The sequence below is a fragment of the Anolis carolinensis genome, chromosome 4 (assembly GCF_035594765.1).
Source record: "Anolis carolinensis isolate JA03-04 chromosome 4, rAnoCar3.1.pri, whole genome shotgun sequence".
NCBI lineage: Eukaryota > Metazoa > Chordata > Lepidosauria > Squamata > Dactyloidae > Anolis > Anolis carolinensis.
The window spans coordinates 191,064,724-191,185,900 of NC_085844.1; the positions used below are offsets into that span (position 1 = coordinate 191,064,724).

A 121,177-nucleotide genomic window follows, 5' to 3' on the forward strand; every position below is an offset into this window, starting at 1 on the left:
TTTCCTGTTACTCATGAAATAGCTGATGGATGTTTCCCTCACTCCTGTGAGTGATCACTATTGTACCAGTCAAAATCATGGTTCTTGTCACAATCCCCCTTGGCACCAGTAATTGCTCGCATGAGGAAGTGTGTAGGAAAGTCAGCCACTTGCTTGCTGATCAACAGGGAAAAGAGTCCTAACAATTGCAATGGCTGCTGTCCAATAAAAGGAACTGGAGAATTTTCATTATATCAATATTTCCCTTAAACTAATATGGTCCAGTCAGGAATACATCACACTAGGTTATTCACTCATAAGGGAATTCTAGCTGGTGACAACCACAACCACCACCACCACCACAACAACAGAACCCTCCAAGGTCTAGTGTCCTTTGAACAGTTGCCCAACTCTGACTTATAGAAAAAGAAGAATGACTGGCAGCAACAGGATCTTTTTGTCTGGATGCTGCATGAAATGTGTGATAGCTCCAAAGATAAGGATCCTTCCTCTTGAAATTCCTTTTGGGGTGTCTTGAAGGTTGTTTCACAGATTAAGGGTTTAAGTTTTCTGTTTACTTTGTAACTGATCAGAAAAGAAATGAAATTGTCATGCTAATATATTTTAATTGACCCATTAGAATTGCTAAATAAAATAAATTTTCACAGGCAGATGCGTCCAGTGAAGCGTGAACTTTTCATTTCTCATTCTTGGTTAGCACTGAGCAAATTATTATTTTTTGTGCCTTCCAAGAAGATTTAAATTACAAGTCATTGTCTCACACCCAACGCCCACCCTTTCAGTCTCTTTGATATATACACACCTACATATTTATCTGCTTGAGTCATTTAAACGTTCTAGGAGGCACCAAGAGGAGACATTCAGGACAGCCTTTGCTTTCTATGTTGGAGTCCTCCTGTCATCTTTCCAGATTATTGATCGATTTTATTGGCTGTGGTTAAGGAGAGATGGAACTAAAAACAATCTGGAGCTTTTCTTATTCCTGGCACCTGCTGAATTTTCTCCTAGTAGAGAGAACTGAATAGAACTGCAAAAGTTACTTTTTTATTTCCTCAATTCTCCACCCAGCATGGAGTGACCATGCTGGCTAGAGGATTCTGGGAACTGTCATCTTTGAAAGAAAATCAACTTTTCAAGGCTTCAAGGTTCTTTCCTCTTACACAATTATTATTACATTAACTGCTTTAATCGATATTATTAAAGGCTCCATCTACACTGCCATATAATCCAGCTTCTGGCTGCAGATTATCTGCATTGAACTGGATTATATGGCAGTGTTTACTCATGTAATGTAGTTCAGTTAATCTGCATTCTGAAACTGGATTATATGGCAGTGTAGATCCAGCCAACGAGAAAGGAACCCTGACCAGCTCTGTTAGTATTCCTGCAGAAATGCATGTTAACAGTGCCTTTCATCTTTGACACAGACCTCAATAAGCATCACATCTTTCAAGTATTACAAGATTTGTAGGAAATTCTTATTCACAGAGCCTCAAAGCTATATAAAATATGGAGGAACAGTAGCAGTGATTTACCTTAAAGGGCTGATCTATGTGTGTGTACGTGAATGTTTATCTATATGTCTGTAGGAGAGAGAGAAGGAGGGGGAGAGAAAGGTGTATTGAACACTTTGCTATGTTAATGCTAAATTTTGTATGGTATTTATATCAGGAGGCGGCAAACTGTGGCTTGCAGACTGCATGTAACTTGGTAGCTTGATGCCGCTATATTAAATTTTGTTTCTTTTTGGTGCAATTCTAGGCCTGCTTCATCCCATGCAGTTTTTGAAGGGGACAAAATTACCCTCAGACTGTCCAAAGTTATGCATGGGACCGAGGAGAAGTGGGAGGTCCTGAACAGAAACTAAATATGTGTTGTTATCTCAACAGAGGAACCAGTATGGTGTAGTGGTTTGAGTATTAGACTGTTGCTCTGGAGACTAGGGATCAATTCCTTACTTGCTCATGGAAACTGACTGTCACACATTCTCAACCCTGAAAATTATGTGATAGGTACACCTTGGATCTTCATTAGCCAGAACCAACAGGCACACAACAGCAACAACAACCTCAACAGACCAGAAAGTGTCTATGGGTTCTTCTAGACTGGTCTAAACAAGTGTAAGTTCTCACAATATAGTTTCATACTCTCCAACGTTTTGCAGATGAAAGCAGGACACATGTGCCAAGTGTGGTCAAGATAGCAAACATTATTAATGAAGATCACACAAGTTAGGACTGGCTACTCCAGTTTGCTTTTGCCTGAAAACAAGTCTATACTGGCAAGAAAACCTAGATTCACCTCAAACCAGCAATTGCCTGGCTTCCTGTGAGTATCATGGTTTTTTAGGGTTACAAAACAACATTGCCCTTCTTTGGGCAAAATTGGGAGATACTCTGGAGCTTGCTGGAAACTCTGAATTATCCTGTTGCTTCAAGACAGTTTGGAGAGTAGGACTGGCTCCTGTCCAGATGGGACATCAGCACCATTACTCTTTTCCTGTGTTCATCACAGGGAAATGGGATGAATTGTGCCCATGCTGATGCTACTTTTCCTAGCCAGCCATGAAGTGTCATCTGTGTTTCTGTCCACCACAGGCACCCCATTCTGACATGAAAAGCAAGAAGGGGGAGTCTGAGTATGGCTAAACCTAAATCACTTCAAGCCTTGTTTAAAGAATGCAGCAACATTTGATTAGCAGAATGATTTAGTGATGCTCCTTCATCCATGCATCTTGTTCTGGGCTCATTGCCAGTTCTCAGCGGCCCTAATCACCCAATGCCTCCAATACCAATCTCAAGTGGCCCTTGCCATTCACTTTAGAGGCAAAATGGGACAACCAGCCAGGAAATAAAAAGGGTGGTGGCTGCTTGAGGGGACTCTTGCAGCACATGGAAGCACATCACTTCAAATGCTTCATCCTCTACAAAAGCAAAATTGCTCCCCGGAAAGAGAACGGGGCTGTGCAGGTGTGCTGCCATTCCACTGCTGAGGCATCCTTTTTGGCCGCATGAATAGAGAGTGCAGGCATAAGCTTTGCTCAGCTCCATTACCATTAGCAACTGCTCTGCACTCAAGGCAAGGCATCTGAGTACTTGCTGTCGACAGATGACCTGACCCTTCCTGTCACCAGTGGGTTATGTGAAGAGGAGGCCAGGGAGGAGATGGCGCTATTGTGTTGGTTTGACTGTATTAGAGAGTGAGAGCCGTGCCCCCACTCCTAACCATCCCTGGCTGCCGGGTGAGTAAGTAGAAGGGGATGATGCTTTTAGTCAGGAGGGAAGTGGGATGCTACAGGGCAGCCTTTTCCAATAAACATTTACCAGCTATCTGACAATGAGGGAAGGACGAGTAAATCTCCCTTGATGCTGGGTAGTAGAACAGTTTATGTTTGTAGGTCATATTTGTACCCTTTATGTTTAAATCTGCACTCAGCTATGAAATTCAACAGGCAACCTTGGGCAAATCGTATACTTTTCTTTCTTTCATCCTTCCTCTAATAAAGGGGTAGGAAAATCTCTCTGTGTTTGTGTCTTCAAGTTGTCTATCACCTTATGACAACCCCACGAATTTCATGAGTTTGCCTAATACCTTATCACTTGCCTGGAGCTTCTGGAGGTGAAGTCCAAAACATTTTCAGAACTGAAGATTCCTAGCCAAGTTAGCCCCAATTGCCAAATGAACCTGGATCTAAAAGGACAAATTAATAGAAGACTTTTTAAAAGACTGGAAATTGTTTATGGACTTCTTGAGCAATAAGAAATGTAATGATGTAATAATTTCTGGCTATGGTTACTAATTATTTGTAATTAGATCTATTGTGGCAAAATATTGTATTTTTTATTTGGGCTTTTTTCTTTTCATTTGATTACAGTGTGGATTGGAGAATCAGAGCCCTTTGGTATTTTAGCTTATTAGTATTTAGTGCACTCGTTAGTGTGCAGACGACCCTCCATATCCATGGATTCTATTTCCACAGATTCAGCCATCCCTGTCATGAAAATATAAAACAAAATCCAAAAAAGCAAGTCTTGTATTTGCAATTTTATTTAAGGGACACCATTTACTACACCATTGTGAGACTTAGGCAACTATGGATTTTGGTATCCACAGGGATCTCAGAACCAAACCCCAGCAGATATCAGGGGCCCACTGTATAGTGCTTTAGTATTGTGTTTGAATCTTAGTTTAATTTTAGTCTTAATTATATCTGTCTATCTATCTAGCTAGCTAGCTAGCTACCAACCATCTATCATATATATTTTTTATTTTTTTCCCTTTTCCTTTTCCTTTGTTTTTTCTTCTTTGTTTTATACTGGCTGTGTTTAAACTAATGAATAAATAATACAAAAAGCTTTAAAAAGAACAAAAGATTCCTTAACCTGCCAGAAAGGGTTATTGTGAGGATAAAACAGGGGGAGGCAATCAAGTCACATATACAACCAGGCCCTCCTTGGAGGAAAGGTAGACTAAAAATTATAACTGTTCATTTAAAAGGGAAAAAATCCTCTCATTTTGTTTCCTGAAATGTGGCTACGTTTTGGACCACCAGCAAGTGCAAAACATGAAAATGATACCTTTTGGTTTTGAAATTACATCAGTAACTGCAGTTGGCTTCTAGGTCAGTGGGGCAATAATCTAACTTCAGATGAGCTATCTAAAATGCTGAACCATTAGATAAGCACATAGGCTACCTGCTTTAAAGTTTAGATCAGCGATTCCCAAACTTTGGTCTTCCAGGTGTTTTGGACTTCACTTCCTCAAAATCCTAGTTTTGGCCAATGATCAGGATTCTGGGATCTGAAGTCTAAAACATCTGGAGGACCCAACATGGGTTGAGAACACAACCCAGGGAGAATTCCCTGTTCCAATAACATAGGACCTTCCAGCCACCACTCTTCTGCCTTATATCCTAATAGCAATGTTTTTGTCTGGGCTGCCCATAGAGCTCAGGAGACACCCCTTTTCATCGCCACGTTCAAAGGCCTTGGCTTCCACACTAGCAGCCACTACTTCCTTGCCGGGCATTGCTGCCACAGGATTGCCTCTTTCTAGGTACACAGTGTGCCATTGTTTTTATTCAATCAATCTGATTGTTAAGAAGTCAACAGCTGAGTGATCACATGGCTTGACATGAGAAGGCACTTAAAAGGCTGCCAAAAAAAGATCTAGTATCTAACAATGGATAATCCTAACAGATCTACTCCATCAGCCTGTGACTAGAGATTGAGCTGTTGTGTCCAGAAAGATAAAATGACACTAGAAAATCCATCAGCATCTGCAGGCAAAAGAGTGGCCACAGCCAAAAGCAACACAGTAAGCAATACCAACAAGGCCCGAGATAAAATGGGCAGACTTGTGGTAACTGGAAATCTTGGTGTTATTTATTCATCTCTCTAGTATATGAGCAGTGCTAGTATAGGAGTTGTTGCTTTGCAACTTTTTCTTTGCTTCCTCTTTATTTCTTAATGATTCTCTCAAAAGTTTTTTCAAGTAAGAAGGATGGCTGGGTTTGATGCATGTGTTAAGCCTGAGAGTTAAGAGGTGAGTTAAAAGTAATGTGATGTCATAGAGAAGGAACTAAAACATCCTGGAAGAGGGAGAGGGTGGGCTACCATTTCTATCTTCATCTCATCCTTTGCTCAGTCCACCACTCATTTGTTGATTCAGTGTATATCCCATTGTTCTCCTGCAAGAGGACCAAAACGGCTTACAATATAAATTAAAACAAAGTAAAGTTAACCATGAAAAAAATTAAATGAGTACTGTTAACAAAAACACTAATTCAAAACAGTTTAGAACACATTTAAAACAAAGGAAAGAAGATAAAAGTAAAGGACATTACGTTAGAAGACTTGACTGCTATAACCAGTTATCAGTTGAAGACTCACTCTAAATTGCAAGGTCTTTGCCCACCAGCAATAAGAGAGCAGACAGGGTAACCAAGACCCAAACAGAAGGAAATTCCTGAGTCTGGGAGCAGCCATTGAGAAGGCACTGTGAGTTAAAAAAATATACTTGTGACCATGGTGGTCCTAAGAGAAAACTCTCCTGCAAGGGTCCTAAAACTATGGCAGACTCTTGTATGGAGATATGGTCTTTTAGATGGTCTGGGCCTGTGATGAGTCATGGGCCATGTAGTCCCGTTCCTGGCACTGTTGTGCTAGATGAAGAGGAAGACTTGGGTTTTTCACCGTTTCAGTCAGAATTGGAACTTTCCCAGCCAGATTTGGATGCCTTGCACCTGCAAGAGATTTGTCTTCCAGAAGTCTGTCAAACAAGCCCTGAGCCTAAATCTCCTACGTTTTCTCGCCATGAGTTTTGTAAACAACAGAGGGGAGTTCAAGCGGCCTCTCGCAGGAGTGCTAGGATAGCTGCTAAGCATTCAGCTGATTAAGTCTGCTTTCCATGGGAAACTTTAAGGAGTCACACATCTGGACTCAGAATAGCTTTCGTTTCTGGTTCTCCAGAGAACTGCTCTTTGGCGGGAAAACCGGGACCCTATTTAGGTGTTCTACCCACAAAGGGATCTTGCGGAGTCAATTCGTCAGCTACCGGAGTAGCGTGTGTGGACAGCTACTCCGTTTCCAAGCCTCGTTCCTGTTTCAAGCCTTGTTCCCGATTTCAAGCCTTCGTTTCCAGCCTTGTTTTACTCTCCGGATCTTGCCTTGTTTTCCGGACCTCGCCAAGTAATTCCACGGATCCTATTCTTGCTCCTTGTTTCCTTGTTGCCTTGAATCAAGCCTTGTGTTCCAAGAATCAAGTTATTTCCTAGCCTTGCTCAAGTTCATGGACTAAAGGACCTTGTCATCTCCCCTCACTTTGCCTGGCAAAGTGAGTGTTTCGGTTATTGGATTACAACTTTGGACCTTAATATTTCATATTGGACATTGTTTCACTGGACTAATTTTGACCTTTCCTGAAAGGTCTACTCCTGGACTAATTCATACGCTTGCTTTTATTAACTTTATATATTTCCTTAATAAAGATATTAGATAGATTCTGGCCTCTGCGTATGGTTATTGGTGCTCTGCTGCCTGGGTCGTGACAGGGCCTAAACTATTTAGGATTTTATTGGCCATAACCAGGACTTTCAATTCTGCCTGGGAAGACCATTCATTGGTGATGGCATTATATGTTATGTGCTGCTGTCATTGAAACAGTATTTGTAAGAGAATAATACAAAGCTTTTAAAATGAAGTTGGGACATACTTTTATCAGCAGATGGAACTAATCTATAGCTCAGTGGTAGAATATAAGACTGGGAAGGATGTCTCCTGACAACCTTGGGAGCCAAATTGGCAGGCAAGACTGGAAGTAGTGAAGGGGATTATTCATGTATTTGATGTATGCTTCTTTTCATGACAAGCATAATCTCATCCCAGATTATCATTGTAATTATGGCCATTTGTCTTCTAAAGACATTTCACAAGCACTGCTAAAGAGTTTTGACCTAAAAGAAAGTTGATGTTAGATCCTAAAGCAACTCAAAAATGAATGATAAACACTTTCGCTGGTTTATTTGGTTCCTTTCACTATTGTTGTCGTATTATTCTGCCCTTTAACTTCATTCCTTTCATGGTGGTTTATTAGTGAACACCACTTTTATAAAAAGAACCTGTAACATTGACAGAATATAAAAATGTAGGGAGTGTGGCAATACATAACAGTGAATAGGCTTTGAATAGAGGGACTACAATTGCATTTTGGATATTGAATTTTTACAGTTGGAAGAGGTCATCTGTGGAAGCTCCTTTCACTACCGTCACACTTAATAGAGTACATTCACAGGCAGACAAAAGTTTACACATATTCAGTGCTGTCTGTATTTCCTCTGCACTACCCATCTTTTCTTTAAATGTAAAATCTGCAAGGAAATCCCTTTGAAATTGTGATATTTGTGTGAATTAGAAATGTCTTATTCTGCTCAAGGGGAGGAAGGTTACAATGAAGAGTGTGGGCTTCATGGTAGAAATGAAGTTGACCCCTTGATTTACTGGAATGGCCTTCCAATTTTTCCTGAAGTTACTTTTAACTCCATGGTAACATCCTATTTGTAGCTGCGGGTAGGGGGTACTAGGGCTCTCTGGCCAATAATTCTAAATGTTCTCAATATTAAACATCAGATCTCAGGGTCCCATGTGATGCTGTCATGCATGAAAGGAATGGCATTTAGGATTCTCAGCCAGAAATTCTCCAGGGCACCCGCTGCCTTAATCCAACCTTGAGGGCAGTAATATGAAAAACTAAAAGGGAGGCAAGCCTCAAACAGATGCCCCAAATAGATGCTTAATTTATGAATAGTCACCACATGTGGATCACCCTGCCTTTTTCAGTCTTCATGGGCATATTCTCCAATTCTCATTTTTGTAGAATACCAGCTTTCTACCCCTTTGAGACAGTGTCTGAAAAAACTCCCATTTCTGCTCTAGCTAATATGCTTTCTGTGTTCTTTTGGAGGATTTCCCATGGATTGAATTTGAACCACATGGGGCATTTTTATTGGATAAAAATCACAATTTTAGAGAGCATTTGTGGTTCTTTTCACAGCTGGTCAACTTTAGGGGTAATTTCTTTCCAGGCATGCCTGGAACTGACTATTCTTCACTTTTCATTTGGATTTTAGTTTGTGGCTTCACTTGCCATTCTCTCTTTGGATGTACATTTTCTATGAAAAGCCTTAATTCCTCCACTAGCCTATCAAATTAAGCCACTCTAGCATTTATTTCACAGATATACACCCTATAAAATCTAGCATAGTGGTTATGAGAAGGCACAGTTGACCAGTGACCCATAGAAAGAGTTGTCAATTTGTGCAAATGTCTGGGAGGCAGAACAACATCAGGGAGTCTTCTGAGTATGACTGAAGTTGGTGGAAAAGGAGCCATTGGCTTCAGACTCTAAATCAGGCCTCACAGGGGAACAGCGACTTCTGGATGCCCTTTCCTCTGCCAGAGGACACTTCTGTTGCCATACGATGCTTACGAGTAATTAATGTCTCCTTCGCTAGGATCTTGTGTGTCCCGAATGCAAGCAGCCTCTTCCTCTTGTTTCAATGGATTCTTTAAGAAGCGCTCTCATAGAACATCTTCAAATGGTGTGGTGATAATGAGAGAGACTGTTGTAGGAGGAAATCCAATCAATGGTAATTAGGCCGAGACATGAATTAGTGCCTTGGAGACTTGGTCTCTCTTTGCTCTCAGATTGCATGGGGAGGAGGGGGAGCAGAATGGGCAGGTATTTAACTTTGGCTGGCCAGACGCATACATATTCCATTTATTTGGACATTTGCCCAGATTAAGAAAAATGTTTTTTTGTTCTCTGTTGCATCTCTGTCAGAGGCAGATGGTGTCTAACCTTGTCACTAAGCTGTATTTTCCCCCCATTCTGCAGCATGCTAATGTTCGGTGGTGTTCATGCAAGTCATTTCTCTGAACAGAATATTATCAGCTAACATACCTTGAAGAAGCAGTGAAAATTGGATTTTACACAGCAGGCAGAGAGAGGAAGATCTTGAGTCTGGGGTATGGAAAATAAGAGCCAGGATGTCTTCCTTGCTCTGTTGAATCATTGTGGGTCACTAGTGTGAAATATTGTGTGAAAGCCAGTAGGCTGAGAGTTCACCTTCCCTTCAACTGGTCTCAGAACAACTATATATAGTGTGTATGTATAAAGAGAGATTATTTGGAAGCCTGGGATGAAATAGCTATTGCCGAAGAGTGAGGGGGTTTTGCAGTAACCGGATAAATGTCATGGTGAATTAGGAGTGAAGAATCATAGGTTGAGCATTTTGGCATGAAGGAAACCAGGAGCACATTCATGTCCAAATGGGCAGTCCTACACAAGGAAAGTGCTTTCCTCCATTATCACATATGCACAAAGCAAGCCTCTGACACTTCTAACATCACAATGAACATTGTATATCTTTGTGAGCCCCCCCCCGCAACTACTGAGATGTGTAATACATGTAAATTAATGCCACAGGAGTTATATTAATGTATGTTTATGGTTTGCGTCTCCATGGGCCACATGCCATGTCAACTATTCCAAAGCAGTTTTTCATTTTATGCTCTTTGGACTGGAACTCTTTCTCAGTCCCATTAATGTTCCACTTCTGTTATATTTTGTGCTACATTAATATCTTACGAAAGAATTCCCACTTCCCATAGATGGTTGCTCCTTAGCTTAGTGTGTGTAAACATTTCCAACCCCAGCCATAATCCTGCCTTTCTTCCTTCTATTCTTACTGGAGTTTGCTTCTCAAAATAAATTGTTCTTATTTGGTTTATAAACTGCCTAAATCTTTTCTTCAAATGTCTAGATTAACTGCATCAATTGGAAGTGCGTTCAGAGAGAGAGCATAAACCAATGTCCAGATTTCAGTAAAGATGTATCTCTTCGGGAATTAGAATTGAGAAATTTCACAGAATCTATATTCATTTATTGCTACAGAGAAGAGATAGTAAAATGTCCAGTACTCATCACGGTCAATGCACAATGGAACCAATGAGTTTTGGGCCATTGGCTAAAGGAGTACTGATGCTCATTGGCAATGTCTGATGTGTATCAGAACACTCTTTCCAATGCTCTGATAACACATCTTCACAATTCCTTCAAACAGGTTTCCATAGCGTCTCTGCTATACAGATAAGTATGTATAAAGTTATGCAGTGTAGATCATGAAAGAAAATTCTAGCCAGTCTCCATGGAGACACATTGATACACATTTAAGTGCTGTTATGGTTAAAGAGGAATGTTGATGAAGTGAGAAGTCGCAGTTGTAACTTTTTTCTAATAGACTCCTATGTCAGTAGTAAGCTAGGATATAAATTAAACTAAATTAAATATAGACTTAGTTACTGAGATTAGGGCTCAGTCATGAGACACCCCTCCAGGTATTGTTGGACTATACTGTCCTTGTGTCTCACTATTAAATATTCTGGTTATGATTTATAGCATTTGCAGTCTGAAAACATGCAGAGAGCTTCAGGTTCCCACCCATGAAAATCGATGAATGCAACTGCAACTGCACTTGCCTGAGAAATAAAAAGCAATTAATATCTTGTGTATCTGTGTGCACTTAGTGGTATCCTATCTCTCTGATATTAGAAGCTTTTTCCAACTATTAATAGCCTCCCTACATCCTATTGCAAGGCCTGACTAGAGTAGAATCATAAAATTTTAAGATTTGGGACCACAAACACCATCTTGTCCAATCCCCTGCCATGTAGAAATGCACAACTAAAACATGTTTGAAAGATGTCCACTCACCATTTGTTTAAAGACATCCAAGAGAGAGAGAATCGACATTTTCAAAAAGTGAAATATTGACTCACCATTCCACAACTGAATGTATGGGTTTACTCTACTCAGTACAAACCAACAGGATGCCAGGAAAAGTGTCTTATTTGATTGAACGTTTCCTCTCCAAGTACATCAAAGAAGTGAGTGGATCTTGCAACATCTCAATTTTCCCAAATTTCTGTGCACCAGAATATTCAGGACCAGGAAACCCAGTTGTCCAGGGTTACTAGGGAGGTCTATTTTCCTGGATCATAACCAAATTCCTCTATAGCCATTCTTGGTAGGAGTACACCAAAGGTTCACGCATCATACTTTCATTTCATTTTTGTTTCTGAATCTCAGAACTGATCTTTGCATCCTTCTGTGTGCTTATGGGATGTACAGTATATAATAAATGCTCATTCTTTTGTTCAACCATAAATGTGAATTCTTCATGGAAATATAAGACATCCCCTGAAAATAAGACCTAGCGCATCTTTGGGAGCAAAAATTAGTATAAGACACTGTCTTATTTTCGGGGAAACACGGTATATATACCATAAAAACAGGAAGCGAGGGGGAGAAATCCCCTCTTTGAGTAATAAAGTTAGAGTTTTATTTCCTAACATTTTTCTTGATGCCACAAAGTTTGGAGATTACAGTTGAAAAGGCTCTCAAAACATGAGTCACAATAAGACAATAAAAGGATGCTGAGTTGGGAGTTGGCCTCAAGAACTTTGATATTTACAGGTAAAGAGTGTTGGACTTTCTACAGCTTTCTCATACATCGGCCACTAGCACCGAGTGAGTCTTGGGAGGCTTTAAAAAATCAGGCTCTTGGAAGCTGGTGAGATCAGTACGATGGGAGAAGTTAAAGGAGTGTCATTACTACATTGGGGAAGAGTTGAAATCAGCAGGACAGTTCATCAAGAAAAAACAGCAGTGGGTCAATAAACTGGGTGTTTTTATAAAGGATTGGCTGGGAGAGGACATGGCTTTGCCATGCATAGGCAAGATGTGAAACTAGCACCTTCTAAACTAGAAAAGGCTGTAGGGTTATAATTGGTGACCCTGTGAATAACAGACCTCCAAGACACCCTCCACACTCAGGGCTGTGGCTTCCTCTATCGGATCTACCCAATAAGAATAGGCAATGTAGAATATATAATGCAGCATTATGTGGGTTTTTTTTCTGGGACCTGTGTCTGAGACGTGCTGGCTAGAATCCTCGTAGAGGCTGTACTAGTCAGACCTTTAAGGAGGGATCAAATGCCCACTATGCATGTCCCATTCATCCACAGTGGAAACATGTACAAGTACAGCTCCTCCCCATCACTCCATGACCACTACAACACCCAGGACTACTGGAGCAGCTATGTGAAGATACTAGTCCTACTGTGTCCGCCTCCGTGACTGCTGCTGCCTCTATCTCCTTAAGAGTGCTGGTGAAGCTTTTGCTCAACAGCATTAAACAAGATATCCTCTGCAGGGTTAGCACTGCAAAGATTTGGATAAAAACGAGCCACATCTGCCTCTTCTGTATACTGCATTCTTCTGCTTACCACAAAGGAGCTGTGCCTGTTCTCATTCTACTTGCCAGTAAATCCAGTGGCAACCAAGGCTGAGCAGGTTTATTGTGAATGGCACATTCTAGACTAGCAATTAGCACCAACTCACAGCCTAAACTGGTGCCCTCTTTTCCACTTGCAGATTAGTACTATAGCACTCAAACAACTGTGGGCGAAACTGCTTCCCAGATGCAGCTTCAGTTCCTAAATAATATAACTTTGAGGGATAACCATTCCAGGCAAAGGCGCAATAATGAAAACATATCTTTTTCAGAGCCTCTGCTTCATGTTACACCTTGGGGAAAAAGCAAACATTTTCCAGTAAATTCCCACATAGTACCAATTAACTGATCTGACCTAAGGGATGAATCAGATGGGAGTTTATATCTTCTAAAGTCACACATAAAAACTCAATCCCAAGAATACCTTCTAAAGTCAGAATGCATTAATAGAAAAATGCAAGTAATCCTATTAAATCAATGCGTCCCAAATTTCCGAGCTTGTCCTGATTACATTGTGAATGATTCTCAAAAGTTGATTGGGCAGGTGCAATGAGTAAATTGCTATAAATAAAACACTGTAAACACAAATGGAAAGTAGAAGCTCATGAAATACACATTTTTGGTCCAGGGTAATCACCCTGCCATTGCACAGGGAACTTTTATCAGAGAGTGGCATGAATAGAGTATCTTCCAAAGTCTTTGTGGAAACACTTTTCCTCCATAGGCAAAGCAGACAATGGTCCAGAGCGGCCACGGCATCATGTTCCTTTATCATCTTCTCACCTCCTTTGGATGGATTTTGATGAGTGAAAGGAAGAGGCACAAAGAACATTTTCTTCACAGCAACTGGAGAACATCCCAGACTCTTAGCAACTGCTTCAGTCTGTCATGACCATATGTCTCAAGGAAGCATAAATTCTCCTCAGATTTAGGAGGCCTGCGGTAATCTTGAATACCAAGGCAAATGCTCTGTTGCCACAGGGAAAAAAAAGTCTACAGAAAGCTATACTTCAGCTCAAAACCCCACGAATTAAGCCAGAAATAGGTGCATTTTCTTCTGGGGGGAAATGGGGGGAGAGAAAATAAACCCTCCCATACAAAATTCTGATATGCTGTTCTGGTAGTCTCTGTGTCCCATGAACAGATACAAGAACAAAAACAGACAGGGCATGTCCTGATTCATAGAGCTGATCCCATAGTGAACTCGTCAACAGTCCCTTTCCCCCAATGATTAGATGACCGTCAAGCCCTGGCTTCTGTGCACAGGAAGTGAGAGAGGCTGGTCTTGCAGAGAAACACACAACTGTTGTCAAGAGACCTAGAGAGGAGAAAACAGAAGAATACCTTACACCTTCTGCCTTACATTTGTTCTGGCATAGCAATTTGCATGGGAGCCCCTGGTGGCAAAGTGGATTAAACTGCTGAGCTTGCTGATTGAAAGGTTGGCAGTTCGAATACGGGGAGCGGGGTGAGCTCCCACTGTTAGCCCCAGCTTCTGCCAGCCCAGCAGTTTGAAAACATGCAAATGTGAATAGATCAATAGGTACCGCTTCTGCGGGAAGGTAACGGCACTCCATGAAGTCATGCTGACCACGTGACCTTGGACGTATTTACGGACGCCATCTCTTTGGCTTAGAAATGGAGATGAGCACCAACTCCCAGTGTCAGACATGACTCAACCTAATGCCAGGGGAAACCTTTACCGTTACTCAGCAATTCCTACACTAACTGGGAGCAACTAGTTTCTGACAGGCGTCTTTCCCAGCTCTACTTGGAGATGCTTCCTGTATTCTTTCTCCTCACCCCTGATCAATCGAAGTAGAAGTTTTATCAAACTTTATCTTTTTTATACTATTGTAGTCTGTTTGTGCTCTTTTTGCACAGGGGCAGTTAAGTTTCCAAGCACGCAAAGAAAAGAAAAATACAAATGTGTTTGTGCTATACACAGCTATGAATTCAAAAACGTCTGTATTTAAATGCCGATCCAATCAAAGATCCACAGAATACAAGAACACAAAGTTCAATTTCCAAGGTTGATTTAATGTTGATGCTGCAATTGATTATTTAAAACTGAGCTAAATTGCAATAAAAGTTAGACTGTAGCTAAATGGGAAGCTTTTATTATATTTGGCTACCTCCCTCCTTGCGGCCTAGAACTTGAAAGGGTACAATTTGAATTACAAATTCAGAATTCATCAGCTAGGGATTCTGTGAGTTGTAGATGAAGTAGTAACTTTTCCCCTCCTTACAACAACTATACTAGTACCAGCAGGATGTTTCTGATCTACAATAATGAGTGTACAAATGGGCAGCCCCAAACACACTAAGATGCAAAAGTTGCAGACTCTACATGTGCTGCACCAAGAAGACTCGGGAATTTGGCAGCCTCAAAAACTGAGAATTTCATATTTAATGTCCTTGTGAATTCAGGAAAATCAGCTGCATTTGAAAGGACTGATGTTTGGCTCCTTTATATACCAGAAGAAAGGAAAGTAGGGAAGAAGTGTGAATGTGTGCACTCACGGACTTGTTCCTAATCAGCTTGCTCTGATCCTGTTAAGTCCCACCAACATGCTCGACTCCGGCAGGTGACAGATTGTAACAGGTTTAAGTGCATTCGTTCCGAATTTTCTTCCCTAATCCCTTGCTCAGACTTTTCCTATAGCAGGAGAATGATATGGAAGTCTGGGAGCTTTGTAAGGGAAGGGGTGGGACAGACTCTCTGCTCATAGGTCTAGATTAGTGTGGATTTATTCCCAGCAAAAACGGGGGGGGGGGGGGGGGGAAGAAAAGAATTACTTTAAAAAACCTTGCAGAGTTCAGTACAAGCTTGATTAGTTTTAAGTGTAGGAGTCATCCATTCCATATATACTATCATAACTCCATCTCCCCTTTGTGGGATGGTTCCAGCATACTTGAGAAATGTTGTCATTGCCCCCTTCTCAAAAATGCGAATGTTTACCACAAGTCTTCACTAGAAACTAGGATCTATGGAATTAAAACTAATGAAAATTATGGGCTGCATGTTCTGTGCAGTTCTGGGAGGGTGGATTGAAGGTTATTAAGGAGATGTTCTGCACTTGTCTGAAAACTATGGCAAGAGGCCACATCCGAGTAGATGAGAGTTAATGGTGGTAAAGCTTTCTTGGTGGGGTTCTGTGTCTCCTTTGATTGTATATAAATGATTCAGCAGCAAAATATGTGCAAACTCCATGTTGTCAACCAGCATGTATGAATATTTAATAATGCAAAATAGAGCTGGGACGATTGGACAGGATTTGCCAAATCTGCGATTGTACTTGATAAATATGGATGAGTCGTGCCTGTCCGCCATCCTCCGCCCCCTCTCCCCAAAGCCCAAGGTGGATTTATCTTCCCTTAACAGCCAGAAAATTATATGCAGAGGAATCTCAATGCACAGATGAGACAGTGGCATCAGGAGGCAAGGTTTAGATTCGTCAGGCACCGGGGAACTTGCTGGGACAAGCTGAAAAGAGACAGGCTCCACCTGAATGGCAATGGAACCAGATTGCTGGGATTTTCACATTAAAAAGTTTGCAGAGCAGCTTTCAAGCTGATTTCTGAAGGCAGGCTGATAGACATGAGGGGCATCTGTTTCGGAATTTGGCCTTAAGGACAGGGCCAGGCTACTGTGGCCCAACAGAGGTTTTTGGATGGCAGGTCTATGTTGACTAAGGGCGATGAGAGTGGTAGAAAAATCTAGAGAGCCAACATTTTCCACTATTGCATCACTAATGAAACAAATAGCAAAACTAATGCAAGCAACACCCAACTTGCTGAAGCCCTAATGGGTTGCATAACTTTTTGTGAAAATAGTACTGTAGCTTAAAGAACAACCTTTGCAATATATAGTGCAACAACTTTTGGAAGGACTGGTGGAAATGACTGTGGAAGTGGAATCTGAGGGATTTGACATTTGAGAAAGCATGAAAACAAAAATTCCTTAACAGAAGATTTGCACAAAATAACACCTCTGGATATGGTCTTTCTAGGAATGGGTGCCATGTAGCCCTCCCAGACATTGTTGGATTTTATCTCCCAGCATTCCTCAACATTATGGTTGCTGATATTTGATGTCCAACAACATCTGAAGGGCTCCATGGTTCCCATGTCTGTTATTAAGCCCACATTGGACAACTTGTGGTCATACAGATGCGGCTGAAATGAAACTTCCATCAGCCCTAGCTAATACAACTTATGATGAGTAGATATAGTGGGAGTCAGTCTAAAAACATTTCAAGGGCCACAGGTTACCTTAGGTTTAAGAAGAACTTTGACAGAAGTGCTATACCGCCATTTTCCTGATTGAAGCTTCAGAAGACAGTTGGGTGGAAAAATAAAAATAAAGGGAGCTGCCATAGGAGGAAAAATGCGTAATATTTGATGACTTCAGATACTTTTATATTGAACTAGCTTGGGGACCCGGCGGTGCCTGGGTTATTAGAAGAGGGCATTGTTTGTTTTCAGATGTTAGGTAATATCACTGAAGTTTAGTCCAGTTCCGTCGTCGGCTGGGTTCAGGACTCTATGGATAAGGATGAACTACAACTCCCAGATCCGAGGTCAATCACCCCCAAACCAGGCCCATATGCACAGTTGGCCATGATGGGTCTGTGTGCCAAGTTTGATCCAGATCTGACATCAGCTGGGTTCAGTACTTTCTGGATGCAGGTGAATTCTAACTCCTGAAATCAAGGTCCATTCCCACTAACCCCTGCAGTATGTTCCATTGGTCATGGGGCTTCTCTGTACCAAGTTTGGTCCAGATCCATCGTTGGTTGGGTTCATAGTGCTTTCTGGATGTAGATCAAGTACAACTCTTGTAAATAATTGTGAATTTTCCCCAAATCTCGTTCTGTTGCTGATCTATTCCTCTGATAACTATGTGCCATAGGAAAGAGTAGGAAAGGGTTAAGAGTTAAGGTAGAAGCAGTGGGTGGGGTCATGCAAATTAAGGAACCCTGGGATGTCCATTCTGGAGGAAAAACAGAACATCTAGGATGAAGTTTTCCCTGCCTGTAAGACTTCACTTGGGTGGGGGGCAGGATGGTGTTTGTGGAGGACACTGGCAGGGTTGGGGCTTCATGTTCATGACGCTCACTATAACCTGCATGTCAATGAAGGGAGGGCAATGGGTGTCCCCTGCTCAGTGGGAACTATAGCTGTTTGTGGAGGTGGGAGGCTGTCTGTGTAAGTGGACACCTCTGCCACATACACATTTTTCACTTTTATTATGTGTATAGATAGGCAAATGTATATGCAAATTGGGACATTGCTAGCTATGATAAATGACTAAACCTTAGAATAGTTAGACATCAATGGGACTCAAGTGGAAGGTACCCTGGAGTTGTCAAACTGATTGAGAATGGTGACCAGAATGTTATCAAATTTATCACATCTGCTTAAAGGTGAAGTTGCCTAGAAAATCTAATAGAGGCATATTTAATTTCAAATAAGGACATTTCTTTTTTTAAAAACCCTAAGGGGATTAGTTAAACATAAGCTGAATTAGAGAGTCAAGAAGGTCAAATTCCTTCTGGATGTTATTTAAAACCGTGATAATAGAAACTCAAGACAGAAAGTATACCACATAACAGGAAAGTGATTAACAAATTCCAGGAGATTGTCTGCATAGTTAATGAGTAGTGTCAAGGAAGCTCTGAAAGACAAGATGGTGTCCTTTTAAAATTGGGTTTTGCCCACAGGGGAACAAATAGCACTCTGTGAAAAATTATGTTGACAGTATGCCAAGTTTTAGTAACATATTGGGCTCTTTCTGGCAAATCACAAAAGAATGAATTCTTGTTGCTGTGGCCTTGGCACCCACTCGTTCCATTGTGTTGTGTGCTATTTGTAACAACGTCCTGAATGTACACAGGTCTTCAAAGGTTTTGAGTTTGTTTTTTTAAAAAAATCTAGGAATGGTTTGCTGAGATGGGGTTATGATTTGAAAAGAAAATAATCTCTTGACCTGTTTTTAAAAGTAAGTTACAGTGATGCATTACAAAGGTACCAGAAATCCCCTGCTCACATCTCTTTCCACCTTGGGTGAAGGAGACTTTCTAGTAACTTAACAGAGAATCCTGTAACAGCTACTCATTGCAAGTGATTTTGTTCTGATCAGACCCCAGGGCAGTTATGTTCTTTCAACTATGACTCCCAGCATCCCCTTACCCACATGGCCAGATTAGCTGGGGGTAGTCTCAGCATCAAAGCGGAGGAGCCAGAATCCTTTTTGGACAGTGGCTGCCAGAATCCCCCAGATAGCACTGCCATTAACTCAGGAGAACTTGTGTAAAGTTGGCCCTGCCACCGAGAAGGCAGTTGGATGGACATGTAGCTACAGTTATACACATTCTGCTGTAAAATGCAAAGTATTAAACACCTTTTCGGGTCTCTAAGTTTCTGCAGAAGGGAGGGGATAGTGGTCTTAATCATTTTACCATCCCCATTTGACTCTTGTTGTCAACAGTGCTTTCTGGGGGAAAATAGGACTTGCCTCCTCTAAACTTTCTAATATAATAAGTAGCATACTCCAAACAGTTGTTGAACATTGGTAAGAACTATGAGAAAACGTACATCAGTGGAATGAGGAAAATATCCCCCCGCCCAAGATCACTCCCAGGCAGAGCCGGTCCAACAATGAGGCGAATTAAGCGGTCACTTGGGGCGCAAAACATACGGGGGCTCAGTCGAGACTGCTTTTTCTGTTGATTTCTTGTAAAACATGATGTTTTGGTGCTTAATTTGTAAAATTTTAATGTAATTTGATGTTTAATAGGCTTTTCCTTAATCCCTCCTTATTATCCAACATTTTCGCTTATCCAACGCTTTTATTTTTCCGCGATTGGTTTGTGGGGGGGGGGGGCACCAAAATTCTGTTTGCCTACACTTGAAAAATGCCTAGGGCCGGCTCTGCTCCCAGGGTTGTTTGCCCTTGAGAGTATTTCTAGTGGATGGGGCCAGAGCTATCCCACATTGTCTCCCTCCTTCTCTCAAGCAGGTCTCCATTCACTCCCCCCCATGCATTCCTTTTTCGCCCGTCTTTTTCCTTGTCTAGACTGACTTCCTCCCTCCCTCTCCTCTACCCTTCTTTGCTTCTCTTCTCCCATTCTGCAGCCCTTCTTTCCTCTCCTCAAACACCTCCAAGCCCAGGTTTAAGAGAGATTTTCAAAAGCTTTTCTCACCTGTATATTTATGCAGCTCAGTATTTACCATTTTTCATGTACAAAGTTCCTCACATATTATGGTGACCCTGAGCAATCACTTTCCTTACAGCCTTGGTTTACCTTTTTTGTATGCAGAAAAATGGAGGAGGGGGCTGAATTCGGTGTGCTCATTTGGCAATGAGGCATTCCTTCTCTTTGAAACCAGAGGAGGACAATTGTAAATCCCCACATTGCCTCATCACTGGCCATACTGGCTGCTGGATGTTGCTGTCTAATCGCCAGAGGACCATGAATTGCACAGCCTTGCCTCCAGCACTATTAGGCAGAAAGGAGCAAGTTCATTCACTGTCCTTTCTCTTATGTTAAAGCAGCAGGTGAGGAAGGTGACGGGAAGAACCAGTGTGTAGGAGGTACTTAATACATTTAAATCAGTGGTTTCCAACTTTGGGGCCTCCAGGTATTTTCGACTTCAACTCCCACAGTTCCCAACAGCTAAGCTGGCTGGGATTTCTGAGTTGAAGTCCAAAACACCTGGAGGTCCAAAGGTTGGGAACCACTGATTTAAAGCATGGTTCATGGTCTGAATAGTGAACCACCACATCTCTCATAGTACAGGGATAAGGTACCTGTCACCTCTGTCCTGGTTCAACTTTGGATAGCATATTTAAAAAGCTTAAAACTTGTCAAACTAAATAGCAGGAGAATGCTTCACACAGGGCTGAGGAGCATGTGGTCCTGTGGGTGTCATTGCGGAAGGATAGCTAATGGTGAGGAATGATGGGAACTTTAGTCCAACAATTTCTAGAAGTTCACATGCTCTCTAGTCATGCTTCATCATCACCATTGCCATCATCTCTAGCATTGCCTCCAAATGCTGCTATTGCCACATACCCCAAAAAAGACTAGCATTGACAGCAACGTGTATGCATTCACTCTGGGTTTGAAGTGAACTGTGACAAAACAGAATTGCTGTCTACAAATATGATGTCAGACATGGATAATGAACTAAGTGGTTTTTTAAAGCACACAGTGGAAAAAAGGATTAAATATTAGGGCGTTACAATCATGAAGAACAACAGTTTATTATTTCAAAACACCTAAGAAAAAGTATGGAAAGAAAAGAAACTTAGAAAAACGAGTAGAGTTAAATATGTATCTTTGGGGCAGAATTGCAGTAATAAAAACAAATGTGCTGCCAAGGCTTTTATTTCTCTTTCAAATGACCCTTATGATAAAATTGGAAAGCCTTTTGTGAAATGGCAGAAAGAGATTGCTAGATTTGTCTGGCAGGCAAAGAAACTCAGAATGAAATTTAAAACACTGCACAAAGCTTTAAAAAAAGGGGGCAGCTTGGGAGTGCCTAATGCCAAATTGTATTATGAGGACTGTTGTTTTGTATGGTTGAAAAAAATGGATATTGCTTAGAGATGTGAGACTCTTGGAACCTGAAGGACAGAATTTAAGATTTAGTTGGTATAGTTACATTTTGTACAATAAAGTGCAGGTAGATGTTACATTTAAAAATCGTTGTATTAAAAGGCTACAAATTTGGTATAAGTAAACATTTTCCTAAGATAATATTAACCAGCTCACTGCAGAAAGCTTTTTTTTAAAAGGAAAGAATGTTTAAAAAATTGAGATAGCTGCTTTGTTATGATGCACTGGAAGTTTAAACCAAGAGTGATTATTATTAAGGAACACAAAGGTCTTAACTGGTTTGCTTATATACAATTTAAATACAGATTTAATCCAAATAAAAAAAATTAGCCAAAGCAGTTATTTAGGGTTATGTAAAGACAATTACCATGTAATTTAAAAATGTATAAATAAAATTTTTTTGTGAAATAAAGGAAACTGGGATAAGATGATGTATAGATGGCATCTAACTCTAAATAAAAGTGTCAAAAATGTCCCAGAATGTTTCTAGCAAACGCTGGTGATGTAAAGATAAGGAAGGCTCCTTTTCCATATGTGATAGACTTGTAAGAAGGCAAAATGTCATTGGTTTAGAATTTATATACTAATCCAAAATAAATTAAAGGTCAGTTGTGTAATGTCACTAGAAATGCTTTTTTTCGGCAGTATGGATAAAGAAATGGAGAGTAAATATGAACTACTTCTTTGATATATGACTACAGCAGCAAGGATATAGTTTACTCAAACTTGGAATTGGGTTGAAGCACCAATGATGGAAGAATGAATTGCCAAGAATGCCAAGTTAGAACAAATGAACACATAACTTGAAAGATTAGAAGCCATTTATGGATATTTTTTAGCAATGAGACATTTAGCAATTTAATAATCTGTGGTTATGGTTCTTAGTATTTTTGAAGGTTTATTTAGTTGGATCTGTAATGGTAAAATAGTATTATTTTTCTTTACTTTCATTAAGCCAGGAGAGGGGTTTGGTCCTACTGTGTTTTAGTTATATGCCTTTTTCCGCTTTCTCCTCTATTTTTCTTCTTCTTCTTTCTCTCTCTTTATATTTATAATGTATATTACAGATGGCCTTTTAAATCCAAAAATTCTGCATCCATTGTTTCAACCATTTTGAATGTACATTACAGTTGGCCATCTAAATCCAAAGATTCTGTATCCATTGTTTCAACCATTGAAAATATCCCTCCCCTGCAAAAATAATAATAATGCAAAAGCAACCTTGATTTTACCATTTTATATAAGGAACACGATTTTATGATGCCAGTGTATCTAATGGGACTTGACTATTTTGGAACCAAACCAAGCCACTGTAGATAACAAGGACTCGTTGTACTTTGATTGCAAGTTAAATTGTTATATTAACCATTAAAAAAAAGTAATGCATATACAGGCAGTCCCCAAGTTACTAACAAGATAGATTCTGCAGATTTGTTCTTGAGTCAAATTTGTTTGTGAATCAGAACAGGTACATTTTTAAAGTAGAACTCCAGCCATACACACACACACACTTTGGGTAGCATAGAGAAGGGTTAACACCCCTGTGGTATTTGCTGTCTGTGCCTCTGTTAAGAAGATTTCAGCTTACTTTCTGTCCCTGTGATAATTGGATTTTGAAAAATTTGGCTTGTTTTGGAAACAAGGATTGGTGAGAAAGCTTCAGTGGAGATGCCTTTTCCACATAATAACTCTTTTAGGAATGAATTTCCTTTCCGATGAATAGATTTATCTCACTTCCTGTTGTCTCACCCCCGTTCTTAACTGTGAGTAATTTTTAAGTTGAATGTTTATAACTCGGGGACTGCCTTTGTATCTTTGCCAAGCCAGTGATCTGGGCTACTTAACTATGCTGTTGCTGTCCTGTGTTGAGAAGAGAGCTTTGAGAACAGGCTTTTCCAGCTCATTCTGCAGACCTTATTTTGTGCAGGAGAGCTTTGTCTAAGATGCATCTAGATCCGTCGCTACCTGTCTGGGCAGCAGACGCTTTAAGAGGGCCTTGGAGAGTACAATCCCCCAGTTGCCTGCAGCGAATGCCACGAAACAAATTGCCTGATGTGGGTCCTGTGAGCCAGTTATATAAATAGCCAGCAAAGTCCTCATGTGTAGCTCATGTGCAAACTCTATTAGCAAGGCTGATTTCCCCCCAGGCAGCCGGGCCAGGCGATGCTTCCCCTGCACTCACAGGATAAACTGGAAGAAATAAATGCACTGCAATTTCTGCCACAGCTCAGCATAGCAAGAAGCTGGCTTCAGTTCCCAGGATTTCCGGGCACTGTCTCAATTCCGATGATGCGTGAAAGTTAATTCCCGAGCACTCTGGATGCTGGACACTGTCCATTCTTTCCCAGAGACAAATGCATCTTGCAAGCGTCCTGTGCCTAGGGACATAGTTGACAGCACTATGTATACATATGCACACAGATACACACACATATGCAGAAACACATTCACATGTACATATACACTTAAAGTGAATTAAAACATCACACAACATGGATAAGGTCTGAGCCTAACTACTTTAAGTTTAACAGAGGCCCCTTCTACACTGCCCTATATTCCAGGATCTGATCCCAGATTATCTGATTTAAACTGGATTATATGAGTCTCCACTGACATATAATCTGGGATAAACAGATTGTCTGGGATCAGATCCTGGGATAGACAGTAGGGGCAGTGTGGAAGGGGCCTTTACTAGATCTGTAATGGCAGAATAGTATATTTCTTTGGCGGGATCTACACTGCCCTGTATCCCAGGATCTGATCCCGGATTATTTTCTGATCCCAGATTATCTGGCAGTGTAGACTCATATAATCCAGTTTAAAGTAGACAATCTGAGATCAGATCTTGGAATATAAGGCAGTGTAGATCCAGGATCAGGCCCCATCTACACTGCCATATAAAATCTGGATTATCTGCTTTGAACTGGATTATATAGCAGTGTAGACTCATATAATCCAGTTCAAATCATATAATCTGTATTATCTGCTTTGATAATCTGAATTATATGGCAGTGTAGATCCAGCCTTAGTGGGAGTTTAGTGTATTAGTATTGCTGTATTAGCTAGTTTGTATTTATGGTTTTAGTGTTAGGATTGTGTTTGAGCTTTAGTTCAGTGGTAGTTCATCTTTTCTTCTCTCCTTGGTTTTTTCTTTCTTTCCCCCTTCTTAATGTTTAATAGGGTGTATCTACACTGTTGTATTAATGCAGTTTGACACTACTTTAACTGCTGTAGCTCAACACTATGAAATCCTGAAAGTTGTAGTTTTGTGAGGCAAAGAAAACTAAAGACTTTGTAAAACTACAGATCCAATGCTTCTATATCATTGAGTCACACAAGTGGTGTCAAACAAATTAATACAATTTATTTTGGTAGAGATATTCTCCAGTTGTATTTAATTACAGTGTTCTTAAGATCTGCTCTTCACACCTTAATTACAATGTCATACTGTGTGAGGTGAAAGGTTTCTGCCATTTGTCTGAGCTACTGCATTTCTCCTCCTGCTCTTTTTCCAGACTAATCTGATGAACAGAAGTGGGGCTTGGCTGGCCTTTTAGATATCTGCTGAGTTTCTTTCATTTGAAGGCAAAGTAAGCCTGCTTTTTCAGAATAGCTTTTCTTTTTTTGGGGGGGGGGGCATGTCAAGGGCCACTTGAGAGTACTGTTCCTGTCAAGAGTAGGGCATGATGAAGTGGATGAGTCTAGACGGATGGCAGGATCTTCCTGCCACCACTAAGTCATTTATAATACAGCTTTCCTGTGCAACTGCTCAAAGGGATGTGTGAACGCTCTCATGGCGATGGGCTATCCCAGGGGAATTTCCTGTGTTAAATTGGAAATAGACAATAAGTGTGGGGAGAATTCTAATTTTCATATAGTTCAGGGAGAAGGGAATGGGAAATTATGCTACTGGGCTGCTGTAATGCAGGATTGTTTTTCTGAGATGTTGAGATTGCAGCACAAAATGGCCTTAAAAGATTAGAGAACTGGGCCAAAACTAACAAAATGAACTCCAACAAGGACAAATGTAATATACCACACTTAGGTAGAAAAAATGAAATGCAGAGATACAGAATGGTTTATGCTTGACTCGACAGCAGTCCATGTGAAAAAGATCTTGGAGTCTTCGTGGACAACAAGTTGAATATGAGCCAACAGTGTGATGCAGCAGCTAAAAAGCCAATGGGATTTTGGGCTGCATCAAAAGGAGTATAGTGTCTAGATCAGTGGTTCTCAACCTGTGTGTCTCCAGGTGCTTTAGCCTACAACTCCCAGAAATCCCATACAGTTTACCACGATTAGGATTTCTAGGAGTTGAAGGCCAAAACATCTGGGGACCCACAGGTTGAGACCCGCTGGTCTAGATCAAGGGAGGTCATGGTGCCTCTCTATTCTGCTTTAGTTAGACGTCGCCTAGAATATTGTGTCCAATTCCGGGCATCACAGTCTAAAACAGATATTGACAAACTGGAATGTGTCCAGAGGAGGGTGACCAAACTGATCAAAGGTCTGGAGAGCATGCCCTATGAAAAGCGTCTTAAAGAGCTGGGTATGTTTAGAATGCAGAAGAGAAGGCTGAGAGGAGACATGATGAGGGCCATATATAAATATATGAAAGGACACCATAAGGAGGAGGGAGCAAGCTTGTATTCTGCTGCCCTGGAAACTAGGACTCAATGGGTTCAAATTACAGGAAAGGAGATTCCACCTGAACATTAGGAAGAACTTCCCGACTGTAAGAGCTATTGAGCAGTCTGCCTTGGGGTGTAGTAGAAGCTCCCTCCTTGGAAACTTTTAAACAGAGGCTGGATGGAAATCTGTTAGGGGTACTTTGTGCTTTCCTGCATGGCAGAGGGTTGGACTAGGTGGCCTATGTGGTCTTTTTCAATTCTGTGATTCTATGATTCTATGATTTCCAGATTCCTCTTTAAATATAACCACCAATTGTTCATCATAATACAATACGAATCTCAGGTGGTGGGATGGATAGCATTGTTAACCGCAGCAAAAATAACAAGGGGTTTTGTGGTGTCTGAAACATGAATACATTTCAATCCAACATAAAAACTACTCCCATCTATGGAATAACAAATGCTAATAAAAACTAGGTGGCTGTTAAGTGCCTCATGATACCTTCTTTTTTAATTAGTGGTTGGAGAATTCTTTTAAAAATAATCACTTATACTCCAATGTTCCATAAAAGTTACTAGTTATCTTTACATTAATACATTTAAAAAGGAACTATTTTGTCACTGTTTGTGAATAACTAAAATAGTTCTATTAGTTACATCCCTCTCTCAAACATTTGAATGTAACAAATCACTGGCCTATGGTACAAAACACACCAAAGCAGCTTGTTTTGTAATCCTGTAACTATTTTAGTTACTTTTATAGTGTTTATAAATAAAGTCAAAACTAAACATTAAGTTTAAAAATTACAGTTATGCAACAAAAGGACTGGGGATATTCTTTGCTGTATTGCAATAATACAGTAAGATGCCCATAACTAAGGAACCCATATCCGCGGCTTCACTTGCCTATGTCCTGGGAAAAATGGTCTCTCTAGGAATTTGCTAGATCCTTTAGGCAATACTATGGTATGCCTTCCCCAGAAGTTACCACAGTGTTGCACCAGAAGACCTAACAAATGCCTAGAGATTCCTTTCTGTAAATCTCGAGGTCTTCCAACACAACTCTATAGCATACTGGGACTAAGGTAAAGGAAAAGGTTTCCCCCTGACATTAAGTCTAGTCGTGTCCAACTCTGGGGGTTGGTGCTCATCTCCATTTCTAGGCTGAAGAGCCGGTGTTGTCCATAGATACCTCCAAGGTCATGTGGTCAGCATGACTGCATGGAGCACCGTTACCTTCCCGCCAGAGCAGTTCCTATTGATCTACTCACATTTGCATGTTTTCGAACTGCTAGATTGGCAGAAGCTGGGGCTAACAGCGGGAGCTCACTCTGCTCCCCAGATTCGAACCACCAACCTTTCACTCAGCAAGTTAAGCAGCTCAGAGATTTAATCTGCCTCACCACCGGGGGCAGGTAATGGTGACCTGGTTGCAAATATATTCCCCACAAATATAGGGGTCCTACTGCACTGTATGTTAGTCATGCTTCACTCGTTGCCAACCCCTCACTAACCCAACTCTTCGGCAATTATCACAAGTAATTATTTATAACTAATTGTTTCCAAACTACAGATTGGAATCCTATAGGCTTCACTAGTAGTGTAGCCATCCTTGTGGAGGCAGAACATAGAAAAGAACAAGACAGAATTCGGAGCACCAGAAAGAGAAAGCTGCCCAATCTGCACTGTTTCTTGGCTTTCAGGAGCCGAGGCAGAAAGAACGGGTGGCTTAGAAAATCACCTGTCTCATGACACAGCTGACTTTCCAAGCCAGCCTTCCCACATTGCAGATAATTCAAAGCCAGGAATCTAACAAACATATGGCGTAGAGCAGGCAGCCCTCCCTCTTTACCTCTGCCTCTTCGCTGCACAAGCATGAAGAAAGTAGATCTGCTGGGGGAGTGGAAGGCTATGATAGCATAGCACTCCAAACAGAATCTTGTAGAATACTGTGGAAAGTGGAATCAAGAGCTCTACAGAACCAATATGCACTTTCCCTGGTCATTGCCGGCTACATCTAGCAATGCTTTCTGAATCCAGCAGCTGCATGACACATCTGCTCTGCTTTTGGAATGTTGAGGGCGATATTTCTCAGAATGTCAAACTGCAGGCTTGACAGAGATTGCACTTTCCTGCATGCATTTACAATGCATGCAGTTCCCAGAATCCGCTACCCAGCATGTTCATTTGGTCTAGGGCAGTGGTTCTCAACCCGTGGGTCCCCAGATGTTTTGGCCTTCAATTCCCAGAAATCCTAACAGCTGGTAAACTGGCTGGGATTTCTGGGAGTTGTAGGCCAAAACACCAGGGAACTCACAGGTTGAGAAACACTGGTCTGGAGCCAAATTACTATTATAGTGCCCCCTTCCATCTCACCTTGACCAGCTAAAAGAGACTTACCGTGACTGTTTTTATTCGTCCCAGTTGCCTAGTGCAGCTCCAACCTGAACGATTTATTAGCAATGTGCATTGTTCCCCATCGTCGCAGGGCTCCATCCCACACCACTGTCTGTTGACAATGATCTGAGCTGCCGGACAGATATTGTGAGAGAGGAAAAGGGAGGAAAAAGGGTGTGGAATGAAAGGGAGGTATACAACAGGAACAGAAATTAGTCATGTGTTCAACAACAGATTTAAAAACAAAAATACAATTTTTGCGTGCTTGCGTTTTGGTGGACTACCGCTCCCCTACCCAGGATCAGCATACCTTTGGTGGCTAGGGATGAAAGGAGATTCGGGTCTACCCATTTGCTAAGGGTGCCTCTCTGGGGAAGACTGATATAGAGCCTTTTTCCTGCTGTCTATTTTATGGATCCACATAAAGATGCAGTTAAAATTATTATGGTAATCCCCAAATGAACCCTGTAACACATCACCCACAGCCCTCAATTGAATAAAAACTGGGCATTATGATACAAGGCTAAATAACAGGATTAAGATTTCAATCCTATATTTAATTACAAGAGAGCAAACCTCACTGCAAGAAAGAAAGACAGGGAAAAGGGGGGGAGAGAATGGGGTTTACTTCTGAGTGTTTGATTTTGGAAATAAGTAGGGTCGACACTGGTTAGGGCTTGGATGAGACACCACTAATATCAGGTGCTGTTGGCTATGTTTCAGAAAAAAAACTGGCAAAACCATTTATGGGTATTAATTGCCTAAGAAAACCCTATGAAACTCATGGGGTTGCCACAAGTTGACTTAAAGGCATATGCACACATGCTCACTGAGGTACAAGATTGTGAAATTACATTCTCCATCACTGTGAAAGCACCTTGCAAAAGAAAAGGTAGAAAAATCAGGATGAGTAGAAGAAAGAGCAAATTAAAGGGAAAATATTGGCAGAGAATGGAAATGAATCATATCTATTATTCTTTGTACTGTAGTTATAACACCTCCGATTATGAGTTAATAGCCACCAGCAGTCTTAGAATAGCCTCATACTCAACACATGTATCAAAAGCCCACCCACAGGCATGGGACACATCCACCACACACATAGCAACACTATGTAGCATGTTGCTGTGGCACAAGTGCAGCACATAGCAACACAAGGCAATACATGCCCACACAGTAGTGCCTCACTAGAGCCTCCTCCCTGTAAGGCTGGAGAGGACAAAGAGAGTATTTGGAGCATTTCACATTCTGCTTTTCTAGTCGTTTGCAGCAACTCCATAAATGGGACCAGACAGAAGCTACCTAGATTATAAAGTAACACTTTTGTGGAGACATTTTTCCACAACTCAGGACTGAGGTATCATGGGACTCAACCTGCAGCATCCCACAGGGGGTGTGAATTGCACCCGGTGACACCATGGCAAGGGAGCAGGATGAAATTGCTCTAGTCTCTCCAAGCTCTTTTGCTTCCCTAGAATCCTTCTGTCACATGGTCTATCTGCTTTTTCCTACATTGTGGGCAGGAATCAGACTTCGTAGATGACCTATTTCCCTTGCTCTGATCTTAGCTCTGACTGGAAAAGTTTGATTTTACAAATGGGAGCATTTTCACTTTTTCTCCCATGATGCTGAGATGGAGTTTTGCAGCAGAAAAGAAATCACCAGTCTCAGAAACCACTGGGAAATTCTCAGAGACTGTGATGTGCACTAGTATAAACACAGATAAAACCTCATCATGCCTCGGTATCTTTAAAGATTTCCTCTTCCTCTCTGTCCCTGATGTGTGGTTCACTAAAGCAAGTTATTTAAGTGAGAAGACAAAGCTTGCACCTTCAGGCCTAAATCCAGGGTGATGTTAGTGGAGGAAAAGACTAGGTGAGGAAAAGTAGGAGACACTTGAGGCACTGCCTCGGCTGCTTGATTGGGGAGGCTATCCAAGAGAGTTTAGATCCCAGAGGGACTTAGGGTGAGCCAGGAAATAGAAAAGACAGGCAAGGTGGCCTGATAAACAGTGGACTTGGATAGTTGAGTGAAGCACCCCCTGTGTCTTACTAGACTAGATATATTGTTGCTATTGACTTGCCTGTGGTTTGGCTGATCTTTGGGTTTGTACCCAACCGATCCCTGCATACTTACTGATGCTACAGCCATTTTCCTTAGTTGACAACTCTTTAATCTTAAAATAAAAACGTTTCTCCCTACCCTGAGAAGCTCTGGGTGTGCTTAATAGGTCGTACTAATGCAAGCAGTTGATGTATCACTTACCATGGAGGATACAGTCTCCACAATAGTATGCTTATTAGAGTTATGTTGTTTTAAACAACTGTGCAAACTGTAAGATGTTGTTCTTGTACTTTCCAGGAGCTCCCACTTCTGCAACTGGTTCCCCATAGAATGATGAGAGCAGTTACAAAGATAGCTGTGACACTGGTGTTTAATTGCTTTTCCAACCAGGTTAGAAATGTTCCTCCAACTGGAAACTGCTTTGGATTCTCACATTCCATATATGTGGAACTGATTATATACAATTGTGGCATCGTTTGAACTACTGGAATAATACCACTGAATGCTGGCCTTACCATCCACACAGGCAGGTTTTGCTTTTGTTGTTCCAGCGACTTGGCCCCGCCGACAGGAACACCGTGCCGTCTGCCTGGCGATCATCCTCTTGGGATGGCTCATATCTCTGTCCAATGCTGTGATTTCACACGTCCCTACTTCCAGTTCCTTTCCTGCAAGAAGACATTGGGATACAAAGCAAACGTAATTCTAGCAAAAGAGGACAAGGTGTAGCCTGTTCACCAGTCAGGGAAAACTGAGAGCCCTCTTTGGGTAACAGTGTAACCTAAGATAACAATCTTACTGGCACTATAATAATTAAGAAACTGGGACAAATCCCAGTAGCAATACGCTAACTGAGAAACCAGGATTTTATCCAGGACAAGATGGCAAACAGTCCTCTCACCTGAGCAAGAATGACCAAGCCTCTGATCTGATAGCTGAGAGATTCACAAATATGGATTCAAATTCACTAAATGCTTCTTACTAATGAAGTCTCAGCTTCATCCATGCAATTCTCTTAAACTGAAGATCCATAAATGTGCAGACCCAAACATAATGCATGCAAGGACATTATAAACACTCCCCAACTTAAGTGTTCTAGTGTGGCCTGTGAAATGTTTGTGGAAAAGACAAAAATCATTCTACTGAGTTGTTCAATACTACTACTACTTCTTCTTCTACTACTACTACTACTACTAATAATAATACTTTATTTGTAACCCACCCTATTTCCCAAAGGGGACTCAGGGCAGTTTTTTTTTTAAAAAAAAGGCAAACATTCAATACCAGCAAAGAAAGAACAAACAACATGACAAATCAAAACAATACATAAACAACATGAATGTAAACTTATAAAAGACCAAGAGTAACCAAAGAGTTAAAACTAAGACAATAAAATGCTACCCACACATTAAACCCCCAATAAAATCTGACAACAAAAACATTAAAAATGAATGACAAATGATTTGCAACAACCATCCGGGCCGGATAGGTTCACAATATCCAAACAAGATTTACAATGGGGTTGTTGTGAGTTTTCTGGGCTGTATAGCCATGTTCCAGAAGCATTATCATCTGACGTTTCGCCCACATCTGTGACAGGCATCCTCAGAGGTTGTGAGCTACTTCACAACCTCTGAGGATGCCTGCCACAGATAAGGGCAAAACTTCAGGAAATAATGCTTCTGGACCATGGCCATACAGCCCAGAAAACTCACAACAACCCGGCCATGATTCCGGCCATGAAAGCTTTCGACAACACAGGATTTACAATGTTTGGACGAGGATGATCAGGGTGTCCTAATCCTCACCCTCTCCATAGGCTAATTATGACTCTGCTACTCCAACTCTGGACCTAACTTAGAGGGAGGAAATAGCTGGGTTAGGGCTAGCTAGTTGTGGCTAGCTATCCAAATGCAGACAGAAGAACATCATTTACTGGAATAAGATCACTGACTAGGGTATTGCTCAAAACCAGTTGACCCAAATGTCATTCATGCAATTAAGCTACTAGAGTAGAATTTAAAAAACTTACTTCTTCTTTTCCAAACTTGGCACTAAATCCAGACAATGTTAATTTTTTTCTTTCCCACCAGTCCCATAGGGATTTAATATTGAGGAACTCTCTAGTTTGATGTTATTGTATTATAGGTATCATGCAAAAGGTAAAGGTAAAGGTTTCCCCTGACGTTAAGTCCAGTCATGTCTGACTCTGGGGGTTGGTGCTCATCTCCATTTCTAAGCCAAAGAGCCGGCGTTGTCCGTAGACATCTCCAAGGTCATGTGGCTGGCATGACTGCATGGAGCGCCATTACCTTCCCGCCGGAGCGGTACCTATTGATCTACTCACATTGGAATGTTTTCAAACTGCTAGGTTGGCAGAAGCTGGAGCTAATAGTGGGCGCTCACTCCGCTCCCGGGATTTGAACCTGGGACCTTTCGGTCTGCAAGTTCAGCAGCTCAGTGCTTTAACATACTTCACCACCGGGGCTCCTGCAGGTATCATGCAGATAATTATAAATCTGAGGAACCAAACATGGTATCTGTGGGAATCAATGTCTCCACAAACACCTTCTTTGATGCTTGTCACAACTCCTGCCTCTCCTGATTTTTAAGACAAGCTAATAATATAATAAATACGAACTTTATTTTATACCCCGCCAACCATCTCCCTGAAGGTACTTGGGGCGGCTTACAAGCAGGATCAGGCCCAGAACATACAACAAAATTACCAACTAAAAACACAGTTAAAAACATAATAATATACAACAATTCAATTAAAACACAATCAAAAACAACAAAATATACAAGAAGTGTTAAAACTATATCAAATCAGACGCGGCAACCAACAATCGGGAATACGAATATGAAAATGATCAGACTAGAGAGGGCTAAGCATGGACTTGTGCAAAAAGTAAACTGTATGACCAGGGTGAGAAGTAAAATGCTAAGTACAAACCTTATTGGTAAACTAGGGCTGGGCATTCATGAGCAGGACTAACAGTCATCAAACGCATACAGGAACTAAGAATAAGTTAATATATAGAATGAAAACTTTACCTGACTTCCTCAGACAATTTTGCAAGGGCATTCATGACATTATTTCAGAGTCCTGTATATACTAAGTGGTCTAATGAAATTGGGGCCTTTTTGCAATAAGACAACTGTCTTTTCTGTAAAGAGCAGATGAGCAGCTGATTCTACACACTCAATTGTTACAAGCTTTCCAGGAGAAGTAATTTACATTTTAATAAATACTGTAAAGCACTTGGAAACTCAAGCTGTTCTGCTGCCATCTATCCAGATGTTTTACTTAAGAAAACTGTTCTCTCCATTCTGCAGCCCAGAAGATACCAAGCAAGAATTGGTTAGCTGCTTTGAGCCTCCGTGTGGAGAAAAAAAGTGGGATATAAATAAACATAGTAATAATATTAGCAGCAAAACACCCACATGTTAGTTTTCTCACAAAGAATTGTGACTTGTACAACAATCATAGAATCCTAGAGTTGGAAGAGACCTCACGGGCCATCCAGTCCAACCCCCTGCAAATCCCAGAAATCCCTGCCAGTTTACCAGCTGTTAGGATTTCTGGGAGTTGAAGGCCAAAACACCTGGGGAAACACAGGTTGAGAACCACTGGTCTACATGGATAACTCTCTTTATTGCTGTTATACACATGGACTAATCCAGATCGTACATATATTCTTCCTAGCCACACTCCTACCAATTGTTAACTAGAGAAAACTACTGGAAGGTCCAATGAAGGTCTGGAATGATCACTGGTGTATCAAAGCCACCCAACCCAGGGCCCTTCCAAACAGACCATATATACCAGGATCTGATCCCAGGTTTCTGTTTATCCCAGAGTATTTGGCAACGGGGACTCACATAATCTAGTTTAAAGCAGAAAACCTGGGATCAGTTCCTGTGATTTAGGGCCTGTCTGGAAGGGCCCCTTGTTATTAATCCAGCCCTCATTACTATTAATTTACTACTGTTTCCTCAAAGTTCTTTTAATTCTTTGCAGTCCTGGATGTTGTAATGTGATGCATATTATACCTGGAAGACATACATTTCTCTTTAGGCTTCTCTCCCAGTCTCAGTCTCTCTCTCTCTCTCTCCCCCTTCCTCTTTCTCTTTTCCCTTTAAACAAATTCCAGAAATGCTCTGCTTCTCTGCTTCCCCTATAATATGGGTGACAACAGTTTCTCATTTCCTCACATCTTCTTCAATGGCAGTTGTGTGATGAAAACATATGAGATCACCAGGATTTATACAGGCAGATGCAGCAGCCTTTTCATATTTATTTGGGCTGTAATATATACATTCAATCTCCAGCTCCCTTTCTCTCTTCAAAAGAGAGTTATTTGTTATCTGAATAAGTAAACGTGAGAGGCTGAGACATTTCTATTAGAACTACATTGCTTGAGCAAGATTTACCTTGTTGCCTCCTCCTTTTGAACTTTTTCTGCTTAGGATGACTTTGGGCCTGATCCTGTTTTCAAAACTATTTACATGAAGACAAACACATATCAAAATATTGTTGTTGTATGCCTTCACATTATTTCTGACTTATGGTAACCTATTACAGGGTTTTCTTGGTATGATTTCTTCAGAAGGGGTTTGCCATTGCTTTCCTCTGAGGCCGAGAAAGGGAGACTTGCCCAAGGTTACCCAGTGGGTTTCTATGGCCAAACGGGGATTTGAACCCTTGTATCCGATCCCAGTCCAACATCCAATTCAAATCAACACATTAAAGCGTCCCTAAATAGCATATAAAGAACTGCATCACCTATATAATGCTGCTGAGGAGCAGAGTGGTCCAACATACTTTGCTGCCTGAGACAAAGAACATGATGATTCCTTCCCTATTCCATATAATTGACAGTGGATATTTACCACACCTGCAGCATATCTTAGGAGTGTAAGATACTGACAAGCTGGAATGTGACAGAGGAGGACAACAAAAAAGCTAACAAATCTAGAAGTCATGTCCTAAGAGCTGAAGTTTAGAGACTTGGGTATGATTTGCCTTAAGAGAAGGTCAAGAGGAGATAGGATAGCTATATTTAAATATTTAAAATGATATCATACTGAAGATGCTGCTCTGAGTAATAGATTTAAACTACATGAAAAGATATCCCACCTTAACATTAGCAATACCATATTTACTCAAATGTAATGCTCACTTATTTGGCTAAATTACCTTCCCAAAATTACAGTATGCATTAGATTCACTAATATGGTATTCTTAGTGCTGAGTCAAAGCAAAAGAAGAGGCTACTTCAGGAGCTACTGGCATTCCTATTTGAGGGACATCATTTCTAATGTAAGTCGTCTTGAGTCTTCTTGTAACCACTTTGAATCTCCTTGTGGAGAAAAAAGCGGGGTATAAATAAATATAATAATAATAATAATAATAATAATAATAATAATAATAATACCCATGACTCAATGCTATGCAGTCATGGAACTTGTAGTTTGGTGAGGCTTCAGCATTCTTTGGCAGCCCCCATGATCCCAAACTACAGCCCCCATGATGCCATTGCATTGAAAAAGGACAGTTAAAGTGGATTCATTCTACAGCATAGATGTGCCCCAAGGTCTTCTTTTCCATTGCTGAAAGCTTTGGTATTCTATCACTTTAAAAAAAAGAAGAAGGAATTATAAGCAGGCAGCAAATGTAATGTCAAAATTTCAAAGAGAACGCTTTTGCCACTATGCATTACATTCATCAGCAAATACTTTTTTTTTGGTTTCAGGGTTTTGAAAATGTGCACATTAGATTCAATGGTGCATTAGACTCACGTAAATATGGGTATATTCCTGATAGTAAGAGCTGTTCAACAGAGCAATATGCTGGCCTGGAGTGTGATGGGGTCTCCTTCTCTGGAGGTTTTTAAACAGAGGCTGAATGACCACCTGTTGGGAGTGCTTTAATTGTATATTCTTGCATGGCAGGGGATTGGACCGGATGGGTCTTATAGTTTCTATCAACTCAAATGATTATGTGGAGTGTGCATGCTGAGTCAGGTGACACTCTTGGACCCTTTGCCATCTGTCCTCAAACACAGGGTTGCTGTGAGGTTTCCAGGCTGTATGGCCATGTTCCAGAAGCATTCTCTCCTGACATTTCACCCACATTTATGACAGGCACCCTCAGAGGTTGTGAAGACTGCAAACACTCAGTTGAAATGTCTCACTCTGCTTAATGAGAGGGACAGTACAGCTGAGGGGCCCATTCCACATGTGAGTTGCCTTTGTTGTGGTTAAATTGCCTGTAACCAAGTAGCGAGACACTCAAATGGGACCTCACATTGCTAAGACAATCTGAGACAGCTATCTTGGTTGATAGGTGCTTGATGGCAACAGTGGCAGCTCACCCTTTTGTTTTTTGAGCATTTTGGCCATTCCCCTTTCATGGAAGTTGTGCTGCACAATTTGCCCTAAACCTCTAAAATATTGTTTCTGTTCAAATTTAGTGAAAGACACTATACAGTTGTGACTTGTAGTCATTTTATGCAATAATCAATTCAGGAAGTGTTGTTTTGCCTTTTGCTCTAAGTAGCATGTTACTTAAGAATAGAGTAAAGCACCACTGAGAGCTCCTTCAAATCCTGAATTAAAATCTGGATTGATTTTATTATCCCATTGACATCATCCCCAAATTGGATCAATACCCAACTGAGGACAATTTGAAGTAGATGATCTTTCAGGAGGGCACTCTCTGTATCTTTACATACAGTCAGCCAAATGACTAATAATGATTAGAGTGCAGCCTACTAGAGGTTGTAAAAGCAGTTGCTTTTACAATATCTACATTCCTCACCCTGCATTCCTCACTATTTGCTATGCTGGCTTAGGGCTACTAGAAATTGCAGTCCAACAACAGCTGGAAAGCCATGTGATATCTAATACTCATTTAGGTGATACCACTTATCATCTATTAGAAAATAGGTCTATTAGGAAAGTTGTATGAGTACCAAGATGCTACCAGAAGATAACAGAAGCCAAAAGCAGGATGGACAAAAATGAGGGAGTTTGTGTTGATGCATTGATACAATGGTGTCTGCCTTTAGAGGTGGTGGCTTTCTAACAAAATGCTGTAAAAAATGTAGCTTATGGATGAGATCTGTGACTTTTTGAAATATAATTCAACAAATGGCACATGTGCTCTTAATCTTACCCTGCCCAATTTCTCAAAACCTCTAAGTATTTCTGTTCTTGTGTTTTTTAAGGTTATGTCCTTGAAGCTGCTGCCTTTCATCCCATATGGTATCGCTAATAAAACTAACTTCCAAGTGGTTGTTTCCTCCAAAGGCAACAGTTCTCAACAGGAAGTTCAAAGAAAAAATGATGCTTAGAAGAAGCACAGATTAATTTGTACTGCCTCATCTAGTAGTACCATCACTTGTAATCTGTCAGAATTATTTCTAGCACTTGGCTTTGGGATTCTGATTTCATTGTAAGTTCCACAATGAGGTTACAAAATCCAGAAGTGAAGTCTAGAACTCTACGATGCTTCTATAATAATGGGTTACGAACGTCCACTCACAGCATGTGTGCATCTGTTGTGCGGGATGCAGCTCTACTCCAATGCCCTGGCTGATGCCATGTGTAGAACCACCTGCTTGGAATTCGTTCACTCGTGATTAGGTATCCCTGCTTCCTACTGGCAAGCAGGCACTGCAGCTTGCTATTCCAAGCTCCACATAATTGCCCATCATGCATCACACAGAAACAATACAATGGCACTGAAACAGAGAAAGGTGATGAAAGAAAAAGAACATGTGAATTGGACAAAAAATGAGGGAAGTATCAACTTGAAGAAAAGAGGAAAATACTTCAGCTACTGTAACTGTCTGAGCAAAGAGGTGATTAAAGCACATTAAGGGATAGCTGCCATGTTCTGTGATCTCGGAAATATGCCCTAAAGTGTCAAAATGCAATTATAATCTGTGTCAGTGATTGCAAGAGTAGAAACAGATGGTACAATTCATTCAAGGCTAATTCTTTCTGGGATGAAAATGGTACCCTTCAACATGTAGTCTCCTAGTTTCTGGGCACACTCGTTGATGCTGAACAATTTTTTTCTCCCAGTTCACACACAGTTATTTCCCGATCACGAGTCTCCATTGTAACACAAGAGACAAGTATTAAAAGGCTCCACTTGATTTATTTCCCCTGTTGCATTTCATTCTTCATTCTTTGTTGGTTTTTTATCAAGTGATTTGTGATCAGAGGGTTGGAAGGTATCTGAAAGTTTTTTTAGTACAATTCTTTGCCTTAAAGGAAACTTAATTAATCCAAGTTCCAACCAAATTAAGACACAGATCAGTAATGTTTGTATAATACTGGATGATTTACACTAGGCTGGCAAGAGTTTCTGTCTTCCAGGTGTTTAAGCACTGCCATTCCTAATCTTGATTTTTAGAACCCATAATACATAGTATCTCAGATGAAGACTTGTATAGGTTGTCCCATGGAACAATAATAAAAATATGGATAACGACAAGTTTCCTTCCCCCAGACTAGCATTTTCGCTTGGCTCTCAAGGCTATTTCATACATGGGTCTCATAGAGTTGCAGTTTAAAAGAAAAGCAAATCACATCAACCTGAAATTTGTCTGAACCTGATCTGAACGATAATGAAAGCAGTGCAGAAGCAAATAAGATGCTTCATGTGACAATAAGAGTTCATATGATGTTTATATAAAATTTGTTGTAAATTTACATTGTTATTATTTTATATGCTTATGTACAGTTTGTATTTTATATGTGTTGCACTTTTGAGTGCTTTTGTGAGCCGCCCTGAGTCACTTCGGTGAGATGGAGGTGGGATATAAAATTATTATTATTATACTTCCATATTCAGTTATTGATTTGGTAGTGAAGGTAAAACTCAGAAAAATCAATAGTTTATAAACTTTATTGGATACAAGTTCATTAATAATATATCCATGCATGTTTATGTGTCAAAAGTAAGGTTTACTGAGCATTTGGGGGTCCTCCTGGTTACCTGGTGATGGTTTAAATGGCCCCCTGGGCAAGCCACACTTTCTCAGCCTCGGATCCTGCTGGTAATATGGGGGATATATTCCTCCTCATTGTTTTCCTGCTCTGCACTAGCTTTTCCCATTTATTTTTAAGTGCCATGTGTTTCTCTCCCTTTCCTTTTTCAAAATTTTCAGTCGCTTTCTGCATCATGACAGTATTTCCACATCATTTTATGTTCATAGAGCCTGATATTAATATGGACAAACTAATCCTTATCTGCCTCATCTAATGCATGCCTGACATATTTATATCTCTCTTGGGAAAATAGCCAAAGCCCCAAACAGCTAATTTTAGCTTTGGATCTACATCTGTCTCATAGATTTGATTGAAATCATCCCACCCGCTATATGTAAGGCCTATAAGGATGATCAAACAGAAATCCCAATGATGCATGACAGCACTGCTTCTGGCTTTGTTCAGAGAACAAAGCCTTAGTTCACACATCACCAATACGAATTAACACACAACACCTGTATCGTCTGTCATGTATAACAATCCTGGACTGAATCTTTTTGGCTGTGCATACAGCATTTGCAAAGACCACATCCAACTTGATAGTAAATCAGGCTAAAGTCAGGATGCATTTTACTACAACTGACTGCAGCTTAATAACACAGGATATCAAACATTTGAGGGTTTTTTTTATAAAGGAGGTATCCCAGATTTTTAAGCATCTTTGAAAATCCAAAGGATTCAAGGCATGAAAATGAACAGTCATTGCCAGTGAAGTCATTGCCAGTTCATTATAGCAAACAGGACTGAGCTAACTCATTGGCTCAGTCTACACAATTCCCACCCCATTTCTCATCCCACTTCCAAAAGCTGACCTATGGAGGGGCACTGCCTGTCAGTTTGCTCCTTAGCAGTTTCTCAATCCTGTCTTCAGAGAACTCAGGAAGTAAATCACCTCCTTAGAAAAACTCCCAGGTACATAGCATTGACCCATTCAAAGTCTTCCTGGGTCTCTAGGTGTATAAAAACTTACAGGTTTAGGAGGGAGTGAGGTTGGCAGGGTGTTATTTTAAGGCACTGTGTTTACGTTGCCATGAAGGCACAGCAACGAACCACAAGCAATCCTCTGGGAAATGCCTTATACACTTCCCAGCAAAGGAAGTGGTGCAGCAAATTGGCCTTGGGATCTACAACCCACCTGAGGCACCCGCAAGAAAGTGGAGAATTTGGCAGCAACTCATATTCCTTGCATTTTTGAGAGCAAACTTTCACTCAGAGCTCTTGCTTGGCTGGATAAGGCTGCATTGTTTGAATTACTCGCACACATGTCTTGTTACAGTCTGCTAATTGTGACATTATTTATGGATCCACAACAAGTCTGCAAAGTGTTCCTCACATCCTTGTTTGCTCGTGGCCTTGTCTCAGGAGCTCTCAGTGGAACGTTTACGCTGACAGTGTTCTTCACGTTTCTGGGTGAGTGAACATCAGCACAGAATTTCCTCTGCAGTTTTCTGGTTTGCAGGGCTGTTTGACAGTGTAGACTGGGGAAAATAAAATGGGATTGGAGGGATTTGACCCCAGAGTGACAAATCAGTGACTGAAAAGAGCTTATTCTTGCTACTTTAAAAGACAGATTGGGAATACAGATGTCAGTTTCCTTGGGTGACAGAGCTGCTTGGCATCCCCAAAACCTAGAAATTCCTCCTGGAAGCCAGATTTTAAAAAGCGGGACCTCCATTATTTAGTTATTAGCTTTATTTAAAACCTGCCCTTTTCCCAAGACTGAGAGTCAAGGCAGTGTACACTTTAAAAAGATTACAAATAAAAGCTTACAAAAAGCAACATAATAACTGAAGCATATTTCAAAGCTACACTGTGAAAATGTTAAAACAATAAGCAATGCAATTAAATCAATTGAATTTACAGTGATAAAAGCTTCCAGTTTTAAAAGCCTGTCTGAATAAAGAAGTTTTTGTCCTCTGGAGGAAGAACAGAAAGGAAGGAACAATCCTAACCTCCCAAAGGAGGGGCTTCCAGAGTCTGGGGGCAGCCACTGACAGGCCTCTCTAAAGTTCCCATCAATTGCATCTGGGAAAGTGGTATAAGGAGCTTTCCTGTGGATTTCAGGATCTAGGCATTTTCAAACAGAAAGTTAGACTGCATCTACATTGTAAAATTAATGCAGTCTGACACCACATTAAAACTGCCATGGCACAATGCTATGGAATCATGGGAGTTGTAGTTTTGTGAGGCATCAACACTCTGGCAAAGAAGGTTACAGACCTAATAAAACTACAACATTTGTAATACTTAGCATTTAGCTATGGATGTTAAAGTGGTGTCAAACTGCATTAATTCTGCAGTGTAGATGCATCCATAGTCTGTCTAATCGCTTAGACCAGTGGTTCTCAACCTGTGGGCCCCCAGGTGTTTTGGCCTACAACTCCCAGAAATCCCAGCCAGTTTACCAGCTCTTAAGATTTCTGGGAGTTGAAGGCCAAAACATCTGGGGACCCACAGGTTGAGAAACACCGTCTTAGACCTAAACCATATAAGTCTTTATATACCATAGCTATCACTAGGCTTGGGCTCAAATCAGTTTGACCAAAAGTGATTTGTAATATTCAGTGGTCTGTTTTGTGTAATCCCCCGAAAACAGAATGGGTAGGAGGGAACTGAAAAGCTCAGCAAAATGAATCAAGAGAGCAGGGTTTATTGACCACTGGAGAGGATGGAGTTAAGTCTGCATTATACCTGAATCAGGGGGTCTGCTGCGGGGTTCCTGGAGAAGATCCTGCAGCATCTTTTCTCCCTTCTCAGCAGCGGAAGTGTTCTTTAGGTTACTCACTTTCCCAGCAGCACTTGCATGGGGCAGGCATTGAAAGTCCCCAAGTTTCTTTTGGAGCGTGATGGGAATTGAAGTTTTTCTCCGTGTGTTTCTCACCCAATAAAAGACCTGGTTGTGTCTATGCTCTGATTGGCTGAGAATGGACACAACCGGCAATGACAATTCCCAGAACCCTCTCTTGCAATTTGTCTTATTTTAAAAAATGTTAAAGTAAAAAATTAAAATAATTCTAAAAAAGCAGTAGATGGGTGAATTGTTCTGAAACTTGGCAGGCCTGCAGTTGTAATTAGGGTTTAAAACTGAGATAGGTTTCATGCAAATAGGCCTTAAAATGACTGAGGATTGAGCCTTTAAAGCTTCCAGTTGTAGCCAATGGGTTGAATCTTTGCAGAATGAAAATGGCAAAACTCCTCCCAATTTGAGTAACTTCCTGGTAAACAAAATGAGGGGTTAGCTGAAAATGGACCCTGAAAATGGACCCCAAAAAGCCTGTCTTTTGGCCAAATGGCACACCTCTAGCTATCACTTTGAATTGTGCCCAGAAGCAGGCTGGCAGCTAGTGGAGCTTTGTCTCTTTGAACCAACTGAAGTTTCCAAACAGGTCAAACTAAATAAAACTCAACCATATCAAACCCCCCCCCCCCCCAAAAAAAACCCTCACACTTCTTACATATTAATGGCAGTGAAATATACAGGGAAGAAATTGTTTAAATCTGACAGTGTTACTTGGTTTACTCCAGCCTTATCTAACCTAATTCTTTCTAAATGTGTTTACACTCTTCACAATCTCTGGGAATGATAGTTCTAGTCCAAACACACGAGGGAGCATATTTGAGAAATACTTAGGGCCCTTCCACACAGCCATATAATTCAGAATATCAAGGCAAATAATCCATAATATCTGCTTTGAACTTGATTATATGCGTTCACACTGCCATATAATCCAGTTCAATGTGGATTTTATACAACTGTGTGGAAGGGGCCTTAGTTTGCCTTTGTAAGTGGATTAATAAAAGGAAGAGGGCACTTTTAATACAATAGTTCTGAGTCCAGTATTTATATTTCATAACATGTCCCCAGGCCACTGTTCTAAAAACCAAAGATTACTTTTCCTAAAGAAAAATCAATTGGTCTGAAAAGTCAAAGAAGTGAGAGACCATAATTTATTTGAGATATGAGAATCACAATTACTAGTTTATTTTTTTAACAATCCAGCCCTAGAGGCTGAGAGAGGGAATGAGGAGACTTTTCTTTAGGGGAATGAAAGAACAAGACAAGATCCCGAAGAGCAAATATATGTCATTGAAAAGGATTCCTCACGCTATAACCTTTCCCATTTCTATACACAGATGTGAAAACTGGACAGTAAAGGAAATCATCTCATTTGAAATGTGTTGCTGGCAGAGTTCTGCAGACTGTTACCACCCCCGCCCCCAAATTGTTCTTAGAACAAATAAAATTCGAACTCTCCCTAGACATCAAGACTGTTGTACTTTGGCCATAGGAGAAGACATGACTCACTTGAAAAGACAATAATGTCTGGGAAGGCAGTAGGAAATGAGAAAGATAATGTTCCAGATGTATAGATCAAAAAAGCCATGACCATGACCTGCAAGGCATGAAGAGGAATGTTCACAATGTGGTAATTTAGAGGTTTCTCATTCATGGGGTCATCATAAGTTGGAATCAACTCAATAGCAATTTACAGCAATTTTTGGGAGGGCAGGATCAAGCTTTAATAGCTTTTAAATAAGCCTAGGTTGTTACACAGTTTCTGTCCTTTTATTTCCAATTCCTCTTGCATCTTATATTCAGGGGCCGGGCTGTAGTGCAGCTGGTTAGTAGCCATCTGCAATAAATCACTACTGACCGAGAGGTCATGAGTTCAAAGCCTGGGTCGGGTTAAGCCCCCGACCATTAAATAGCTCAGCTTGCTGAAAGACAGTTGCATCTGTCAACTAGGAAATTTAGGTACGCTTTATGCGGAAGGAATGAGGAAGTACAGTACTCAGTGTCATGTGTCACTAGCATACCCTCATGAAGCTGGAAATGTTAAATTGCCTCTGTGTGTGTCTATATTATATGTTGTTTGTCTGATGGCATTGAATGTTTGCCATATGTATGTGCATTGTAATCCGCCCTGAGTCCCCTTCGGGGTGAGATGGGTGGAATATAAATAATGTAAATAAATAAAAAATAAATAAATGTGTTAAAACAATTTAAAGCAATGCTTAAACACATAAACAACAACCCTGGGGATTACTATCACTTGCAAACAGAATACCCAGTATCCCCTAATACAAAGGGATAAGAATTCTTTGGCCCTTCAGATGGTGCAGAACTATGATTCCCAGCAGTCCTCAACATTTCCTAGGCTTGTTCGAGCTCCTGTGAACACTAATTCATCAACATGGAGCGAGGCTCACAGTTCCTAGTCTGAGTTAGACTCTAAAAACATATTTTCAGGAATGAAAAAAGATACGTATGGATGAATAATGTTAAATGTTAAATAAAATAGGCTATTTAAATTGCAAATCAGATACATCAAGATTCAGAGGTAGAGATGTGTGGCCAACCAAAATTTGGGGGGAACCAAAAGTGAATCTCCAAACCCTTGGAAATTGGCCACTACTATTCAGCAGATATTGGGGCAATGAAACTGTGGTACAAATCTTTACTCAACTATTAAGTTTGGTAGCCACTCACCAATGTTAGATCTATTGCCTTATATTCCAAGATCTGATCCCAACTTATCTGTTTTGATGAGGCCCCTTCTACACTGTATTTTTAAAATCCAGATTATCTGCTTTGAACTGGATTATCTGGCAGTGTAGACTCATATAATCCAGTTCAAAGCAGATAATGTGGATTATCTGCCTTGATAATCTGGATTATATGGCAGTGTAGAATGGTCCTAAGTCTACACTGCCAGATAATCTGGGATAAACAGGTAGTTTGGGATCAAATCCTGGGATATAGGACAGTGTAGCTCAAGCCACAGACAGACACTCAGGCTCCATCTATTCTACACTGACCATTTAATATAGTTCAAAGCTAGCTTCAAACTGTGCTGGGCAGACAGCAAACCTCAACAGAAGTGTGCAAAAGAAAGCCCTTAATGTGCATCAGTAATCTGTGGTTTGTGTTCATTACCATCCAGGCCTCCTATGCAATCATCTGCACAATACCATTTTGAAACTGAATTAAATTCTCTGTATAGATAGGGAGCATAGATTAATATACCTCACAGGGTTGCATTACAAATATGTTGGATAGGGGAAAACACATGCAGCATCTTGAGCTCTTTGAGGGAAAGGACAGGATTTTATATGTAGTAATAAACACATAGATAAAAGAAAGCATTTGGTCAGGATCACAAGCCCAAGGAAGCAGCTAGATTAGAACCTGATCTATTTCAGGAAGTTACCTTTTACTAAGCAGTGGTTCTCCTGGATTTGAGGCTGAGATCTTTTTTATAATGGGCCACTTAGTTCAGCCCCACATGTTTCGGTTTTACAGCCAGATATCAATGGTGATATTTCTTCATTGCTTAACAAGACAGAAGGGTCTGTATTCTTCCATTTTTAACTACACTGAGACACTCCTTCCAAGCCAGCAAAAGCATTACAAATCAGAACCTGCTTAGCATGGTTAAGCACTGCTGCTGCTGCTGCTCAAAGTGATGGTATGCAGACCCGTGAGCCATCGGCTGCCAGTCCACAGTGAGCTCCCAGGAAACTACAGAAACATGATAAACATTACTTCCCTGCTACATCAGACAGTGCTTGAGAAGCACTGTGGGAAAGCAATCCACTTTATGGACAGAGATGGCCAGAAAGAGGGGGGTCCCAGAAAAAGAAACAAGATCTTGAAAAACTGACAATTTCCTACGTTCAGACTAAGGCTGGGAAAGATTGGTCATTAGAGCTGTTGCTTACCCATGACTGTCAGAGCTAACGTTTTAGCATTGCAAGGAGCCCTGGCTGAATTGTTAAGACTTTTCCCCCAAATGAACAGCAGATATAAGACTCAAGCAATCCTCCAAGCTCCCATGTGTCAAACAGGATCATGCTGCCATCCTCCCACATGCCACTGCTGTTCCAAGTCTGCAACAAGCCACTGGCAAGTCTCCAGAGAGACTTTTCTTTCTTGAGTGTCTGGGTGGAAGGAACCTTCTGAAAAAGTTTAACCTATAAGCCTCAGGGGAACTCTGCAACACAAAATCAGTGGGGAGCCCTGAACAAGCTGACTGTGGAGAAATCCCAGTGGTATACACCTCTGTAGAACAGAAATATGATTGCCCTGAGTAATGCAGTATCCGTGACCTACTCACCATAAACAAGGTAGCAAAGACAATGTATGTGAAAGCAAGCAAACTCCCCAGGCAAATGTAACTGTCTTCAAAAGTAAATCCCACTGAATTAAGCAGGATTTATTTATAGGCTAGTGTGTGCAGAAGTTTTCTCTAACAAGAGGCCCATTCACTATCCAAAATTTTTCATTTTAACTGCCATGGCAACATCTAATGAAGTCCTGGGATTTCCAGTATAGGGAGAGGCTTTTGGGAGCTCTTGTGCCTCAGCAAACTCCAAGCTCCAAAATTCCCCAGGATGTTGCCATGGCAGTTAAAGTGGAATATAACCCTATAACTGGCAGTTATAAGGTTTTATTCCACACAGTTGAATATAATCCCACATTTTCTGCTTTGAACTGGAATCAGGGCCGGCCCCACCATGGAGGCACGTGAGGCCGCCGCCTCGGGCGCAGGTTCGGGGGGGGCGCCGTCAGGCTGGGCAGGAGGCAGGGCTGATGGTGCCCCGCCTCCCTGATGGTGCCCCGCCTCCCGCCCAGTGCGCCCTGGCCTGGCTGGCCTTGCCCGGCCGGCTGCCGGCTGGGTAAGGCCAGCCAGGCCACAAGGCTTGCCCAGCCAGCTGCCACAAGGCCAGGGCGCAGTGGGCGCTGGAGTCTGGCCAGCTAGAAAAGGCCAGACGGGCGAGGGCGAATAGCGCGGGAGGCGGGGCCAACTCTGGCCCCGCCTCCCGCGCTATTCGCCCTGGCCCCGCCTCCCACGCTGCGTGGGAGGCGGGGCCAGGGCACGCTGGGGGCGGGGCCAACTCTGGCCCCGCCTCCCACGCAGCGTGGGAGGCGGGGTCAGGGCACGCTGGGCGGGAGGCGAGGCCAGTGCGCGGGAGGCGGCGCCGGTGGGGGGGGGGGGGCGCTTTTCAGCACCCCCGCTTAACATTAAAATTTATCTCCGGCCGGCCCTGACTGGAATATATGACAGTGTGGACTCTGATAACCCAGTTCAAAGCCGATATTGTGGACTTTTCTGCCTTGATATCTGAATTATATAGCTGTGTGTGGAAGGGCCCTGTGTTGCATGATTAGATCTTGGTAATGGTTCTTGTCCAGATATGTTGGAGAACAACAACCGGATTGCAACTTCCATATCTGAGCCACGTCATTTAGTGGTTTTCAAAGCTTTCCACTTCTTTTCAATGTCATGCTTTTTGATTATTTGACTTTGATTATTGAATATAAGTATTTTTCTCCCAAAAGGGCCCCTCTCTACCCTGCTTACGAGTCCATCACATTCTGAACCTTTACACAGATAAAGTTGTTATCCAAATTTACTGCAGCCTGAACCTTTGCTTGTAAGCCCCATTGCTCTCAAAGGGTCTCATTCACACAGATCTCTGTAGAAGATTACAGCATTCAAATGACCCTATCTGAAGAAAGAAAGGAAAACCTGTAGGCAATGATATAATGAAACAAATTTTAACTCCTGAAAATGACCCAGAGGTAGAAGGTCTGGGATTGGTTGAAAGTGATGTCACCAATCTTTGGTCTTGCCTTTGCTCTCTCTCCCCCCCCCTCCCGCGTCTTAAATAAAATTGAGATATCAGTTCATTACTTATTTACTTTGTAATAGCACATTGGATTGGAATGTCAATGAGCAAATGTGGGGATAAGTCATATTTACACAGCCTAGTCTTTGCCTCCAGTATTCATGGTTAATCCAACCTGAGTGCCTGAGTAGCCCAGATGTTGATGTGTCAATGGGCAATATTTTAGTTTGGCAACATTCCTTTGCCCCATCTCCTTAAGATTTATGTTTTCTTTTGTTTTTAAAAATGCAATTTGTTTCAAGTACTGCTGCTATTTAGCTAGTGAGAACTTAAGCACAGTCCACTTCTCTTTGGCTTAGAAAAGTATTAGGCTTATCCAGTGCTTTTACAGTATTTATCCAAGTGGGAAAGTATTGGACCCAATAACAAGCAAGCAATTCCCAAATCCATACTTCAGTACAGCCTTTCCATTCCACCCTCCCTTTATGGCCTAAATATAGGTGGGGTAATTATGGCAAAATGCCCAGGTGTGATTCAAATGTGCTCCACTTACTCCTGCCCTTTTTTCTAAGCAACGCATTCCCCCTCCAGGTCTGAATAGACTCTGCAGAGAGGGAATCCACCCTAAATCACCCCAGCCTCCTGATAAGATCAGTTCCAGTGTGTGATCACTCATATTGTCTTGGGGGTAAAATTGGTGCGCGGGGGGGGGGGGGGGTGAGGTGGGGGCAGACGAGGCTCCTTTTCTGTGAGACCACAAGCCACAAAGCGATGTTGCAATGCATATCCCTGTGTAGAATACATCTACATGCACAACTCTACTTCCACAACCTTGAACTGAATACAGATGTGTTGTCGAAGGCTTTCATGGCCGGAGTCACTGGTTTGCTGTAACTTTTCTGGGGTGTATGGCCATGTTCCATAATCATTTTCTCCTGATGTTTCGCTTGCATCTATGGTAAGCATACTCAGAGGTTGTGAGGTGTGTTGGAAACTATGCAAGTAGGTTTATATATCAGTGGAATGTTCAGGGTGGGGGGAAAAACTCTTGTCTGTTTGAGGCAGGTGTGAATGTTTCAATTGGCTACCGTGGTTGGCTGATTCCTGTCTGGGGGAATCCTTTGTTGCAAGGTGTTAGCTGGCCCTGGTTGATTCATGTCTGGAATTCCCCTGTTTTCAGAGTGTAGTTCTTTATTTACTGCCCTGATTTTAGAGTTTTTCTTAATAATGGCAGTCAGATTTTGTTCATTTTCATTGTTTCCTCCTTTCTGTTGAAATTGTCCACATGCTTGTGGATTTCAATGGCTTCTCTACGTAGTCCGACATGGTGGTTGTTAGAGTGGCCCAGCATTTATGTGTTCTCAGATTCTCTCACCTCTGCAGGAGTCTACCGTACACCATGCAGCTGTGGACAAGTCTACATAGGGACCATCAAACGCAGCATTTCCCAAACACGAATCAAGGAATATGAAAGGCACTGCAGACTAACTCAACTAGAGAAGTCAGCCATAGCAGAGAATTTGATGAACCAACCTGGACACAGCATATCATTTGAGAACACAGAAATGCTGGACCACTCTCACAAACTAAACAGAGAAGCCACTGAAATCCACAAGCACGTGGACAATTTCAACAGAAAGGAGAAAACCATGGAAATGAACAAAATCTGGCTACCAGTATTTAAAAAAAAACTCTAAAAATAGGACAGTGAATAAATAACAACTTTCAGAAAGCAGAGGAATTCCAGACATGAATCAATCAGGGCCAGAGAACACCTCAAACAAAGGATTCCCCCAGGCAGAAAACAGCCAGACCTTGAAACTGAATGGCTATTCAATGCTAATCAAGGTGGCCAGTTGAAACATTCACACTTGCCTCCAACAGGCAAGAGCTCTTTCTTCCACCCTGGATATTCCACAGATATATATAAACCTCACCTGCATAGTTTCCAGCATACCTCACAACCTCTGAGAATGCCTACCGTAGATGCAGGCAAAATGTCAGGAGAGAATGCCTCTGGAACATGGCCATACAGAAAGCTCACAGCAACCCAGTGATTCCGGCCATGAAAGCCTTTGACAACACATTGAATGCAGATGTAAGATAAATATGCCTAACTGCATCTATTTTGGATTCATGAGCGCTTTGCATGTTCCTGTCTGGCAGAGTGATGGACTAGATGGCCATTGAGATCCCTGAGATGCTGATTCGTGGCCAAAAGCACAAGCAACTTACCTTCCTTGGTTGGATGCGAATAGAGGAGCCAGAAAAAGAGGAGGCAGCAAAGTACAGCACTTATCCCTGTAGACAGCTCTCTCCATCCGGCCAGCATCCTTCTCGAGCTTTTTCCCAGATGAGGGCGGAGCGAAGAGGGCAGGGCCCACTCCTGGCCACGGCCTGGGACCTCCTCTCACGTGGACACAGACCAGGAGGGGCTCAGCCCGGCACACAGGGACTCCAGCCGGCAAAGGAGCCCATCCGCAAGCATCCCTTGGAGGGCAGAGCACAACTCTGGCAGCTACATGAGACCACTGGGGGTGCCTCAAATGTCACAGGAGAAGCAGAAGATGGATAGTTCCAAGTGTAACTTTGGGTTCCTTGATATAATCGGAGGCTTCACAATGACAGTAAATGAAAGCAGGGCTGGTCCAAAAGTCTTGGGTTCCTTGACCATCTGAGGTGTCACTTATCTACCGAAATAAATAAATAAACGAAAGGGTCACTCCCAAAGTCTTCTGGTTGGGTGCCCTGTTTTCTGGTCCAGGAAGGAGGGGCTGGAATTCAGGAGCACTTTGCTTTGCGTGTTCCTGTCTGGCAGGGTGATAGACTAGATGGCCCTTGAGGTCCTTGAGATGCTACGATTGGTGGCCAAAAGTACAAGCAACTTATCTTCCTTGGTTGGATGGAAATAGAGGAGCCAGAAGAAGAGGAGGCAGCAAAGGATGAGGCTTCACTTTTCCACCAAAATAAATAAATAAAGGGTCGCTCCCAAAGTCTTCTTGTTGCGTGCCCAGTTTTCTGGTCCAGGAAGAAGGGGCTGGAATTCAGGAGTGCTTTGCTTTGTGTGTTCCTGTCTGGCAGGGTAAAGGACGAGGTGTCCCTTGAGGTCCCTGAGATGCTAGGATCCAAAAGCACAAGCAACTTATTTTCCTTGGTTGGATGCCAACAGAAGAGCCAGAAGAGGAGGCAGCAAAGGATGAGGCTTGGCTTCTCCGACAAAATACATAAATGAAAGGGTCGCTCCCAAAGTCTTCTTGTTGGGTGTCTTGTCCAGTTCTCTGGCCCAGGAAGGAGAGGCTGGAAAGGCCTGCCTGGGAACTCTCCTTGGAGGAGGGAGAGGCTGACTCTCCTCCGGGTGTCCCCTTTGCCGTGGGTCCTCCGGGCCTTGCTTCCCACTGCTCAGCAGCGAGAGAGCCCAAGGCCGAGGGGGCCCTCGCTGCTCTCGCCCGGCGGGCAAAAAAGGCGGGCTCGCTCCTCTCCTTCCCGCCGCCGCCCTCGCCCTCCTCCTCCTCGCCCTCCTAATCCTCCTCCTCGCACACTCCTCGCTTGCGCCGCTACCGGGGCGGCAAGCGGAGGAAGAGGCCGCATCCCGTCCGGCCTGAGAGGGGATCTGGGCTGCTACCTGTGGATCCCGACGAAGGGACGCGAGGAAGGGGCTTTGGGGTGGGTGGGAGGGAGAGGGAGAAAGAGCGGGACGTTTCAATCTATCCCTCCCAGTCTAGGAGGGAGTCCATCCCAAGCCCGGTTTGGGAAGGAAAGGAGGCGCCCGGCATCTCCAGAAGCTCCTCCGCAGGGAGAGAGGATCGCACCTCCCCTCGCAGCAGGAGGAAGAGAGGAGATGCTCTGGGGCTGAGGAGGAAGGAAGGGAGGGAGGGAGGAGAAGGGAGAGCCGCTCTGCTCGGCCCGGCGCCCTTGGAGGGCTGCTGAGGGGCGCCTCTCTCCCTCTCTCAATCCCTCCCTCCCTCCCTCTCCGTCCGCTGCAGTGGCCCCGCCCCCAAGCAGCCCCCAAGCAGCAGAGCCCCCCTTTCCTCTTCCCTTTCCCTTCTTCCTCCTCTTGCCCTGAAAAGATCCGGGGAAAGTTTCCTTCTCCCGCGCCGCGCAGGCAGGCACCGGCTCTCCTCCTCCTCTTCGCCTCCCCCGCCCAGACGGAGACCACCTGCGAGGGAAGCCTCCTCGGCGGCGCCTCTCCCGCCGCTTAACCCCTTCGTGCCTCCTGCCGCAGTCCCCCGCGCCCCTGGCTTCGCGCTGTGTGTGTGTGTCCCGCTCCCTACTGCCTTTGCCGAGGGAGAGGAAAGCCGGGGAGAGGGAAGGGAAGCGTCCTGCGAGCCCTCTCCCCTCGGAGAAGGGCCGAGCGGGCACTGCAGCCTTTGCGCGTCCTCTTCCAGCAGCCCAGCCAAGGGAAGAAGGCTCGGCTCAGGCTCTGCACAAGGCGGGAGGTCCCAAGGAAGGAAGGATGGCGGGAAAAGTCTTCTCTCTGCTATGGAAGGAGGAGGGGGGCAAACACGGAGCTGCAGGGGGGGGGGGGGGCTCCTGTTGCGAAACTGCTGGCGGAAAAGAGGCCTCCTCCTCCCACAGGATGGATGGATCTCCCGCCCTCCCTCTCTCTCGCAAAGGAGGAGAGTTGCCAGCTGGGCAAGTTCCTTCTGGGAATGGAGGCGTAGAAGGCATTGCCAAGCCTTTCCTGACTTTTTTTTTTTTGGGGGGGGGGGGGTGAGGACAAGGAGGAGACACTTCAAAACCCATCGTCTGGAGTGATGGAGGCTTGGGCTTTAGGCGCCCCGGATCCCTTTAGAGCAGAACGCTAGCTAGAGCAAATACAGACAGTTATAAGCTGTTGGGAAATCTGAGGCCCCTTCCACACAGCTGAATAAAACCCCACATTTTCTGCTTTGAACTGGGATGTATGGCAGTGCGAACTCAAATATTCCAGTTCAAAGCAGATATTGTGGGATTTTCTACCTTGATATTCTAGGTTATATGGCTGTGTGGAAGGGGCCTGGCGTGTTAGACTCAAAATAACCCTCAGTTGGGATTTTTGTGTGTGTCAGGAGTGACTTAAGAAACTGCAAGTCGCTTCTGGTGTGAAAGAATTGTCTGTCTGCAAGGACATTACCCATTAGATGCCTGGATGTTTGATGTTTTGCTATCCTTGTGGGAGGCTTCTCTCATGTCCCTGCAGGGAGCTGGAGCTGACAGAGGGAGCTCATCCACACTCCCTAGGTTGGATTTGAACTGGCAACCTTCAGGTCAGCAACCCAACCTTCAAGTCCTGCCGGCATAAGGATTTAAGCCATTGCACCACCGGGGGCTCCAGTTGGGGATGATTCCGCCATAAATATAGCAGAGTACCAGAAGTAAACTTCATAACCAGCTGAAACTTACGTGTAGTGTGAGCTAGGATAAGTTTCCATTTCTTTTGGATGGTTTAGGATTGCAGAGCCAGAACTTTAGGTTCAAAAATATGTATTGAAGTAAAATGTTGGCCACATGACCTTGGAGACGTCTACAGACAACACCGGCTCTTCAGCTTAGAAATGGAGATGAGCACCAACCCCCAGAGTTGGACACGACTAGACTTAATATAAGGGGAAAACCTTTACCTTTAACTTAAAAGAAATACATTCTTGAAAGAAAAGGGTCTTGGAGATATCTAGCTTACTAAGTCTCATTTTCTAAAGAGGTAAAAGGGTAAAAGGTCAGTGCAGAGAGAGGCAAATTGTGCATCATAGGTAGAAAGAAAGGCAGAAGAAAACGGCAAATGGCCACATTTTATCACTAAGGACAGGAAACTTGATAACACAAGAGACTTGTGTAGTTCAGGGATGAAACCCAACACCCTCCCACAAAGGAAGGGAGTTGCCAGCTGGGCAATGGAGGCATAGAAGGCATTGCTAAGCTTTTCCTGACTTGGGCAGAGGGAGGACAGGGAGACACTAAAAAACCCATCATCTTGATCTAGCAAAGAGTGATGGAGGGAGTTGTACTCCTTTGGCCAGTCTTGGGCTTTAGATGCCCCAGATCTCCGTAGAGCGGAATGCTAGAGCAAATACAAACAGTCCCTAAGTTACAAACACCCGACTTACAAATGACTTATAGTTAAGAATAGGGGTGACACAACAGGAAGTGAGAAAAATCTACCCCTCCAAAGAGAAATTCACTCCTGGAAGAGTTATCATGGGGAAAAGGTGTCTCCGCTGAAGATTTATCACTAGTCTTTGTTTCCACAACAAGCCACATTTTTGAAAATCTAATTCTCACAGACACAGAAAGTGAGGTGAAATCCTCCGAACAGGGGCACAGACAGCAAACCAAACATCACAGGGGGGTTAACCCTTCCCTATGAATTGCAAAACTTACATACATACTATGTATGTATGTATGTGTATATGTGTGTGTTTTTGGCTTGAATTAAACTTTAAAAATCTACCTTTTCCAAATTACATATAAATTCTATTTAAGAACAAACCTTCAGAAGCTTCCTTGTGTTGCCGAAGGCTATCATGGCCGGAATCGCTGGATTGTTTTGAGTTTTCCGGGCTGTATGGCCATATTCCAGAAGCATTTTCTCCTGACGTTTCACCCACATCTATGGCAGGCATCCTCAGAGGTTGTGAGGTCTGTTGGAAACTAGGCAAGTGAGGTTTATATATCTGTGGAATGTCCAGGGTGGGAGAAAGAACTCTTGTCTGCTTGAGGCAGGTGTGAATGTTGCAGTTGGCCATCTTGATTAGTACTGAACGGACTTGCTGCTTCCTACCTGGGGGAATCATTTGTTGGGAGGTGTTAGCTGGCTCTGATTGTTTCATGTCTGGGAATCCCCTGTTTTTGAGTGTTGTTCTTTACTTACTGTCCTGATTTTAGAGTTTTTTAAAAATAGTGGTAGCCAGATTTTGTTCATTTTCATGGTTTCTTTCTTTCTGTTGAAATTGTCCTCATGCTCGTGGATTTCAATGGCTTCTATGTGTAGTCTGACATGGTGGTTGTTAGAGTGGTCCAGCATTTATGTGTTCTCAGATAATATCCTGTGTCCAGGTTGGTTCATCAAGTGCTCTGCTATGGCTGATTTCTCTGGTTGAGTTAGTCTGCAGTGCCTTTCATGTTCTTTGACTCGTGTTTGGGCGCTGCGTTTGGTGGTCCCTCTGTAGACTTGTCCACAGCTGCATGGTAGACTCCTGCAGAGGTAAGAGGATCCCTCTTGTCCTTTGCTGAAGGTAGCATTTGTTGGATTTTCTTAGTGGGTTTGTAGATAGTTTGTAGGTTGCATTTTTTCATCAGCTTCCCTAGGCAGTCAGTGGTTCCCTTAATGTATGGTAAGAACACGTTTCTCTGGGTGGATCTTTGTCTTTACTCTCTTGGCTTGTTCTTGGCCTTCCAGCTCTTCTGATGTTTGTGGTGGAGTATCCCAGTTTAGATGGTTCTGTTCCCCTTGGAGGAGGTGGGGTTCACAGATTCTTTTTGCACAGTCTGCCAGGGCTTTAATTGTGCTTCCTTTTTGATTTGGGTGATGGTTGGAGTTTTTATGTAGGTATCTTATCCACATGCTGCAGTTCCCCCATCTATGAAGTCAACTGAATTGTACTTGGTGGTATTACTATTGTATTAACTCTTGTTTTATTGCCTTGTTGTGTTTTATCTTTTGTATATTGTGTAATATATTTATGCTGTTGTTTTTGTAAACTCTGCTGATCGGGCTTTGCCCCATGTGAGCCACCCTGAGTCCCCACGGAGAGATGGTGGTGGGGTGTAAATAAGGTTTTTATTATTATTATTATTATTATTATTATTATTATTATTATTATTAATTATTTTCTGTAGACTGTGTGGCCCAATTGCTTATTGTGTTTGCGGATGACTAGGAACTCTAGAAATGGCAGTTTTCCTTCATTTTCTTTTTCCATGGTGAATTGGATGTTTGGGTGGATGCTGTTGAGGTAGTCCAGGAACTTGCTTAGTTCTTCTTCTCAGTGGCTCCAAATGGTGATGGTGTCATCCACATATCTGAATTGTTGCATTACACTGGCCAACACACATTTTGGTGCCTGAAATGTTAGATCAGTATCTGATTATATCTGGCCTGTTGATTCCAAAAATGGCACCAGTTTCCCCCTTTCAGCTCTAGTTATTGAGATGCAGAACATACGTAATCCACTAGCTGCCATCTGCTCACCCATAGAAAATCATGATAACCTTATCAAAGAAACTAGAGCTGACCAGGTCTATCTAATGCAGTAGTCTGAATCAGCACCCCAAATAGTTCCAGGAACATGCCTAAAAACCAAGGCACCAAGAAAATTAGTTTTTTGGTTGTGTTATATATTATTGTTATCTATTATGTATATACAGACGAATCCCCTGCATCAGGGAGCTGGATTTTTAGCTTGGAATTTTTGCTATGGTCTGCGTTTGGGCTTTTTATGACTGGTCTCAGATTATAATAAATTTATATACTGACAAGAAACAATTACGTGCAATGAAGCAAGGCTATAATCATGCTCCCTTTGAAAAATAATATAAATGCTTGTTTACTTGATTTCTAATCAAATGGGATCCAAAGCATCTTATTATATTGCTCTCTTATGTGAACTGCTTTTTTGACACTTGCCTTCATTGGGGACTGAGGATGCTTTTGGGGGTATACTAGGGTGTTTTCTACTCTTTTAGTTGGCTTGGGCGGGGTTATTAAAGGAATGGAAAAAATAACATAATGCTGTTTGGCCTGCAAAGGAAGGTCAGCGAATCTGAAAGAAACCAGGTTGTGGGAGTCCACTGCATTCTTCCTTGGACTGAATGGCCCTTGTTGTCTCTTCTAATTCTATAATTCTATGCAAGGAATGTGGCTGAAATTGTTTAATAACATGAACAAGTAATAGGCTGCCCTTTAGAGCCTTGTAACGAGTTCTGCACTGAATTAGTAACTGTACACGTTCTGCCTTTGAGGAACACAGCTAGGTTAGTAATGGCCCAGCTGTTTAGAGGTGGGATTGTCACTGGTGGGAATAGTTTGGGATATTCACACCAACTTTGGAGGACAATCCCACAAAACCAGTTGGTTCAAGTAGGACTCCAGAGACTCAGGGGTAGCCTTTGGAAACAGTATGCCAAAATATATTGCCTTCCTGGCCTGAAGCAGCAAGGCAAGACTTCAATTATTTATGTGTTTTTATGATGCTGTAGGCAGTGATTGTGTAGGTCCTTGTCCTGGTGGAAAAGGCTGATAATTTATTAATGGGAAATCCATATTTACTGTAGATAGAGCTCCACATTCACGCACCACATGAAAAGGCAGGTTTGAGTGTTGGGAGTGTACCAAGTCCTAGTAATGGCTCAGATGTCCTCAAGTGGCATGGGGTTTACCATATTTAGCTATTTAATTCTCAGACAGAGTTCCTGTGGCCGATTGAGGAGCTAGGTGAACGTCTACTTCGAGTTCTAAAAGATGTTAGGCATAGATCTGCCCTGGAAAACAATGCAGCAGCTTCAACTTAAGTGCAGAATATTTTGCTGAATGAAGGCCGAGACAGAAATTCTCTCATTAAGCAAAACAAACTATCACTATGTTATATACTAATCCTTCCCCAACTCCCCTATAAATTATACAGATTTGTACATGACTAGAATATTTTTAGTTCTATACTCAAAGCTGTATTTGTTACATGTCTATCTCACTTTTGATCCCAGGGACCTAAGGTACTACAACAAGGTTCCTTTCCCTCATATTATCCTCATAATAATCCAGTGAAATTGGTAAAACTGAGTGCCCCAAAGTCACCATACTCGTTTATTTTATTTAAAGTTTATGTACTCTCTGTCAATATGGATTCTTAGGTAGGAAAATTTGCCCTAGGACCAAGAAATGAAGCAAGGCAGCAAGTGGTCGAATACTGCAAGGCCAACAGTTTTTTAATAGAAGGGGACAACAAAAAAAGGAGGAAAAAGAGTCTTCTTTCACAAGACCCAGGAAATCAAAGGCAAATTTAAAACAAGAATAGGGAAAGTATTGCATGACCAAGTACAAATATAAAGATGATGGAAACAATACACCAAAAGAGCTATATAAAAGAGATAAATGATGACTGATCAATTCAAGGAAGAATTGTTTGATGTTGACCCTACAACTTTAGAAAGTGAAGTGGATACTGCATTTAGCAGGAATGTGTAGTATACCAACAGACATGCTTCATTCTACAGAGATAGAATCTACTCTCTCAAAAATATGGAAAAAATGGCTCACAGGTTAGAAATGCTTCATTTATATATTCTAATCCCCAAAAAGACACCATGGATTGCCGTAAACAAAGGACTATTGCATTAATATCCCATGCAAGCAAAGTAATGTTTGAAATTCTACAACAAAGATTATTACCATATATGGAGTCAGAATGTCAAGTTTGGTTCAGGAAAGGAAGAAGCACAAGAGATCATACTGCAAATATAATAACCAAAGAATTTCAAAAGAAAATCAAACTATATAGATTTCAGTAAAGCATTTGTTGTGTAGATTATGACAAACTATGAGTTGTCTTAAGCAAATAGATGCACCACAACATTTGATTGTCCTGATATGAAACTTTTTGAGACAACTGTCTGGACAGGATATGGGGGAATGGAATGGTTTCCAATTGGCAAGGGGGAACAAACAAAACTGCATATCTTTTGAGCTTGTATGCTGAATAAAACAGAAAAGTTCAGTGGATGCTCTTGGACTGCTAGAAAGACAACCAAATGGGCCCTAGAACAAATCAAGACTAAACTTTCCCTTTAAACCAAGATGCCTAACATGAGATTGTCATAGTTTGGACATATCATGAGAAAACACTAGAAAGGGCAGTTAACAACAGCAACAAAACAGAAAACCCAATTAAAATGTACAAAACGGTTAAGAACACATTCAAAGCATAGTAAAGATTGCCGGGGGGGGGGGGAGTTTTGTGCTTGAGTGAGTGTTTGAACCTGTGTGAACTAACACTACTCTGACCACTGCACCACACATTGTGAGATCCAGAGGTATCCTATGGGACTGTAACATGAAAGCAGGTTGTACCCTGTTTCCCCGAAAATAAGACATCCCCAAAAAATAAGACCTAGTAGAAGTTTTGCTGAATTGCTAAATATAAGACCTCCCCCGAAAGTAAGACCTAGCAAAGTTTTTGTTTGGAAGCATGCCCAGCGCCTGCCAAACACAACACCAGAGCATTCAGGATTGGTAAATGTACATACCAGTTGTACATGGAAATAATGGTAGTAACAAGAAATTCTTGATAGGATTCAGTTTCTCTGGTTATGCTGGTTTGTGATGACAACTACTGTACAGTATAAAATAAATGTTCATTTTTTTTGTTCAACAATAAATGTGAATTCTTCTTCATGGAAAAATAAGACATCCCCTGAAAATAAGACCTAGCACATCTTTGGGAGCAAAAATTAATATAAAATACTGTCTTATTTTCGGGGAAACACGGTAGTCAGGAGGTTGTAGTAAGCCAGTCACAGTTCCAACAAGTCCAAACATTTTAGCATTACCAAAGGGAAGTCTGTTGGCTTTAAATTCCCAACTACTGATAATGCAAGTGTTTAGACCCTTTCCTTATTGTTGTCATGTGCCTACATGTCAACTCCCATTTACTGCATACTTATCATAAGGACTTCTTGGCAAAAATTCTTGATTTGCCTTCCTCTTAATATAGCTTCCAGCTTCCAATATTCTCTCTTCCAAGGATTAACTGGGCCTGAATCTGCTTAGCTTCCTAAATGAGAAAGGATCTAGTGCCTTTGAGATATTTGGAGACATTGCAGAAGTTGGTCATAGCAAAACTGTCAGAAGTGCTCAGAAGTAAAGAAGCAGAACATCAATGTCAAAGTGCTGAATTGCTTCTAATTCCTGTGCCATTTTGTGTAACTTAGTAGCAGAACCATGGATATTCACACATTATATTTCCTTTTATTGCTGCTCTAAAGTAGTGATGAATGACCCATGCCCCCACTTTCTCTAGAGACTAGCTTGCCTCTAAACGTTTGGTGGCCCTCACTAGGTTTCATGGCTGGTCTTTCCAATTTCAGGTCACTCTTGAGTTGAAAGACTCTAAAGACTCATGCAAAAGATTTACTTTCCTTCATTCAAATGCAGCAAAAAAAAAAAAAAAAAAGCCTCTGCCTCTCCACTGGCGGCTTCTACTGTAATGAAAAGCCCATGCATTTTTTTCTCTCTCTCCCCTTTGATTTGGGGGAAATCAATACATGTGTTCCACCACAGCAGAGCCTGTGACTGGTTTGTTAACTATGAGGAACACTGAATGAATAGCACTCGGGCGGGTAATTTACCATCAGATCTGTGGGGATAAAGGGAAACCAATATAAATAGTCAGTAATAAAACTGTTTACTGACACTGGGCGTTCTTTAAATGAGATTTGTATGCAGGGGAGTACACCTCAGATAAGCTCTCCAGCTTACAATTATTGACTCTCTTGTCCAGTGGAGCCAAGGCTATTATTAGCACCAGAAAGCCAGGAGACTCCGTCTTCATAATGCACCTGATCATATTAATAAGGAAGGCAGCCATATCATAGTTGAAAAGGTGCCGGAGCACAAGTCAGCATTATTAGTCCTGCTTAAAGAGTAATTGTTGACTGCTGTCAGGGCAGGCGTTCTTTGCAAGAGGCAATGCACCAAGATCCATTAGACTGCTATTGATTTTTCATCAGGAGTTAAGCATGCCAGAACGTCATGGGACTGAGCCCAAAATGCAGGCATGTGTACATCTGGACACACTCAAACACAGATATGCACATGCACACATGTACACAAGTGGAGTGTGGCTACTCCTTCATGATCTCAATGCCACATGCGTACAGTATCTGAATAAATTGACTTTGTCTTTTGTCTCATTGTTTTAAAGCTCTTAACTCCCAGAATTCCAAGTACCTATGATGTTAAGGAATTTTGGGAGGTGTAATACAAGGAGTAACATTTCCAAGCTCCAGTTTACTCTAATTTTGAATATGTTGCTCAATTGTTTTTTTAAAAAGGAAGCAACATGCTTTTTATTATGCAAGGTGGGATGAAGTAAGCACAGAGGAAGGGCTGTTTCGCAACTCCATAGACTAGTATACTATTCAAAATGTTATAATAGAATTCAATGATGGGATGGAGGGAATCCTTATCCAGTTTGCAGATGACACAAAATTAGGGGATGACTGATACACTGGAAAATAGAAACAGAATTCAAAAGGACCTTTATAAACTAGAAACTCTATATTTAAACCTAAAAAACCAAACACACAGATATAGGATGGAGGATTCTTGGCTCAACAGAGCTACATGTGAAAATGACCTTGGAGTTGTTGATGATGAACATCAGCCAGCAGTGTAATGATGCTGCAAAGAAGGTGAATGCTGTTTTAGCCTGCAATAATATAAGATAGTTTCCAAGTTGAGAGAAATAATAGTCACACTATATTCTGCAATGATCAGGGCTTATCTGGGATACTGCATTCAATTCTGGGTACTTCATTTTAAGAAGGTTATAGATTATAGAACAATTTGGAGCAGCATGGAAAATTTACTGAAACTTGCAAGACTACAACTTGCATGAAGTCCAAAAGAACTTTCTCAAGCTCTGGTATTCCTGTTTGATGTTATATAGATGAACGCAAGATGCAGCAGCAATAGTATGTGTCTTAAAGTTGCATATCGACGTCTGGCAACTCTGTGAATTTCCCCCAGCACATTTTCCCCTTCAAAAAGCATTCATTCCCATCCTTGAGAGGAAGCTCCTGGATTTTGTACCCAGACCTGGGAAACTCTGCTCTGCAGTTGACCCCCATTTCCCTCCTTTCCTCACAGCAGGGACCGAGGTGTCTCATGCAGTCCTTAGCAGGCGAGTCAAAGTTACTAATGAGATCCTAATTAAAGCCAATGGGGAGAAATTAGAAGTGAGAGAAATTAGGCCAGCAGAATCACAATGGGAAATAAACTGTTTTTCAAGGAACTAATGGAAAAGAGATGAAAGAAAGGAAAGGAAAATTCAATCCTTCTTGGCATTTAGAGCTGCTTTTCTCAGAGGCATCAGCCTATAATAAAACTAAGGTATTCTGAAACCGTTTTTCTGGCACAGGAGAGTTTGACTTCATAACAGGCCAGGTATTAGAGGCAACTCTGGCTACAGTCTGATTCATGGCAAAACATGGCTACAGAGCTCCATACTCATCCTCCCTCCCTTGACACTGAAAGCGTTTGTGTTTCACAGCTGGCTAGGAAGACATAAAGAAAGCCAATAATAAGGTGCTAGCTTTTAGGCCAGTGCTTGTGGATGAATCAGATTGTGTTTGAACTTCATAGAGCTCATTCTTCAAGTAGAAATATAAAGAAGTATCATCCGTCGTCTCTGCCGAACAGAAAAGGAACCAGTTCCTTAGTGAGATGTGTTATGATGTATGGGAATAAGGGCACACATCCAGAGTGGTAGATCACTGAAAAAATGTCGGGGCATCAAGACAGGTAATCAGGCCTGTTTAAAGTTAGCTATTTTGCATTCAATAATAATAAAAGGACATAAAGTTTTCAAAACTTGACAATATGCCTCATGTTTGATTGAAAGGCAGTCTTGTGAATTCATTAGACAGAACACTAGAAGACCAAAAATAGATACACAATTTGCTGAGACAGTTCCTTATAAGCTACATAAGTAAAAAGGCTTTAAACCCACTGCCTTGTTTTAATAAAAGCTGAATATTTAGGAAAGGGGGATCTGAAATTAAGGCAATTTTCTTTTACTGAGAACATACCTTAGACTGAAACCATGAGAGGAGACATGATAGCCATGTTTAAATATCTGAAAGGATGTCATAAGGAAGAGAGAGTGAGCTTGGTTTATGCTGTCCTGGAGCAGTGGTTCTCAAAGTGTGCTCTGTGGAGCCCTTGAGACTCTGTGAAGCATACTGTGGGGTCCACGATTCCTTCCTCCCCCCCGTTCTCCATCCCCACCAAGCTTTCCCACCTCTCTCCTGTTCCTCCCCCTTTCTCACCTCCCTTGCCCCCAAAACCCCTTTTTCCTCAATCCCCTTGCCCCTGAAGCCTTTGTTCCTCACTTCACTTGCCTCCAAAAGCCTTTTTTCCTTGCCTCCCTCACTGCCGAGATCATTTCTCCCTTGGCTTCCTTGCTTCCAAAACCCTTTTCCCTCCCACCATTCAGAGGGTGCTTTTCCTGCATGGTAGAAGGGGGTTGGACTGGAAGGCCCCTGGGGTCTTCCACTAAAATACTGTTAACTTTATGTGTGTGTATATATATATTATATAAGGTAAAGGTTTTGCCCTGACATTAATTCTAGTCATGTCCAACTCTGGGAATTGGTGCTCATCTCCATTTCTAAGCCAATGAGCCAGTATTGTATGTAGACACCTCCAGGGTCATGTGGCTGGCATGACTGCATGGAGCACTGTTACCTTCCCACTAGAGTGGTACCTATTCATCTACTCACATTTGCATGTTTTCAAACTGCTAGGTTGGCAGGAGCTGGGACTAAGAGCAGGAGCTCACCCCACTCAAACCGCTGACCTTTCAGCAAATTCAGCAACTCAGCAGTTTAGCCTGCTGTGCCACTGGAGGCTCCATACAATATAATATATAAACATTTTTGGGGCTCTACAAGAAACCTGTTTTAAAAAGGGCTCTGTGGCTGAAAAAGTTTGAGAACCTCTGCCCTGGAGACTAAGCACCTCATCACATTGATGAAGTCACACAGGGTAATTCACCAGCCTTCATGGCAAATTGGCAGGGCAATGGGGCAATCCTGGTGCCCTGTGCCATCACATGTCAGGAAGTGTCCCCATGCGGCTTCTCCCAAGGCTGTCCCCATTGTTTTCAGCAGAACATGGGAAGCGCCCCGTGTTCTAGGTGCAGCATAGTAGGATGCTTGCACCCCAATTGAACCCTGAAGCCCTGCCAGAAGTGATCCTGCATTGTGTCATGGGCAGAATGGTGCTCCATGGCTCAAAGGGGGTGAAAGCATCTTACAATGCTGCCAAAGACTTGTCTTATGAAGTCGTAAGACTTGAAGCAATGGGTTCAAATTACAGGGAAGGTGATTCCACCTGAACATTAGGAAGAACTTCTTGACCATGAGAGCTGTTCAACAGTGAAGCTCACAGCCTTGGAGTGTGGTGGAGGCTCCTTCCTTGGAAACTTTTAAACAGAGGCTGGATAGCGATCTCTCAGGGGTGCTTTGATTGTGCTTTTCCTGCATGGCAAGGGGTTGGACTGGATGGCCCATGTGGTCTCTTCCACCTCTATGATTTTACACCCAAAGGCTTGTTGTGACATGTGGATGTATTGTAGTCACTAACTGGTAACTATTCTCCAGGCTTCAGAAGCATCCATTCCCAATTCTATTTGGAGATGTTGGAATCAATTCTGAAGCCTTGTGGATACAAGTTCTGGCTTTTCTCTGAGGGAAACTTTTGCATTTGGAAAGCCTTGACAAAGACGATGGAGAAATTTGTAGGAAATAATGACAGAAAAGAAGGGAATATTAATCACATAGTTGGAAAGAACAATGGGCATTTCAAATTCTGCATAACAAGAGCTTTACTTATTTGCTATTGTCTCTATACTGTATTCTCCTCTATCAATCTCCTTTCCTATTGTTTTCTTAAACAAAGTGTAGCAAATCATATGGCTAATTATACACACCAATTTATGCCATTCCAATTCGTATTGTTATTTTGTGTAGTTCTGGAGCACAATCTGTCCATTCCATTCCTTTCCTCTGTTTTGTCATTTCTGTGGAGATTTCTCCAAAGTTTTGTTACATAATTCATTTTCCAATTAATGTTACCTTTTAACTCCAAGCTGTGGCTTCTTAAGATGTCTGTTCCAAAGCTGATGTGAACTCCTAAGGAATGTTGTTGCGCCATACTGATCAATATTTAGTCTGTTACGATTTGTAGACTTACCCAGATTAAACTCTTATTAAATTCAGCCAGACTTACTTCATGATGGTGAGGATCGCCTACTAAGTATGTTCAGAGTTGCAGTATACTACATTGCAAGAAACACAAGCCCAAAATGGCAAAACCATTAAAGTATCTCCTGACCATTTATAATTTATCTCATTCCCTGTCATTCCACTGCAAATTTCCTTACTACATCATGTTGCCTAGTACTAGCAGAAGTGTAGGAAGTCAGTACAGAAATAACAGCTGTACACTTATACTGTAAAATGTGTAACTATTAATGGGACCAAAATCAATGTTAATCCCAATGAGCAAACCAATTGAATCAACGGAACTTACATAAGCATTGACTTACTGGGTTCTTATTAATTCAGTTGGTCTATTCTACTTAAAACTAACGACTGGATATAGGTTGAGTCTAACGTTTTTGGCTATAGCTGCTGTGTTATGTCAGCTTGTAAAAAGAGCTTCCAAGATCAATAAATGTGGTGCTTTTGAGGTATTTGATCTACTATAAACTAAGGGTACATCTACACAAATCATATAATGCAGTGTGTCCACAAAAAGCACCTCTTATGTGCATTGTAGTGCGAATTAAGCCCAAAACAACTTACCAGGAAGTTCAGAATGAGCCAGATAATATGCTGCCGCCAACCAAGGTATATCTCATGTAGAGTTTGAAACCAGGACTAGAAAATGCAGAGCACTTGTCAGGGTACCACTTTAAAAAAAAATAACCCACTTAAAAAAAATTTAAAACCTGCCAAAACACAAATGGTCAGATGGTAAATATGTACTCCCCCAGGAAGGAAACCACATCATTCCCATAGGGACTCTCTTTTTTTGGCTATTTGTTCTCATTTCCAGTGTCCTGCCAGGATTCATCACTGATGCTGAATGGACATGGAAATGTCCATCAATGCATCTCAGGGGACTGGTTAAGAGGAAAAAATCCTGGATTCAGTTCCAATCCTCAATCAGAAGAAACTTCCACTGTCCCAGCTTCGAATCAGTTCCTGGAGTGCTTGTGGAGGCACTGCACAATGAAACCAGATTGTTTTAATCCACCTGCAATTGCATTACAGTGTCAATGTAGAAGCACCCTAAGGCAGAAGGCCTGTAGATTTTAAACCAGCAATGCTGTTAAAGGAGAGAATAACCTCATGGAGAAGTGTGAATGGTAGCAACAGAAGTCTGGGCCATTCATTTTCCTCCGTGTAGTGGAGCAGCAAGTAACCCCCTCGTTTTCCTTCTCTTTCTGTGATAATTGGATTTTGAAAAATTTGGCTTGTTTTGGAAACAAGGATTGGTGGTAGAGTTTCAGTGGAGCCCCATTTTCCCCACGATAACTCTTTCAAGAGTGAATTTCACTTCCAAGAGGTAGATTTCTCTCACTTTCTGTTGCCTCAACCCTGATCTTAACTATGAATTGTTTATAAGTCGGATGTTTGTAACTTGGGGACTGCCTGTATATAAAGTAACACCCAAGCCAAGGTGCATAACACCGGAAGCTAGCCAAGTCCCCTACCTTTTGGGCCCTTCCACACTGATCTATATTCCAGGATCTGATCCCAGATTATCTGTTTTAAACTCCATTGCCTGATATTCTAGGGATAATATGGGATCAGATCCTGGGATATAGAGGCAGTATGGAAGGGCCATTATTGGTCTGCCTCATTTTGGGTCAGACTTACACTAAAGTGTAAGGAAGTCCAGAATACTTCAGGGTGATAAAATCAACTGAACTGCCTAGGCAATATTTTGATGTTTAACATTATTTTAATACATTTATCAGCCTTTATTACCCTACCGTGCCTCTTATATGTGAATGTTCGAATTGGTGACCTTTACAATCAATTGCTGGTCTCCAATCTCTCTTAAAGGGGAAACTTCACTCCACTGGGATGTTAGATAACTTGATATTGCCATCTAAGCAAGTAAAAATGTTGAAAAGAGATAAATTATACCAAGTGCCAAGATCCACCAGGGGATGATTTTATGTTACTTTCTCAAGTAATGAGTGTTTTAATGTAGCTACTTCTAACCTTCTCATAAAGAACATCCCATACAATAAGGTAGACTAACTTGAAGAGGACAAAAATTTCAGAAGAGAGTGACTGGTCTAGCAGAGATGCCAACTTCCAAGGCCCAGTTTCCAGTAGTTGCTGGGAAGGAAATTCTATACAATGCTTTTCCCATTCACTGGTCAGGAGCCCCCGAAGGCATAGTGGACTAAAACCTCGTGACTTGAAGGTTGGGTTGCTGACCTGAAAGCTGCCAGGTTCAAATCCCACCCGGGGAGAGTGTGGATGAGCTCCCTCTATCAGCTCCAGCTCCATGCGAAGACATGAGAGAAGCCCCCCACAAGGATGGTAAAAACATCAAAACATCCGGGTGTCCCCTGGGCAACGTCCTTGCAGACAGCCAATTTCTCACTCCAGAAGCAACTCAAGTTGCTCCTGACACGAGAAAAAAAATTCACTGGTCAGGAATGCTCAGTTTTGTTCATCAGCTACACAGCGCTGCCCCTCAAGACAGTTCTAAAAGTTTATCCATGCAATTCTGCAGCTGTAGGATCTCCCATCCTGCATCCCAGCCATGACCCAGTCCCTTGATATACTGAGCTAATATTTACAAGACAAAGTGGGTAGAAAATACCTTGCTATGAAACTACTATGTGATTCAAAGCATCATTGTCATGGATAATAATGATAGCTTGGATCACATTGTTAGAAGGTTCAAAAATAAATTAGCACAGAGTTTTAAGCCTTGTAGATATCTTGATATATTGGGTGTTATCTGGACTGAAGAAGAATGGTTCTGTAGTATATCTAACAATAGGGAGCTTTTTTAAAAAAACATTAAAAATAAATTTCTGATGAAAACTTCTTTGTGGATATCACCTGCTATACTCGTACATCCCACGCCCTTTTGGCTACACAGTGATTCCTGGCCTAATCTCCCCGGTCCTCACTTATGAGGCAGCAGTCATTGCAAATGATGGAGGTCTATTATCCTTTCACTTGGAAGCAGATGGTCGATGTTCCCACCTCTCCATGACTTATCTCCATTGCAATAGGTAGAAGTGTAGATTACATCCCCTTTTCTCCAAAGATGAAGAAGAAGGAGAAGGAGAAGGAGAAGAAGAAGAAGAAGAAGAAGAAGAAGAAGAAGAAGAAGAAGAAGAAGAGGTTCTTATATTAATTTTTGCTCCAAAATACATGTTAGGGCTTGTTTTCAGGGGCAGTCTTATTTTTCCAAATTGACTTTTAAAATAAATTATATCTAGGGCTTATTTTTTGAAATAGAGCTTATATTTCAAGCATCCTCAGAAATGCTGAAAAATTATGATATGTCATATTTTTGAAGTAGGTCTTATTTCTGGGGAAACAGGGTATATAACTGCCCCAAGTGGATTCCAGCCATACTTTTTAACATGGGCAAAACTCAAAGATGTTTCAGGGGGTTTGCTGTAGGTAGGTTACGTGATCTATTTTCTTCACAGCAGAAAACATGTACTCCTTTTTTTTACACAACAGAAATTGTTCTAAAGTGGAGAAGTTGATAAAGGCCCACAAGAGAATTAGATTGCCACTTTCTCCATCCCAAGATTGATTGGCCACCAGAGCAACCAAGGCTGTATCCAATCCCAAATGGGGCTAGAAACCAGACTGAAATCAATCAAGATAATCACTTGAGTTCAGAAATACTTGGAATTGAGTTGTTTTTGCACACGCGTGTATCAAGCTCCCTGATGCCCAGAAATTATCTAACAACAAGACTTCAGATTAGTTCTTTATACTTTTATTCTCATCATGTTAGATAATTACTGGACATCCCATTTCTATGTTGTGAAAGCTGGACAATGAAGAACGCTAATGGGAACAGAATTCACTTCTTTGAAATGTGGTACTAGCTAGAGGGATGCTCTAGGATACCATGAGCTGGCAAAATGACCTATAAATGTGTCCTACAGCAAATCAGGCCTGAACTTTCCTTAGAAGCCAAAAGGTCCAAATTAGGCTACAAAGGGATCATCAAGGGATCTCTCCTACACAAAGGACCAAAGTGTAGGAGGGCTTTTGTCACACTGAACAACTCTTCTGTTTGAGTAAGTACAGAATGATTTTTTCATTATTTGCCATTGATCCTAAAATTGTAGCTGTGTGGCCATTCTGTGGAATAGAATATATGGAGAAAATAGCACTTACAGCTGGAAAATATTACTTCTTTGACCATTCTGGTTGGGGATTCTGTGAGCTGCATCCAAAAGTCACTTTCCCCAGAGCCATAAAGCTGGGAATAAACTCAGCAGCCCTCAAGTTTGTTGCATTCAGTGCCAGGAAACAATCGGTCCCTCTATAGCACCAAACTTAAAGTCCAACTGCAGTGCCCTTGAAGATAAAAGGACACTAGGGTCGCAGTAGGTTTGTGCAAAAAGATAATTCCTTTACTCTTTACAGCAGAGTTTCAGCTGAGAAGAAAATAAACAGTTTTATCCAGATTTAGCAGAAAATATAATCCTACAGCATTCAAAATAAAGTATAACTTAATTCAGTGATTTACTTACAAAACAAATGACCCTTTCAACAATCTGCAGAAGAAAAATAACAAGAGCTCAACACCCTCAACAGCAGTTTTTAAAGAGTACAAATGGTATACTCGAACTTCTGTAGTTATACGCTGTTGGTTGCAGCAAGAGAAATCACTTGCATCTATTAACCCATGCAACACACCTGCACGTGGATCCTTTTTTTCTTTACACATACCTTAATCCTGGTGATTATCCTTGCAAAAACTCACCCAGTTTTCTGTATACCTTAACAAAGTTTACCAAGTACATTTCTTTTTCTTCTTTTGCTTCCATCTTCATCTTCTCAATCCTCCTATTAAAACTACTTGTTCTTATTTAAGCTATTATGCTATCAATTTAATGATGCATCTATATAGTACAATTAATGCAGTTTGACACTACTTAAACTGCCATGGCTCAATGCAGTGGAATCCTGGGAGTTTAATAATACTCTAGCACTTCTTGACAGACAAGGCTAAAAGATTTGCTAAAGTGGCATCTCCCATGATTTCATAACATTGAGCCATGGCACATAAAGTGGTATCAAACTGCATTAATTCTATAGCATAGAAGCACCCTAAGTTACGCATGCACAAAGTCACAGCTTTTAATAACAATAATAAAGTGATCATATCAAGAATGGGTGATAATTCAGTAATTCAGTTCGCCTCTTCATAACTAACAGGAGCTCATTCATTCCCAGGTATAATCTTATGGAAAAATTGTCGTTTTGATAACATTTGGCACCCAGGAATGTGCCTCAAAAAAAATTTAAACCCAGATCACTTTCTGAGTGAAATCCACAAGAAATCCACTAATGAAGATGAAAGAGGATAATGGTCGGAGAAGGTAGGTGGGTCAGAGATAATGGTTGGTACACTTTTGCTGCATTTTTAAAAATACAGTAGAGTCTCACTTATCCAATGTTCTGGATTATCCAACACATTTTTGTAGTCAATGTTTTCAATACATTGTGATATTTTGGTGCTAAATTCGTAAATACAGCAATTACTACATAGCATTACTGCATATTGAACTACTTTTTGTGTCAAATTTGTTGTATAACATGATGTTTTGGTGCTTAATTTGTAAAATCATAACCTAATTTGATGTTTAATAGACTTTTCCTTAATGCCTCCTTATTATTCAACATATTCGCTTATCCAACATTCTGCTGGCCTGTTTATGTTGGATAAGTGAAACTCCAGTAAAAACTCCAAATCAAGTAGAAATAAAGTGCTGGTGAGGTTGTTCACACTACTGCCATCTGCTGCAGAAAACTACAACTACTTCACTGATTGTCATCGAGGAGGATGGCTTTACCCCTCAGGTGTTACAGGCATCAACAACAGACACTTGCAAGACAGGGAAAATGCACAAGAGCCTTCACTTGTCCCTTAGAAAAAAAGCTTCATCCCTTTACATTGAGTAACAAGCTAGTGGTGAGTGTCATGTGTCCCTGGGTCTACATAGGGCCCAGGCAGAGGGCAGGGGAGAGAAATTTCCAGAGGTTGCAAGGCCCTAACCACTATGGAAGGCACTTGCAGTCTAGGCAGAGCTTGATAAGAGTTAATTATTAATTAAATATTAATTAATTACTTTCTTGCAATTAATTAGAAGTAACTTGTTACAAATTTATGTGTGCCTTCAACTTGCCCATCAACTTAAAATCATAAAAGAATAGAGTTGGAAGAGACCACGTGGGCCATCTAGTCCAACTCCCTGCCATGCAGGACAAGCACAATCAAAGTATCCCTGACAGATGGCCATCCAGCCTCTGTTTAAAAGTTTCCAAGGAAGGAGCTTCCACCACAGTCCGAAGCAGAGTGTTTCAATGTTGAACAGTTCGTACAGTCAAGAAGTTCTTCCTAATGTTCAGGTGGAACCTTCTCTCATGGAATTTGAACCTATTGCTCCTAGTCCTAGTTTCAATGGCAGCAGAAAACAAGCCTTCTTCCTCTTCCTTATGACACCCTTTCACATATGTATACATAGCTATCATGTCTTGTCTCATCTCAACCTTCTCTTCTGCTGGCTAAACATACCCAGTTCTTTAAGACGCTCCTCATAGGGCACAGTCTCCAGACCTTTGACCATTTTAGTTGTCCTCCTCTGGACACCTTCCAGTTTGTTGAGATCTCTTTTAAACTGTGTTGCCTAGAACTGGACACAGTATTCCAGGTGCGGTCTAACCAAAGCAGAATACAAAGGCACCATGACTTCCCTCGATTTTGACACTATACTCCTTTTGATGCAGCCCAAAATCCTATTGGATTTTTTAGCCGTTGCATCATACTGTTGGCTCATATTCAACTTGTTGTCCATGAAGACTCCAAGATCTTTTTTACATGGACTGTTGTCAAGCCAGGCATCACCCATTCTGTATCTTCATTTCATTTTTTTTTCTGCCTAGGGAACACATTATTTCATAATGTTGTCTTAGGCAAGGAATACTAAGCTTTTCCCAGTTCCTTCCTCTTATGGTCTCCCATCCAAGTACTGACCCTGCTTAACTTCCAAGATCAGACAGGATTTAGTGTCCTTAATTCATTTGTTTTTGTTGATTTGCTTTCAAGTCATTTCCAATTTAGAGAGACCCTAAGGCGACCTTATCACAAAGTTTTTCTGATGCTAAGTGTATGTGACTTACCCCAGGTTACCCAGTGGACTTTCATGGCTGAACAGGGATTCAAAACCTGTTCTTCAGAGTTGTAGTTCAATACTCAAACTACTATGCCACCTGGATCCTCCTTTAGGACATATATCTAGCTATTAATTAATTTTCCAAAAGTAAGTATAACACTAACTACATCGAATTATGAGCAGAAATTCTTGCACTTTCTACATTGGAAATATAACTTTTGACTCATTTTGATGTTTACAGGGATGTGGTTTCCCTAAGTGAAAATGGAAGAGTAACACATAGTTCTAGTACTAACTTGTCTGTGTTGTGCAGGTTGCCAAGATGCTTTGGTAGTGGCAAGACACAAAGGTACAAAGTGTAGTGAAGGAAGGAAGGTGAAAAGGCTATTGGCTCTGAACCATCTCAAATGCATGAAGCACAACACAGCATCTTGAAAAATAAAAAATATAGATTAGCCTTAAAGTTGCCATAAACTGGAAATGACTTGTAGGCACACAACAACAACAACAACAACAACAACAACAACAATAACAACAACAACAACAGATACACTCTAGGTCTTCTGTATTGCCAAGCAAAATCACAGCGTTTCTGGCACCTTCTGCACTGCCATATAATCTAGATTATCAAAGCAGATAATCCATATTATTTGCTTTGAACTGGATTATATAAATCTACACTGCCATATAATCCAGTTCAAAGCAGATAATCTGGATTTCATATGGCAGTGTAGAAGGGGCCTCTGTCCCTCTGAGCTGTCTGAACTAAAGAGTCCTCAGTTCATTTCTATCAGGGAGGGAGGGAAAAACACTGTGAAATGAATTGTTGTGCACAGGGGACACAAGAGTCCTGGATTGTGCGCTGAAAGCAGCTTTTGATAGTTTGCTGTCTATCATTATTGCCACATTTGGGTCACAGACTTTTTAAATCTTAGAAACACAGCGGCGTCTCTTTGCCAAGGAATTTAAAAGCAATGTGTTAAGAAGGCCAAATTGCATTTGCACATCTCCAGAAGCTCCATATTCATATTCTACAGGCAGAGATGTATTGATAAGGATGGAGAGACCCAAAGACACTTCCCTCCTTTCAAAGCAGGCTAATACATTAATTGCTTTCTTAAGGCTGGCACTCTCCCAGTACAATTAAGATTCTAATAGATCAACAATTACAGTCATGCACTGTGGGGAAGGATTAAATTGATCCCTGTTAACCCCAAGGCTCCGAACTGCATCAGACTCTAACATCTTTGCTGCTTTGCTGTGAACAGCCTGAAAGAGCCTCTGATTGAAAGTGCCTTTGTAGTGGGCTCCAACGGAGGACCAAGATCTATACTCTTTCAATTGTCAACCATCTTTCAGAGGGCTGGGTGCCCTTAACACTCGGATTTGTGAGTGTTTAGCATCTTTGGAGTTTCATCAGTACTTTCTAGGCTCTCCCTTTGCACATACAATATCAGAGGGGCTGGCTTTAGTCAAACATCCCGTAGACAAGGATTTGGACAAAGGACTGTTTGTTGTGTGCCTTCAAGTCGTTTCCAATTTATGGCAAACCAAAGGCAAATCGATCACAGGGTTTTCTTGGCAAGATTTGTTCTGAAGAGGTTTGCCCTTGCTTTCCTCTGAGTTTGATAGAAGGTGACTTACCCAAGGTCATCACATGAGTTTCAGCGTCTGAACAGGGTTTCAAACCATGGACTCCAGAATTGCAATCCAGTGCTCAAATTGCTATCTACTCTCCCTTTGTTATTTTAAGTACTCTTGAGCCATTTGATGGGACAAACAGGCAGCCCTTCACCACTGCAGCTTATAGGTTATAGGTGTTTCTATTTTAAGGAAACTTTCTGGCAGCCAACCTCCTTTGGATCATTATTGATTCATGGACAACCACTTTGAGTATCAGTGCTATATAGTCAAACTCCAACATTTAGTCATTGATAACCAAACAGCAAAATGCCAGTGTTCAGGCTAAGCATCAGGGAATAGGTATTATTGGGTACCTATCGAAGCCCATAGGAGCCTCTAGTGGCACAGTAGCTTAAACTGCTGAGCTCCTGAACTTGCTGACCGAAATGTCGGTGGCTCAAATCCGGGGAGCAGGGGTGAGCTCCTTCTGTTAGCCCCAGCTTCTGCCAATCTAGAAGATGTGCAAACTGGAAATGACTTGTAGGCACACAAATGTGAATAGATCAATAGGCACCGTATCAGCAGGACGGTAACAGCGCTTCATGCAGTCAAGCTGGCCACATGACCTTGGAGGCGTCTAAAGACAACACCAGATCTTCAGCTTAAAAATGGAGATGAGCACCAACCCCCAGAGTCAGACACAACTGGACTTGATGTCAGGGGAAAACCTAAACTGAAGCCCATGCCACAAAGTACTATCTTTCCAAATCCCAATTATTCAAATGTTGTTGTGCAATTTATACATTGTGCAAGTTGGCATATTCTGTGAGTTTCTGTAATATTCAAATTAAATATCTTAATACGTGTATTCTATTTCTACTACTATCTTGTAGCCTCATTGCCATTTATATAGTAAACTATTATTTGAGAGAGCCCGTAGTGACTCGGGTTACAGTGCTGGACCCAAAACCAAACCCCTAGTTGATCATGAAACGTACCAAATTTCCTGGGGTTAGTTACTGCCTCTCCTGAAACCTGTCTTACAGCATTGTCAAGAAAATCAGTGAGGAAAAGTTAAGCCATGCAAAGGGGCCATGAACATGGATGACAATGCCATCACTAGGGCTGATGTGACCCAGTGTGGTAACTCATGGGTCTCCTTCTTCTGCTGGCAGGAACAGCAACGTTTTGTCATGCACAGATGCTTCCCTTGGTATTCTCATCAGAGCACTATAGCTGCTTCTATCAATTTTTTACTTTACTACAACTCTGAGGAGAATCACCAAAGGAACACTCAAGGCTCTCTCCCTTCACAACAAACAACTCTTATTGAGTTCCATGCCAACAAAAATGGTGACAGCAGTGGAGTGGGAGCCAATTTCTCTCTTAAACGGCTAAATATAGCCTCTTTCTTGAAACATTATGACTTAATTTATGTGGTGGTTATGATCTGGCAAAGTATCATGTCTACAGTTTATAAAGGTCCATTGAGCGCAGTGGCTCTTCCGTCCTGGTAAACATTCTGAAGATTGCAGATTTTCAAATGCAACAATTTATTACTTATTAATACCTATTTTTGAAAATGGAAATGTGAAGGAAAATCAGCCAAATCAGATCTACATTTACAATTTCTTTAAAAAAGCTTCAGGCAGACAGACATATGGCATAATGCTTAGAGAGATGACCTGGGTTTGAGAAATCTAAGGTTACAGAAAGGAAGGTAAGGAGGAAATGGACTGAGCAGAGGGATAGAAGTGAAATATGCCAGCATGTGGAAAAATCTGTAAGTGTGCCATTGTAACGATATTCATTAAAACTGATATTATTTATATATACTTACATGAGTTGCCATGTCCAGTTTTAGGCACCTTAATTCAAGAAAGATATTGACAAGCTGAAACATATCCAGAGAAGGGTGACTAAAGTGAACTGGAAGCCAAGCCCTATGAGGAGCGCCTTAGGGAGCTAGATACATTTAGCTTGGAGAAAAGAAGACTGCTAGGGAACATGATAGCCATATTTCATATATTTGAAAGGATTCCATATTGAGGAGGGGAGTCAGATTGTTTTCTGCTGTTCCAGACACTAAGACATGGAGCAATGGGTTCAAACGACAAGATAAGAGATTCCACCTAAACATTAGGAAGAACTTCTGAAGAGCTGTTCAATGGTGGAATATACTGTCTCAGAGTGTGGTGGAGACCCATTCTCTGTGGGCACTTTAAAAATGTCTTATTTTCTTTCTCCTCCTCCCACTTTCTCTCCTTATCTGCTACTTACTTCAGTTGCTATAAACTGAGTTTAAGTTTTTTGTTTTGTTTTTTCGTGTCAGGAGCAACCGGAGTTACTTCTGGAGTGAGAGAATTGGCCGTCTGCAAGGACGTTGCCCAGGGAATGCCTGGATGTTTTGATGTTTTACCATCCTTGTGGGAGGTTTCTCTCATGTCCCCGCATGGAGCTGGAGCTGATAGAGGGAGCTCATCTGTGCTCTCCTCAGGTGGGATTCGAACCTGGCAGCCTTCAGGTCAGCAACCCAACCTTCAAGTCACAAGGCTTTTATCCCCTAGGCCACTGGAGTTTAAGTGCAAAAGTAGTTAACTCAGAAGGGAGCAGAGAAGCAGGTGGCATCTTGCCCATCCCAGTAGGTAGGATCAGGCAAAAGCAAACTGCTTCAGCATCTTATACCTTGTCCATTCTTCCTCATTAGTAATGTTTGGAAACTTTGCTATACTCTGGTGTGTGTCTGCTACACGTGCTCAAGATTTTATCTATAAAATCTGTTGGAGGACATGCCCTTGGACCCCCTGTCTCTTCCTATTACCAACACATTGGATTTGGGATGTTTTTGCAATACACACTCTCCCCCGGTGCCATATCTGCATTCATATCTCAACTCTCATAAGGGCTAGTTTTTTTCCTATGGAAGTTTGGGAGCCATGATAGCTAATGGTACAAACAGGCACCAAGTGTCATGCTAAGGTTCCAGGTAAAGTCCAGTCAACCAGGTAATATGGCAACCATGGTTGCTGGGAACTCTAGTACTTCCAGACTTTGTTCCATTGTCTTCACCTTGTTGTCCTTGTCACCTTATTAGAGCAGAGTGAGGATGGAGAGCATCCTTACATCACTTTCTGCTCTCCTTCAGGGTGTTTGTGCAGATTTTTTTCATGTCAGGAGCTACATAAGGAACTGCAAGTCGCTTCTGGTGTGAAAGAATTGGCCGTCTGCAAGGATGTTGCCCAGGGGACACCCAAATGTTTTTTGATGTTTTTACCATCCTTGTGGGAGGCTTCTCTCATGTCTCCGCATGGAACTGGAGCTAACAGAGTGAGCTCATCCACGCTCTTCTCGGGTTGGATTTGAACTGGCAATCTTCAGGTCAGCAGTCCTGCTGGCATGAGAGTTTAACCCATTGCGCAACCGGGGGATCCTGTTTGTGCAGATGGACCCAGAAAAGAAGAAGACAAGTGAATGGGTAAAGGTCTCACTATGAGAAAGAATTCCTCATCTAATAGCCATCTAAAATCTAGTAAGAGCATTGCTATTAGTATGCTCCGTCATGCTCCATTGATTAACACATCTGAAAAAATGGACTCTAGTTCACAAAACCTTATGCCGTAATAAATGAGTTATTCTTGGGATTAATCATTCACTTTTTTGTGGCCAGGCTGTCATAATATTAGAGAAAGAGTGTGAGAGAAAGAAAATAATAATAATGGAAGATAAAGCGGAATAGGTAAACATTGCTAAATAAATGCATGACTGGATAGGGAAATGCAGTAGTAGCAAGATAGGCTTCAAAGTCATTCATTTCAATAGGGTTTGCTATGCTTTCCTGTTTTCATGGTAAGTTCAGCAACTTGTTCCCTGTGGATATGGAAGTTATACTATATTCAAAAATGATTAATATGTTTTTCAAGAGGCAGAAAAACCCTGATGAGAAAAATCCTGGACTGACAACAGCCTTTGCAGTTAAAGACTTCTTTTGTGCTAAATTCACATGTGGTTGTTTTGCATGGAAAACAGCATTTTCTCCATAGGAAAGAGGCTGTTTCCTCTACAGGAAAACGCTATACAGCAGCCTTCCATTTTCACCTGAGCTAAGAACAAAATACCCAATGAATGGGGAAAAAACATAAATACCAAAAAAATTTTTTTTTACCGCATAGAACACTTCTCTTGGAATCTTTCTGCTGGAGGAACACAAGATCCCTAGAGAAAAACTTTTAATCAAATCTGCAAAAGTCAAATCAGCAAATGTGGAGGGCTGTAACTGAAGACTTGTTCCATGCAAAATGTACATGTGGTTGATTTGCTTCTGTGTAAAAACAATATATTCTAATTTTTATGCAGGAGTACTGTTTTCTGTGCCCCCCCCCCCTTTCTGTGCAAACCAATCACATGCATTTCCCCCAGAATAACTCCTTAACTGCAAATAAACTTCCACTGTGTGGTTTTGAAGACATTTTAACAATGAGTAGAAAAATGTGAAAATTGCTGTTTACTTTCTTTAGCAAGATTAGTGTAGAATTATATATTGATTCCTTCCATTCTAAACTGCATTCAACCCCATGCTCTAGGATTCCTGGGATTTATAGGTGGAAAAGGGAATGAGAACTGTATATCAGCAATGTAGGTCTTTAAGGTGCCATGTAAGCTTATACCATAACAAATGAGTTAGTCTTTAAGGTGCCATAAGAAGGAAGACTCTTTCCTCAAAAGACTGACATTATGTTCCCCCCACCCCACCCCCCGTGCTATGGAATAAACACAGCTAGCTACTGATCTGCAAATTTACAGTTGTAAATTGCCATGAGGGTATTTGTCACTTGGGCAGTAAATAAATTTAATAAATAACTAAATACCCACATAAATAAATAGTCTAGTTTTCACTGAGGCAGCACCCCTGTAGTTAGACTAATGTTCAACACTTCAGACTGCAATGAGAAGAACCCACATGATTGAATGCTACCTACATATTTATTTGTAAAAGATTTTCCACATTTAAACAAGAACAACTAAAATATCAGGGGAACGGTTATTGCTTAGACTTTTATTATAATAATTTATTTAACTCTTTGCATTATCTATTGTTCTCAATGTATCTTGTTTTAATTCATATTAAATAACAAAATGAAGTTCAATGAAGGACAAATGCAGGATAATACACTTAGGCATTAAAAATGAAATGAAATGCACAGATACAGAATGGGGAATGACTGGTTTGACAGCAGTACGTGTGGAAAAGATCTTGGAGTTCTCATGGGGAACAAGTTAAAAATGAGCCAATAATGTGATGCGGCAGCTTAAAAAGCTAATGGGATTTTGGTCTGCATAAATAGGAGTATAGTGTCTAGATCCAGGGAAGCCATGCTCCCCCTCTATCCTGCCTTGGTCAGACCACATCTGGAATACTGTGTCCAATTCTGGGCACCACAATTTAAGGGAGATGTTGACAAGCTGGAATGTATCCAGAGGAGGGCAACTAACATGATCAAGGGTCTGGAGAACAAGCCCCATGAGGAGCAGCTGAAATAGCTGGGCATGTTTAATAATAATAATAATAAAACTTTATTTATATCCCGCCACCATCTCCCCATGGGGACTCGGGGCGGCTTACATGGGGCAGTGGCCCAAACAACATAAGAACAAAATATAAGCAACACAATACAATCACAATATAAAAAGATAAAACAATAATACAATATATCAATATAAACAACAATACAAGATAAAAATTTCATTTAAAACACATAAATGGTAAGACCGTAATAAAAACAGGATAAATTATTAAAAACCCACTGGGGCTGATTAATTAATGACTATCTCCGAAGGCCTGCTGAAACATCCAAGTCTTCAGTTGCTTCCTGAAGGAAGGTAGAGAGGGAGCCAACCTAATCTCCCTGGGGAGGGAGTTCCAGAGTCGGGGAGCCACGGCCGAGAAGGCCCTCTCTCTCATCCCTAACAAACGCAGTTGTGAGGAGGGTGGAAGTGAGAGGAGGGCCTCCCCGGAGGATCTCAGCGATCGGGTGGGTTCATAGGGGATGACGCGGTCACGAAGATAGGCAGGTCCCGAACCGTTTAGAGCTTTATAGGTAATAACCTGCACCTTGAATTGGGCCCGGAATATTATCGGCAGCCAGTGGAGCTGCTTGAACAGCCAGTGGAGCCTGCAGAAGAGAAGGATGGGAGGAGACATAATGAGGTAAGTATAAATATGTGAGGGGAAGTCATAGGAAGTCATAGGGAGAAGGGAGCAAGCTGCCCTGGAGACTTCTGCTGTTCTGGAGACTAGAACATGGAACAATTGCTTCAAACTACAAGAAATGAGATTCCACCTGAACATTAGGAAGAACTTCCTGTGAGAGCTGTTCAGCATTGGAACTCTCTGCCCTGGACTGTCGTGGAGGCTCCTTCTTTGGAGGATTTTAAGCAGAGGCTGGATGGCCATCTGTCAGAGGTGCTTTGAATGCGATTTTCCTGCTTCTTGGCAGGTGGTTGGACTGGATGGCACATGGGTCTCTTCCAACTCTATGATTCTATATAGGCCACACTCCAACATTGGCTTAGTGTTATGTAAATATTTATGTGGAGTTATGCCATGTGAGCACTACATAAGCCCCATACAGAGTAACAACATTGCACAACATATATCAATGCATAGGTGCCATTGTGTAATGCACAACATACAATGCACAACTCTGAGTACAATCACAATACAAAGTATAGTATGCCCAACCATGATAGATTGTATAGGATACACAGCCACAATGCAAAGGTTATGGTGCACAGTTAGGATGTAGTCACAATGCAAAGTATAGGATGCAGTCTCACAATGCAAGGTATAGGATTTACAATCACAGTGGGAAGCATAGGATGCAAAACTGCAACACACAATGTCAGAGATGAGCATGCTATCTGTGCAACTCTGCTTCAACTGCTATCAGCACAATCCATCTGTGGCATGACATCAAATTTTGAATTCTGCATGTACAGTGTGACTTACGCTTGTGTATGTCCTTAAGAAAATCTCAGCCAATGTGAGCTGTCTTGTCTCTCTTATTGGAGAAACGTTGGATATACAATCAATCAATCAATCAATCAATCAATCAATCAATCAATCAAAAACATTAAGTGTCAGTAGTTCAGAAACAAAACTGTCAAGAAAAGATAGCAAACATCAGCTGAACCATTCTACTGACATGTAGCAAATTGGTTGAATTGTGAGAGATCTTTGAAACCTAGGTCAAGGTTGGAGGCAATAAAAGCAACACTCTGAGCCAGCCTATGAACCTCTCCCACTGATATCCCAAAGCTCTTTTTTACAAGGCTACATGGGGAGCCATTAAAAATAATTGTGGAGTCTACAGCTGAAGGAAGGGAAAACGCAGAGTGTCCTTGAGACTGATTGAACTGAGCCTGCTGGCAAGCAATTTCAACAACTCAAAGTCCAGACTCAAAGAGGCAAGTGGAAACCCTGCTGTAGGTCCTGACTCCTGATGCCTTGAAGTGAACCTGTAGCCTCCTCCAAACTTTTGAATGACACAAATGAGGACCTGGGTGTGATAAACTCTCAAAGCTCATGAATTAGGAGAGAGGATCCCGCTGTTTCTCCTTTGGGCTTAGTATTCTACAGTGATAAAAGGGGGAGAAAATGCTGGGAGACAAGCAAGCTGGGGCCCCTTCCACGCAGCTGAATAAAATCCCACATTCTCTGCTTTGAACTGGAATATATGGCAGTGTGGATTCAGATAACCCAGTTCAAAGCAGATATTGTCGGATTTTCTACTTTGATATTCTGGGTTATATGGCTGTGTGAAAAGGCCCTGGGTTGAAACCAGACCTTAGTCTGAAACCAGACCTAGTGCTCTTCATAAATGTTTAGGCTGAAATTAAAGCCATTTAAAGTGAATGGCAAGCAGCAGCTTTGGAAGAGCTGACAGATTGGCAGCTCTCTTAAAATATGTTGGATACTAGCTGTGCCCAGCCACGCGTTGCTGTGGCTAGGACTTTATTTTTCTTTTCTTTTGTTGTATGAACGTAGAGACGTGGATGAGAGGTTGTGCTGTCAATTTTCGAGGTTGTGGGGCATTTAGTTTAGTTGTTTTGTCCGGTGCCGTGATTCCATTACCCTTTTATATATATAGATAGATTGAGACTCATCATTGTTAGCCAATGACTGTCAGGCAGGGAAGAGGGGAATTGTCCAATGTATCTTAACATCACACAACCCTATATCCCAGAATATCAAGGCAGAAAATCCCACAATATCTGCTTTGAACTGGATTATCTGAGTCCACTTTCAGATAATGTGGGATTTTTTGCCTTGATATTCTGGGATATAGAGCTGTGTGGAAGCCCCCTAAGGCACCTTCCACACAGCTGAATAAAACCCCACATTTTCTGCTTTCTGCTGGGATATATGGCAGTGTGGACTCAGATAACCCAATTCAAAGCAGATATTGTGAAATTTTCTGACTTGATATTCTGGGTTATATGGCTGTGTGGAAGGGCCCCAAGTTGGGAGTGGGTTAGTTTAAATCTCTAACTAAATAAAAGGGGAGCTGAGCATTCTTTTAGGTAGTTGGAACACAATGGATATTGTTCAGAAAGAACAAACTGGTAACTCATAAAATCAGACAGCACATTTTCTAACTTATAATTAGATAAAAGATTTTCTTTTGAATAATATCTTTAGCTGTACTGTGAGTATAGTTCAAATGTAAAAAAAGGTAAAGGTTTCCCCTGATGTTAAGTCCAGTCGTGATCAACTCTGGGGGTTGGTTTTCATCTCCATTTCTAAGCCGAAGAGCTGGCGTTGTCTGTAGACACCTCCAAGGTCATGTGGCTGGCATGACTGCATGGAGCGCCATTACCTTTCCACCGGAGCGGTACCTATTGATCTACTCACATTGTCATGTTTTCGAACTGCTAGGTTGGCAGAAGCTGGAGCTAACAGTGGGCGCTCACTCCGCTCCCGGGATTTGAACCTGCAACCTTTCGGTCTGCAAGTTCAGCAGCTCAGCACTTTAACACACTTCGCCACCGGAATAAATAGTTAGGAACTGCTTGAGCTAAAATAATATAGCTTCTGGGGTCCAGTAAACTGAAGAAGATTTTAAGAACCTGTTGGAGAAGGCAACACATTTATATCATAGGTGGGCATCTTGACCATTGGATATGCTGCCTAGTGGCTAGAACTGATGGGAAATGAAGTCCAAACCATCTGGAAGACCCCACTTTACCCTATTTATAGCATCTGGTGGTAGAGACATGAATACTCCATGACATGACTATTGATGTATTTTGTTGTCAAAGGCTTTCTCCCACCCTGGACATCATTCCACAGATATATAAACCTTATTTGCCTAGTTTCCCACAGACCTCACAACCTCTGAGAATGCCTGCCACAGATGTGCTGAAACATCAGGAGAGAATGCTTCTGGAACATGAGTTGCTCCATAAGAAAAATGTAATACTTTTTGAGATACAATGCAGAAAGCTACAAAGAGAAGATGTTTAAACCAAGATGTCAGAGGCTGTGACCATAGTGTTAAAGGGGCCCGGGCTGTGGCGCAGGCTGTTGAGCAACCTGCTGCAGCCAGTGCAACAAATCACTCTGCCCAAGAGGTCATGAGTTCGAGGCCAGCTCGGAGCCCCGTGTTTGTCTTTGTCTTTGTTCTATGTTAAGGCATTGAATGTTTGCCTTATATGTGTAATGTGATCCACCCTGAGTCCCCTTCGGGGTGAAAAGGGCGGAATATAAATACTGTAAATAATAATAAATAAATAATAAAGGGCACTGGATTATATCCCCAAATTTCCAATGTTAACACTTTGATCACTAGAATACCTGGAAATTATCTCTCCCTTTCTTTCATTTTGCTTGTGCCTATTACAGAGATGGAACCTTATTAGTAAAATATCTGATTGCAAAGGTACTGAGATATTTTGAGATAATAAAAATGCACTCTTATACAATCCAATACATCTTTCCAAAGTGTGTTATATAGTGAAAGCAATAGTCACATGCGATGGCAAATACTGAAGACAACAGAAATAGGATTGATAAACCAAGGTAAATAGGGAACAGTGAAAACATTAATATGCAAGTGAGCCTGCTTTGCAGAAGTTGTTTATTCTACTCTAATGGTACTGTGCAGCAACAGCAAGCAGGAAAATATATATTTGGGATTATCAATATTCAGTTGCCAGATTCATACACATATGGTAATAATGAAATGATATATTAAGCTTTTGACAGAGCGTCTTAAAAGCCAAGGGAAAAGTGAGGTACTTATATTTAGTCTGCAGGTGATGTTATTTAACGACCTAAGAAATTGTGTAAGTAAAAAATGCAGCAGATTGGATGGCAATTTATTAGTCACTTACTAAAATGTTAGTAGCTAAAAATAGGAAGCATAATAAGAAGCCATTGATTGAGGGATAGTTTTAATGTGGAGTGTAATTCTAACGAGTAAATTAACAGCTATAATAAAATATAGGGGTGGAAAATTATGGCTATACGTCATTTTGGTGTGTTTTGAAATCGGAACTGAAATGTATTAATAAATAGGAATGTAAACAAACCTGCTTATAGTTGATTTCAGTGTCATGAAAAAGAACTGTGTATTGAAACTGTATTCCTCTGTGTATCTGAATACACTAGGAAACACTTGTTTTGATATTTTGTAATATTTATGTATGCATTTGTGTTTATTTGGTAAATATGCTCAAATGAAGACAAAGGGAGCTTACTGTGCATAAAAGTAAACATTTAATTTGTGCTCAATGCTGAAGCAAATCTTCCAGATCTATTAACTTGGCTAGTTGAACACTTTGCTTAACAAAACAATCCAGGAATTAATTTATGCAAGATCTACTGGTATTGTAGATCAATCAATCTTCATACAGTCTGGTACAGGGCTATATTAGAAGATTAAAGGAAAAATAATTTTCACTTACTAAAAAGAAGATGTGTTGTTTTATATTAAAGAGTATGGATAAAAGCTGGTTCCATCTTGCAGAAATTATTTTTACATTTTCTCTCTCAAGAAATACACGAGTAGACCTTTTAAACCCAGCCAAATACCCGACAACCCATGTGGGGAAAAGCTTTGGGTGTTGGAATATAAGCCTGGGAGTCTACACTGATCATTTGATGCCATTTCAAACTGGTACTGAAAAAAGTAGTTTCACTGTGCAGATGATTACATAGGAAATTCTGGAACCAGTTTAAGGCCCAGATGGAGATTACACAGAGTACTGATGTGCATTAAGGGCTCTCTTTGATGCACTTTCCAAAGGCCCCATCTATACTGCCATATAATCTAGTTTCTGAATCCAGATTATCTGCTCATATAATCCAGTTCAAATCAGATAACCTGGATTCAGAAACTGGACTATATGGCAGTGCAGACCCAGCCCAAGTGTTTATTGTCTAGTTGCTGCAGTTTGAAGCTTGCCTTGAACAGTATTATATGGTCAGTGTAGATAGGGCCTTGGAATACTGTATCCAGTGCTAGGAACTACATTTGAAGAAGGATATTGACAAGCAAGATAGTGTCCAGAGAAAGGCACCTAAGATGATTAACAGTCTGCAAATCAGGTCTTATGAGAAATAACTTAGGTCTCATCCATACTATCCAAATAGTTCTGTTCAAATTAAAATTGCTTCATGAGACAAAATAAATAGAACATCAAACAATAAGTAAGCAAAATATAACCCGAACCAAGCTAATACATCCCCATAGAAGCATGATAAGGATAGAAAGCCCAGGAAAGAATACACTGTGTAGACAAGTGGTTCCCAAACTTTTTTTGACCAGGGACCACTTTGACTAAGGACCACTCTCCAACATTAGTACCAAAAGGGTTATAAATCAGTTTTTGGTCAACTTTAGATTCAGTTTGGTTATTTGGGGTGCTGATTCAGAAAATTGCATTTGATAGGCCACATCACCTCTAGTTTCTGATACAGAACATATGGCATCCAGTAGTCGCTATCTGCTCATCCACAGAAAACCACATTTAATCATCTAGAGCTGATGTGGTCTATCCTATGCAATTTTCTGAATCAGCACCCCAAATAACCCCAGGAACAGGCCACAAACAAAGACACCAAGGCACCCCCACTTCCAGGTGCCACATGGAATGGTTCTGCTTAGGGAGAAGGAGGAGGAAAAGCAGCAGTCAGGAGGCTTGTTGGTACACCTTTTGTGGGTAGTCAGCCTCTCCGCTCCCGACATCCCCACTGCTTTGGCACTATAAAAGGGTTTCGCAAGACTAGTCACTCTTGTTGCAATGGTGTAGTAATGGTGAGGTCATGGGCCATATTTTAATTCTTAGGGACCACTGGTGGTCCATGGGCCACAGGTTGGGAACCACTGGTGTAGACTAAACAAAATCAGTGTTATATGCTCTGATTTCATATCACTAATTCAGAAAGGAAACTGGTGTTTTGAATGCAAAACAATTCTTAAAGAGCAGCCTAATATAGAATGTGTTGCAGAAGAGCATGTCCCTGTGTATCTCAAAATATAGGTGACTGAACAAGTTGAATGAGGTTGGAAAAGAGGGCACATGAAGGGTTCTACTTGATATGTGAGTGTGTTGGATTACTCATGCCACCAACATACTTCAGGTTCTGTCCACATATGCTTCCTTAAGTGGATAGATCTTGAGCTCCCACAGTTAGCCCCAGCTTCTGCCAACTTAACAGTTCAAAAACATGCAAATGTGAATAGATCAATAGGTTCCTCTCTGTCAGAAAGGCAATGGTGCTCCATGCAGTCATTGCCATCCAAATTACCTTGGAGGCGTAAATGGACAACACGGCCCTTTGGTTTACAAAAGGAGATGAGCACCACACCCCAGAGTCAGACACGACTGGACTTGATGTCAAGGGAAAGCCTTTACCTACTTATGTACCAAAAGTAGGACATTAATATTCTTGCTCAAGTGGTGACAACCATTCATAGTTGGATTTACACTGCCATATAATGCAGTTCAAACTGCATATGATTAGTGTAGACCCATATAACACCATTCAATGTAGTTCAAACTGTATACAGCAGTGCAGGTCCAGCCAAAGTTAGTCCATAGTCTTTGACAGGCAGACAACTTGTTATTAATTCCCTGAACAAAGACATAATATGGGGAGGCCACTGTTGACCTTCCAAATACTTTAGCCAACAGTCTCACCTAGCATGTCTAATGGTTATGGACATGAACATTATAATCCAAAATATCTGGAGGTTCCCTACTATTGAACTAGACTCTTAATATACAGGTTGACCATTCCTTATCCAAAATGCTTGGGACTGTAAATGTTTGGGTTTTGACTTTTTAACAGTTTTGGAATACCTGTATTTACCTACACATAATGAGATATCTTGGAACTAGAGTCTAGCAAAACATTTATTGGTGTTACATAGAAATCTTATAAACATAGTTTGCAGGAAATTTTGTACAATGTTTTAAAATACTGTTGTGCTCGAAACAAATCTTGTTTCAGAAATCAGAAATAAAGTTGTTACTATCTCAGCTACTTATGTAGACAATTTCAGATTTTGGAGTATTTGGGATTTCGGAATCCCAGTTAAGGGACACTCAACCTGTATAATTATGTTGATACTAGGTTTTTTAGAAGATGATATTTGACAGTCCCCGATTCCCTTCTTGATGGTACATCTCAGAGCTGTTCTGAAACAGCAAAACACTGGAAATTTGCAAAAGATGTTATCACTCGCAGGAAAAATCACTTTGAAGGCTTTTTAATATCTCCATATGGTTATACCCAGGCTATAATGTGATTGTTGCATTTATCACACTGCAAACACAGTCCTCCCAATTACTGTCAGCCTTGCAACTCAATCTGATGTGAATGCTAGGTCTTCCATAGCAAAAGGTAGAAGGGTTTTTCTTTTCCTCCCTTGCTTCAAGGAAATGGAAGAGGAAGCAGGGATCCTAAAATGTCGCAAAGGTATCTCTGCCTCTCTTGGGTTATCCAAGAAAAGGCCAAGGCTCTTGCCTTTAATACAGGGGCTAAACTAGACCCCTCATTTGCATTAATAAAGCAGACCTTTGATTTCTATGCTTCTTCCCAGATTTCCTATAGAGTTCCCAAGTGTGAACTGCAGTCTTGTCACTTTGTCAGCATTTTCAAAATGCTAATGGGAGGTGCTGTTTGCCAAGCAGAGCATTAGGAAATGTCTCCTTGGGGAATAGTTTATTCTGGCCTGTTTCATTCAGAGAGAAACTGCTGTGCATTTAGAGATGGCAAATGAGGGATTTGTCATACCAGGGAACAAACTCTGACTGAGCACTTAGGGACTGGCACATAAACTAATCATCCAAGTCCCCCTTTATACAGCTATATCATTATGATTCTGCTTTTGCTGCTTTGGTGAATCCTATGGGATTTTGATGCTTGTAGATAAGGGACCAGCATTCAGCCAGAGAGCTGTAGTGACCCCCCAAACGACAAGCTCTAGGATTCCATAGGATGTTGCCATTAAAGTTAAAATGGAAGCATAGTTTTACAAGTTTAGAATATGAAGGACTCCAAGTCAAGATGTAGCAGGAATGTTTATTTTACATATTACAGGTATGTATTTAATTTATATCCCACTTTATTCCCAAGATGGAATTCAAGGCAGCTTACAATAAGTTTTTTAAGAATATTAGACTCAATAAAAAGGATTAAATAGCAAAGTAATTCTTTAACAACATGATTAAACCCAGTTAAAAGACTTCAAGCATAGTTTCCTGTAATAGATTAAAAATACAGCACACCACTTTACACACGCACTATGCTCCATAAATAAAATCTAAAGGCCTGCATGAATAAAAACATCTCCAACTATTATTTACCATTGTAAATAAAACAGGAGGGGCCAACCAGACCTTCCATGGAAGGGAGTTCCATGGTGTGGAAGCAGCCACAGAAAGGCCCTCTCTCTCCCTAGTCTTCAGCAATCACACTGCAAAGGCGGTGGGACTGAGAGAAAGCCCTCCCTTGCAGAATTTAAACAGTGCACTAGCTTATATAAGGAAACCAATTCATGTATAGAAGTATGCAAAGAGATTATTTAGCACCTTAGTGACTGAGAGAACAAAGTTGGGAGCATAAGATTTTGCACAGTACAGACCTATACATGGGCACAAACCCTGAATCAGGCCAGGAGTTGTTTCTTGTTGACCAGAGGTTGTCCAGGGACTTCCAGCACCTAACACAGGAGTAAGATCCTATTTGTGCACAGGTCAGGGAATGCTCCAGAACTTCCCTGAAACTCTGGAGCCCCACACTTTGGGACTGGTATATACAGCTGGGCCAGTACCACCATCCCATTCTCCTTGTATTCTGCCCCCTCATCCCCTTCTTTTTCCCAGTCAAAGAATCACAGAATTATAAGACTTAGAATAGCTGGTAAACTGGCTGGGATTTCTGGGAGTTGTAAGCCAAAACACCTGGAGACCCACAGGTTGAGAACCACTGACTTAGAAGAAACCATAAGGGCCATTCAGTGCAACCACTTGCCATGAAGAAACACACAATCAAAGCATCCCCAGCAGATGGCCATCTAGCCTCTGCTTAAAAACCTCAAGAGAAGGAGACTCCATCACATTCTGAGAGAGCATATTCCATCGCCAAACAGCTCTTGCCATCAACCCTTGGACCAGTCCAGAGAATTGCCATTCCAGACTAGCCCCAGATTTTGTGGCCTATGTAGATGGGCCCAAAATATATTTAGATGCTATTTAGGTGCATAACTATAATTAAGATAAACTCCTGCTCACCTTCTCTTTGTTCACAATCTGCTGCCAGAGAACTGCCACAATCACATCTATATCTTGCAGCCACTAAACCTAAAACCTGTTCGCAGCAGATCTGCCTCTCAGAGAAATTCCTGCAACTACCACTGTACAGCATCACAGGAAAGATTTCTTTTGAGTCTGCAACAGCATTCACTGCCATCCCATGTCACAATGAAATGAAACTTATGCATGTTAACTTTTAATGTAAAGGCTGTAAAGTTGTGTTACTATGAGAGAGAAAGAGATGCAATAATACAGGCAAACACAGTATTTTGAATCCCTAGTAGCCAGTAATCCATACAACAGAGAGAGGAAAGTGAAGCACATTAACTTTAAGGATATGTTTACAACACACAGGATTGATGTTATTTACACAGCAGCCTTCATTCAGTCACAAAGGGAAAACAAGGTGTATTAACTTTAAGATTGTGCATGGAAAGCAGGTAAGGTTATGTGATCTGGTTTAAATGCCTACCTTATTATTTGTATCTGAATCCACTCCAAAAAAATGGTACCGTATATATAGTTGTATAAAACAAATGGCTTTAGATGAACTTGATAATTTATTTACTCTATTTATACCCCACCTTTCTCTACCCCAAAGAGGACTCAAGATGGCATATATAAAGGCAATTATTCAATACCATTAAAAACATATACAATTCAGAAATTAAATTAAACTAAAATCAAACACATTAAACATTTAAAACATTACATTACATAAGGAATCACACCATCCAAAGTCATAGTCCAGGCCTTTCCGTAGTCATTCCATATATTCTAGATCTGTCATTGCACTACCCTATTCACTAAAAGCCTGATGCCAAAGCCAGGTCTTTACCTTTCTTCTAAAGTCTAGGAGGGAGGAGGCTGATCTAATGTCACTGGGAGGGAGTTCCATAGCCGAGGGGCCACCACGGAGAAGGCCCTGTCTCTTGTTCCCATCAGTCGCGCCTGCGAGGGAGGGGGGACCGAGAGCAGGGCTTCCCCGAATGATCTTAATCTCCGAGATGGGTCATACGGAAAGATATGGGAGAGTTGACTGCAATTATGCTTACCAAATGTGCTAAACATAAATCTTTTTAAATAGTGATGGGAATTCCTACTGTACTGCTTGCTTGGGACTGGCTTCCTATGGAAGAGGTCATTGGTAATTTAAGGCATTTATATAGGACCCCTTCACACCACACAATTCTAGTGTGAAAGGGACCACAGTGTTTGAGGTCATTTACAAATATAGAAGCTGTGCAGAAGGTATAACCTGAACCAAGCACTACTACAGACAAAAGATTGGTCTCCTCAAAGACAATTCCTACAGAGAGGCAGCCGCTCAAGTGCATTTCAGACACAGCCAGTCCTATTTTTAGTGATGACAGTGCAGAGGAAAAGACAGTGGTGGCCTCCAGATGTTCCACCTGAACTCCCTGGTCTTTGCTTTTTCTTGAAGAGCAGAGCTATGTGTGCTACACTTCTTGTTCTCTATTCCTTAAACTGGCCTGCTGGTGTCAGGTAGAGGATTTTTAATCTCTTATCGAATACTGAAGTGAGGTTCACCTGCCAGTCCAGTTAGCCGGTGTACACTGAGAGAAATGGGTGGGGGGGGGGACTTTGTCTCAGGATGCAAAATAACGCGGGTCAACCCTGTATCTGGAGTTCAAAGCAATACTCCCTATAAATACCACTCTTTATAAAGTATGACCATTCCACTGAATTTTGTAGGATGTATTCTCAAGTAGATGGGCATGAGTAGCAAGATCCAGTTGAAGGTAATGGTCAGAAAAAAACTTTGCTTATTTAAAGGACCTTTCACACTAAATAATTGTAACACACTTATTCCAATAACAAGGAATGCTGGAATTTGTAGTTTGGTGAGGCACTAGAGTTCTCTAGCTTGGAATTTTAAATTCCTAACAATAGAAATCCTAGGATACTACAGGATGTAACTATGCCAGTTAAAGTGGCGTGATACCTCTATCATTCCACTCTATTAAAAAAGTAACTTCTTGTTGAAATATAATTTCTAAGTACTTGTCCACTTCTTGTTTTTGTCATTTTCTTTCAAAAAGGTAATCGTGTTTCTTTATGATGGCCAACAAAAGCTGGACTGTGGGCATTGTCTCAGAATAAATTGATAGTAAGAATTTCTAAAAAACATGTAAACTCCTTTTTTTCTAATTACAATTTACCAGAGTGTGTGCTTCAGTAAATACAGGGCTCAGCACCTAAACTGCTGCACTTTGCCAATAAAAATAGCAAAATTCCAATAACTGCAGCTTCCAAAAGACTGTAAGGAACACACATACACCTACACCCTAGTGTTCAAATCACAAATGGAGGGGGAAACACAGGTGGACATAGTCCCTTTGGATGTTGCTACAAGATACCTTTTTGAAAAGTCCCATCTCCTTTCCTTGCCATTGAATGATGCTGAATTAAATAAACTCTGCCTTTATTCTTCATGATACAGTAACCGATTGCTATGCTCTTGTTTTTCTGTCCTGTGGACATCTTTCATGCTTTCCCTGCACACCTAGGAGTAGCCATTTCATATTTGCAGCTGCCTTGACTATGACTTGCTTCGATTCCTGTGAGGTGTTGCAGCTTCTTCTCTTGTGCTTTTGCCAGATCTTCTTAGTATTTGTCAGGACATAGCTGACATTTCCCTGTGCCAGCGAATTCCTTGTTTCTAACTCTTCTTTTATGCCAAAATTCATGCAGATGCATACATAACTACAAGAGAAAGAGAGGCTCCTTTCAGGTACTTGTTTGATGACAGGTGAATCTAAGAGGATGGGCTTGTATTTTAGGGCTGACCTTTTCCAATTGGTTTAAGAGGCAGCAATGCTGCAGGCATTCACATCTCTCAGCTCACTGAAGCATCGGTTATTATCAAGAATAAATCAACACGGCAAAGACCTGTTCGGCATGGCGAACAGCTTCCACCGATTCACCTAATGTGATTCTCCCACAGCTAGCTGCCTCTACTGCCTAAGGGCATTTCCAGACAATTTTAGTGGAATAACATTGCAATCACACCCTCATTAAATGGTAGCTCCAAAGGGAATGGCACATTGCCAGTTCCCCTCTTCATTAACAGGAAACTATACTTTTTAGTCCCCTGACCACAACCTATTGCTCCTGGGAAAATGCTGTTGACCCTTGCTAACATATCGATTGCAGTGTAGCAAATGCTACATCATAGAATATAGAGATGCCGTGAGCACAGCACCTATTGGCTAGTTTCCATGTTATTATCACTGATAAGTGACCCAAGTTTCCTCCTAGCCACATTTTTTTGATCCAGAGGTTCTTCATTTTTGGGAGATGTCAATAATCAGGGAGCTGAAGAAGTGACAAATTCACATTATCTTGAAGATTGAACAGGAATTATCAGAATTTCTATCCCCAGAATTGCTCTTGAGAGACCTGAAAATAACAAAAAGGTATATCAGCCACATAATATTTCAGAAAGGCTGGAGCCAGCCACAAACTGGCAGCAGATAAAGGCAGAGTCTTGTGTAAAACAACTCACAAATACTGATTTCCTTTTATGATGGTTCAATTTTATTTGTGGAAGAGTAACACCCAGGGAAAAAACTTCCTAGCACTGTCACTATCCCATTCTGTACAGATATAATTGTATTGTAAACATGTGGGAGGATCATGCAAAAGAAAATCAATCAGCAAGAGTCATAGGACCATATGGATAAGTTAATTTTGAGGCAGGAGTGTGACGTGTTGCAAAGATTCACTGTCTAGTGCATTCAAAGGAATAAGGTGGGAGGTGGAAAACAGAGACTTTCATTGAGTGAGCTGAATCTGTAATATGTGTATGCGTGTATACACACACACACATATACATCTGGCTTAAAGCAAACCAACCATTTACCTTAATTCTCAAGCCCAGCCAGAGGCAATATCCCCATAACATGGAGATCTTTTAAATCTATTCTCCAGAGCATATACAGATAATTATCAACTCACTGTAATGAAGTCAGCCTCATTACTTCCTTTTTAACTGATCAGGGCGTATCTGGGGCACAAACATGCTAAACTTATAGCATCTTTTAAACCTAATAGCTAAACATCCCTAACTTTCTTCTAGCATTACAATATATTCTGTGTAAGCATGAATGTGGATTGTGAACATGAGAAACGAAGAAGAACCATACACTGTCTTCTAGGATGGCTTTTAGTCCACATGCTTCTAAGAATCTACATGCAGGATCTAAGTGGATAATCAGAAGGGCCCCCACTATTAATATGTATAGAGAGAGATTACATCTTCTATGCATTTTTTAAAAATGTGTGGAAATATTATGTGATGATATCCTGTGGAAGTACAGGTAATCCCAACTTTCCAATGTGTGTTCATGGATGAAGAATCAGTGTATATATTCAGTTGTCAAGCATTACAGTGTTCAATTTTCAAATCAAATCATACAAGACAGTGTCATCAATGTATACTATTAACTCAAAGGAAAACCCCTTTGAAATGACAAAAACATTTGGCAACACAACAGTCTACTAAAAGAGGGTCATCAAGGACAGTTACAGCTACAGGGATGTTATTCTGAGTGGGAAAACTGCTTTAGGTTTCAAAAATGATTTAACAAATATTAGAATTGCACCATAAGTATCTTTTAAAATCTGTTTGAATTTGGCATCTATTGTTTTTTATTATTTTCATCTCGATGCTTAATTTCTTATTGTAAATTTACTGTTGTTACTGTGCATTATTTTGTATTATTTTGATGTGTTTTTACTCATTTGAGGCATTGAATGTTTGCCATTTTGTTTTGTGTCTCTAAACCACCCTGAGTCCCTTTGGGGAGAGAGGGCAGCTTAGAAATAATAATAATAATAATAATAATAATAATAATAATAACAACAACAACAACAACAACAACAATAACAACAACGATAATAATATATAGAAGAACATGTTCATAAAGCAATGAGTCTCTGACTAGTGAAGTCAAATGGTGAAGATTTGTTTTTCTGATCTTTGAGTATAAGACCAACTTATACTCAGCACCAGCAGTACTGGGACTTTCTTCCTTGTCCCTTCTTTCGGCAGTCTCCCACGGCACCAAAAACTGCTCTACTGTGTTTCTTGTCTTCAGGAACTGTAGGGTGGTCGGTAAGGAAGGGAACAACAGATTCTGGTAGCTTGAGTGGGTTTCTGGCAGATGTATACCACTGAATATTGGACAAAACTACTTTGCCCTTTAAGAGCATAAAGGATCAACTATTCTATCTGTTAAATCACAAATCACAAAAATATAAAGTTCATAAACATCGACACATATAAAAATATCTAAAACAGACAGTATGCCACAACACATTCAGCTGGAAAAATGCCATCACTGGACATGTCATTACCATATGCCATCTGAAAGCATTATTTATCAACAGTTAGCCGAAGTGGACTAGTTCTTCTTTAAATAGACATATGGAATTGACAGTTGACTCCATGGTGGGTGCACAACCCATGGATATAAAAGATTGGCAGTATACTGCATCCTCATGGCAATTTTTGCAGAACCAAATGCAATTTCAAATCTAGGTGATGGACAAACATGTGGGATAGAGGGCCTTATTGGTGGCTGAGGAATTCTTTAAGGCCATGTTGGCAGAACAGGCATCAGGGCTAATAGAAAGCAGAGAAAGTGTCACCGCCCCCCCCCCCCCCCCCAAAATACTGTATCTTTCTGTCCTGCATAACACAATAGGATTCTTTTACACATCATCTTCCTTACACACTGACTTTCCTCTTGTCTCCACTGAAATACAGACACCTTTCCCCATCCACAAACATTTCATTCATTCATTTACTTACTATCCCTCCTTTCTCCCAGTACAGGAACCCAAGGCAGATTAGATTAGAAATTACAACAGATATCTAAAACAATATACATACACACATTTAAAAAACAATTCCACAAACAATCCAAATAAAAACATTACTTTGAAATACAGTAGAGTCTCACTTATCCAAGCTAAACGGGCCGGCAGAAGCTTGGATAAGCGAATAACTTGGATGATAAGGAGAGATTAAGGAAAAGTCTATTAAACATCAAATTAGGTTATGATTTTACAAATTAAGCACCAAAACATCATGTTATACAACAAATTTTACAGAAAAAGTAGTTCAATCCGCAGTAATGTTATGTTGTAATTACTGTATTTACAAATTTAGCACCAAAATATCACGATATATTGAAAACATTGACTACAAAAATGGCTTGGATTATCCAGAGGCTTGGATAAGCGAGGCTTGGATTAGTGAGACTCTACTGTAGTTTAAAACACTTAAATGCACAGTGAATGTAGAATAAAAAATACTATGCATACTCTTCTATCCTATATAAAGACCTTTGTCACAGATACTTTAAAACACACATATATTACACAGAAATTTAATGACTAGATTTTATGGCCATTTATTTGGGTAAGAAGGCTCTCCATATATATGGAGATGATAGGACAACTTACTCCAGTGACAACAAAGTCGAGAATTGGTTTTGGGATTTAGGCTGAGATTTTATTGGATCAGTACTGGATTATAAATCTCTTGATGGATGCTTGGTTGATATTTTTTCTTACGTTTTTTAAATGACTGATCTTATACATTGGCATTTTATCGGTAATTGTGCAGTTCCCAGCACATGTTGCACTTGTGCTGCTGCACCTCACAATGTATAGTTTACATGTTCTGTTTTATCCTGCTTGCATCCTACTTTTAAGTGTTGGATTTTACAGTGTTTTGTATAGATGTTTGTTTGATGTTGTCTCTGTGAATGCATATGACCATTGGTCGGAGCATTAATAAATTGATTGATTGGATAAATCTCTTGTAGTGTACTTATGCTGGCACTTGGGGTGTTTGTGTGTGTGTGTGTGTGTGAAGATTGTGTCTTCTTGCCTGAATGAACAAAGACAGCCAGAAGTTCCTAAGTGCAGTTCTGCTCCCTAGGCAATCATTAGCAGTGTTGAAGTGCTTAGATGTTGTCTAGCAACCTTGTGCATTAGGGAAGAAGCAGCAATGTTTGCCACCCAAATAAAGGTCATGGCTGTTTCTCTTCCAAGGGCAAATAAGGGCATCTACATGGTGCCTGGATGTATCTAAATGGTATCTACATGGTGCCCCGCAGCCAATCAGTAGCTGAGGGTAGATGTGGAGCTTCTCTTGGAATACTCCATCTGGCGCTATGCATCCAGGGCAAAGCAGCTGTGCAAGGAGTGACTGGATGGATGCCTCCTTATGCAATTACACTTGAGTTTTGCCCCAACTTGAGCCACCAACATGATTCTGACCTTGCTCTTGTACTGCCATGTGACTATACAAGATGTTGAATCCTATTCTCATAATAAGCTCACTGCATTTGATTGTTCCTTTAAAGTTTCAGTTTCAGTGTCTAAGGCAGCCAGAGATTCCTGACTGCGCCTCCACCCCAACCTTCATAGCATTAGCTATTGACTGCCTTGCTCATAGGCATCTAATCTCAGAGTTGACAATACACCTTTATTTAACCTTAAGGGGAAAATCTTTTTTCCCTTTGTGTACTTTTGAAACAAACTAGATCAACATTTATTTTATATATGTATTTTATTTTCATCGTACACTTGAACTATCTCTGCAACTCAGTGTCACTTACTGAGTCCATCATGAGCCAAAAACTATTTGTTCTCTCTCCAAATGCATTAGAATAGCATTTCCCAATTTGGCAATTTCAGAAGTTGTTGTATGTCTTTCGGGCTGTGTGGCCATGTTCCAGAAGCATTCTCTCCTGACGTTTCGCCCACATCTATGGCAGGCATCCTCAGAGGTTGTGAGGTATGGATAAACTAAGTCAGGAAAGGAAAGAATATATATCTGTGTAGAGTCCAAGGTGTGGCAAGAGTTCTTTGTCACTGGGAGCCAGCATTAATGTTTCAGTTAATCACCCTAATTGGCACTGGAAATGTTTTGTCCCTTGCCTGGGGGCATCCTTTGTTCAGTCAAGTCCTCATTGTGTTGGTTCCCATCTACTGTTTTGATTTTGGAGTTTTGTAATACTGGTAGCCAGATTTTGTTCATTTTCATGGTTTCTTCCTTTCTGTTGAAGTTGTCCACATGCTTGTGGATTTCAATGGCTTCTCTGTGTAGTCTGACATGATAGTTGTTAGAATGGTCCAGCATTTTTGTGTTCTCAAATAGTATTCTGTGTCCAGGCTGGTTCATCAAATGCTCTGCTATGGCTGATTTCTCTGGTTGAATTAGTCTGCAGTGCCTTTCATGTTCTTTGACTCTTGTTTGGGCGCTGCGTTTGGTGGTCCCTATGTAGACTTGTCCACAGCTGCATGGTATCCGGTAGACTCCTGCAGAAGAGAGAGGATCCCTCTTGTCCTTCGCTGACCGTAGCATTTGTTGGATTTTCTTCGTGGGTCTGTAGATAGTTTGTAGGTTGTGCTTCTTCATCAGCTTCCCTATGCGGTCAGTAGTTCCTTGATGTATGGTAAGAACACCTTTCCTCTGGGTGGATCTTTGTCTTGACTCTCATGGCTTGTTCTTGGCCTTGCAGCTCTTCTGATGTCTGTGGTGGAGTATCCATTGGCCTGTAGAGCCCAGTTTAGGTGGTTGAGTTCACCTTGGAGGAGGTGAGGTTCGCAGATTCTTTGTGCACGGTCTGTCAGGGCTTTGATTGTGCTCCTTTTTTGACTTGGGTGATGGTTGGAGTTTTTATGAAGGTATCTATCTGTATGTGTAGGTTTTCTGTAAACTGTGTGGCCCAATTGTTGATTGGGTTTGCGGATGACCAGAACATCTAGAAATGGCAGTTTTCCTTCCTTTTCTTTTTCCATGGTGAATTGGATGTTTGGGTGGATGCTGTTAAGATGGTCCAGGAACTTGCTGAGTTCTTCCTCTCCATGGCTCCAGATTGTGAAGGTGTCATCTACGTATCTGAACCAAACAGTTGGCTTTTTTGGTGCTGTTTCTAGGGCCTGTTTTTCAAAGTATTCCATATAGAAATTTGCTACTACTGGGCTGAGAGGGCTCCCCATGGCCACTCCATCCTTCTGTTCATAGAATCCAGTGTCCCACTGAAAGTAGCTAGTGGTGAGGCAATGGTGAAACAGGGCTGTGATGTCTTCTGGGAAGTTTTGTTTGATTAGTGTGAGGGTGTCAGCTACTGGGACTTTGGTAAAAAGGGACACCACATCAAAGCTGATCAGGATGTCCTTGGTGCTTAGATTGAGGTTGCTGATCTTTTCTATAAAGTGTGTAGAGTCCTTGATATAATGTGCAGTGAGCCCAATGTGGGTTTGTAGCTGTGTAGCCAGAAATTTTGCCAGGTTGTAAGTCGGCGATCCAATGGCACTTACAATGGGTCTGAGTGGGATGGAGTCCTTGTGGATTTTGGGGAGTCCGTAAAGCCTGGGTGGGAGGGCTTCTGATTTGCACAGCTGTTGGCGTATGTCAAAGTTAATGGAGGAGTTCTTGATTAGAGTGTTCGTTTTTCTGGTGATTTTGTTAGTGGGGTCTTGTTTCAGTTTCTTGTAAATTGTGGGATCTAGAAGTTGTCTGATTTTTTCTTTGTATTGTTTTGTTTCCATGATTACTGTGGCATTCCCCTTGTCAGCTGGAAGAATGATGATTTCAGGATCTGAGTTGAGATCTTTGATGGCCTGTCTTTCTTTTCTCGTTATGTTGCTGGGGGGGAGTTTTGCATTTCTCAGGATCCTTGCTGTTTCCATTCTTACCTCCTCTGCTTCTTCCTCAGGGAGCTGGTAAATTGCTGATTCAACATTGGCAATGATGTTTTCTACTGGGATCCTGGTGGTGGTGACTGCAAAATTTCCTCCTTTTTCTAGAATGGATACTTGGTCTTCAGTGAGTTGTCTGTCTGTCAGGTTGATGATGGTCCGTGATTTATCCAGTTCTGGCTTTGGCTGTTGCTTACGGCATTTGTCAAATTTTTGTTTTTGTCTCTTGGTGTGGAGAACCATGTCTTTCTCCATTTTCTTGTAGGTAAGGCTGTCTATTTTATCCCAGTCCTGGGTATTCATCTTTTGGCTGATGTTGATGTGGAGGTGCAGCAGTTCTTTGTCTGTGTTTGCGAGTTCTTTACGGATGGTGTGGATTCTCTCTCTCAAGAGGTTGCGTTCCAGGCGGTTGTAAATGCGATGAGCCTGTGGTGTTTTGAAGGTCCTTTTGGCTGCAAGAAATTGTGGGATGGTATCTGTGTCTCTGCAGCGTAGAAGGAAGGTCAGGGAGCACAGTAGATGTGCTTTCCTGGTCCTTAGTTTTTCCAATCTCCGTGTGTCTTGGAACAATTTCTCCCCGTAGAGATGTTCAATGTGTTGTCGAAGGCTTTCATGGCCAGAATCACAGGGTTGTTGTATGTCTTTCGGGCTGTGTGGCCATGTTCCAGAAGCATTCTCTCCTGACGTTTCGCCCACATCTATGGCAGGCATCCTCAGAGGTTGTGAGGTATGGATAAACTAAGTCAGGAAAGGAAAGAATATATATCTGTGTAGAGTCCAAGGTGTGGCAAGAGTTCTTTGTCACTGGGAGCCAGCATTAATGTTTCAGTTAATCACCCTAATTGGCACTGGAAATGTTTTGTCCCTTGCCTGGGGGCATCCTTTGTTCAGTCAAGTCCTCATTGTGTTGGTTCCCATCTACTGTTTTGATTTTGGAGTTTTGTAATACTGGTAGCCAGATTTTGTTCATTTTCATGGTTTCTTCCTTTCTGTTGAAGTTGTCCACATGCTTGTGGATTTCAATGGCTTCTCTGTGTAGTCTGACATGATAGTTGTTAGAATGGTCCAGCATTTTTGTGTTCTCAGATAGTATTCTGTGTCCAGGCTGGTTCATCAAATGCTCTGCTATGGCTGATTTCTCTGGTTGAATTAGTCTGCAGTGCCTTTCATGTTCTTTGACTCTTGTTTGGGCGCTGCGTTTGGTGGTCCCTATGTAGACTTGTCCACAGCTGCATGGTATCCGGTAGACTCCTGCAGAAGAGAGAGGATCCCTCTTGTCCTTCGCTGACCGTAGCATTTGTTGGATTTTCTTCGTGGGTCTGTAGATAGTTTGTAGGTTGTGCTTCTTCATCAGCTTCCCTATGCGGTCAGTAGTTCCCTTGATGTATGGTAAGAACACCTTTCCTCTGGGTGGATCTTTGTCTTGACTCTCATGGCTTGTTCTTGGCCTTGCAGCTCTTCTGATGTCTGTGGTGGAGTATCCATTGGCCTGTAGAGCCCAGTTTAGGTGGTTGAGTTCACCTTGGAGGAGGTGAGGTTCGCAGATTCTTTGTGCACGGTCTGTCAGGGCTTTGATTGTGCTCCTTTTTTGACTTGGGTGATGGTTGGAGTTTTTATGAAGGTATCTATCTGTATGTGTAGGTTTTCTGTAAACTGTGTGGCCCAATTGTTGATTGGGTTTGCGGATGACCAGAACATCTAGAAATGGCAGTTTTCCTTCCTTTTCTTTTTCCATGGTGAATTGGATGTTTGGGTGGATGCTGTTAAGATGGTCCAGGAACTTGCTGAGTTCTTCCTCTCCATGGCTCCAGATTGTGAAGGTGTCATCTACGTATCTGAACCAAACAGTTGGCTTTTTTGGTGCTGTTTCTAGGGCCTGTTTTTCAAAGTATTCCATATAGAAATTTGCTACTACTGGGCTGAGAGGGCTCCCCATGGCCACTCCATCCTTCTGTTCATAGAATCCAGTGTCCCACTGAAAGTAGCTAGTGGTGAGGCAATGGTGAAACAGGGCTGTGATGTCTTCTGGGAAGTTTTGTTTGATTAGTGTGAGGGTGTCAGCTACTGGGACTTTGGTAAAAAGGGACACCACATCAAAGCTGATCAGGATGTCCTTGGTGCTTAGATTGAGGTTGCTGATCTTTTCTATAAAGTGTGTAGAGTCCTTAGTTTATCCATACCTCACAACCTCTGAGGATGCCTGCCATAGATGTGGGCGAAACGTCAGGAGAGAATGCTTCTGGAACATGGCCACACAGCCCGAAAGACATACAACAACCCTGTGATTCTGGCCATGAAAGCCTTCGACAACACATTGAACATCTCTATGGGGAGAAATTGTTCCAAGACACACGGAGATTGGAAAAACTAAGGACCAGGAAAGCACATCTACTGTGCTCCCTGACCTTCCTTCTACGCTGCAGAGACACAGATACCATCCCACAATTTCTTGCAGCCAAAAGGACCTTCAAAACACCACAGGCTCATCGCATTTACAACCGCCTGGAACGCAACCTCTTGAGAGAGAGAATCCACACCATCCGTAAAGAACTCGCAAACACAGACAAAGAACTGCTGCACCTCCACATCAACATCAGCCAAAAGATGAATACCCAGGACTGGGATAAAATAGACAGCCTTACCTACAAGAAAATGGAGAAAGACATGGTTCTCCACACCAAGAGACAAAAACAAAAATTTGACAAATGCCGTAAGCAACAGCCAAAGCCAGAACTGGATAAATCACGGACCATCATCAACCTGACAGACAGACAACTCACTGAAGACCAAGTATCCATTCTAGAAAAAGGAGGAAATTTTGCAATCACCACCACCAGGATCCCAGTAGAAAACATCATTGCCAATGTTGAATCAGCAATTTACCAGCTCCCTGAGGAAGAAGCAGAGGAGGTAAGAATGGAAACAGCAAGGATCCTGAGAAATGCAAAACTCCCCCCCAGCAACATAACGAGAAAAGAAAGACAGGCCATCAAAGATCTCAACTCAGATCCTGAAATCATCATTCTTCCAGCTGACAAGGGGAATGCCACAGTAATCATGGAAACAAAACAATACAAAGAAAAAATCAGACAACTTCTAGATCCCACAATTTACAAGAAACTGAAACAAGACCCCACTAACAAAATCACCAGAAAAACGAACACTCTAATCAAGAACTCCTCCATTAACTTTGACATACGCCAACAGCTGTGCAAATCAGAAGCCCTCCCACCCAGGCTTTACGGACTCCCCAAAATCCACAAGGACTCCATCCCACTCAGACCCATTGTAAGTGCCATTGGATCGCCGACTTACAACCTGGCAAAATTTCTGGCTACACAGCTACAAACCCACATTGGGCTCACTGCACATTATATCAAGGACTCTACACACTTTATAGAAAAGATCAGCAACCTCAATCTAAGCACCAAGGACATCCTGATCAGCTTTGATGTGGTGTCCCTTTTTACCAAAGTCCCAGTAGCTGACACCCTCACACTAATCAAACAAAACTTCCCAGAAGACATCACAGCCCTGTTTCACCATTGCCTCACCACTAGCTACTTTCAGTGGGACACTGGATTCTATGAACAGAAGGATGGAGTGGCCATGGGGAGCCCTCTCAGCCCAGTAGTAGCAAATTTCTATATGGAATACTTTGAAAAACAGGCCCTAGAAACAGCACCAAAAAAGCCAACTGTTTGGTTCAGATACGTAGATGACACCTTCACAATCTGGAGCCATGGAGAGGAAGAACTCAGCAAGTTCCTGGACCATCTTAACAGCATCCACCCAAACATCCAATTCACCATGGAAAAAGAAAAGGAAGGAAAACTGCCATTTCTAGATGTTCTGGTCATCCGCAAACCCAATCAACAATTGGGCCACACAGTTTACAGAAAACCTACACATACAGATAGATACCTTCATAAAAACTCCAACCATCACCCAAGTCAAAAAAGGAGCACAATCAAAGCCCTGACAGACCGTGCACAAAGAATCTGCGAACCTCACCTCCTCCAAGGTGAACTCAACCACCTAAACTGGGCTCTACAGGCCAATGGATACTCCACCACAGACATCAGAAGAGCTGCAAGGCCAAGAACAAGCCATGAGAGTCAAGACAAAGATCCACCCAGAGGAAAGGTGTTCTTACCATACATCAAGGGAACTACTGACCGCATAGGGAAGCTGATGAAGAAGCACAACCTACAAACTATCTACAGACCCACGAAGAAAATCCAACAAATGCTACGGTCAGCGAAGGACAAGAGGGATCCTCTCTCTTCTGCAGGAGTCTACCGGATACCATGCAGCTGTGGACAAGTCTACATAGGGACCACCAAACGCAGCGCCCAAACAAGAGTCAAAGAACATGAAAGGCACTGCAGACTAATTCAACCAGAGAAATCAGCCATAGCAGAGCATTTGATGAACCAGCCTGGACACAGAATACTATTTGAGAACACAAAAATGCTGGACCATTCTAACAACTATCATGTCAGACTACACAGAGAAGCCATTGAAATCCACAAGCATGTGGACAACTTCAACAGAAAGGAAGAAACCATGAAAATGAACAAAATCTGGCTACCAGTATTACAAAACTCCAAAATCAAAACAGTAGATGGGAACCAACACAATGAGGACTTGACTGAACAAAGGATGCCCCCAGGCAAGGGACAAAACATTTCCAGTGCCAATTAGGGTGATTAACTGAAACATTAATGCTGGCTCCCAGTGACAAAGAACTCTTGCCACACCTTGGACTCTACACAGATATATATTCTTTCCTTTCCTGACTTAGTTTATCCATACCTCACAACCTCTGAGGATGCCTGCCATAGATGTGGGCGAAACGTCAGGAGAGAATGCTTCTGGAACATGGCCACACAGCCCGAAAGACATACAACAACCCTGTGATTCTGGCCATGAAAGCCTTCGACAACACAATTTCAGAAGTGTTGAACTGTGGACAATGAGCATAATAGCCAGAGATAACTTCAGTTTTAACCTACTACATCTGCAAGGAAAAGGTTGTTGTAGGACTGGAGGGACATCATGTAGTTCTGGGGCCCCATTTTTTATGACTCTCATCTTCTCCAGACTCCCAGAATACCCTTTCCCTACTAACTTGCAAAAGGTGAATTGTCTCTCCCCAGATCTTCTAGGAGGAGATGCAAGCAATTCAACTTCCAAGTAGCTTGTGAGACATCCTCTGCTTTTCATTAAAGACCCTGTTAAATACCTGTCCAACATTGTTTTTATTGGCTGTTAACTTTTTGACAGTTTGTGTACAATCACACACTGACAGGACTAAGGCTAAAAATACTGCTGAGCTCGCCTATCCCTGCTCTTGGAAGATAAGTAGTTATCAAGAGCTAGTGGTTCTCAAACATTTTTTCTCTTAGTCCACTTTGAAATTACTGAAGAGTCCCAGAATACCATTTAATAAACATCTTTTGTTTATTTTGCAAATCAAAGCACTTAGATAGCTCAGATTTTAATAAATGTAGTCTGGGTTTTCAGATTTTCCCCAGACCACCTTGTGTGTGTGTACCTGTTGGCTTTGGGTAATTCCATAATTTCATGTGGTTTTCTTAAAAATACTAAGAAGTTGTTTTGTCACCTCTGAATTACAGCCCACAGTACCTGGTATACATTAGTGGTTTCCCACTCAAGAACTGACCAGGTCTGACCCTGCTTAGTTTCCAAGTTCAGATGGTGCCTTGGAGATATTTACACCTTGACCAACTTATACCCTTTGCCATGTCATGTTATATCTTATAGAAATACATTTTAATATATATTTTTATAGAATGTTTAAGATGATTATGTGTTTTTACCTATGTTGTAACCCGCCTCAAGCCACAAGGAGAATCAGGTAAGAAATAAAATTATTATTATTTCCTCCAACATTTCACAGATAAAAACTGTGACACTTGTGGATAAACAACAGAGTGTAGTTAAGATGGCCAAAGTGAGGGAGATTGTACAATCGAAGAGAAGCTGTAGTTTGCTTTTGCCTGAGCTTCCTGGGAAGCACAAGATTTATCCCCTCCTGTTCTCTCCCACTTGCTCACTTAGTGAAATACAAACTACTTTTGCACTTTGAATGCAGTTTGCAGAAGCTGAAGTAAGATGAGGATAAAGGGGGAAGGTGGGATGAGAAGAGAGAAACTGTGGGATGATGTCTGAATAAACCATTCACCCCTCAAGCAATAGGACCAATAAGTCCTGGTCCCTCAAGCAGAATGCTTCCTCCCAAAGAATCTGCATGGTAACTCTTAGGACCTCATCAGCTTCCCCCCGTCATAAGACACTTCATCTCTATTTCAAAGACAAAGAGGTGCGGAGCCCATCACGTAACATTTGCCTGCTTCTGGCAGGCATCTATTGCCCTTCATTTTTGAAATGGAGAAGAAGCGTGCTGAAAGGAGGGAGTTCAGAACACAGGGGGGAAATCATGTTCTGAGCACCTGGCATGTGCCAGAACCATCACCAACACTGAAAAAAACATGTAATAGGACCTGGCAAATTTGCCCGTGTTGAATCATTTCAGTCACATGGAGGAATGGGTGTTCCTTACCACTTTGCTTTCACTGCATTTTCTCCTTAATAGTAATCTAGGCTCAAAAATGTGCTCTTGCTAGTTTTTTTTAACATAACTGTGGTCCAATTGAGGGAAGGAAAGGCTAGCAGGAGGGGATCATGGCAAAGGGGTTTAAATGACACTGGTCTAATGAAGAGAAGCACAGCCTTGCAAGAGGGGATAGTAGCAACATGGTTTTAAATTATACTGATCTACTGAAGGGAAACAATCCCTTGCAAGAGAGGATTGTGACAAAGTGGTTTAAAATTACACTAGTCCAGTGGTTCCCAACCTTTTTTTGACCAGGGACCACTTTGACCAGGGACCACTCCCCAACATTAGTACCAAAAGGGTTACGATTCAGTTTTTGGTCAACTTTAGATTCGGTTTGGTTATTTGGGGTGCTGATTTAGAAAATTTCATTTGATAGACCACATCAGCTCTAGTTTCTGATACAGAACATATGCCATCCAGTTGTCGCCATCTGCTCACCCACAGAAAAACCATATTTCATAATCTAGAGCTGATGTGATCTACCCAATGCAATGGTCAGCTCTGCGGAAGTGGAAATAAAATAAATAAAGAGGAAGGAGGTTCGCAGACTGGATTTTCATGGACCGCGGCCCATGGGTTGGGAACCACTGCACTAATCTAATGAAGGGAAGCTATGCCTTGCAAAATGGGATCGTTGCAAAGGGATTTAAAATTACACTGATATAATGAAGGGAAAGAAGGCATGGGAAAGACTTATAATGGCAAAGGGATTTAAAATTACCCTGGTCCCCCCCCCCCCCCCCAAAATGGGATGAGGTCCCAGATCTTAGCTTTCGATTATGAATTTTTCCCTGATTAAAAAAAGTAATAAGAAGAGAGGGAGAAAAGGATTTTCCGTGTGATGGTTCAAACGAGGGCAACAATGGGGGCAAAACTGAAGAGGGAAACACATATGATGGGAAGACAGAACTTGAAACGGGACAGTTGGGGATAAAAAGGTACGATTCTCTTTGCTAGACAGACGGTCCCCCATGCTTCTCAGGGTCCATGTGATGAGGTCCTTAGGGAATGTCAGAGTTAGTTAAGCTTTCTTCATAGTGTAGGAAAACAAACAAGGCAGTTTCCATGACAACTCAGGCCAGGATTGCTTCAAATGACAAAAAAACAAGATAAAATTACTACCAGAGGAGAGTGGAAATATCTGAAAAGGAAGGGATTGTAGCAAAGTAAAAATAAAATAAATAAAATAAAATACAAAGGTCTCCTTCTGTCTCCTTCTGATGAGTACAACAGAGAGACCATTGGAGGAGGGGATACTGTCAACCATGTTTGTTGAAAAGCATGATGATTTCCATTGTAGAGTAATCATCTTTCTGTGGCTCTCTTCATTTCTGGGGCTGCAAAGGCCTTGAGGTAATTCATTTGATGTGAAACAAAGATCAAAAAAGTCACGGCTCCAGTTTAGGCAAGATTTCTCCTGAGAAAGTACCATAAACTGCTTTTAGCACCTGAGTGAGATCTGAGCTCTTTTTGCAGATGTGGCTCACTTTGTGTTCACTTTTCACAGCTGTATTTTGTCCTGGGATTCGCTTTATCATGCCTCCTTCCCAACATCATGACTAAAAGGAAATTGCCAGCTCCACTTCAAGACCTAAGATAAATATGAAACTTTAGACCAGAAGTTTCCAAACTGTCTTCCCTGGGACCCAAGGGTTCCAAAAAAGCATTGTAGGTGCTCCATGAAAAAACTTTAAAATCTAGTTTAAAATAGATTTTAAAATAAACAGCACAAGGCCAATAATAATAATAATAATAATAATAATAATAATAATAACAACAACAACAACAATAATAATTCTTTATTTGTATCCCGCTTTTCTCCCACAAAGGGGCTGAAAGCAACTCAAGTCCAAAACAGTAAGCCTATATAACACATAAAATCATCTATTAAATAAAACATAAATAAGCATTTAAAACTAAATGATAAAAGTTGGCCTTCCTATCCCTTCAGACTATATTTCATCCCTGAAGGCTTTGCTTAAACAGGAAGGTTTTGAGCTGTTTTTTCAAAGGATGACAACAAAAGGGCTGTTTTAATTTCCTTGGGGAAGGAACTCCAAAGGGTTGATGCAGCCACCGAGAAGGTTCTCTGTCTCGTCACCGCCAGCCACATTTGAGATGGTGGCGGCAGCGAGAATAGGGCTTCTCCAGATGGTCGGGCAGGTTGGTATGAAGAGATGTGTCAGATGGGTAAGTTGGACCTGAACCATTTAGGGTTTTAAAGGTCGAAACCAGCACCTTGAATTGGGCTCGGAAACATATTGGCAGTCAGTGCAGGTGCTGTAGTAGGGGAGTGGTATGCTCTCTGGGTTCAGCACCTGTGAGTAGCCTGGCTGCAGCTCTTTGAAATACAGTAGAGTCTCGCTTATCCAAGCTCCACTTATCCAAGGTTCTGTATTATCAGGGATTTTGCTGTTTCAGGGGACGCCCGGCCCCATGCGGCGGGTCGCACACTGTTGAGGACCCAAGTGGCAGAATTTGGTGGGGAAGGAGTTGCAAAGCTCATTCATCGCTATGAAAAGTGCCTAGATTTGAATGGCGACTATGTTGAGATGTGGTATTTGGGTGTGGCTTTCAACTGTATATGGTAAATGTTTTCTCCTATACTTCGTTCATTTTTAATTCCAAAACGTAATCTACTTTCTGGATAATCCTCGTATATCCAGCCACCTTTTTGTTGAGACATTTGCTACATCCAGTAGCCAGAAAATCTTTTCCTAAGTATAGTAGAGTCTCACTTAGCCAACATAAACGGGCCAGCAGAATGTTGGATAAGCTAATATGTTGGATAATAAGGAGGGATTAAGGAAAAGCCTATTAAACATCAAATTAGGTTATGATTTTACAAATTAAGCACCCAAACATCATGTTATACAACAAATTTGACAGAAAAAGTAGTTCAATAAGCAGTAATGCTATGTAGTAATTACTGTATTTACAAATTTAGCACCAAAATATCACGATGTATTGAAAACATTGACTACAAAAATGCGTTGGATAATCCAGAACGTTGGATAAGTGAGACTCTACTGTTCTAGTAGAGTCTAGTAGGTTCTAGATCCAGATCTCAAGTAAATGGCAAAAAACCAAAACAAATCAGTGGTAACAATTGAGGTTTATGGGTTAGTATGCCAGTTATTCCCATTTACCTTTGTGCTAATGACTAAATAGTCAGTACAGATGGTAGAGTATTGATTTGAGTATGATGTCGTTCAATCACACACAGGACCTATATGTATAAGATCTAACAGGCCTAGGAGACACACTATATGCCAATCAAAATCTTGCAAACTTTTGTTCAAAGCTGCCACATGTACACCATGTTGCTGTAATCTGGTTTTAAATTTACAAAGGCATAAGCAATCAACACCACAACGGAATTTGACCGCAAGGGTCTTGCCCTCCTATTTGGAGAGGTTTTAACATCTCATGTCTTTCCTGACGTTTGGCCTGTCAAACTGATTTTCACTGGTTGCCTGGAGATTAGTGCAAGGAATTGTTTCCCTCCATCTGCTGTTCCTTTGAGTGTTAAACTGTTTGTTTCCTCAGTGTTGTGTTTTAAGCCACTCCAGGTCTATTTTTAAATCAAAAGGGCAAGAATGTATGCATTTTGATTTTTTAAAAACGGTAAACCTGTTACTGGCCAGAACAAGGAGCTGAATTTTCAAAACAAAAAATACTACAAAGATTTATACAACTCTTCTGGTTACTTTGGTTTACTCCCACTTTTCTTTCTCGTGGAAATTGTTTGCAACTGTGTCCTTAATATCTTGCCTTTAAAAACACTCAGTTATCATGAACTCCTTTCCATTCCCTGCATCTCACTCAGTAATATCGTTAAGCTTACTTGAAGTCCAGCATGTATGTGCAACTAAATTTGGCTTCTGCTTTCCCCTGTTCTGAAAGAGGATGTGGTCCTTCCCAAACAATGTCACCACAACTTCCACTTCATTGATCTTTTGGTTAGGCTCAGGAGCAAGCAAAGTTAATCCTTTTGTTGCCTTCTTCATATTCTGGACAATGACATTATCAATAGGCCAAGTGCTGAATTTGTTGAACCTCTCCCCTGGTGGCACCCTCTCCATATTACCTTTCCAAATAAATGTTTTGTGATTTGTCCAAAATGGTTTCGTCCTTGCTGATAAATCTTGAGGGGGCCTTTTTTCCCTTTTTCTTCCAGCAGTACAACCAGCTTGCACTTGCTGCAGATATAATTCCTCACGTCCTCAGGCAAGAAAGCAAACAGGCAGGATTTCTTCCAAATAGACAACAAAAGGATAATGTAAGGGTAATAATTGATCTAACAGAACATTATGAAAAGAAAAACCAAAATAAGGCCATGTTTCTAGCGCTGGATGCAGAAAAAGCGTTCAATAACGTAAATTGGAATTTTTAAAAATTATTAATGAAAGAAATGGATTTGGGTTTCTACTTTCAAAATGTGATAGAAGCAATATACGAAAAACAAGAGACAAAAATCATAATAAACGGCCAAGAAACAAAATCACTAGAGATAAAAAAAGGGACAAGGCAGGGCTGTCCTCTGTCACCGTTAATATTCATTTTTACCCTGGAAGAATGATTAAATAAAATAAGAACAGAACAAGAACTGAAAGGAGCACGGATCCAAGGACATGATTTCAAAGTTCGAGCTTTTGCGGACGATTTAATTTGTATAATTGAAGAACCAAAAAAAGGCTAGGAGAATGGATTAAGGTAATTAAAAAATTTGGCGAAGTGGCGGGTTTCAAAATAAATATGGAAAAAACAAAAGCAATAACAAAGAATATAGAAAAGAAGAAGGATTTAATGAAAGAAAAGTAGAATATACAAATTGTGCCAAAATTAAAATATTTAGGAATTATCCTGACACCAAAAAAATTACAATTAATACAAAATAATTATCTAGACAAATTGAAGGAAATTAAAAAAGAAATGGAAAATTGGAGAAATATGAAATTATCATTGATGGGCAGAATTGCCAGTGTGAAAATGAAAATACTTCCCAAAATGATCTTCCTATTCCAAAACTTATCTATACTAAGAAACCAAAAACTGTTGAAAGACTGGAATAGAGATAATATGAAATATATATGGGAAAATAAGAAACTGAGAACACACTTTAAACATAAGACAGAACAGAAAGAAAGAGGAGGGTTAGCAACACCAAATCTAAAAATATATTTCGAGGCCAGTGCTTTGGCATGGGTTAGAGACTGGGCAAAATTAGAAAAAACAAAAATTCTAGATTTAGAAGGAGAAGAGTTAAGAGCCAGATGGCACTCATACCTCTGTTATGAAGGAGTAAAGAAAGAAAAAAAATGGCAACCATTTTATAAGGTCAGCCATATATAAAATTTGGGACAAATATAAAAGGAAATTTTATGAACAGACCCCACTTTAAAAAAAAATATTTTTATACCCCGCCCCATCTCCCCGAAGGGACTCGGGGCGGCTTACATGGGGCCTAGCCCGATAAAACAATCAATATCAGTAACACGACTATAAAACAATTATACCAGTAAAACATCAATAGCAATAAAACAATCGTTAAAATCGGCACTCTGGCTATCCCCACTAGAGGCAGGACAAAGACGGACCCTAGGATGGCATAACTGGCCTATTTATAAAGAAATACTAAAAAAAGAGGGGAGATGAGATTAAAATCACAACAAGAACTAAATACAATAGACCAGAAAATGTCATGGTACCAATATTGGCAGATAAAGGAAAGATTTAAAAAAGACAAAGAGAAAGGATTTTCAGAAGAAGTAAACCTTTGGGAAGATATAATGAAATCAGAGAGGAAACTGATAACAAAAATTTACAATAAATTACTTGAATGGGAAATAGCAGAAAAAGAAGAAAAAATACATGAAAAGATGGAGAAAAAATATTGGAAGAACAATTAGGAAAGAAGAGTGGGAGGAAATCTGGAAGAAGAAATTAAAATATACCTATTCAATAGATCTAAAAGAAAATTGGGTTAAATCTGCATACAGATGGTATATGACACCAAAAAAACTGGGAAAATGTTTTAAGAATACCAACACAAACTGCTGGAAATGCAAGCAGAAAGAAGGAACATATTTCCACCTATGGTGGACCTGTGAAAAGATGAAAAAATTCTGGAAAACAATACATAAGGAGATACAGAAAATCCTAAAAGATTTTATACCATGGAAACCGGAAACATTCCTATTAGGAATACATGAAATAAAGATGGAAAAAACACAGATAAACTGTTATTTCTACTGACCACAGCTGCAAGATTGTGTTATGCAAAGATATGGAAAAATCAAGATGTACCAGATGAAGAAACCTGGATTACAAAAATTTTAGAAATCAGAAATATGGATAGACTTTCTTTTCTTATGACTAAGAATAAAGGGATGAAATTAAAGGAAACTAACTGGAAAAGAACAAAAAAACATTGATTTGAAAAGAAATATTGGCAAAAACAAAAATTAAGTTTAAAAACAAAGGTGAAGAAAGAAGAAAGGGAGAAAGAACAAGAATCGAAAAGAAAAATAGAAAAGGATCAGACCTCAGGATAATACCAGGAAGTCAAAACAACCAATTACCTTTCTCTGTGACATCGCATCTCTACCCTGATAATTTTAATCTATTTTTATATCTTCGTTTTCTTTTTCTCCTATGCTATATATATTTTTTCTTTTCTCTAGTGCAATCAAGTAACTATAACAATAATAACAAGAATTTTATTTAATTTTTCTACTATATATACAATCTCTAGTATATATCTATATATATAAAAGAGTGATGGCATCACGGCGACCCACAAAACAACAAAACTACAAGCCCCCCAACCTAGAAATTTGACAACACAACCCATCATCCACGCCTCTAGGTTGATACAACAAAAAGCAAAGAAAAATAAAGTCCTAATTAGAGGGAGAGAAATAATTGTTTTTATCCAATTGCTGCCATTTAGAAGGCTAAGCTCCGCCCACTTGGTCTCCTAGCAACCCACTCAGCCCAGTGTTAATAAAAGAATAAAAAATAAAATAAATACAAATAATACAATAAAAATAATAAAAAACACTAAAAAAATTAATACAATAAAATACTATAACAAAATAACTAAAAATAATACAACAAAATAATAAAAAATAATATATAAAAAAGATGTTACAATAAAATTAATTTAAAAAATACAAATAATGTCAAATAAAAATTCCACAACAACTTTTAACCAATACCACCACCACTTTGCCACAGCAACGCGTGGCCGGGCACAGCTAGTAATATATATAGTAAAATAGATACTTAAGCTTGCAGTATTAAATCTGTTCTATTTCTATCCTTTTTCTATATCTACATACTAATCTTATTTCTATATTATTATTGTATTATAAATCAAATCTTAATAAAGAGTATTTAAAAAAGAAAGAAAGAAAGCAAACATAGCACAGACAGCAGTGTAGTGGCTCCCTTAACATCCATGTTCAGTTGGCCTATATTATAGGCAGTATTACAGCACTCTGGACCTTCCTCTCAAATTCTCTTATGAAATGCATATACAACACATGTTGTCTTTGTCCTGTATGGCAAGATCTTGTTTGCAAGTTTTTCTGGTTATAGGTCAACACTATAAAGAGAGTCAGCATGGTTTTAGTGGGAGACCATGGTTCAAATTCCCAATCAGCCATGGAAACCTACTGGGTGACAGAATAACTGGGTGTCACAGTTTCTCAACCTCAGGTAATGGCAATGCCAAAACTCCACAGAACAAATTTTGCCAAATTCCCTCCAAGATCCATAAGTTCACCTTAGTTGCCAAAAGTTAAAAATGAATTAAAGGCACACAACAAAAACTCTAAAGAATACCCAATGAGGACTGGATAAATGAGCTATGATTTATTCCCATTAGTTCCCTTCCGTTTACAGAAGGCACCAATAGCCAGCAGGGCCTTTGTGCTGCAGAAAAGGAGCAAGGAGACCTTTGGACTTCATTACATTAAGGCAATGAAATGGGTGAAAATGTTTGGCTCAGTTTCTTATGAAACTGATGCATTCCTTACCTTCACCATACTTCCATGCAACTCAGTATGTTCTCTGCACTCTTTGAATAAATTTCTCAGCACATTACAGAGCTGAGGCCCCGCCCACCATCGCTCCCCCCGCATTACACATGTATAGATCCTTACACATGTATAGCTGTAGCAGAATTTGGAGAAGTTACCATTTGGGACTACAACTTTCCATCAAGGATGGCCTACGGTCATGTTGCAGGACTCTGGAAACAGTTGCAGTTCCCAGCTCTGGAGTGAGGATTCCTTTGCAGATGCCACATTGGACAACTAAGGAGGGGGCTACAGATGTAAGTGCATCAGGCAGAGCACCAATAATGTTTACCTGCTATCACCCTTCTTGTACATTTAGCTTACATAAGAGAAAAGATCTCAAAGGATTAATGTGAAACTACAGTTCTTATACCTACATGAGAGCATGTTTGAAGATTGGTTAAGGAGAAGAATCGATTTGCTAATGCTAGAGACAAAAGTTTTCAAGAGTGAAAAAAATGGTTTGTGAAGTATCACTTCACTTGGTGTGATAGTGGGATTTCTCATACTTCTGTATGTATTGTACATTCTACCTATCACTCTGTCAAAGAACTTATATCCTCTAAGGATGAAAAAAGAAAGGCTAGGATTTATCCCCAAATAACCTGTATATGTTTACATAGATTCTGTTCCTATATTATAATTTATGCTAAGTTTCAAGGACACAAATATTTGTAGCAATATTAATGAGAATAAACACAAACAAAATAAGAATTCTAGTGAAACATTGTAATAATGTTGTGTATGAATTCAACTGCTGTGTTAAGACAGAAAGAAAACAGCAAATCACACTTGTAGAAAGGCATAGAATTGAAGGAGAGCATATTCCATTGTGTCTTGTCCACCATTAGTTAGAACTGATGGAAGGACAAGCAGCTACAGGGTCACAAGGCCTAGCAACCCAAACAACATTGCTACAAAATTTAATTGCTAAAATACCACCGTCAAAATATCAAATTTAAGTTATTCGGCCAGAAATGAAAAAGAATAGCACAGGATCATATATTTTGGCAAATGGTAGATTTGTTTTTTGTTTGTTTTTTTCGTGTCAGGAGCAACCGAAGTTGCTTCTGGAGTGAGAGAATTGGCCGTCTGCAAGGACATTGCCCAGGGGACGCCCGGATGTTTTGATGTTTTACCATCCTTGTGGGAGGCTTCTCTCATGTCCCCGCATGGAGCTGGAGCTGATAGAGGGAGCTCATCCGCACTCTCCCCAGGTGGGATTCGAACCTGGCAACTTTCAGGTCAGCAACCCAACCTTCCAGTCACTTAGTCCACTACGCCATCTGGGGGCTCCTATGGTAGATTTGTGTGAAGCCCAAAGGAGTGGATCAACAACAAATCGGATAAAGGAAAAGGAAAAATTACTCCAGACTATGACTCCAGAGACTAGGGTTTGAAAATTCTTAGGCATGAAAACCCATTGGGAAATCTAGTCCAAATATTTCATCCGCAGAGGAAAGCAAAGGCAAAGGCAAGCCCACTCTGAACAATTTTTGTGCTAGGAAACCCCTGTGATGGTTGAAAGCACACAAACACATTTTGTATCCCACTCATTGAGAACTACTGATTCAATATGTACATGCACATTTCTTTTGTGCCTCTGTAACTCTACAGATGGATGATTGCAATCCCCACCACTCCTAAACATTGGCACTAGCCAATGCAATAAATGGGAATGCCATGTTTGTAGAAGTTACCTTTTTTACATCACAGCTCCCAGAATCCACCAGCCACTATAACCAAATGATGTGAGCTACAATCCTAATAGCGTATTATTTCCTAGCTCTGTGGAAGTTTCAGAAGAGGGACAAAGGGAGAGAGACCCTTGCAAAGTAGGAGCTGATCTTTTCTGGTTTTGGAAAAGGAGAAAAGAAATCATGGAAAAAATGGATAGTGAATGCTGGGAAAAGAACATGAGATAAGAAATACTACTAACAGAAAGAAATGACAAATTCCACTTTAGCAAATGTTAATGTACCAGAGAAACCCCAACTCATCTTCTCATTAAGCCGAAGAGGGCTCCAGCCTGGCTGCTCTGCAGTAGGTCCACAAACCAACTCGGAGCCGCTACACTAATTTGTGCTGACCAGACATTTAATCCATGGTGTTGCTCTGAGCCTAACACAGCCTGACTCTGATGCAGCAACTGTAAAACACATGTTGGCATTGCTCCCAGGCTGGAGCTGTATCCCCTGTTTGACAGGGTCAGACTCTGTGCGAGGAGGGGGACATGTGTGAAAGGGGGCAGACCAGGGGATTAATAGGTGTGAACAGTTATTTTCTCAGCTTGTCCCTTTCGAGAATAATTGACTTGACTTGGTGTCTCACAAAAAAAACCTTCCTGCTTCGTAGTTTCCAGCACCACTTAACACAGTTGGGAAAGTACTAATGAAGCAAGCTGACCTTCTTGCTCCGGAGGATTGGATGGCTTGTTTTTACTCTGAAGATGCTACAAAATGGAGGGGAGGAGAGTGAGCAGTAGACATTCATAATGTTCCCATGGATACATCACTGCCCCTGCAAATTGTACCTTATCTCTATATACTTACACCTACACACAGGCACCTTTGACTGTTGCTACAAAGTAACCCCAAAACTGCACAACAAATATGCTGACCAATATGCTGACCAAATGACACAAACTTTTATATGTGATTACTTTATTTTCAAATCTCTTTGGATTTTTAGATATAGCCATAAACTTTCAAATCAATTTACGGATTTTCTTGTGTTCACTTATACTACTATATTAGCCATCTACTTCACAAGAACTGTATGAAATAGATGGCTAATATATTTAATTATACAAATGGGTCAGGTGAAGCTAAAAGATTCTTGCTAATGCAAGCTTGTACAATGAGAAGATGGGGAAGTAGATTTTGGGATTTGTCTCTTAGCTGAACTCTTTTATTGATGTACGTTAATAGTTCACTAGAATTACCACTAAAAACTCAAAGAAGGTTGTTACAAACATCTTTTGAAAAACTACATATTTATTATTTTATTTTATTTACAGTATTTATATTCCGCTCTTCTCACCCCGAAGGGGACTCAGGGCGGATCACATTATAACACACAAAGGGCAAACATTCAATGCCCATAAACACATCAAACAGAGACTGAGAGACACACACAGAGGCAAGTTAACGTTCTTCTGAGGGGATGTTCGATTCTGGCCACAGGGGGGAGCAGCTGCTTCATCATCCACACTGATGGCACTTCCTCATTCCAGGTCGTAAATTAGTTAATCTTGCCTCCCCACTTTAGTGGTACCTTATCTCCTACTTGATAGATGCAACTATCTTTCGGGTTGCTAGGTCAGCAACGAGCAGGGGCTATTTTTTATTTTTAATTGACGGGTGCTCACCCCGCCACGGGCTGGTCTCGAACTCATGACCTCATGGTCAGAGTGATTTAAGGCAGCTGCTCAACAGCTGCGCCACAGCCCGGCCTCCATACATAGAGGATGGAGTAGCTGCAAAGAAAATATTACAGATTTTAAACAAAGTAAATTGGTGCCTTCTCAGAAGCCACAGCTACATCTGTAAATCATGGGCCAAAAGAGCTCATGAAATTTCATTATGAGGTCTCAATCATTTTACATTGGGCTCTTGCTATTTGCCAGTGTTTTATTCCAGGACCCCACGGATACCCATTATATACAAAGGCATAGTAAAATAGTGTTCCTTATATAAAATGGCAAAACAAGATTTGCATTGGGGAACATTTTTAAACCATGGATTATTGGATCCGAGGTAGCAGAAGATACAGAGGGCCAACTTTACATGATATACTCTGTTAAGTAATTTCAAGAAATTCATCTTTCATGCGCTTATTCCACTAGCATTCCTTTCCCATTTTGGCATTTTCATACATTCATCTATTCAACAAAGTAATGTTCATGTCATTAAGAAAGGCAATCCAAACAGAATAATGATTCTAATAGGAAAAAAAAAGATTTTCATCCTATTCTAATTTATCCAGGAATAAATTTCAGTGAAATCAATGGTCTTATTTTAGAGTATAACAGTGTACATTTGGGTTGTTGTTAGTGTACATTTACTTTGTTAAGCTTGTGCTTAGCTTTCCATTTAAATTAATGGTACTTCCATATCTGTTGTTGGATTAGATTGTCTCATGTATAAAAAGCAGCATGTTGGCAGGATATCAAGGCACTGACATGGAAAGAAATAAGGCCATACAGCATTGTTAAAATGTTTTAGAAGAATATTCTTCCCACTTTCCATGATGAAAAAGCAGTGTATGAATCCATACTCACCTGAGCTGAATTCATAGCAGCAGCAATAATCAAACACAGAGCACATTTAAGTCCACTGAAATCATGATCACCACCTTCAAGGACCATTAGCAGTATAGTAGCAAACCCAGCATCCAAATACTGGGAATTTTTGATTAGCGGAGATGATGACATTACCTGCCAAGTGACTTCCTCATTTTCTCTGCATTTAGCTATAATCCTCACAACAGCCAAGGAGAAGTGTTGCATATTCTTAGTAGTGTTTTTATCAGTGGCAATGCAAAGTGTTTGGGGATGGTTTAGTTTTGAATTGGCAATGAAGACCTATTAGCTTTACAAAAACCCAACTCTTGGTAGCATTTTAAACAATTGAAAGTGGTTTGTTGGTACGGATTAACACTGCGGCCTGCATATTAAGATTCTCCTTCAGGCTTTGGCTGTGAGGATTGTTATGAAGGGCATCTATCTGCACTTCAAGATTTATCACTATACCACTGAGCAGAAGTGCAACCTATCATGATCTGAGCTAATAGAATATATTCTTCCCTGCTGTGCTGTTTTGAGGTGAGATCAGGCACTCTCAGACATCCCATTAACATCCTGATGACCCTGTGAGGGTCAAGGCATTTACGTCCCTTGACAAAAACATCAGGTAGATGCCAGCATCCTGGGAGGCTGCAAGATGGAAAGGATGGCATTTGGAAATCCACCCATCAGGATCTGACCTTTAATTCAGAGCAGTGCTGACATTTTTATCATGTCAGAAGACATCAAGCCTGCTTGACTAAGTGCAGACAGGGAGGACGCCAGGCTGAAATGGCAAAAAGTGATGCTATAGGAATGGAGAATGAAACATTGGGCACCTGCAGCCTTCAGAATCGAAACAGATGAACACTGATTCGCACAGCAGGCACTTTCAATGCTCCTGTGACTTCTGGAATTATGTAACCCAATTCTGATAGCAATAGAAAATGCCTTTGCAGATGGCTAGAGGCAAGAGTGATTTGGTGTGAACAGAACTGTACTGGATTATCTGGTATGTATTTATTCCTGATTCAGTTTGAACAACCTTCTGCCAAATGTCTAGTTTCTGCCTCAAAGTGTGTTTATTCTTGTGACAACACCTGGGTATATGGCAAGCCTAGCTTCAGATAATGTCAATTTCCTTCAGGGTTTCTTCCTCACATATGGACAAACGTACCTCGGCACAGAGAACAGCACGTGGCTTGCATCAAGAGTGTGCTGTGGTATAATTGCACATGTGGTGTTGTCTTCTAATATCCATTTAACTTGGTATTAACAACCAATATACAAGATGAACAACATTCTAACATGACATGTGAAACATTTATAAGAAGAGAAAAAGAGGAAAGGGAGAGCAGTTTTAAGTTCTTTTAAATGTTTGAAACTAATGATGATGTCTTGTCTTTCTTCTCTTACTGGCAGTTGGACATCATTATGCCAGTTCTGTCTTTGGGCGGAATAGTAATGTGTTGCATAAATAGTATTGTATTGCATTCAAACCATTTTCTAAAGGTGTGATTTCTTTTATATTTTGTTTTTAGCCAAACATTCTTCCTAAACTCCTGATTCTAGACATAAGCTCATTTAGCTTTGGACCTTGTTTTTTACTTGGAACTGTCACTGCTTTTATTGTTTTCCCTGTAAACTACCTTCATATTTTGTAATGCTGGGCAGTGTAAAGATCCTAAAATGGAAATGAGCACAGCAGAGTTAGGGGCACTCTTGACATTTTCTAGTCATGCACATCGCACAGATGGGGACAACACATTCATCTGTTCTGCAGGATTAGCTTAACCTCAGGCCTTCTCTATTAGATCTGGATATAGTGGCCACTTACGGTATTCATTGCTAAAAGAAAATGTACCAATCAGACAGATGAAAAATGAGGGCCATTACCTGCATGCAATATATATATGCCAATTTATATTTTTAATGCAAATTTAGAAATGAACACTATAATCTTCTGTTCTGGGTACTGCACTGGGGAAAAAGGCAGGAGATATATAAACATATGTAAAAAAGATACAGTGGTCCCTTGGCATCTGTTGTGGTTTGGTTCCAAGACCCCAATGGATGCCATGGACTCAAATTCATGGATGTTGAAGCCCTGTTATATACAGTGCAGTCAAAAAATAAAGTTCCTTATATAAAATGGCAAAATCAGTTTGCTTTTGGAATCTTTCCAAAAATATTTTCAAGCTATGGATGGTGGAATCCTTGGGATACAGAAACTATGGATATGGAGGACCAACTGCGCTTTCTCTCTCTCTCTCTCTCTCTCTCACGCACGCACGCACGCACACACACACAAAGGCTACTCTTCCCAAGCTCTATTGATCAGAATCTCCAAGTCAGTTTGGATATGCTAGCTAAAAATTCTGGGAGTTATTGCTTTGTCAATCAGATAAATATATCTTGCTGTTGGTTAATTAGAAAACAAAATAAAACTTCTATGTCAGAATTATCAATTCCCATTATAAACATAAAGCTCACTGGATGAACGAAAGCCACTTTCAACCTGAGTTATT

The 121,177-nt window shown here is 41.0% G+C and overlaps 3 protein-coding genes across 3 annotated transcripts; 1 reads left to right on the plus strand and 2 right to left on the minus strand.

Moving 5' to 3' along the window:
- Window positions 1–11,885: 11,885 nt before the first annotated feature.
- On the minus strand, window positions 11,886–51,909 carry LOC100552682 (chemokine-like protein TAFA-5). The gene is made up of 4 exons (XM_008119320.3): window positions 50,511–51,909; window positions 31,088–31,240; window positions 28,512–28,639; window positions 11,886–14,171 (listed from the first exon to the last, which is right to left on the minus strand). The coding sequence occupies exons 1-4, from the start codon at window positions 50,605–50,607 to the stop codon at window positions 14,163–14,165; spliced, it is 387 nt and encodes a 128-aa protein (XP_008117527.1). The 5' UTR covers window positions 50,608–51,909; the 3' UTR covers window positions 11,886–14,162.
- A 45,731-nt stretch (window positions 51,910–97,640) lies between these two features.
- Window positions 97,641–100,344, minus strand: LOC134298401 (uncharacterized). The gene has a single exon (XM_062978439.1). The coding sequence runs from the start codon at window positions 100,340–100,342 to the stop codon at window positions 98,354–98,356; it is 1,989 nt and encodes a 662-aa protein (XP_062834509.1). The 5' UTR covers window positions 100,343–100,344; the 3' UTR covers window positions 97,641–98,353.
- A 1,483-nt stretch (window positions 100,345–101,827) lies between these two features.
- Window positions 101,828–104,338, plus strand: LOC134298400 (uncharacterized). The gene has a single exon (XM_062978438.1). It carries the CDS (start codon window positions 101,828–101,830, stop codon window positions 104,336–104,338), a length of 2,511 nt encoding a protein of 836 aa, XP_062834508.1.
- Window positions 104,339–121,177: the final 16,839 nt, after the last annotated feature.

Coding starts and splice junctions, on each gene's coding strand:
- LOC100552682 (XM_008119320.3), bottom strand. CDS start 50,607: ATGCTGGCCGGATGGAGAGAGCTGTCTACAGGGATAAGTGCTGTACTT. Junction 31,241..50,510: donor TTCGCATCCAACCAAGGAAG/GTAAGTTGCTTG, acceptor GTCTTCTTGCAG/GAAAGGAACTGGAAGTAGGG. Junction 28,640..31,087: donor AAAACCTGCCTGTGTGGATG/GTAAGGCCAGCA, acceptor TCTGTCCGGCAG/CTCAGATCATTGTCAACAGA.
- LOC134298401 (XM_062978439.1), bottom strand. CDS start 100,342: ATGCCTGCCATAGATGTGGGCGAAACGTCAGGAGAGAATGCTTCTGGA.
- LOC134298400 (XM_062978438.1), top strand. CDS start 101,828: ATGCCTGCCATAGATGTGGGCGAAACGTCAGGAGAGAATGCTTCTGGA.